The sequence below is a fragment of the Schistocerca serialis genome, chromosome 9 (genome assembly GCF_023864345.2).
Source record: "Schistocerca serialis cubense isolate TAMUIC-IGC-003099 chromosome 9, iqSchSeri2.2, whole genome shotgun sequence".
NCBI classification, from domain to species: domain Eukaryota; kingdom Metazoa; phylum Arthropoda; class Insecta; order Orthoptera; family Acrididae; genus Schistocerca; species Schistocerca serialis.
The window spans coordinates 319,914,912-320,053,267 of NC_064646.1; the positions used below are offsets into that span (position 1 = coordinate 319,914,912).

Here is a 138,356-nt window from a genome sequence, read left to right on the forward strand (position 1 = left end):
AGGGAGCGAAAGGCTATTTACAATTTGTACAGAAAACAGATGGCAGTTATGAGTCGAGGGGCATGAAAGGGAAGCAGTGGTTGGGAAGGGAGTGAGACAGGGTTGTAGCCTCTCACCGATGTTATTCAATCTGTATATTGAGCAAGCAATAAAGGAAACAAAAGAAAAATTCGGAGTAGGAATTAAAATCCATGGAGAAGAAATAAAAACTTTGAGGTTCGCTGATGACATTGTAATTCTGTCAGAGACAGCAAAGGACCTGCAAGAGCAGCTAAACGGAATGGACAGTGTCTTGAAAGGAGGATATAAGATGAACATCAACAACAGCAAAACGAGGATAATGGAATGTAGTCGAATTAAGTCGGGTGATGCTGAGGGAATTAGATTAGGAAATGATACACTTAAGGTAGTAAAGGAGTTTTGCTATTTGGGGAGCAAAATAACTGATGATGGTCAAAGTAGAGAGGATATAAAATGTAGACTGGCAATGGCAAGGAAAGCATTTCTGAAGAAGAGAAATTTGTTAACAGCGAATATAGATTTAAGTGTCAGGAAGTCGTTTCTGAAAGTATTTGTATGGAGTGTAGCCATGTATGGAAGTGAAACATGGATGATAAATAGTTTGGACAGGAAGAAAATAGAAGCTTTCGAAATGTGGTGCTACAGAAGAATGCTGAAGATTAGATGGGTAGATCACATAACTAATGAGGAGGTATTGAATAGAATTGGGGAGAAGAGGAGTTTGTGGCACAACTTGACTAGAAGAACGGATTGGTTGGTACGACATGTTCTGAAGCATCAAGAGATCACCAATTTAGCATTGGAGGGCAGTGTGGGGGGTAAAAATTGTAGAGGGAGACCAAGAGATGAATACACTAAGCAGATTCAGAAGGATGTAGGTTGCAGTAGGTACTGGGAGATGATGAAGCATGCACAGGATAGAGTAGCATGGAGAGCTGCATCAAACCAGTCTCAGGACTGAAGACCACAACAACAACAACAACAACAACAACAACACTAAAAGTGCAATCTCTAAGTATGAATTATTTCAAGATTTTTTCAGTCTGCTCTTTGCTTTTCTACTAGAAATTTTATTTACTTTGGAATGGTTCTTTGGTGTGTGTGTGTGTGTGTGTGTGTGTGTGTGTATTCTGATTACTATGAGAATTAAATAATCATTATAGTGTTTTTATGGCATTTAGTGATATGCTTTCAGACACATGATTAATTATAGTGTGATGACTGGGATTATGTGGGTATTCTTCTGAACTAACTTTGAGTGAAGTTTAACATAGCCTGAATAACTAGTTTCAGTGGTTTACAATGAAACATTTTGAATTTTCTGCAATAATTGTGTTACAAAGACTGAGTATTATTTTTTGAACAAATTTTAAAAAATCATCAATTTTTTAACTTTCTAGTTGAACTCTTAATACTCACTGATAAATGGGAGGGGGGGGGAGGTGCTCTCCCTCAGTAAGCAAAACTTGCTCTCACAATCACGGAATAAAACCACCACCTTGAGCAGTATTATCCATAAAAAGCACATTTGGCTTTGAACTCTGGTCTGTTTCTGACAGTTTTTATCAGCCAGACTGTTGACTACTCACTTACTAATCTCTGCATTAAAAATTTGAGTCAAATTGCCCAGCATAGCTTATTGATTGGTTCATACAACTCTATCAGAAAGAATCTTTCACATTTTGAAACTTCCTGGCAGATTAAAACTGTGTACCAGATAATGACTCGGACCAAGAGCCTTACCTTTTGCAAGCAATGCTCTTATCTACTGAGATATTTAGAGCATTGGTTACAGAAGGCATTGTTCCAGGTTCAAGTCTCATCTGGTGCACAATTTTAAACTGTCTGGAACTATACACTCACATCACCTTGTCGCATGTGCCCTGGCTTGTCACAACTGAATGGAAGAAGGAAAAAATAAAATCTTTGTAGAATTATGGATAAGTTATTAAACATAATGGAAAATCTTTCTTATGATTATCTTTGCCTTGTCTGTATAATCTACAATGTAACATGAATCATATTCACAAATTTCTCATCAGTGTTAATTGGTGCTTATGTTAAACATAGCTCCTCACTGCAAGTTCAAATATTGGCTGTGAAACTATCAAAAGAAAAACTGACAATTATTTACATAAGATATATTGTTTTATTTTTCACAGAAAATATATTTCTTTTAGCAATTTGTTAACACATGGTTAAGGACAAAGAGGAGGAAGTGAATGCTCAAACTCCAATTTTTAAAGAAATACTGAAGTTACTGAAACTGAGTAACTAGAACATGCAGAAATAAAAGCTATTGTCACCTTACTGTAGATTAGGGATGCACTTATTGTAAATGGGACATGGAAAAACGATTTTACTAACCTGTAGAGAATGACCTCAGGGAAGACAAAAGACTGTTCCTTGTTTGAAATCATCAGTTTTTTATTTATTTATTTATTTATTTTTTTTTTTTTTTTTGCTGTATCAGTTGATTACAACTAGAATATCGGGATAAAGGGAAAATTTTCATGACATTCAGTGGGTAAATGCATGTCTATTGACACAGATGTAGAACATAGACATCCATACACATCACTCATATTTAATATGATTACCAGGAGAGTGGAAAAAACCACTCCAAATGGAAAGTGTTTTAAAATACAGATAAGAAAAACTTTTACTTATCAGAAGGTTGTTTTGTTTATCTTTACAGCTCCCGCCCTCTGGTAAATAGAAATTTTCTTCCCCTATTTAAGTACAGTACGCAATGTTTTTCGGCCAGTCACCAATACAATGAATGTATGTGTAGCTTCATGAACAAGCATTTCCTCCTCACTGCAAATTCTTAATTTTTTCCCCCTCAAGTCCAAACAAACCACACTCATTTCAGAACAGGAGTTAATAGTATGTTACCAGTGTGACAACAAATTTTCTGTATACCTTAAAGCACATTCATAGTACACGAGTGTTCTGACTTGGCATCTTAATCAATTTCCAAAAAATGAACAGTTATGGGGGGAAAGCTATGTAGTCAGGTTTGCTTCATTACAATTTAATTATATTTGCTGTAACTTGCTGTGAGTTTCTCCTTATTCCTGGTGTAAGCATTCACTTCCTCCAGCAACCAATCTAGGTCACAAATAGATCGAAATCACAGACAAAAATCCGGCAAATAGCAATATCATGGAACATAAAAATTTAACATTTTTATGCATATTTATACTTTTTACAGTATGGCATTTTTATTTACAGCTCAGCTTGAAAAATTAGACTCTAAACGAGCCTGAGCATGAGCATTTGCACACTCTGTGACCAATTTATGCAGTTCACGGGCACTATAACCAAGTAATTTCTTCAGGTCACATACAAACTTGTACACAAAACGTTTCCCATGCACCTGAAAGAATAAAAAGAAATATACAACTTAGTTATGAGTAGTACTGCTTTGTGTGTCTCAAATACCAACCTCTAAATGTCAACCAGCTTCCTTCAAAATACTAACATAACATATTTATATAAATAAAGCATATGCTAATGTGACATATTACTTGTTTTCTAATTGAAGAGTACTATTGTAGCAGCAAATGCGTCATCTTTAGAGGGCAGGTTGAGAGAATGAATAGCCCATTTTCCATGAACACAGAATGTTCACTATCTCCCCTAACCACTACCCCTCAACAAAAAAGTCAGAATGCATGATTCTGTAATAGAATTGTTGCAGTATTTCAAACTAATTGGCCATAATGAAAAATTAATTTATTACACTGAAGCATAAATTTACATTCCTGAATTGAGCAATGTGTCCCATGGACATTTTCACCACTTGCGTAATATCCATTTCTCTCTGTGCCCACATCTGCGTAACATATGATTACCAGAGTTCTCCTAGCAAAACACTGCAGCCAGGCACCTAGCACGAGTTTTGGTGTTCTTGTAAAGATAAGTCATTTCAAATTATAAAAACATTTAGTTGAGTACTGATTATGTGGTAAATAGGTGTATTAGTGTGCTTTCTTAGCTTACCATTAAAGGTTTCATTTTTCTTTACGTAGTATAGCAGAAAACGCAAAAAGATCGTACAGTCGGCTTACAGTTGTATTTTCTGTTTACGTTTTGCTTCAGCAAATCTATAGAATTTCGTTTAATTGTTCTTTGCTCTCTCCAGCAATTTAACTGTAGCATACCTCTTCATTATTTAACTTACATTTCTGGAAAGTAGCGTAAAGTTTAAGTTGTTGTTTCATAAACTTTGCACTGTTGTTTTAGTTTACATACAATTCCGTATAGGCCAAATTTGTGGAATCATATTTTCGTGTTTATCTGTAATTTAACTGACTTATTCTTAATAAACTATTATGTTTATCATGTGTGAAAAGTGCTTGACTTGCCTTAGAACTGTTAGGTCGGGGCTTTGGTGTGACAGGTGCTGTAATTTTTTCCAAGTGGGTGCCTGTAGTGGCGTGGGAATAGGGGAAGTAAATGAGACTCATCAGTGGTTTTGTAGGATATGTAGTAGAGATAGGAAGATACCAGAACAGGAGGGGAAAATTGCTGTCCTTCAGGCTGGGGAGATCTTGACAGGTTAAGGAGAGAGAAGGGTAAAGAGAGGTGGGAAGTGGCAACAGGCAACAGGAGGAACAGGCCTAGAACTTTGTCTGACAGCTTCATAGTGAACGTAGAAAATAGATTTGTCTTGTTGCTTCAGTTAGAAACTAATGAGCCTCAAGCAACTGCAGGTGTAGACTGGGCGCAACAAACTTTCAGCAGCAAATTGAAAAGTAAGAATGAAGGGAAAAAAGTAAACAGAAAGAAAGTGTTGTTGTTAGGTAGTTTCCACGGAAGAGGTGTTGGCCAACTTTTGCAGGGTGAACTAGGATAAGAATAACAGGTCACCAATTTTTTTAAACCTAGTGCTGGTCTGGAGCAGGTGACAGAGGATTTAGGATCACTTTGCAAAGATTTCACTAAGGAAGACACCGTGGTTGTAGTGGGTGGGCCAGTTAAGAAGGGAGATAAAGAAACAGCATCAAATTTCTGTCCAATTTCACTTTTGCCAGCATTCTCAAAAATTTTAGAAAATGTAATGTACAATCGGCTTTATAACCATCTTACCACAAATAACATACCATCAAAGGTGCAGTTCGGATTTCTAAAGCGTTCTGATATTGAGAAGGCTATCTACATTTACAGTGAAAATGTACTTAATTCATTAGACAAAAAATTGCAGGCAACTCATATATCTGGTGATCTGTCAAAGGCATTTGAGTGTGTAAATCACAATATCCTTTTAAGTAAATTAGAATATTGTAGTGTAACAGCAAATGCTACAAAATGGTTCAAATCTTACATCTCTGGCAGGAAACAAAGGGTGTTATCAGGAAAGAGACATGTATTACACTATCAGGCATCATCCAACTGGGAACTAATTACATGTGGGGTCCCACAAGATTCCATTTTAGGGCCCTCACTTTTACTTGTGTATATCAATGACCTTTCATCAGTAACATTACCAGATGCCAAGTTCGTTTTGTTTGCCGATGATACAAACATTGCAATAAATAGCAAATCAAGTACAGTCTTAGAAAGATCGGCTAATAAAATATTTGTGGACATTAAACACTGGTTCCTAACCAATTCTTTTTGAAAAAACACACTACATGCAGTTCATGACTTGTAAGGGGTGTCGCACAAGTACATGCCTAACATACGATGACAAGCAGATAGAAGAAGTGGACAGTGTTAAGTTCTTGGGATTACAGCTTGATAATAAATTCAACTGGGAGGAGCACACCACAGAACTGCTGAAGCGTCTTAACAAATCTATTTGCAATGTGAGTGTCAGCCATAGGGGATATAAAAATGAAAAAGCTGGCATACTGTGCTTACTTTCATTCCATAATGTCATGTGGGATTGTTTTTTGGGGTAATTCATCAAGCCAAGCTAAAGTTTTCCAGGAACAAAAATGTGCAATAAGAGTTATATGTGATGTGAACTCAAGAACATCCTGCAGAAGCCTGTTTAGTGAACTAAGGATACTAACTACTGCTTCCCAATACATTTATTCCTTGATGAAAGTTGTCATTAAAAATATATCACTTTTTCAAACCAACAGCTCAATCATGGAATCTATACTAGAAATAAGAATAATCTTCACAGGGATTTAAAGTGACTTACTCTTATACAAAAAGGTGTGCATTATTCAGGAACACACATTTTCAATTACTTGTCAGCAGCCATAAAAAGCTTAACAACCAACGAAATTCAGTTTAAGAGAAGCCTAAAAGATTTATTGGGGGCCAACCCCTTCTACTCCATTGATGAATTTCTCAGTAGAACTAACTGATTTGTGTGGGTGGTCCATTGATAGTGACCGGGCCAAATATCACACGAAATAAGCATCAAACGAAAAAACTACAAAGAACAAAACTCGTCTAGCTTAAAGGGGGAAACCAGATGGCGCTATGGTTGGCCCACTAGATAGCGCTGCCATAGATCAAATAGATATCAACTGTGTTTTTTTAAATAGGAACCCCCATTTTTTATTACATATTCGTGTAGTATGTAAAGAGATATGAATGTTTTAGTTGGACCACTTTTTTCGCTTTGTGATTGATGGCGCTGTAATAGACACAAATGTGTAAGTACATGGTATCACGTAACATTCCGCCAGTGCGGACGGTATTTGCTTCGTGATACATTACCTGTGTTAAAATGGACCATTTACCAATTGTGGAAAAGGTTGATGTCGTATTGATGTATGGCTATTGTGATCAAAATGCACAACAGGCATGTGCTATGTATGCTGCTCGGTATCCAGGACGAAATTATCCAGTGTCCGGACCGTTCACCAGATAGTTAAGTTATTTAAGGAAACAGGAAGTGTTCAGCCGCATGCGAAATGTCAACCATGACCTGCAACAAATGATGATGCCGAAGTAGGTGTTTTGGCTGCTGTCGCAGCTAATCCGCACATCAGTAGCGGACAAATTGCGCGAGAATCAGGAATCTCAAACATGTCGGTGTTGAGAATGCTACATCAACATTGATTGCACCCGCACCATATTTCTATGCTTGGCGACAACTTTGAACGTTGTGTACAGTTCTGCCACTGGGCATAAGAGAAATTACTGGACGATGACAGATTTTTTGCATGCATTCTATTTAGCGACGAAGCATCATTCATCAACAGCAGTAACATACACCGGCATAATATGCACTATTGGGTAACAGAAAATCCGCGATGGCTGCAACAAGTGGAACATCAGCGACCTTGGCGGGTTAATGTATGGTGCAGCATTATGAGAGGAAGGGTAATTGGCCCCGATTTTATCGATGGCAATCTAAATGGTGCAATGTATGCCGATTTCCTACGTAATGTCCAACCGATGTTACTACAAGAAGTTTCACTGCATGACAGAATGGTGGTGTACTTCCCACATGATGGGAGTCCGGCACATAGCTCGTGTGCGGTTGAAGCGGTATTGAATAGCATATTTCATGACAGGTGGATTGTCGTCAAAGCACCATACCATGACTGAGCGGGGTGGCGCAGTGGTTAGACACTGGACTCGTATTCGGGAGGACGACGGTTCAATCCCGCGTCCGGCCATCCTGATTTAGGTTTTCCGTGATTTCCCTAAATCACTCCAGGCAAATGCCGGGATGGTTCCTTTGAAAGGGCATGGCCGACTTCCTTCCCAATCCTTCCCTAATCTGATGAGACCGATGACCACACTGTCTGGTCTCCTTCCCCAAACCAACCAACCAACCAACCAGCACCATACCATGGCCTGCACGTTCTCCGGATCTGACATCCCCGGATTTCTTTCTGTGGGGAAAGTTGAAGGATATTTGCTACCGCGATCCACCGACAACGCCTGACAACATGCATCAGCGCATTGTCAATGCAGGTGCGAACAATACAGAAGTCTAACTACTCGCTGCTGAGAGGAATGTCGTTACACATATTGCCAAATGCATTGAGGCTGACGGACATCATTTTGAGCATTTATTGCATTAATGTGGTAGTTACAGGTAATCATGCTGTAACAGCATGCATTCTCAGAAATGATAAGTTCACGAAGGTACATATATCACATTGGAACAACTGAAATAAAATGTTCAAATGTACCTGCGTTCTATATTTTAATTTAAAAAAAACTACCTGTTACTAACTGTACGTCTAAAATTGTGAGCCATATGTTTGTGACTATTACAGCCCCATCTATGACAAAGCGAAAAAAGTGGTCCAACTAAAACATTCATATTTCTTTATGTACTACAGGAATATGTAATAAAAAATTGGGGTTTCTATTTAAAAAAACACAGTTGATATCTGTTTGACCTATGGCAGCGCCATCTAGCGGGCCAACCATAGCACCATCTGGTTTCCCTCTTCAAGCTAGGCAAGTTTCATTTTTTGTAGTAAAAAACAAAGATGCTGTGACTTACGAAACGAGAAAGCGCTGGTACATAGACACAATAAAAAACACACACACACACACATACACACACACACACACACACACACACACACACACACACACACACACACACACAAATTTCAAGTTTTCACAACCCATGGTTGCTTCATCAGGAAAGAGGGAAGGTGAGGGAAAGACGAAAGGATGTGGGATTTGAGGGAGAGGATAAGGAGTCATTCCAATCCCGGGAGCAGAAAGACTTACCTTAGGGGGAAAAAGGGACAGGTATACACTCGCGCACACACACACATATCCATCCACACATATACAGACACAGGCAGACACATGTAAAGGCAAAGAGTTTGGGCAGAGGTATCAGTCGAGGCGGAAGTACAGAGGCAAAGATGTTGTTGAGTGACAAGTGACGTACGAGGGGCGGCAACTTGAAATTAGCGGAGGTTGAGGCCTGGTGGGTAACGGGAAGAGAGGATATATTCAAGGCCATCCTACCTAAAACCTCTTTCCTCATTACTTTGGCCAGCTTCATCCTAACTCACAACTTCTTCACTTTTGAGGGCCAGACATACCAACAATTAAAGGGAACAGCCATGGGTACCAGGTTGGCCCCCTCGTACACTGTCCTATTTATGGGTTGCTTAGAGGAAGCCTTCTTCGTCACCCAGGCCTCCCAACCCAAAGTTTGGTACAGATTTATTGACGACATCTTCATGATCTGGACTCACAGTGAAGAAGAACTCCAGAATTTCCTTTGGTTCCATCAGATTCACCTGGTCCTACTCCAAATCCCATGCCACTTTCCTCGACATTGACCTCCATCTGTCCAATGGCCAGCTTCACACATCCATCCACATCAAACCCACCAACAAGCAACAGTACCTCCACTATGACAGCTGCCACCCATTCCATATCAAATGGTCCCTTCCCTACAGCTTAGGTCTTTGTGGCAAACGAATCTGCTCCAGTCCTGAATCCCTGAACCATTACACCAACAACCTGAAAACAGCTTTCGCATCCTGCAACTACCCTCCCGACCTGGTACAGAAGCAAATAACCAGAGCCACTACCTCATCCCCTCAAACCCCGAACCTCCCACTGAAGAACCCCAAAAGTGCCCCACTTGTGACAGGATACTTTCCGGGACTGGATCAGACTCTGAATGTGGCTCTCCAGCAAGGATACGACTTCCTCAAATCCTGCCCTGAAATGAGATCCATCCTTCATGAAATCCTCCCCACTCCACCAAGAGTGTCTTTCCGCCGTCCACCTAACGTTCCTAGCTTCTTGGTTCATCCCTATGAAATCCCCAAACCATCTTCCCTACCCTCTGTCTCCTACCCTTGTAACTGCCCCGGTGTAAAACCTGTCCCATGCACCCTTCCACCACCACCACCAACTCCAGTCCTGTAACCCGGAAGGTGTACACGATCAAAGGCAGAGCCACGTGTGAAAGCACCCACGTGATTTACCAACTGACCTGCCTCCACTGTGAAGCCTTCTATGTGGGAATGACCAGCGACAAACTGTCCATTCGCATGAACGGACACAGGCAGACAGTGTTTGTTGGTAATGAGGATCACCCTGTGGCTAAACATGCCTTGGTGCACGGCCAGCACATCTTGGCACAGTGTTACGCCGTCCGGGTTATCTGGACACTTCCCATTGACACCAACATATCAGAACTCCGGAGATGGGAACTTGCCCTTCAATATATCCTCTCTTCCTGTTACCCACCAGGCCTCAACCTCCGCTAATTTCAAGTTGCCGCCCCTCGTACATCACTTGTCACTCAACAACATCTTTGCCTCTGTACTTCCGCCTCGACTGACATCTCTGCCCAAACTCTTTGCCTTTACAATGTCTGCCTGTGTCTGTATATGTGCGGATGGATGGATGTGTGTGTGTGTGTGTGTGTGTGTGTGTGTGTGTGTGTGTGTGTGTGTGTGTGTGTGTGTGTGTGTACCTGTCCCTTTTTCCCCCTAAGGTAAGTCTTTCCGCTCCTGGGATTGGAATGACTCCTTACCCTATCCCTTAAAACCCACATCCTTTCATCTTTCCCTCTCCTTCCCTCTTTCCTGATGAAGCAACCGTGGGTTGCAAAAGCTTGAAATTTCTGTGTGTGTTTGTGTGTTTTTATTGTGTCTATCTACCAGCGCTTTCTCGTTTGGTAAGTCACAGCATCTTTGTTTTTTAATATATTTTTCCCATGTGGAATGTTTCTTTCTTATAAGTAGTTCTATTATATGTTTATTACTTTACAAATAAAACACATTTTTTTTTAAATTCAGGGCATTAATGTGATCTTAGTAAATGATTGTTTGTAAAATAATTCTGTCATACAGTGTTCATTTAAAAAAAAGATGATCATTCCACTTGGGACCTGTTTTCTGACATGTTTTACATCCTGCAGGACCTCCTGACTACGGATCAATTGGAATGAAAGTAAATCAAATCTAATCTAACACAATTACATTGTTGTCTTCACCCATCCATGTTTGGTCACAGTTGGGGCATCATTCCATTAAATGGTGGTGAAATGCAACACTTGGAACATATTCTTCTTCTTAGAATAAAAGATTCAAATTGTTATGCTGTAACTGACCATAATATTTTTGCCACTCCTACTTAACTGTCGCTGAAAAACCACTTGCCAAATTTCAGCTGGCAAAAACTCGAAAAATTACCTAAATAAAATCATGAAAAGATGTTTTTCCTGGTTTGACACTTGAAACTCTTTGATGGCACCAGCTGTAGTTCACTGAGTGTAGCGAGCATAACTGGGAAAGTGAGAACATCTGATTATCAGCGCAGTTCTCACTTTAGGGCTTTCACAAAAAATGAATACTATCCTTCATTTTGAACACTTTTCCTTTCAACTTCTGAGAAATGTTGGAAACATATCAACCATAGTTCAAGGTTAAAAAAATGTTATGTTCAAACTATCCGTATAAGTGATGCGAGACTCTGTGAGTGTGTTTTGAAACAGACATCAACCAAAGTCATCTACAGAAAATGTATGAAAATTGAGTGATGTGAAAAATGGTGGGTCAACTTTTGAGTGAACATTTAAATAGTGCAATCACATGGCTAGTAACAACAGGGACACTCAGTACTGAAGACAGCTAACCCACCAACAATAAAATAAATGAAAGATAATTACACTTGTGGAGAACCTATGGTGCATAATGCTACATTTAATTATGCACTATCAATGAAAGAACTGTTGGAAATTAAAATTATCATGTAAGATGAAGGAAAACAGGGGTGTATCTATTGAATGACAGTCGTATGAAACACTTCAATGTCAGTAATGTCCAAAGGATTTTTTTTGTCTATTCTGTATGTGATTGTTCAGGTGGAAAAATGGAGTTGCAAAAATCTGTAACAATCAATAGGAAATAATGATGACATTAAACATGTCTTTTTGAATTTTCTCTGAAGCCTGCACTGGTTTTAATTAACAATAAATTTACAAGCTAATCAAAAGTTAAATTTTAAAAATAGAAACAGACAATAAAATGGACACTTTAATTAATTGAGGAAAAATGTGCATCCATACACAACACAATGTGATCAGCCTAACTTGCTCATTGTTAGTGTTATTAAATGTTTATCTCCACAAATGGAATGAAAACTTTGGATTTGTGTGTGAAATCAGGTGGTAAACTCATCAAAGTCTGGGAAAGAAAAATATTACATTTTTCATTCTGTGGGAAAAAATTCCTTCATATGGATTCCTGACCAGGTATTAAAAATTGTAAATCATTATCAACAATGGAAGTTCCTGCATGGAGTAAGGGCCATTACAACAGCACATGTGATGACGCTGATGTCAACACCTCCCATTACGTGGCATCTCAGTAGCTCCATTGAATGCAGTTGCCTGTGCAGCAGCCTCAAACTCTCGCCAGAAAAGGGGCCCCTTATACACACATTGGATTGCAGTGTTGTGCAATCACTTCTGTCATCACTAAAGAATTGCCTTTGCTGGCCAGTAAAACTAGGGCTGGCGAACCTCCCTCTTGCAAACTTCTGTGATGTCATAGTCACATGACTTTAACTCTGTGTTGCGCGTGTGCAACCGAGCTGTGCAGATATACTGAGGTTGTTCAAGGTAGCACTGTGACTGTACCAGGGCAGCCCACGGAGCTACAACACCAAGAAGAACCACATCTCAATTTCTGGCAAGATCAATGTGTGTATTTTTTCACTTGAAACTAATCGTTATTAAAAATGATAATAAACTGTTACATCTCCAATTAATCCAAATTCTTCTGTAGTACCAGGACCCTTAATCCAACAAGAAACACACTCAGCTGCACCACAGAGATGTGATTGTATACACCACCTTTCACAAGTCAGGGTTCGCTAATAAGGACTTTGGGGAGTCTTCATATAAGAGTGATGCTGAATTGGTGCTCTTTTCTTGTAATAGGAGGAGAGTGTTTCTTGCTGGATGAAGGGATAAAGCACTACAGAAGAATTTAGATTAATTGGAGACATAACATTATATTATCAATATTAATAAAGATTAGTTTTAAAGAAAACCACACACACACACACACACACACACACACACACACACACACACACACACACACACACACATACATTGATCTTGGCAACAGAAGAGAAGTGATTCTTCTTGGTGCCATAGCTCTCTGGGCTGCCCTGGGACAGTCATAGTGTGACCTTGAACAGTCTCAGTAGCCCTGCACAGCTTAACTGCACATGCACCACACAGAGCTTACATGTGCACGAGAGAGGTTCACAGGCCTCTCCCACGAGAAATTCCTCAAATCGCCAGTTAATTTGAACTTCTGAATCGTGTTCTTCAATCAAGTTGTGGAGAGAGGACCTCTCCATATTCCTTTAACACAATGATACTCATGAAGAGCAGCAACACTATTGCTATTGTTTTGATAAAACAGGTTTATGAATAAAGCACCTTGTCCATGCCCATGTGGACTGTGACTGTAATACACACTGATGTTTGCGTTTCAACCTTATGTCACTGTACCACTACCAGTGCCTAACAAGTCATAACACTAACATTACAAAAAACACAAATAATCCTGCAGTGCAGTCTGAGCATCATTTCTATTAAGTTAGATATCCACATGGTAAACAGTTTTCTGGCTAGAATGGCTCAAGTACTAAAAGCTTAATTATAACCACCGTGTATAACAACAATGAAAGTTCTTGGATAGAATAATCGTTAATAATCAGTTGCATTTCAAACGTACATTGACAAAGTAGTACAGATACTGGTACAATGACTGTATTTCTGCTGAGAATTATTCTAATAGTTAATCAAGTTTACAGAACATTAACAGAGATTATTATTAAGGACACGTTACCATACCTTCCGGCCAGGTAACATCCTTTTTAGTATTCCACTCACTGATACGCTACTAGATTTCTCCTCCCCCCTTTTTTCCAAAAACTATAAGTGTATGTGACGCTGCTCATAATACAGCAATATTAGGCTGAATTAAATCAGGCAATGCTGAAGGGATTAGATTAGGAAATGAGAAACTGAATGTAGTAGATACGTTTTGCTACATAGATAGCAAAATAACTGACGATGACAGAAGTAGAGAGGATATAAAATTCAAACTGACAATAGAACAAAAAGCATTTTGAAAAAGAGGAATTTGATTTCGTTGAATATGTACAAATTTAAATGTTATGCCCCGGGACATCTGGGGAATTTAGGAAAAATGGCAGAATTTTTTCATCTGGGAAAAGCACAGAATTTTTTTAGAATTTCAGGAACTTTTCATTGTTTTAGAAACTAAACTAGTAAGAACTGATACTCCAACAAATAATTTTACTTTAGCCCACTACTATAGAATAATACTGCAGCAATAAAACATAAACAAGAGAATAACACCAAAACAAAAGTTTAGTTGCATAGAAAATGTGCCATTCACAACAATCAAACACAGTACATACAGAAGTGTCTGCCAACAGTAAGATGTGTCACAGGATTTAGGATGAAGACTCTACAATACTTCATAACAAGAAAACTGTTTTTCATGAGTATGGCATCACAACTATTTACATTTATAACAGGTTACAGGAAAATATTGCAAATGTTAGTTTGAGAAGTGTTAGTTTCAAAGAAAATTTCTTTTTATGCAAAATTAATTTATGTTACACATGAAAATGCGTGACAAATTTCTTAAATCACAGAGTGTTTGACTCTCATTCAAAACTTAACACTTTAAGGATCAGCCATTTGAAAAATATTCACATGCAAAAGACCAGCCATTTAAGGCATCATTTAAAATTAACTAGCATATCTGTGTTTGATACATGTGGTAACAGATGCTAAAAAAAGTCAAGCTTCAAGGTTATTTTTTTCATATTTATTTGAGTTCTTTCATAAATTTCAAGTTACACAATAACAATGGCAAAAAGTATAATTATCATTAAAGAAAGTGTGAGATGAGTTCTTGAGCAATTTCACAAGTAATTGGCTTTTCTATGGAAAAGTTGAAGTGTTCTGGCTGACTACATCCGTGTCCTATGCTATGAATATCTGCTGTCATTGGCTGGTAAGATCATGTGACGTGAACTATGACTGACTAACAAATGTGCACTACAATCCTGACTTCAGTGCTTCAGAAGTTACTGTGCTGTATATGATGGAATTCATACTTATGCCTGTGTACTATGAAACTACGCAGTGTACATGTTGCCATGCAGCAAAGATCTTTCCAAAATACCTTATTTTTTGCTGGATTTCATTTTCTAAAGTTGTGGGACTTTCCAGACTCATGTACAAAACCTTTACAATTCAAATGATTGAAGTTTTACAGATTCGACAGAAAATATATTGTCACTTAACACAGAAAATTGTAGTTTTGCCTGGGGTATAGTGTATTTTCACCATAAAAAGTGTATTTTTGCCAGAGAAGAAAACATATTTTTAACTGGGAAAAATCTGGAATTTTTTTTTTTTTTTTCTTGTTCGCATATACACACTGCATAAGAAGTCTATCTATAAGCACTTGTCTGGATTGTAGACTTACAAGATAAACAGCTTAGACAAGGAGAGAATGAAAGCATTTGATTGTTGTGCTACGGAAGAATATTGAAGATTAGATGAGTAGATCAGATAATGAATACAGGAACACTGAATCTGATTGAGGAAAGAAGAAATTTGAGACAACTTGGCTGAAAGAAGATATTGATTTTTAAGACACATTTTGCAGCATCAAGTAACTATCAATTTGGCAATAGAGGGTGAGAGGGGGAGGGGGGCGGGGGGGGAGAGCAGCTGTAGAGGAAGACCAAAGAACACACAGAGTTCATTACTAAATTTGGTCCAATTATGCATGAAAACTGCGAAGATTGTCTGCGATTCATAGGGCTGTCAAATACAGTTTCCTAAGTGAAACATTTATCAAGAACAAAAATAAGTTTGAGGCACTGCATCAGTATTCTCTAGCAAGGCAAAAGTTTCAAAGAAAAAATTGTCACCAATTTTTTGGGAATCTTGTTTTATTTGTGTATACTTGTAATGTCCTCACAACAAATACCCTCTACCACGCACCAATTAATCATTTTCAATCAAACCATCCACATTCATTCACTTTGCAAAAGTTATCTGATCTGATTTTCTCGTAATATATGCGGCGACAACTCGCCGACACCAAAGTATTTTCTAGTGCGTTTATTCTTTGAAATAACAGAGATGCATGTATGCATTCTCCATGGTTGTTAGAGTGGTAACTAGGACAGCTTCTGGAGTATCTGTTGAGGGATTAACGTGTTTCTGAGAGACACATATTCTGCTTTTCTTCTCGCTAAAGCGAGCCAATTAACATTTGTGCCGTTGGCGGTCTGTTTTGAAGAGAAAGAGATTGTAAAAGGAAAATAATTAAGGCGTGGAATCACCGGAGATCTGGACATGTAATGGAGATGGATTTAACCCTTTTAGTGCCAAATACGATCTAATCGTGATCCAGATTTTCGGCGAAAAATGCCAGTAACGATCTGATCGTGATGCCTTTCTCATTCATTTTTTCCGCGCTTGAAGGCAAAGTTGTTAGTATTTCCTAGCTAAGACGCAGGAGGAAGGTCGAAGGCACAGCATATCGATCTTCTTTTCGATTGTCAGTGCGATATTTCGAGTAAAATAAACTTCTCTGGTGGTGTTTTTTTACCGAATATTTCGCGGCAGCATGGCGTCGCCAAGTAAGAAGTTGCGGTTCGATACAAGTGATTTAGACAATAATATGATAAGTAGTGGAAGTGAAGATGAATTTGCAGGATTTGCAGAAAGTGAATCGGATTATGAGATGTCAGGTGGAGAAGAGGACTCGTTGTTTTCTTCAAGTGACGATTGTGCGTCAGCAAATGACGACGACGACGGCGACCAAACACAACTAAATTGCAGTGCAAATACTTTTGTTGAAGTAATGGATGAGGCATCAGATAATCCACCTCCTCCAAGCTTTGTGTATGCAGACGTACCAGGCCCTAAACATATACCAGCAAACGCCACACCAATTGATTTTTTCAATTTGTTCTTCTCACTGCAGCTTTTTACGATTATGGTGACAAAGACTAACAGATACGCTCGCCAGGTGATTCAGTCAACGCATTTATCGCCAAATTCGAGAATCAAACAGTGGCAACCAACAACTGTAGCAGAAATGAGGGCTTTTATAGCAGTAATTTTGAATATGGGACTGATAAAAAAACCGACGATTTTTAGTTATTGGTCAACTGATGCAAACCTGTTGACACCGTGGTTTTCACAAATGTTTTCACGTAACAGGTTTCAGTTGTTGCTGCGGTTTTTCCATTTTGTAGACAACTCGAAACTTCACCCTCCTGGTCACCCATTATATGATCCAACAGCCAAGTTTCAAGTGTTGGTGGATATTGCCAACAATGCTTTCCGTCGCTACTACACTCCACACCAGCAACTGAGTGTCGATGAAAGTCTTGTTGGGACAAAGGCGCACTCACAGCTAATCCAGTACCTTCCCAATAAACATCATCACAGATGGGGAGTCAAATTTTGGATGCTGTGTGATTCAGTCGTAAATTACTGCCTAGGGTTTTATGCATACCGTGGTGCAAAAAGTGATGATGACAAAAACGAAATAAAAGAGAATGGCCTGGGATATGTAGTCGTCATGAAACTACTAGCTCTTGGGAGCTACATGCAAAAAGGTTACCATGTGTTTTGCGATAACTTTTTTACATCTATTCCTCTGGCAGAAAAGCTGTATTCAGTTGGCACTTATCTAACGGGAACAATTAGAAGAAACAGAAATTTCCTGCCACGTGGTCTTCTGTCGAATTATGCTGTAGGCCAGCTAAAGTTTTTCAAGAAATCTTTTATACTTCTCTGTGGCTTCAGACAGAAGAAATCACAGAGAAATCCAGTCCTCCTTGTGAGTACATCATCCTCTGCTACATCAGAAAAGACAATTCGCAATAGACAGTCGGTCAAGAAACCAGATGTTATTTTTGAATATAATAAGTATATGGGTGGTATTGACTCATCTGATATGATGGCATACTGCTATTTAGATGAGAGAAGGACTGTCAGGATGTGGAAGAAGGTAGTGTTCAGCATAATTGCCAGGATGTTGCTGAATGCATATGTTTTGTATAAGGAAAGCCTAAACCCCAGCGACAAACCACTGACACGGCTGAAGTTTAACAGCATAGTCATTTGCAAACTTTCTCAACAGTGGTTTCAGGCAAGGATTGCAACCACAAGTGCAATAGATATAAATGTACCTGCTCCAACAGTATATGGTGTAGAGACTCTTCCAGGGAGAAAGGAACGCTACTGTAGTGTTTGTTCTTCGAAGGATAAGAAGCGGCGTTCACGAACAGTGTGTGTTTGTTGCAAGAAAGGACTGCATCCTTCATGTGTTGGTCAGCATGTGTGCAAGTAGTTGTCATAACTGCAACCTCACATTTGTCAGTGATTTATGACTGAAGAACTGAGAACATGTTCAGAGCAAAACAATTTTTTTTGTAATGTTATGTTCTTTTTGATTTTTTCCTTAGTGAAATAAAAAAAATTTTGTATTCCTTTATGGTGTTTTTGTTAAGGAAACTACAGAGATTCTATATATACCTGAAATTTTTGAGTATATCATCATTTGATGGGTCTCAGAGTAAACTGAAATCAAAGTTTTAATTTTTTTCGATAAACCCCATCATGAAAATATTTTTTTCTCTGAAGATATGTTCTTTGACAATGGGTATTGCACATATTACAGTAGCCAGCAGCATTCCCTAAAAATTAAAAAAAAAAATTACATTCCTTTATGCATTAGTTTCGATTTTATTGCAAGTATGGCAAAGGTCTGCATTTTACTGTAAAATCGCATGGCACTTTTAACATGATCGTTTGAGAAAATGTCTGGCACTAAAAGGGTTAATACGCGATTTCCTCCATAAATAAGGTTTGTGACTTTTTTGTTCTGGAATGAATGAACGAATGAGGTTTTTTCTGAATCATTTGTTGACCACGTTGGCCCTGTAATTAGTGGGGAAGTTTCAGCTGTGTCGAAGAGAACCTGCAATCACTGAGTCTGCGTTAAATCGTCCAAAAAGGCTTCGTACACATCTGGAATTCGCAATCTTTCGTAAAAGGAACAAATTGTCCAAACAATTGATTCTCTCGACTGATTGCAGTGTTTAAGAGTAATAATAAATGTCAACATCTCTTACAGCAAGCCAGCTACTGATTCCCAAGACGAAGGACTCCACCAAAGATTCTATTTGGCTGATTCTTTTTATCACGTAATGAAATCTTATATTAAAAACTATACATAGATAAAGGAGAGAAAGAGAAAGAGCGAATGAAAATAGAGATAATACTAATAATCCTCCATTAGTCTAATTTTTCACCTGTCTTATCACGGATCAGCCAAGAACTGGGAGGGCCTTACTTTACTTTATAGACTTATGTGTGAAGGTGAAGGGATCAACAGATACAACAGATACACGTCTATACAGACAAGACATTACACAGAGATAGCAGCTAGCTGCATTGATCATCTATTCTTAGATTAAAGAGACGGCAACTTATTATCCGAACATTTAAAATGTTAAAATGGCGACCATGACAGGACACGTTTTTGGACATTGCTAAAATAATTTTCTTCTCTGTTTCATGTCAACTACGACGAGCTAACCTAACTGACGCTTGGAAAAGAGACGAAAGACTCACAGGTGATATAATTGGATCCACAAATAAAGCCGAAAGACAGCACGCTGGGTGCAGAGAAAAGGCCAGATCTATATTTTTATTATTAAAGCTTGCTAGTACAGTTGAAGTATACGCTTTTCTGTTTAGTGTTATTTAATATTTGAATACTGATAATTTGTGTTCATGTTAGATATAGGAAGTGTTTTGATTGATCTGTCCCAGTTGCATTTATCTGTATATGTACATTAGGAAATTAGACACAGAAGTACTCTTGTGTGAAGGGAGTTACATATAGTGACAGTAAAACATTTATATGGTTTTAACTAGGGCAATATTTAGGATGAGTCAAGTAGAGCAAAGCAGCACGCACCTGCCTTCAACTGTTAGCACTGATAATAATGAATCAGTAAGAAGTGTTGTAGGACCGATGGCTACAGATAGCACAACAGAACGCCCTGTAGACACGGCTGCGGGTGTAACAGCAAGTATGCAGCAAGGATTAGATCCATTGGTAATTATCATGAGACAGATGCAGATGATAATCGAGAGCATGAATACTTTGAAAACCCAACATTAATGTGAAATTTGCCTCAGTTACTGAAGGGCAAAATGATTTGAATACGAAATTAGCCTCAGTTACTGAAGGGCAGGAAAATCTGAAAACCGATATTAAAGCACAATTAGTGACAGTCACTCAAACTCAAGAAGAGATTAAATTAGTCCAGATTGAGATTAAGCAGCAGTTACAAGACAGTTTTTCCAAATTAGAGCAGCGTATAGAGGCAAAGACCAAGGAACTCAAAGATCAGGCTGAAGAGATGGAACGAAAATTAACTGCACAAATAGAATTGGTGAAAGCACAATGTGAGGAATCTACTCAGCGCGTACGTGTCGAAATGAAGGAGTATGTGGCTATTAAGACAGAAAATGTACGGGAACAAGTGGAAATGGTTCCGCAATTAGTACAAAAGCAAGATGCCTTGGCATGTGCAATTGTGCAACTTCCCGAATTGGCACGTACACAGACTAACCTAAAGGAAAGCGTTGAACATCTGTGTGAAAACATTGACCAAAATGTTAAGGCAGCATTCCAGAATTTATCTGGCAAACAGGAAGAGAATTTGTTTGCGAAAGGACTTGAGGAGGTGCGACAGCAGTTTGCTGCTGATTTTGAGCATTGGAAACAAACGATTGAAGAGTCGATGCGCGCTTCACAACAAAGCTCAGAACAAATCAATACAGGGCAGCAGCAGAAGTTGGCAACGACTATAGAGCCAGTTACTGCCCATTCACACACAATACCGACTTGTGCAAGTAATTCAAACATTAAATTGCCACAAGCTGGTTGTTCGCGTGAATTCTTATCTACCGGAGATTACGAAAGCCTTTGGCATGCCGAAGAAAAAATGATAAAGCATTGGCAATTCCAGATTTTTAACCCTGACAAAAGGGGGGTCCATCCAATTGTTTTTATTCGAAGTTTCAGAGGAGTGCCACCCAGAAATTGGTCGGAGTGGCAGAAGATCAGTTTTGTTACAAGATATATACAAGGTTCGGGGGCAATCTGGGCGTCAGACATGACTTCTGTTTGCCCGACATATGACGATTTTGAGAAGGCGTTTTTATCAAAGTTCTGGTCAGACGCGGTACAGGAACGCCTAAGGCAGGAGGTGCTCTACCCAGAGCCTTTCTCCTTTTCAAAAGGAAGCCTTAGAAGGTATTTCGAAAAATATATAAATAAAACGAGATACTGGGACAGACCTATGCCCTTGCCAGACATAATAAACATACTTAAGGCAAGACTACCGACTAGCATCCGGAATCAATTGATTTACGGCAACGACAAAGACTTGGAGTCGTTCCTCACGACGTTAGACCATATAGATATTATCGAAGAGAACAACCAGAAAGCCCGTAATAACAGATTCCAATATAGGGCGATAGAACCTCTGCCAAACAGTAGGCAAGGTGGAAGTATGGGTTATACCAATGGCGATCAATCGACACTTAGAAGGAATGAACAGAGATCGTTAAATAATGGAGGAACCTTTCAAAATCTCAATAGTAATCCCAGCAATGGTCTTGCGAGGGGCTATTCAAGGAACAACAGGAACGGGAAAAGATACAACCCCGTGTGGGGAAACGAAAGAAATTTCAGACCCCAAGCCTGGAATAATAACAATAATAGAAATTGGAATCAACCGGGAGGAATGAATTCAAATAGCCAACATCAGTGGGGACGGACATCTCCGAAGCAACCGGTAATTACCGAAGTGACGGATGATGTCAACCAGCAGACAAATCAAAATCCAACAAACTCGTAAGGACCCACTCGTGCCCCGGAGGAGCGGTCAACAATTGGTTGAGGGGCAACAGGATATGTGTACCCATGCTAACGTATAATGATGGACGATTACTGGCAGATGAACTGACCGAGGACTTAGAACCACAAGATGAGGATAAGGAACAGGTGGCAGTAGCCGAAGTGCAAGTCATTATGGAGACCGTACCTATAGTGGCGGTTTTAGACACAGCTGCAACCACAAATGTTATTTCGGAGGCAGTATTCAACAGGATCAGAAATATATGACGAGTACCAGTCTTTCCAGTTCAAAATTGCAGAACAATAGGTGCCGTTGGGGCTCGATCAGCTAATGTAAAGGTGCAGTCACTACTTGGTGTGGAATTCAGAAAGGTAGCAATATTAAGCACATCCCTTGTTGTGAAAAATTTGGTGGTAGATTGCATTATCGGAGTCAACAGCCTACGTCAATATGGATGCAGAATAGATTTCAAAACAGGAAAAATTTGGTTGAATGTTAATAAACAAGGAATTGAGTTGGAGTTGTTGAAAAAAAGGCCTTACGAGGAAATATAATTGTGGGATCAGTGTGCAAGTAATCAGGACGGCCCAAAATTCTAAACAGCACATAATTAATGAGTTCCACATCAAAGAAGATTTCGGTCAATTAGTGTTTGAAAAGTTAAATGAATACGACTGCATTATCGAAGATCAGAAGAAGCAGCTCAATGACTTATTATTAACGTATGAAAACATTTTTGATGAAAGGCCAGGAGTTATTAAGGGATACATATGCCATCTCTACGTTAAGCCACATGAAACGTATTGTAGAACTTTCTATCCTGTTCCCTGGAGGTTAAAGGCTCAAGTTCAAAAGGAAATAGATCGCATGTTGAAATGGGGTTTGATCTAACCCTCTACAAGCCCATACTGCTCCCCATTGTTAGTCGTGCCAAAAGCAAATGGGACTGTTAGACTGGTACTCGACGCCAGAGAAATAAATAAAATCATAATTCCAGTAAGAACACATCCGGAAAACATAGACGAACTTATACAACGGTTCCAGGATGTCAAATATTTGACGAGCATTGATTTGTGGAGCTCTTATTGGCAAGTCAAGCTGGATGAGTCATCAAGGAAGTATATGGCTTTCATTTATTCCGGAAGAAGCTACCAATTCACTGTAGTTCCTTTCGGACTTAACATTAGCGCTGGAATCTTTATAGCAGCTCTAGATTATGCACTAGGCCCAGAACTCAGAAGCAGTATAACAGTGTTTGTTGACGATTTGCTTATTGCATCAAAAACTTGGGAGGAGCATATTACCTTACTGAACCGAGTGTTGGACGTGTTCAAAACCACGGGAATAACTGCTAACCTACAGAAATCCCATTTTGCAGTAAACAGAATCAAGTTCCTGGGGCATATAATTGGCACAAAGGGAATTTTACCAAGCAAGGAGAAGCTAATTGCAATTAGTAAGTTTCCAACACCCAGGAATAGCAGGCAATTAAAAGGGTTTATGGGCCTTGCCTCATTTTTTAGAAGATTCATAACAAATCAGGCGATGAATGCAGCAGCTCTAAATAGTCGGTTGAAGAAGGATGTGCCCTGGCTCTGGACATTAGAGTGTCAAGAAGCATTCGAAGAGATAAAGAAGCAATTAGTAAATGCACCGCTTTTGTACCATCCAGACATGCAAGAAGAATTTTACTTGTCAACAGATTCTTCGAATGTGGGTATTGGAGTGTGCCTTTTCCAAGTACGCAAGATAAATGGATAACTCACGTTCTGTCCTATAGCGTTTGCTAGTCGTGTTTTGTCCAACTGTGAATGATCTTACACGATGACAGAATTAGAGGCTCTTGCGGTTATCTGGGGATTTAAAAAATTTCATTATTATCTATATGGGTCAAAGACTGTCGTGTATTGCGATCATCAATCATTAACGTTTTTACAAATGTGTAAACTGTTACACACCAGACTGACTAGATGGACTCTCGCTCTGCAACAATACCAATTTAAGATCATGCATGTCTCAGGACAGCAAAACATTATTGCTGACACTCTATCAAGGTCACCACAGGGTTTGACTAAAGAAATTGAAGTAAATAATAACTCAGAATTCCCTGTATTGCTGCTGCAGGAAAATCCATATAAGATGTACTACGTCAATTTGTGTGTGCGTATAGCACAGTTACAGACAAGAGATGCTCAATGGGGAAGTGTCATTCAAAGGTTACAACAGCAACCTTCGGATCAGATGGCAAATTATTACAAGCTGGTAAATGGCGTATTATTTTTCCGCTGTGGAAGGCCAAACAAAGTACGTTGGTGTGTTTGTATACCTGATGCGCAAATAGAGAAACTCGTATGGTTCACCCACTTAACCTGGGGACATTTCGGTGCGGCAAAATGTGCAGACAAGATAAGCGTGTACTGTTATTTTCCCAACATAAAGTGCAGAGTTCATGAGGTCTTGAAGAAATGTATAATCTGTCAAAAAGCAAAGCCAGATTCAAAAGGGAGTAAGCACCCATTATGCTCTATATTAGTCCGAGAACCAAAAGAATTAATTTCATGCGATCTGTGTGGACCGTTACCTACTTCAAGAGGAGGTGTTAGATATGTGTTGGCATTTCTTGATGTGCGTACGAAATGTGTAAAGCTATACCCGATAAAGGCGGCTACAGCCAAAGTAATTGTAATAAGACTGACAAGGGAATATCTTCCGCATGTTGGTATACCTAAGGCGATAATAACAGACAATGCTAAGATATTCACGGGACTCCGATGGAAACAGGCTTTGTCTCAAGTCTGTATGAAGCACATACTAATATCATTTTACCACCCACAAGGCAATTTGGTTGAGAGAATTTTTAGAGAGTTCAATTGCTTTATGAGGACCGATTGCCATAATAAGCAGACTGCATGGGCAAATTATGTGGAAGAATTTGAGCAGATATACAACATGCCCCACTCCTCCACTGGTTATACACCTCATGAATTGATGTTTGAGGCAAAAGAAGAAAACTTCTGGACTGATCATATGCCCAAAACTCAGGAAACTGAGATGCCTTGGGAAGAAAAAATAAGACAAGCCATCATAAATATGACGCAAAAGGCTGATCAGAGAAAACAATAATATGACAAATTAATCAAGAGAGTACAGGCGTACCACGTTGGAGAGAAGGTACTAGTCAAAAGACATACCAAATCATCCTTAATAAAGAAGAGTATAAAGAAATGGGAGTTATTATATACTGACCCATACATCATTCTACAAATTCCGAACCCTGGGACTTATCTGTTAGCATACCCGGGATCTAACAAAATTAAAGGGTTATTTTCCCATAATGACTTGAAAAAATTTAATGAAGATTAGAAGATGGGGATGAATGGTGTTGCAAGTGACAGAGATGAACGCTCGTAAAAACATAACAATAAACTGTGTGTGTTTAGTGTTAGAAAACTTTAAACTGAAATAATTAATCAGTGACACAGATTGTAGAAATAGTGACTAACAATAATTATCGAGTGCTGCAAAGAAGATAGTGGAGATAGGCTTCACCTGTGTTTGGGTAAACATAGAACTTTAGCATTGCTAATGTCATCAAGAAGTATAAAGGATCTGAATGACCTTCAAGAATAAAGAAATATTTCCCGAAAATGATGCTGCATAATCAAAAGAGGTTCCCAGTGAATGTTCATATATAATTTCAAGTGCACGCTTAGATGTGTAAACGTGTGAAGTGAAGTTTTGCGGTTAAGTAGCGAATCATGAGTGACGGTTAATGCCGCAAAGATAATTTCCCGCGCAAAACAATTGACGTTGGCGCGAGAGTTAGAATCGATATAGACGACACAGATATGCTTTGTAAGAGACTCGCATCAAACGCGAGGGGAAACTGATTGATGTTGAACTTCAAAAAAGTGTCATAATTAGAGGTTAAGAGTTCTTGATTTATTGTTGAATGTCAAAAGAAATTAATATTCATAGAATTAGTAGTTATTTAATGGGTCTTGTTCACTTTGGAAGTTTGTTTGAAAATCCATTTCCATATATGTGCATGTATGAATGCCGGATGAATCAGAGTGATTTATGACTGAAGAACTGAGAACATGTTCAGAGCAAAACAATTTTTTTTGTAATGTTATGTTCTTTTTGATTTTTTCCTTAGTGAAATAAAAAAAATTTTGTATTCCTTTATGGTGTTTTTGTTAAGGAAACTACAGAGATTCTATATATACCTGAAATTTTTGAGTATATCATCATTTGATGGGTCTCAGAGTAAACTGAAATCAAAGTTTTAATTTTTTTCGATAAACCCCATCATGAAAATATTTTTTTCTCTGAAGATATGTTCTTTGACAATGGGTATTGCACATATTACAGTAGCCAGCAGCATTCCCTAAAAATTAAAAAAAAAAATTACATTCCTTTATGCATTAGTTTCGATTTTATTGCAAGTATGGCAAAGGTCTGCATTTTACTGTAAAATCGCATGGCACTTTTAACATGATCGTTTGAGAAAATGTCTGGCACTAAAAGGGTTAATACGCGATTTCCTCCATAAATAAGGTTTGTGACTTTTTTGTTCTGGAATGAATGAACGAATGAGGTTTTTTCTGAATCATTTGTTGACCACGTTGGCCCTGTAATTAGTGGGGAAGTTTCAGCTGTGTCGAAGAGAACCTGCAATCACTGAGTCTGCGTTAAATCGTCCAAAAAGGCTTCGTACACATCTGGAATTCGCAATCTTTCGTAAAAGGAACAAATTGTCCAAACAATTGATTCTCTCGACTGATTGCAGTGTTTAAGAGTAATAATAAATGTCAACATCTCTTACAGCAAGCCAGCTACTGATTCCCAAGACGAAGGACTCCACCAAAGATTCTATTTGGCTGATTCTTTTTATCACGTAATGAAATCTTATATTAAAAACTATACATAGATAAAGGAGAGAAAGAGAAAGAGCGAATGAAAATAGAGATAATACTAATAATCCTCCATTAGTCTAATTTTTCACCTGTCTTATCACGGATCAGCCAAGAACTGGGAGGGCCTTACTTTACTTTATAGACTTATGTGTGAAGGTGAAGGGATCAACAGATACAACAGATACACGTCTATACAGACAAGACATTACACAGAGATAGCAGCTAGCTGCATTGATCATCTATTCTTAGATTAAAGAGACGGCAACTTATTATCCGAACATTTAAAATGTTAAAATGGCGACCATGACAGGACACGTTTTTGGACATTGCTAAAATAATTTTCTTCTCTGTTTCATGTCAACTACGACGAGCTAACCTAACTGACGCTTGGAAAAGAGACGAAAGACTCACAGGTGATATAATTGGATCCACAAATAAAGCCGAAAGACAGCACGCTGGGTGCAGAGAAAAGGCCAGATCTATATTTTTATTATTAAAGCTTGCTAGTACAGTTGAAGTATACGCTTTTCTGTTTAGTGTTATTTAATATTTGAATACTGATAATTTGTGTTCATGTTAGATATAGGAAGTGTTTTGATTGATCTGTCCCAGTTGCATTTATCTGTATATGTACATTAGGAAATTAGACACAGAAGTACTCTTGTGTGAAGGGAGTTACATATAGTGACAGTAAAACATTTATATGGTTTTAACTAGGGCAATATTTAGGATGAGTCAAGTAGAGCAAAGCAGCACGCACCTGCCTTCAACTGTTAGCACTGATAATAATGAATCAGTAAGAAGTGTTGTAGGACCGATGGCTACAGATAGCACAACAGAACGCCCTGTAGACACGGCTGCGGGTGTAACAGCAAGTATGCAGCAAGGATTAGATCCATTGGTAATTATCATGAGACAGATGCAGATGATAATCGAGAGCATGAATACTTTGAAAACCCAACATTAATGTGAAATTTGCCTCAGTTACTGAAGGGCAAAATGATTTGAATACGAAATTAGCCTCAGTTACTGAAGGGCAGGAAAATCTGAAAACCGATATTAAAGCACAATTAGTGACAGTCACTCAAACTCAAGAAGAGATTAAATTAGTCCAGATTGAGATTAAGCAGCAGTTACAAGACAGTTTTTCCAAATTAGAGCAGCGTATAGAGGCAAAGACCAAGGAACTCAAAGATCAGGCTGAAGAGATGGAACGAAAATTAACTGCACAAATAGAATTGGTGAAAGCACAATGTGAGGAATCTACTCAGCGCGTACGTGTCGAAATGAAGGAGTATGTGGCTATTAAGACAGAAAATGTACGGGAACAAGTGGAAATGGTTCCGCAATTAGTACAAAAGCAAGATGCCTTGGCATGTGCAATTGTGCAACTTCCCGAATTGGCACGTACACAGACTAACCTAAAGGAAAGCGTTGAACATCTGTGTGAAAACATTGACCAAAATGTTAAGGCAGCATTCCAGAATTTATCTGGCAAACAGGAAGAGAATTTGTTTGCGAAAGGACTTGAGGAGGTGCGACAGCAGTTTGCTGCTGATTTTGAGCATTGGAAACAAACGATTGAAGAGTCGATGCGCGCTTCACAACAAAGCTCAGAACAAATCAATACAGGGCAGCAGCAGAAGTTGGCAACGACTATAGAGCCAGTTACTGCCCATTCACACACAATACCGACTTGTGCAAGTAATTCAAACATTAAATTGCCACAAGCTGGTTGTTCGCGTGAATTCTTATCTACCGGAGATTACGAAAGCCTTTGGCATGCCGAAGAAAAAATGATAAAGCATTGGCAATTCCAGATTTTTAACCCTGACAAAAGGGGGGTCCATCCAATTGTTTTTATTCGAAGTTTCAGAGGAGTGCCACCCAGAAATTGGTCGGAGTGGCAGAAGATCAGTTTTGTTACAAGATATATACAAGGTTCGGGGGCAATCTGGGCGTCAGACATGACTTCTGTTTGCCCGACATATGACGATTTTGAGAAGGCGTTTTTATCAAAGTTCTGGTCAGACGCGGTACAGGAACGCCTAAGGCAGGAGGTGCTCTACCCAGAGCCTTTCTCCTTTTCAAAAGGAAGCCTTAGAAGGTATTTCGAAAAATATATAAATAAAACGAGATACTGGGACAGACCTATGCCCTTGCCAGACATAATAAACATACTTAAGGCAAGACTACCGACTAGCATCCGGAATCAATTGATTTACGGCAACGACAAAGACTTGGAGTCGTTCCTCACGACGTTAGACCATATAGATATTATCGAAGAGAACAACCAGAAAGCCCGTAATAACAGATTCCAATATAGGGCGATAGAACCTCTGCCAAACAGTAGGCAAGGTGGAAGTATGGGTTATACCAATGGCGATCAATCGACACTTAGAAGGAATGAACAGAGATCGTTAAATAATGGAGGAACCTTTCAAAATCTCAATAGTAATCCCAGCAATGGTCTTGCGAGGGGCTATTCAAGGAACAACAGGAACGGGAAAAGATACAACCCCGTGTGGGGAAACGAAAGAAATTTCAGACCCCAAGCCTGGAATAATAACAATAATAGAAATTGGAATCAACCGGGAGGAATGAATTCAAATAGCCAACATCAGTGGGGACGGACATCTCCGAAGCAACCGGTAATTACCGAAGTGACGGATGATGTCAACCAGCAGACAAATCAAAATCCAACAAACTCGTAAGGACCCACTCGTGCCCCGGAGGAGCGGTCAACAATTGGTTGAGGGGCAACAGGATATGTGTACCCATGCTAACGTATAATGATGGACGATTACTGGCAGATGAACTGACCGAGGACTTAGAACCACAAGATGAGGATAAGGAACAGGTGGCAGTAGCCGAAGTGCAAGTCATTATGGAGACCGTACCTATAGTGGCGGTTTTAGACACAGCTGCAACCACAAATGTTATTTCGGAGGCAGTATTCAACAGGATCAGAAATATATGACGAGTACCAGTCTTTCCAGTTCAAAATTGCAGAACAATAGGTGCCGTTGGGGCTCGATCAGCTAATGTAAAGGTGCAGTCACTACTTGGTGTGGAATTCAGAAAGGTAGCAATATTAAGCACATCCCTTGTTGTGAAAAATTTGGTGGTAGATTGCATTATCGGAGTCAACAGCCTACGTCAATATGGATGCAGAATAGATTTCAAAACAGGAAAAATTTGGTTGAATGTTAATAAACAAGGAATTGAGTTGGAGTTGTTGAAAAAAAGGCCTTACGAGGAAATATAATTGTGGGATCAGTGTGCAAGTAATCAGGACGGCCCAAAATTCTAAACAGCACATAATTAATGAGTTCCACATCAAAGAAGATTTCGGTCAATTAGTGTTTGAAAAGTTAAATGAATACGACTGCATTATCGAAGATCAGAAGAAGCAGCTCAATGACTTATTATTAACGTATGAAAACATTTTTGATGAAAGGCCAGGAGTTATTAAGGGATACATATGCCATCTCTACGTTAAGCCACATGAAACGTATTGTAGAACTTTCTATCCTGTTCCCTGGAGGTTAAAGGCTCAAGTTCAAAAGGAAATAGATCGCATGTTGAAATGGGGTTTGATCTAACCCTCTACAAGCCCATACTGCTCCCCATTGTTAGTCGTGCCAAAAGCAAATGGGACTGTTAGACTGGTACTCGACGCCAGAGAAATAAATAAAATCATAATTCCAGTAAGAACACATCCGGAAAACATAGACGAACTTATACAACGGTTCCAGGATGTCAAATATTTGACGAGCATTGATTTGTGGAGCTCTTATTGGCAAGTCAAGCTGGATGAGTCATCAAGGAAGTATATGGCTTTCATTTATTCCGGAAGAAGCTACCAATTCACTGTAGTTCCTTTCGGACTTAACATTAGCGCTGGAATCTTTATAGCAGCTCTAGATTATGCACTAGGCCCAGAACTCAGAAGCAGTATAACAGTGTTTGTTGACGATTTGCTTATTGCATCAAAAACTTGGGAGGAGCATATTACCTTACTGAACCGAGTGTTGGACGTGTTCAAAACCACGGGAATAACTGCTAACCTACAGAAATCCCATTTTGCAGTAAACAGAATCAAGTTCCTGGGGCATATAATTGGCACAAAGGGAATTTTACCAAGCAAGGAGAAGCTAATTGCAATTAGTAAGTTTCCAACACCCAGGAATAGCAGGCAATTAAAAGGGTTTATGGGCCTTGCCTCATTTTTTAGAAGATTCATAACAAATCAGGCGATGAATGCAGCAGCTCTAAATAGTCGGTTGAAGAAGGATGTGCCCTGGCTCTGGACATTAGAGTGTCAAGAAGCATTCGAAGAGATAAAGAAGCAATTAGTAAATGCACCGCTTTTGTACCATCCAGACATGCAAGAAGAATTTTACTTGTCAACAGATTCTTCGAATGTGGGTATTGGAGTGTGCCTTTTCCAAGTACGCAAGATAAATGGATAACTCACGTTCTGTCCTATAGCGTTTGCTAGTCGTGTTTTGTCCAACTGTGAATGATCTTACACGATGACAGAATTAGAGGCTCTTGCGGTTATCTGGGGATTTAAAAAATTTCATTATTATCTATATGGGTCAAAGACTGTCGTGTATTGCGATCATCAATCATTAACGTTTTTACAAATGTGTAAACTGTTACACACCAGACTGACTAGATGGACTCTCGCTCTGCAACAATACCAATTTAAGATCATGCATGTCTCAGGACAGCAAAACATTATTGCTGACACTCTATCAAGGTCACCACAGGGTTTGACTAAAGAAATTGAAGTAAATAATAACTCAGAATTCCCTGTATTGCTGCTGCAGGAAAATCCATATAAGATGTACTACGTCAATTTGTGTGTGCGTATAGCACAGTTACAGACAAGAGATGCTCAATGGGGAAGTGTCATTCAAAGGTTACAACAGCAACCTTCGGATCAGATGGCAAATTATTACAAGCTGGTAAATGGCGTATTATTTTTCCGCTGTGGAAGGCCAAACAAAGTACGTTGGTGTGTTTGTATACCTGATGCGCAAATAGAGAAACTCGTATGGTTCACCCACTTAACCTGGGGACATTTCGGTGCGGCAAAATGTGCAGACAAGATAAGCGTGTACTGTTATTTTCCCAACATAAAGTGCAGAGTTCATGAGGTCTTGAAGAAATGTATAATCTGTCAAAAAGCAAAGCCAGATTCAAAAGGGAGTAAGCACCCATTATGCTCTATATTAGTCCGAGAACCAAAAGAATTAATTTCATGCGATCTGTGTGGACCGTTACCTACTTCAAGAGGAGGTGTTAGATATGTGTTGGCATTTCTTGATGTGCGTACGAAATGTGTAAAGCTATACCCGATAAAGGCGGCTACAGCCAAAGTAATTGTAATAAGACTGACAAGGGAATATCTTCCGCATGTTGGTATACCTAAGGCGATAATAACAGACAATGCTAAGATATTCACGGGACTCCGATGGAAACAGGCTTTGTCTCAAGTCTGTATGAAGCACATACTAATATCATTTTACCACCCACAAGGCAATTTGGTTGAGAGAATTTTTAGAGAGTTCAATTGCTTTATGAGGACCGATTGCCATAATAAGCAGACTGCATGGGCAAATTATGTGGAAGAATTTGAGCAGATATACAACATGCCCCACTCCTCCACTGGTTATACACCTCATGAATTGATGTTTGAGGCAAAAGAAGAAAACTTCTGGACTGATCATATGCCCAAAACTCAGGAAACTGAGATGCCTTGGGAAGAAAAAATAAGACAAGCCATCATAAATATGACGCAAAAGGCTGATCAGAGAAAACAATAATATGACAAATTAATCAAGAGAGTACAGGCGTACCACGTTGGAGAGAAGGTACTAGTCAAAAGACATACCAAATCATCCTTAATAAAGAAGAGTATAAAGAAATGGGAGTTATTATATACTGACCCATACATCATTCTACAAATTCCGAACCCTGGGACTTATCTGTTAGCATACCCGGGATCTAACAAAATTAAAGGGTTATTTTCCCATAATGACTTGAAAAAATTTAATGAAGATTAGAAGATGGGGATGAATGGTGTTGCAAGTGACAGAGATGAACGCTCGTAAAAACATAACAATAAACTGTGTGTGTTTAGTGTTAGAAAACTTTAAACTGAAATAATTAATCAGTGACACAGATTGTAGAAATAGTGACTAACAATAATTATCGAGTGCTGCAAAGAAGATAGTGGAGATAGGCTTCACCTGTGTTTGGGTAAACATAGAACTTTAGCATTGCTAATGTCATCAAGAAGTATAAAGGATCTGAATGACCTTCAAGAATAAAGAAATATTTCCCGAAAATGATGCTGCATAATCAAAAGAGGTTCCCAGTGAATGTTCATATATAATTTCAAGTGCACGCTTAGATGTGTAAACGTGTGAAGTGAAGTTTTGCGGTTAAGTAGCGAATCATGAGTGACGGTTAATGCCGCAAAGATAATTTCCCGCGCAAAACAATTGACGTTGGCGCGAGAGTTAGAATCGATATAGACGACACAGATATGCTTTGTAAGAGACTCGCATCAAACGCGAGGGGAAACTGATTGATGTTGAACTTCAAAAAAGTGTCATAATTAGAGGTTAAGAGTTCTTGATTTATTGTTGAATGTCAAAAGAAATTAATATTCATAGAATTAGTAGTTATTTAATGGGTCTTGTTCACTTTGGAAGTTTGTTTGAAAATCCATTTCCATATATGTGCATGTATGAATGCCGGATGAATCAGAGAATAAATGAAAGAAGTGAATCCACATTCCTCACTACTAATAACTTTTACATTACAGCACTCAAGCGGAGAAATATATGTATTTAGGATAAAATTTTTATGAGTATAGATAAATGATATGACTTTTCAAGGAAATGATGGATTATGTCTTTGTATAAAATGAACCACACTTTCCATTATTCGATGATTTGAATCCAAAATCTACTGCAAGTTGCATGAATCCTTTAAATTACGAAGAATAAATCACTGACAGAAAATGTGTCAGAATTTTTGGACTTACAAGCACAAGTGGTGATGCGAAATCAAAAAGAAAATTCAAACTAGAGTAAATATTATGATGTTTTCGGCAACAGCATTAGTCAATGGATAAATGGAAATCTTAAGTCAATGGCTAAATTCCTTGCAGTACATCGTAAGAAAAAGGATGCATGAAGCCACAGGGATTTTGTTTTCAAAAAGGAGAATCTTGGACGGTGCAACCTAACTAGTTCTTTTACAGGAAGAGTTTCCTTTTCAGTCATTGCTAATTCTTTTGGAATGAATGTTGCATGTAAAATCTGGTATCCCTGTCCCTTCTACTCTTCCCATTGTGGGCCGCGTAGAAGACCGACTACAAATGTGGACGTCGGGGACATGCAAGATCCGGGGGAGTTCCAGCACCGCAAGATATTGTCCTGAGAACAAGATTGTAAAAAAACTCGAGTAATTGATTGTAAAAATTTTTTAGCAAGAGGCACAAATCACTCTTCTCCAAATCGTTATATAAATCTATCCCTATCTTTCCTTTAGAGATCAATTTCAAATTTTTTTTTTTTTTTTTCTTCTGTAGGCTTTCCTATCTTCTATGTACCGTAGGCTGGGGGTCTAGGCTTAAGAGGTTTTCCAAGGTTTTCCTGCTTAAGAAAGTCCCCGAATGGGTAGACCCTGATAATAGTTTCATGAAAGATCATCTTCCTTGGTTGTGCACAGCAGACATAACACCTTGATGCACGTAAAAGCAATACAGTCGCGGTACCTGTCTCCTCATTTCTTCTGTTTTCAATGTTTCATTTCTTCGTCTGTCTTAAACATAATTTTTTTTTTTTTTTTTTTTCAGTCGGAGGACTGACATTCATCACTTCCGGGTTACCCACACTAATAGATAGCTCGCGAAGTGTGTTCGGTAAATCAAAATTAGGCTCACAAACTTCGCTCGCTGCGAGGGGCATTGTAATGTCACCACAGCAAATACCCTCTACCATGCACCAATTAATCATTTTCAATCAAACCATCCACATTCATTCACTTTGCAAAAGTTATCTGATCTGATTTTCTCGTAATATATGCGGCGACAGCTCACCGATGCCAAAGAATTTCTAGTGCGTTTATTCTTTGAAATAACAGAGATGCATATATGCATTCTCCATGGTTGTTAGAGAGGTAACTAGGACAGCTTCTGGAGTATCTGTTGAGGGATTAACGTGTTTCTGAGACACACATATTCTGCTTTTCTTCTCGCTAAAGCGAGCCAATTAACATTTGTACGTTTGGCGGTCTGTTTTGAAGAGAAAGAGATTGTAAAAGGAAAATAATTAAGGCATGGAATCACCGGAGATCTGGACATGTAATGGAGATGGATTTAATACGCGATTTCCTCCATAAATAAGGTTTGTGACTTTTTTGTTCTGGAGTGAATGAACGAATGAGGTTTTTTCTGAATCATTTGTTGATCACGTTGGCCCTGTAATTAGTGGGGAAGTTTCAGCTGTGTCGAAGAGAGCCAGCAATCACTGAGTCTGCGTTAAATCATCCAAAAAGGCTTCGTACACATCTGGAATTCGCAATCTTTCGTAAAAGGAACAAATTGTCCAAACAATTGATTCTCCCGACTGATTGCAGTGTTTAAGAGTAATAATAAATGTCAACATCTCTTACAGCAAGCCAGCCGCTGATTCCCAAGACGAAGGACTCCACCAAAGATTCTATTTGGCTGATTCTTTTTATCACGTAATGAAATCTTATATTAAAAACTATACATAGATAAAGGAGAGAAATGCCCATGCCCCGACAAATGATAAAAATAATGAAAAAGAACACAGAGAAGAGGTAGAAAAATTTTGGGAGCTCTTAGATCAAACGACGAATAACATTAATAAAAATCACATCAAAATTTTAATTGGAGACTTCAATGCCCAGTTAGGAAGGGAAAAGAGATATAGAGACATAATCGGGAAATTGCCAGCACAAAGAAGAACAAACAAAAATGGCATAAGACTAGTGGAATTTTGCAGAAACCATGACATGATCTCAAAGTCGACGTATTTTAAGAGAAGACCAAGTAAACTAAAAACTTGGAAACATCCAGACTGGAAAAAAGGAGAATGGCAACTGGACCATGTCTGCATGGATAAGAATTACCACAAGGAAATTTACAATGTGAAAGTACTGAGAGGGACAGATACCGGATCAGATCATTACATGATAAAAATTAAAATTAAATTAACCCCATTAGCAAAGAAAAAATCCCACCAGAAGAAGAAGAGAACCTATGACCCTCATAAACTGATACAAAATGAGGATTATGAAGCACAAACCAGGGATATAAAAATAACAGATGATCTGGAAGAAATAATTCCCAAATTGAAACAAATAGCTGAACAAGTTGCCCCTATAAATCCAAGGAAAAAACCCCAGTGGTGGAACGATGAATGTGGTGAAGCACTGTTGGATCAACACCAAGTTAAGGCATCAAAATGAAAAAACAGAAAAATCATATTTGGAACTCACAAAACAAAGGAAGACAACACAAAAAATAATAAGGAGAGTTAAACGTCAGTACCAAAAAGATATACTTCTAATGATAGAAACAAATAGTGAAAAAACAAACTCAAGAGACTATTACAAAATATTTGGCAGACAATTACAAAGATATGATCCTCCAACATTAATGTTAAAAGATAAAGATAATAACCTAGCCCATAGCAATAGTAAAAATACAGAAATTCTAGCAGAAACATTTAACAAGTTACTAAATTGTGAAGATCCCCCAGAACTTCTTCAGATAAACACAGAAACCCCAATTAAAACACCAGCAGAAAATATAAATCCACCTACAATTAATGAGGTCTACAGAGCTAGTGGAGAAGATCAAACGTTTGCTGAACTTTGGAAATATGCAGCAGAACCAGTAAAGATAGCATTACACCAATGCATAGTAAAAATCTAGAATGAAGAGAAATTACCAGAAAATTGGACTACTGCTATAATACATCCATTACATAAGAAAGGAGAAAAATCAAATCCAGACAACTATAGAGGAATTTCCCTTTTGGACTGCACGTATAAGATCATGTCAAGAATACTATACAACCGCTGTAAAGATCAATTAGAACTGGAACTGGGAGAATATGAAGGAGGATTTAGATCCTGGAGAAGCTGCCCAGAACAGATAATCACCTTGAAGTTAGTTATGGATGTCTACAAAAGAAGGCAAAAACAACTAGTCATAACCTTTGTAGATTTCAAAAAGGCGTATGATTGCATCCATAGATCTTCAATGATGAAAATATTAAGGAATTTTGGACTTCATCCTAAATTAATAAAAATGATACAGTTAACCTTAACAAACACCAAATCCAAAGTAAAATTTAGAGAAGAAATATCGGAACCATTTACGATTAAAACAGGGTTGAGACAGGGAGATTTTTTATCACCATTGCTATTCAATTGTGCTCTTGAATATGTAATGAGAGAATGGTACAAGGAAAATCCTATGAATATTAAAATTGGAACAAAGAAAGATAAAATAAACCTAAATTGCTTGGGATTTGCTGATGACCTAGCATTACTAGCTAATAATATTCAGGAAGCCACGAAACAAATAACAAGCTTACAAAATATAGCACAAAAATTAGGACTCCAGATATCATTTGACAAGACTGAAATAATGGTAACGGATCCACTTGTAATAGATCACATCACAGTGAACAATAGGGAAATTAAAATAGTGAAACAATTTAAATACCTGGGTGAAATTATAACACATAAATTGGACGAGAAACCTGCATGGCGAGCAAGAACTAATAAAATGATAAAATCTCAAAAACTAACATGGTCTACGTACAATAAAAAATGTCTATTAATTAAAACAAAATTAAAACATTACAAGACGGTGGTTCAACCAGAGGTTACATACGGAAGTGAAACTCTTTTTAAAGTCACCCAGAAAAACAGAATTGACAAAATTTTAAAAGTAGAGAGAAGAATTGCTAGAACATGCATAAATAAGAAATATCAAAAAGCTGGGCAATGGCGGATAGTTCCAAATGAAGTGGTATACAGAGAACTGGAGCCCATCACTGATACTATACGAAAGAAAAGGATCTCTTTTTGTGGTCACATTCTGAGGACACCAGAAACCAGATTATCAAGGAAAATTATTGAGAAACTCTGGAATTTGATACAACAAGGAGGATGGCTTAAGGAAATAAGAGAGGATATGGAAGAACTGGAAATAACTCTGATTTGCAGAACAAAACGCCAAATTTAAAGAAGTTGAGGGACACAGAAATAAGATTTAAACCAAAAATTGACAAACGACATACAATGAAAAGGGTATTTACAGATAAGGAACGACAAAAAGCATCGGAACGAATGAAGAGATACTGGGCCACTCGGAAGGGGAAAATACCAAAGAAGAGGACCAGAAATGATTGACTGAAGTGGTCCAATGAGGCCGTAAAAGCAGAAGAAGAAGAAAAAGGAGAGAAAGAGCGAATGAAAATAGAGATAATACTAATAATCCTCCATTAGTCTAATTTTTCACCTGTCTTATCACGGATCAGCCAAGAACTGGGAGGGCCTTACTTTACTTTATAGACTTATGTGTGAAGATGAAGGGATCTTAAAGACAACAGATACACGTCTATACAGACAAGACATTACACAGAGATAGCAGCTAGCTGCATTGATGATCTATTCTTAGATTAAAGAGACAGCAACTTATTATCCAAACATTTAAAATGTTAAATACTTCTAAACAATTTGGAAAACACTTAATGAATAAAATATAAATCGTATCCTCTGCAAATGTTTAGTTACTTTCAATGAGTAATTCAGCACTCACTGTGCAAACCAGCAGAAGCCGTGACAAGTGAGTACTACAATGCCTCTTGTGAGATTTTAGGACTGCACGCTAAGCAATTTTAAGAGAAGAGGCCAGGCAAAAAATCTCATTTCATAATTTATTGTGAGTAATTTCCAGTTCATCTCAGCAATGTTTTCAGAAATGGTTAACAGTGAAGAAAAAATAACTGAAGTGTGTTTCAACATGAAAAGTTCCCTTGTCAGTTGTTCTACGAGGAGTATGTCACTGTGATACCTTCATGAAGACCATAAACAATAACCCATACCAAAGTCTCCCAGTGCTATAATAAAAGTGTGCTACAGAGAGCATTAGTATAATCCAAACTACTCACTTTGGCAATCATATCACCATCATAATAATAACGGAGGGCACGAGAAAGTTTCTCGTAGTTCATTGTTGGCTTGTTCTTTCGCTCTCCCCACAGCTGGGCAACCATTTCTGGATTAGTAAGTTTAAATTCACCCTCTGTCCCTTCCCACTGAATCACTTCAACATGCTCCTTGTCAGTCAGAAGTTCCAGAAGGAATTGCCAGAGTTGTATCTGGCCATTATTGCCTACAAAAATATCAAACAACATTTTCAGGAATGCAAACACTTGTTACATTATGCTTAATTGCCAATGAGATTAAAAATACAATAAAATTTTCAGGCAACATATAACCCATTTTCGTAAATTATCTTGAAACTTGTGAGGAAATTGATGGAAACCTACCTGTACGATTCCCACATCCTATGAGTGTTCCACTGGCTTCAACAACACTAAGCGGGAGACCGACAACACGTGGCAATTTTCCAAGTCTCTGCTGAATGCGAGTTGGTCTGCCTCGGGCAATAACTGGAGGTGGTGTGACAGAGGGCGATGAGGGATCTGACTGAGATTTCTGCATGACCACTGGGGAAAAACAAAATGTTTCTAGGCATTAACAACACATATTTATACTAAATTCCAATGCAACACTTCTCAAGGCTTTAATAACACAACAAAAATTTCTAGAATTCAGTCACCAACATCTTTCTTTTGCATTCGCCAACATCTTTCTTTTGCAATCGCTAAAAATTTGCATTTGCAGGACAGAATAACCTTTATAGTTTTCTATGTGGGTCAGGCTTCTCTTGAGACTAAAGGGGATAACAAAGCAGTCACTAACTGTGCCATCCCAGTCACTGCAAGAAGTACGATAGACTGGAACACTAGACTGTGTTTGAAATGTTTAATTCAGGAGTTTGCCCAAAACAGTTTCATTTCGAGTGGTAAGATAGGTGACTTACAACTAGCATAAATCAGTAAGTAATAGCTGGCCAGTTATTTTGTATTTATCTAAGCTAATTCATTGTGGATGTTCTGTTTGAAGCTCTTCCTGAGAACAAGCATGGCAGTGATCAGAGAGCGGGATTTCAAGTTCAGCCAAAGTGAAGTCATCATCAAAACACACATGTCTGGACACTGCCTGGTCTGAGGATATGAAGTGGAATACCATTATATACAGGAAGCAATAACATTGTAATCCAAAATTCAACCTATCTAATTCACATGAGACATAACACTTTCACTGAATATATCATACAGAATTAATCAAATGCACTGAAACGAAAAGATATCAGTGTAAACTGTTCAGATATCTTTAACCTAAATGTAATGAATATGTAGCAACTCAAAACAAGATTCCTTGCTTATCTATGATGAGCAGTTGCCTGAACTTTTAGGCTATATGAGCACATCTTCATGCCTGATTGAAACTTTCATACTCACTGATGTTCCCTCCTATTATTGCCAAACACCTAATTCATTTCATATTAATACCTTGCAGCAGATTCTGTTTCATGACTGCTGCTATTCCCACTTACGCCATGAGAGAACCTCTGCCAGTAGCTTTCAGAAATCACAGATGGAAGCATCAGTGGCAATGAAAGTTTGAGTCAGTCCTAGAGCCATGTTCAGACAGCCATGTTTGTTTTTACAGCTTGTAAACAGTGAAACAGTGACAGTTTAATATACAGTGTTTGCCAGTGATGAAGATGAGGAAAAAATATAAGAGAAACACAATGTAAAAATATATATACGTATATCTAAAAACAAAGATGATGTGACTTACCAAACGAAAGCGCTGGCAGGTCGATAGACACACAAACATACACACAAAATTCTAGCTTTCGCAACCAACGGTTGCCTCGTCAGGAAAGAGGGAAGGAGAGGGAAAGATGAAAGGATTTGGGTTTTAAGGGAGAAGGTAAGGAGTCATTCCAATCCCGGGAGCGGAAAGACTTACCTTAGGGGGAAAAAAGGACGGGTATACACTCGCGCACACACACACACACACACACACACACACACACACACACACACACACACACACATATCCATCCACACATATACAGACACAAGCAGACATATACAGAGGCAAAGAGTTTGGGCAGAGATGTCAGTCGAGGCGAAAGTACAGAGGCAAAGATGTTGTTGAATGACAGGTGAGGTATGAGTGGCGGCAACTTGAAATTAGCGGAGATTGAGGCCTGGTGGATAACGGGAAGAGAGGATATATTGAAGAGCAAGTTCCCATCTCCGGAGTTCGGATAGGTTGGTGTTGGTGGGAAGTATCCAGATAACCCGGACGGTGTAACACTGTGCCAAGATGTGCTGGCCGTGCACCAAGGCATGTTTAGCCACAGGGTGATCCTCATTACCAACAAACACTGTCTGCCTGTGTCCATTCATGCGAATGGACAGTTTGTTGCTGGTCATTCCCACATAGAATGCGTCACAGTGTAGGCAGGTCAGTTGGTAGATCATGTGGGTGCTTTCACACGTTGGCTCTGCCTTTGATCGTGTACACCTTCCGGCTTACAGGACTGGAGTAGGTGGTGGTGGGAGGGTGCATGGGACAGGTTTTACACCGGGGGCGGTTACAAGGGTAGGAGCCAGAGGGTAGGGAAGGTGGTTTGGGGATTTCATAGGGATGAACTAAGAGGTTACGAAGGTTAGGTGGACGGCGGAAAGACACTCTTGGTGGAGTGGGGAGGATTTCATGAAGGATGGATCTCATTTCAGGGCAGGATTTGAGGAAGTCGTATCCCTGCTGGAGAGCCACATTCAGAGTCTGATCCAGTCCCGGAAAGTATCCTGTCACAAGCGTGGCACTTTTGTGGTTCTTCTGTGGGAGGTTCTGGGTTTGAGAGGATGAGGAAGTGGCTCTGGTTATTTGCTTCTGTACCAGGTCGGGAGGGTAGTTGCGGGATGCGAAAGCTGTCGTCAGGTTGTTGGTGTAATGGTTCAGGGATTCCGGACTGGAGCAGATTCGTTTGCCACGAAGACCTAGGCTGTAGGGAAGGGACCGTTTGATGTGGAATGGGTGGCAGCTGTCATAATGGAGGTACTGTTGCTTGTTGGTGGGTTTGATGTGGATGGATGTGTGAAGCTGGCCATTGGACAGGTGGAGGTCAACATCAAGGAAAGTGGCATGGGATTTGGAGTAGGACCAGGTGAATCTGATGGAACCAAAGGAGTTGAGGTTGGAGAGGAAATTCTGGAGTTGTTCTTCACTGTGAGTCCAGATCATGAAGAGATCATCAATAAATCTGTACCAAACTTTGGGTTGGCAGGCCTGGGTAACCAAGAAGGCTTCCTCTAAGCGACCCATGAATAGGTTGGCGTACAAAGGGGTCATCCTGGTACCCATGGCTGTTCCCTTTAATTGTTGGTATGTTTGGTCTTCAAAATTGAAGAAGTTGTGGGTCAGGATGAAGCTGGCTAAGGTAATGAGGAAAGAGGTTTTAGGTTGGGTGGCAGGTGATCGGCATGAAAGGAAGTGCTCCATCGCAGCGAGGCCCTGGACGTGCGGGATATTTGTGTATAAGGAAGTGGCATCAATGGTTACAAGGATGGTTTCCGGGGGTAACGGATTGGGTAAGGATTCCAGGCGTTCGAGAAAGTGGTTGGTGTCTCACCTTCAGCCCCACTCCCAGATTCAACCAAACAGCCCTCGTCAAAGATTTACTGTCCTACACTCGTACTCTCTGCTGGAAGTATCACTTTGCGACGAAGAAAAATGATCCTAATCCTACCCCTAATGATCCAACTCCCCAAGACACTATCCAAATTGAACCCTGCCTGGAACAGTTCCGTCCTCCGTCACAGCAGAACCCACCTCCTCTTCCTCAAAATCACCCTCTCCAAACCTTCTAGGAATTTCTGACTTCCAGCCTTGCCTTTCAATCCTTCTTAAAAAATGCCTACGTAGATCAACACCTTCAACCCATTACATGCAGTCTCCCATCCTTCATTATACAGGGTGTCCCAGGAAGAATGGTCACTATTCAGGGATATGACAGGCACAATCATCTGACGCAAGAAACTTCATATGAACATATGCCACAGTCCACATGTTTCTCAGGATAGAACACACTTTCTACATTATTCAACACATTTTCAGGTTTACACAGTGTGATGATACAGGGCTTTTTACTGTATCAGTTATAATAGCAATGACATGTGGTAAGTATCCATCCGCGTTTGTTAATTTTAAGTATTATATAACAGAGAAAATGTTTATGCGTATTATTTTAATTTTTGGAAACCTACAGATGTGTGCATTTGTTTGTTTCTTATGTTTTCTGAGGGGTACTGCTGCTAGGCAGCATCCAAAGGGATCTTCAAGGCTTGCACAAAATAGTGACGTCACCACATGTAGCCTTCACAGAGCCTGAAGAAGATGCTGGAAGCTTCCCTTAGATGCTATGGCATATGTTACTCAGAAAAGAAGATAAAAGTGTTTCTGGAATTCATTATTTTAGAAAATGCAGAATCCAATTTATGTGCACTGATAAGTGTTTGAAGATCTGGGTAAGAATGATCTTTTTTTCTTAATGGAAATTTAAATTCTATTACACTGTCATGGGAAAGTGGTGTAGAATCTCTTGACTCCGTGAAATCATGAAAATTTGTAATACACTGTCAAATCTTGAATATTTTCAAAGCTTAAGGACCTGATAGACATTATCAATGAAAAGTAATCAGTTTTATTATTCAGGAAGTAACTAAAGTGATCATAAATTGCATGAATAATCATTTGCTAGGCTTGAGAGTTTTTCAATAAGGCAGCCAGACATAGCTGCACTTGCTGGTCTTGGTGTTAACAGTAATCCTTGGTTAGCACAGTAAACAAAATGCACTGATAGAGAGAATCTTTGATTGAGCTCACATAATTACATTTGCAAGATAATATCTGAAGCACGAATACCATTCATTGCACACAATTCAACTGCTAGATCGGAATGAACCTGTCTAAATAATAATATTACTAAACTTCAGCTATATGTGAGTTGTTAGGTGCGATCTCTGGAAAGAAGGCAGTGGAATTTAAAATTGCAAATGGGCTACGTAAGATACGGTCAACCAGAATATCCCATTAAGCCACTGATCCTTAATATCCCTATAAAAAGACTGCAAAGTGGACCACACTGACATATCTCAGTGGTGTCTCATTTGACAGGACATCAATAATATCTCAATATGTACATCAGTTAGTTAACATTATAATATGTATTTTACAATACACCAACTGAAAAATATTAACATATTCACCTCTAAGCATTATCATACACATCACATTACATCTGTTGTACAGTTCAAACAAATGTTTGAATATCCCACCATCAACCTCAATGCATTTGTGCACCCTTAAGAAACATTTTTATGTTGCTTGTCCGAATGTCCACGCACGTTCACCTAATGAGGGCAGCAGAGCTGATGATGAGATCAAGCAGGTCATCTCACATATTTACCTTTCGTTTGAACACCTCAGACTTCATCCAACACCATAAACAAAAATGTAATGGTGTAAGGTCTGGCAATCATGGTGGCCAGTTAAAATTAATGTAAGTTGTGAACTCTTCTAGCTGTGACATACACCACTGTGCAGTGTCACCCATCAAATGGTTTATCACAAATCATATCTTATTAAAATCTGATTAAGAATCGGGTAAGATGTTCTTAAATGGCTTTAGAAATAAATCTGGGTGAAAACTTGGGAAATTTCTGATTTAATCATTTGCTCAGTGTTGTGGTAAAGTCATCACAGTTACTAGTTACTATCCATTCTTTAATAACAACAGGTCTTCTACCTCTTTTCTTCATTCTTTCTTCGTCTCCTCTAAGCTCAAAGTGTTATTTGATATCATTGCATTTGTGTCTGCACTAAACTATTGTCTGCACTAAACTATTGCTGCTGTGACCTGTTGGTGTTCCTGATAATACACATGTAGTTGCAGTACATGCAGATTTGTTGTCTACAAACTCTGTAGTTTTAGTACTCCTTTACAACTTATGTCCTTACTTAATTCAAGTTTTTGTAATCTACGTTCCAATTTGTTAATTATTACTGACAAAACATCAATATTTTGTTAATATAAGTATGTGACACTGTTTTAGTACACATCAGTTTTTTTCTAACATCTCAATTCTTTGCACTAATTTGTCATCTTGTGCCTTAATAACATGTACTCATTAAGTATCATCTTATTTGGTTTCCATTACCTCTAACTGCCTATCTATTTCAGAAACACGATTGAAGCCCATATGCAGTCTTGTTTCCAATGTATTTAATTTACTGTTCTGTGAGGTAGCAAATTCATTAACCTGTGTTTTTAAATTTGTATGTCTGGTGTCAATTTGCAGCAATCTGTTTTCACCTTGGGTGACATTGTCATCTATATGCATAACTATTTTATTTAAGTGAGCCAATTGTTGGAAAACTGTCTGCATTAACTCTTGCATGGTTATGCTGTGGTCTGTGTATGCCATCATATTACCCCAAACTAAAGAAAATTTATAACCATATACAGCAATAGCACAGCTGTAGTGAACTATTTCCAACATAAGTTGTCATAATAGAGGAATGGGTGTATTTGTATTTGCTGTCATGAATTAGTTGTAACATACTGTATGTAACAGCACTTGTCATAACAATGGAACATATTAATGTCACAGAGACCTAATTGTGTTGTTGTTGTGGTCTTCAGTCCTGAGACTGGTTTGATGCAGCTCTCCAGGCTACTCTGTCCTGTGCAAGCTTCTTCATCTCCCAGTACCTACTGCAACCTACATCCTTCTGAATCTGCTTGGTGTAGTCATTTCTTGGTCTCCCTCTACAATTTTTACCCTCCACACCGCCCTCCAATACTAAATTGGTGATCCCTTGATGCCTCAAAACCTAATTGTAAACAACTATATTCACAGAAGTTGTCATAACAGAATACTTCAGTTTAATCTTTGTATTCATGGGGTCACAACATTGCACTTTGAAAAGAAGAAAAAATATCTGAACCTACTGAGTTACGGCATTTTGTCCATGGACAGCTGCAAAGCTGCTTGCCATTTGGCATCATCTGCTACTCTCAGTACTGTGTGCTGCTTGGCAGGTGTTTGTTGGACTACAGCCTCATGGACAGTTGCCAACCTTCTATGCTCTGAATGACATATAGCGCCATTCGTGATGGGTACTTTGGTTGTCTGTATGTCAGTAGATATAGATGAAATTCCTGATTGTCGCTGGATATCTCAGGGGAAATTGTCAATATAACCATTCATTACTCATAGTAGTTCAAATTCCGTCTTCACTTTTAATAAATGAACCCTGGTTGTATGGCGTATTCTTGTAATTCCTCAGCTTAAAAGCATATATTATTCAAATTTATTGTATTTTTGTTTTTGTGTCTTTAGCTATACTACTGCTTCTTGATGTTTCAGTGTCAATCAATCATTTCTCTTGGACACTGAATAGTAATGTCTGTACTGCCAAAAACTTCCTTGTTGACACTGAATCTAGTTATTTAGTTTTCAGATGGAGGTAGCATTATTGCTTAATCGTGTTCCAGTTCATCTCACACAAGGGTCACCATATGTGAGGGTTCAGTTAACTTACAAATTTCCTCATCTTTGATCTTCAGGACTGAGAAGTCTGCCAATACTCAGCTCATTGATATTTCTTCTTATGTCTGTAGAAGAACTCTGCTTCCACCAAAACCAGAACTCATTGACTCTGATTTCTAGGAAGTCTTTTATTGTACCTTCGATTACACGCACACGCACACGCGCACACGCGCGCACGCACGCGCGCACACACACACACACACACACACACAGAGAGAGAGAGAGAGAGAGAGGTGACGAAGCAAGCTGGATCTTTTTACTTCCCCTCCTGTTTGGCCATCTGCCTCCTCAATACATTTATTTTTTATTTTTTAACTAATTACCATTAACATACATGAGTATAATCTGCATTTTCATAAGAGAGACAGGTTTCGCCCTTAGTCTTAAAGAATATACCACCAGATCTAATTTTGTGCTTAGTTTTATGTATGTAATTGATTTTCTAATTTATTTCAACTAGTCCTAGTTAATATCTTTTGTTAAAGGGTGAAATTGGTAATTGTTTCTTACTTAAATTCTATTGTTGACTTATAAACAAATATAAATTCTGTACTAATTGTAAACATTTGGAAGACAAAACACTGGCATTCTTAAAGTATTTATTTGACTCTACTTGAAAACAAGTTAGCAAAGCCAACCCTTAATTAAATCCACAGTAATTGCTAGTTTTGTCAAAAGTATTGTCTAAGTAACTATATCTGTTAAGTCCATCATTTAAACAAATAATTTGGCTTAACCCTCGTAGTAGAAAAAAACTGTTAAAAAGACGGAATTTTTCTATATATTCAGTTAACTGAATGAAGAATGTTTACAGTTGTAATTTCTGTAACATCAAACAATGTATAGTTTCAGTGCCCATTATTGTGATGATATATAAAGGCCCGATTTTTGGTTCCAAGATGGCCAGTCCACAGCAGAGTTTCGGACGAGAAACCTGTATTGGTTAGAACAACAATGCATCAACTTAACTGCAAAAGAGGTGTAACACAAATAGGCCGTGTATTGAAACAATGACGGTGTCTGTTCAATATGTAGCGTATTATTCTGCAAGAACTGTGTTGTTAGGTTTTTACTGCTCATAGATGTTCAACGGTAAACTATTGTAGCAGTATGCTGACGTATGTCTGCAAACTGTTAATGAGGCTTATCAAAATTTGCCAATAGTTAACTGGCCATATTACCTGTGTAATATTGGGGGGTTGTGACCAGTGAAAGTAAAGAACTATCAAATATCAAATGCAACTGTTGGCTACATCATTTAAAAAAGTCAGTGTTGAACTTCCGCCCCCCACCCCCCATTTTTCAGCCAGTATTACAATGCAGTACCTCGACACCGAGGACCATCAACGAAGAAATAAAGCAAGCGAACGTCTCTCTCTCTCTCTCTCTCTCTCTCTCTCTCTCTCTCTCTCACACACACACACACACACACACACACACACACACACACACACACACACACAGAGAGAGAGAGAGAGAGAGAGAGAGAGAGAGAGAGAGAGAGAACAATTTCAATGTTCTTGTGTTGGCACGGAGCTCGCTCATGCAGAATACCCCAGACAAAAATAATAAAACACAAGAAACAAGAGTTGTTCTCTAATAGATCCTCTTACTGAATAATTAAACCCTCAATCAATGAAATGATTTACTTTGGCTACACTACCAACATTTCTGTGCAAACAACACATACAAGTCATAATGCACTATGAATCAACATACAGAAAAAAATTCTATGCAACTATTTCAATCATCAGAATGTTGTACCATGTTTATATTCCCACATTTGTTACCTGCACAATTAACCATTACTGTGAATGAGAGAAATACGAGAGCCACTTACCAACCATTTTTGTCTTTCGCAGAAGCTCAAGATGGGTCCAAAATATACCTCCTGGGTCGGAGGGCACTTTACGGTGGAACTCAGTGGGTGTGAGGGCCAGGAGCTGCTTTCCTGTAATGGCCCAGTCCATAAGCCGCAGGCCTGCCAGGTTGAATGTACGCACTGCCCACGTAAGCCAGTGCCGCACATGTGTCACTGACCATTCTGCTGGATCTGAGAGAGACATTCTACTTATTGTCCAGGAAAGAATTTCACTTACATACATAATAAACAGGAAAAAAGTTATTTTGTCAGTAGGAAATTTAAGCTGTTTGTGTAATTTTGAATGGCCTAAATTGTATGGAGTTGCTTTCTTTTGATTACTCTCTTGAGAAACCAATAAGTACCAGGCAATTTTTGAAGCAGAGGAAGATGATATTCCACATGTCTGCATAACTAAAATAAATTACCACTACCATTTTCATCAACACAAACATCAGCTGCAGAAGGCCTAGCAAAGAGGCAACATGAATTATCATGTTTCAGCATATAATGACTTACACTTGGATACTGTTTTGTATGTCAGGCTTCCTTCTCATACAATGTTTCTACTTTACTTTTGTCTTCATTTATATCGTCTCCTTCCACCTTCTTCAGTAATTGTTACGCCAAAGATAAAACACAGTACTTATTTTCAATCATCTCACAGCAGCAAAAATAACATGTGTACAAATAAGTCAGCATAGGACTGAACAACATAAGTTGCACAATAGAGGAAATGTCACTGAAACCGAAGGGATACCCATTAGGTCCTAACAACAGTTTATCGTAGATTACTGGAACAACAGAGCATGCCACAAGGCAGGAAAAAGGCACAGTTTGATCTAGTCTTTAAGATACTGAATACCTATCTCAGTAAGTTAAATTTCTTGTAGGATTACAGAATTTATTTTGTTTTCATGTGTGACGACTTTCTTGGAGACAGAACAGATGCATAGAAATTAACATGGATTCCAAAAGCAACTGTTATTGAAAATCAGCTTACACTGTGCATTCAAGAGCTCTAAATGGCTGTAGACATCAGCACCTGTATCAATGCAGTGTTACTTGTCTCCGAGAAATCCAGCAATATAATTCTGCACCATTGCATACTACACAAAATATTTGTTTACAGAATACCACAACAAGTGTGCAATTAAACTGAGAATTTCCAAACACATGGAACTCACTGTGTCATTTCTAATGAGGAGATATCACAAGAAGCAAAAGTATTGTACCACAAGGATATTATTGTGTACCACAATGGAATCTACGGAGACTTACAAATGATCAGCACTTGGTAATGACTAACAGCCGAGTTTCAACATAAATATAATGTAATGCAAATAAGATGAAATAAGAAGCTGTGAGGTTTGGCGATGACTTTGTGATCTGTCAGAGTCACCAAAGGACTAGGAATAGCACATGAACGGAATAGACAGCATCTTGAAAGGAGGATATAAGATAAATATCAACAAAAGTAAAACAAGGATAATGGAATCAGATGATGCTGAGAGAATTGGATTAGGGAATGACATGCTTAAAATAATCGGCAAGTTTTGTTATTTGTGCAGCAAAATAAGGGATGATGGCTGAAGCAGAGTTGACATAAAATGTAGACTGGCAATGGCAACAAAGTATTTCTACAGAAGAGAAATTTGTTAACATGAATATAGATTTAAGTGTTAGGATGTCTTTTCTGGGGATGTTTGTATGGAGTGTAGCCATGTATGGATGTGAAACATGGGCAATAAACCACTTAGACACGGAGAGGCTAGAAGCTTCTGAAATTTGGTGCTACAGAAGAATGCTGAAGACTGGATGGGTAGATCGGATAACTAATGAGGAGGTACTAAATAGAACTGGAGACAAAATAAATTTGTGCCACTATTTGACTAAAAGAAGGGATTGGTTGATAAGACAGATTCTGAGACATCAACAGATCACCAATTTGATTCAGAAGGATGTAAATTGCGAAGTTATTCAGAGATCAAGAGCCCTGCACAGGATAGGACAGAATGGTGAGCTGCATCAAAGCAGTTTTTGGACTGAAGACCATAACAAACGCAGAAAAAAAAAAAAACTGATATTATCTGATTATATTATCAGTTACCTGTGACTGAAGTCAGTCACAAACACAAGCATTATAGGAGTATCTGTCTTGAGTCATCTAAGATGGAAGTAAAAGTAGAGTTGTCATCAATCGCACAGTTGGTGTAACCACCACAGTGCTTTACAAAACACATTTCTGATTAAACTATTTAGCGTCAGCCAGTTCATCGACCTGGCAGCGTGGTGTTTTTGGCTTGTACAAAAGTTCCATTAACTCCGCCTTACACAAGTTATTTTCATATTTATCCAACGGAACATTTTTTTGTACCCAGAGCAAATTATTCGCTTTCCTCCATGCAGTGTTGACGTTTTATCCATCACGTCGGAGTGGTATGGTGCATTCTCCATCATTATGTCGAATTCAGAGGAATATTATGCAGAACAACATTATCCTCACAACCGGTGAATTTGATTTTGGACGACCACTTTTACTGTGAATCTCATGTTCAAACGTGCTGCACTGTTTTTATTAGTGTGACGGCAACAAAAAACACTATCTCAATACGTGATTACTGCAGAACACTTCAGCACCAGAAAATATCACTGTACAACGAGAGCTAATAAACAGGGGCGAATCTAATATGCAGCACGACATGGTAGTATTTATCCATGGCGTGGCAACAGGGGCACTTTACCAACCGAACTGCTGGTGGCATGGTAGGGAAAGCTGGCTCGCCATTGGTGTTACCTGGGCAACAGCATCATGTGCCCTTCGCTGAGCCAAATGTCAAAAGTCGCAACTAATTTTAAACGCACTATAACAATGACTAGGTTGGTGGCACAGAGGAAGGTACTGATATCAATGCAGTTCATTCAACTTCTACTGATACAGTTAATTCTATCAGTCAACATGCCAAGAGACATTTAGAGTTAATAATTAATAGAAGTGCTGTAAACTCCTTTCCCTTGGGAAAGGATTATGAAACCTGCAAAGTGCAACACATATGTTTCCAACAGAAAAGTCTTGTTTATCAGATGAACCACATACTACATATCTAGAAATCAACACTGAATTACATTATATGTTGTGTTACACAAAGCCATTTGAAAAAAAGAAGCTCTCTCTCTTTTGAACTTACCTGTGGGTATTTTCAGTTTTTCTTGTTCCCGTTTATAGTTGCTATCAACTACCCATCGAATAACGTTTTGAGGTTTCTGCTGTTGCAGTTCTTCTTCCTCTTCATCTTCCTCTGCTTTAAGTAAAATTAAAATTTATGTTAATATGCTATTCAGCTATGTTTAAATCTTATACACTAAATAACACCTTCTAATGCTTGCTTAGTCTTGAATTGCATGTGCACATTTTTCAGGAATCTTTGTTATCAAGACAAAAAAGCTCTAACACAATCTATTCTCTTAAATTGAAGTAGCAGTTGTTCATCTTAAGGCTGCACAACAATATGGTTACTGGTACCCACACACTAATTATTTGGAAAGATTGAAAATAAATTACATACAAATGAAACTTATGAAAATACAATGGAAAAAATAAAATAGAAAAAATTAAAGCATTAACTGTATGATCTGGTTTTTATAATTATCTAGAGGGACATCTCTGAAAGGAAGAGTGGAAAGATAGTGAAGCACAGCTGCTGTTTCCACGTTGAGTATTATCATTCGGTATAGATGGCAAGTCTCCACTTAAATGATACACTGCCTCTTTAATTATCAAATCGGGTCATTCTTCCCACATATGTCACACTGATGTTCCCATGACATCAACGAGGGCCGTTCAGAAAGTAACCTCCGGTTGATTTAAAAAAATACACCAAGTTAAATAAAAATATTTTAATATATACATCTTACAACTACATCTTTGCACTATTTTTCTACATAGTCTCCATAGCGATTGAGGCACTTATCGTATCTCTTCACAAGCTTTGAAATTCCTTCTGCATAAAAATCACCCGCTTGTGCCTGGAGCCAGCCTGTGACCGCATCTTTGAGCTCTTCGTCGTCATCAAACCGCTGTGACCCGAGCCATTTCTTCAAATGCATGAAGAGGTGATAATCACTTGGCGCCAGGTCTGGGCTGTAAGGTGGATGGTTGATAACGATCCACTTGAAGGACTCAAGAAGGGCCGTTGTTCTGCGAGCAGAGTGAGGACGGGCGTTATCGTGCAAAAAAACGATACCGGAAGTCAGCATACCACGGCGTTTGTTCTGTATAGCCCGTCGTAACTTTTTTATTGTTTCACAGTACATGTCTTGATTAATGGTCGTACCATGTTCCATGAATTCAACCAACAACACCCCTTTGGCATCCCAAAACACCGTTGCCATCAGTTTTCTGGCAGAAAAATCTTGCGAGGCTTTTCTTGGTTTGGTTCTTGGTTTGGTAGGCGAATTTGAATGCGCCCACATCTTTGATTGTTCTTTTGTCTCAGGGTTCACGTACTTAATCCAGGTTTCGTCACCGGTCACGATTCTGTTTAACAATGGTTCTCCTTCGTCCTCACAACGTGACAGAAAGTCTAATGCAGAGGCCATTCTTTGAGTTTTGTGGTGGTCGGTAAGAATTTTGGGCACCCATCGTGCACAGAACTTACGGTAACCCAATCTTGCTGTCACTATCTCGTACAAGAGAGTCTTAGAAATCTGTGGAAAACCAGTAGACAACTCCGACATTGAGAAACGTCGATTTTCACGAACTTTTGCATCAACTGTCTGAACGAGTTCGTCAGTCACCAATGATGGTCTACCACTCCTCTCTTCATCATGAACGTTTTCTCGTCCGCTTTTAAATAAACGTACCCATTCACAGACAACTCCTTCACTCGTAACTCTTGGTCCGTACACGGCACAAAGCTCACGATGAATAGCTGCTGCAGAATATCCTTTGGCTGTAAAAAACCTTATGACAGCACGCACTTCACATTTGGCGGGGTTTTCTATTGCAGCACACATTTCAAACTGCCACAAAAACTAAACTAGTGCAGGTACGACGTTCACTCGACCACGGCTTGATGCCGACTGACCTGTTGAGTGCGTGAACGCACAGATGGCGTCGCTACTCCCCCCACAACCCGCACTGTGACCAATCGGAGGTTACTTTCTGAACCGCCCTCGTATCATGTAAATGGCACGGCACACTACTGGATGCAGCTATATCACGGACAAGTAGTGTGTTTTAGTGACTGCAGCTTGTTATTTCTAACTTCCAACAACTTATCCTGTCACTGAAACACAATCCAAATCACTTTGTATCATTATTATTAATAAAGTCTGATCAGTATACTCTGCTGCTATGCACAGGTTCGATTGCGTAGCAACACAGAGCTACAGTCAAGTGGCGTGGCTCATGCTATGGCCCTGTGGTGTGTGGTTCAAATCACTCGCCTGTGCTGTACTCGTTTATTCTGATATATGAGGCAAACACATTAAACATACTCAATACAAATAACAATGATTCTCACATGGACAATGACAATTATGAGAGACAATGATTGACACACGGACAATGGCGATTTACACACATTCAATGTTGATTATGATTCTTCTTACCAGTGTTGAAGCTATCTGGATAGCTCCGAGGCAGTCTCCGTGTGAGGCACCAAGAAGATCATCTCAGTTAATTATTGATTTGGGTGCAGCATACTTGTATTTTGCCTCATATGTTTACTAATTGTTTTGTTACCTTTGGTTATTGTCAGGGAAGTATTTTACAGAAGGTACCATGATGTTGGGGTACAGCTGAAAGTGTTTCTTCCTGACTATCGTGAGGTATATTTCTGCTTCTTTGACTGGATTCACAGTTTTAATGAAAGAGACATTATTTGTTCATAAAACATTTAATGCGTCTGACTTGGCTAAAAAGGACTTAGGGTCAATCATATTATACTAGTGATGTGCCACTGACCTTGTCTACAAGCAACAGGAGACAATTTGGTCCAGCAGAAGGTATTTTTATTTTTGAAAGGTCATAATATAACAGAGGAGTTTGGATTAATACTGCCAGATAATGTTATGCTTACACCAACAAAGCAAAAACGTATTAAAGATCACTCACGAATTTCGTCACCCAGCTCGATATCCTCAGCTGGTTTCAGCACATCAACAATGTTTATTTTCCTAATGTCTCCATCAATTTTTATTTGCACATTAATTTGGACTAGTCCTTCACCCTGAACACATTGATCAACCAAGTTCTTGTGACTCTCAAGCTGCAAAAAACAAATATTTATATTACTCTTACAATAATGATATCTTAAAATTACATTTCCTATGATGAAGTAATAAACTTCACTTACAAATAATATTAAATAAATTATTAATTACGTAACTAACTTCTTTACAAGGATTCCTCCAGCCTTCTGTGAGTCCTCTCTCTGAGCCTTTGCTTTCAATGATAGAACCTCTTAATCCATAAAAATATAATTTACTGCCACAATTTTGCACAGCTGGCAGCAACAGAATAATTTCTGCTCTTACTTTGATTGACTTAGTATCACATAAAGACCTCCTGAACAGCAGTCATATCAGAACAGACCAATGACATAGCACACAATCAATTTATATGGTTTCTTTTATGCTCAATATTTCTCTTCACCTGGTGCTATGGGCAATGATTTCAGTTATCACAGCTTTGGTCCAGCAGACTGTGGAGGTTATAAACACTTGCTTCATAAAATGGAACAGATCAGTTCAGCCATGCACTGTCTCTAGCGGTAATGTTCAGTTCTGGGCTTTGCCTTGCAAATGCATATTTTATTTCTATCAAAGTCAGAAATTTTCTGAGTGAGAATCACTCTCTCTCTGTTTAATGGTTTGGATAACTTTAATCTCTTTAGAGATATTATTAAATTGAGTTTGGCACCATAACTTGATACTGAGGAGTTCACTACAGGAAACAATAGAAAATTGCTATGTAATTGGGGTGCCTAGGAGTAACTAATAGCATTTTACAATGACATGCTGGGAAGAGCTGTCAACTTGAACAATTGTAAACTTTTATTTCCCTTGTGCGACACCCCAAGGACCACTATACTTTGCCAAGCATTGTGTGACGATGCAATCAAAAAGGGTAATGGTAAATGATTGTGATTATTGATGAAAAGAAGAAAAAAATATTTCAATGTAGAAACACATGATAAAAGCGAAGCATAATTCTCACCACATCCAAATGAGTAAAGTGAATTTTCTCTATCATTTCATAATGCTGATGCTATTTTTAACTCATTTAGCAGCAGTAATGAATATCCTGTGAAACACTGAAACTTGGAATTCAAGAATCTGAATGAGTTGAAACCAATTAAAAATGCCTGTTTTCGGGAGAAGAAAATTGCTTGAAGAAGTGGCTAAGCTTTTTATCCAGAGGGAAAAGTGTGGCTGCACTGAAAAAAGTTTTGTAAGAAGAATTTGAATCCACAAACTGCTCTCTCTATGAAAGAAAAAATTATAAGTCTCTTCGAGAACATTTTTTCCTAATTAAAGATTGCCAGCCATACTGACACTGACAACAGTTCTCTATTCCTGTATGTGGTAGATATAGAAGACGATTCAGACAAAACACGTCTACTTTATTAAGGGGGAAAAATGAAAGTGTGGAAGGAAAAATAACAGAAATAGCAATTTCCAATAACAAAGATACTAAAGATTCAATCAACACAGACACCAGAAGTGCAGCTTAGGAGCCAAAACAAAGTGTTTCAGTACTGGTGCCAGCATCCACAGGCGACGTGACTGCAGCCAGAAGAAGAAACGAAAAGAGATGCTTCACTGCAATGAGTTTACCTACAAATGACATAAAATCATGAAATGAGTTTGCAATCATTGTCAATAGTCATATAATTGTCCATGCTGATCACAATGAAGATGGACAGTTATAATGAAAAGTGCCAATGTGTTTGGCCACATCGCACCTGGATGCAAAAAAGGAAAAGAAGGAAAAACAAAAGGACAGTGAATGTAAACAATGACATGAAGAGCATTAATAACTGCAAATGTAAAAATGATTAAGAAACCATTAACAGTTGCACATTTAAAGTGTCTGAACATGTAACCAAGAGGTGAAGGCACTGATTAACTTTGGAAGTCAATATAGCTCGACAAAATGTTAATGAGACAATGGAATTTGTAAATAAAAATAAGAAAAATGTTGTTACTAGCAAGAAACAAATTAAAAACCTCACCAACATAAGACTTACATGCTATGCATTCAACTACAAGGAAGTATTTCAATATGATAAATATTTTCCTTTAATTAACAGTGCTTGGAAATCATTGACTATTCAAAAAGTTCCTTTGAGAATTATGTCATACTGGTCTAGGAAATTCATGCACGAGCACTGACAGTCATATTCTATAAGTATGAGGAAAATCAAAGAGAGCCACTTTGTAAAATTACCTCTCGTGAGTCCAATGACTGTTACCATAGCTTAATGTGGGATTCGGATGGGCAGATTTAAAGGTTTTCCTGCCAATGGAACAGGTGACAAGACAAGAGAAGCCAAATAATGCACAGTAATTTTTGTTTGTTCATGAAGTAGACGCGAGTTAAGAATGAGAAACACCAAATAAAAAATAAATTTAATCTGAGTTGAAAATAAATTGCAAAAGCAAAAATTCACTAAATGCAAAATTACAATACCGTTTGGGCATCTTGCAGCCAGAAGCTATATTCTGTGAGTGAAGTATTTAGCCTTTGTTCCAGTAGGGAACGAAGCTTGGACAAGGGTTCCCGTATATCCATATGTTGCACGAGGATGTCATCATCATCTCTGCAGTCAGAAAACAACCAATTAGGAGAATTACAAAATACCTGAATCTAAATGCACACTAAAATTAAGAAAGTGAGCTTTATGAATACAGTGCACATGGCTGAAAATTAAATATGTTAGTTGCCATGTCACTTAGTAGTGTGATTGGGACTGAAAACAGTTATTTAAAAGACTGAAGACTTTTTTTTTTACAATTTCTAGAAACATATACAATAATAACACAATTATTATAATATTATAGTTGTAGTAGAATTATTATGGGGAATTTGAATTGTTTCATTATAAATATTTCTTACACTGGATAGGCCTACACCCAAACTAGATAAGCACTCTGCTTTATCTTGTTGATAAAATCCCATCAAATCCAAAGTTTTGGGTAAAGGTTATACAGAAGAAGAGGCATCAGATAACTCTACAGTCACGAGTAATAACAATGTAACTGCGTAACCGAGTCATTTTGAGCTACAAGAATTATAAGAACAAAATTTATGGATGTAATAAAAACATAACATACCAGTTCTGTAACTATAATAGCACTGCAAATTGCTACTATTAAGTCATCATCTTTGAAATACCAATGCTTTCTTATGCAACTGCTTTCTGATTTACTGCTCTTCTAAGTTACATTGCTTGCTGCCGCAGTGTTACTTTTTCAGAATGATTATGTAGAAATCTACAACAAATTCTAAAGTTTATTATACACACTCTTTCTGGTGTATTACTTGTAGATTTATTCTAAAGAAAAAAAAATTTCTGCTGTTCCCAACCGTTTATTTTCTTGACTTGCTTCTACCTCGTTTTGGGTATTTATCAAAACTTCCATCCATTCTGTGTCCAACTATTTAACTTTGTGTAGTATCATTTTTCATCTTGGATGACTTCCAGCTTGCAGTAGCCTGTTTTTCTTGGTGATGCTCTGCATTTTGAATGAATAAAGAATGTGCTTTAGCTAGGGTGAATTTCTGTCCCAGCATGCTACATAATTACACCATAGACCTGCTGGCATGTGAAACTTGATTCCTCTTTCATATCCTCGGAGACTCTTTGTTTACAGAGAAAACCCCATTCTACATTGATACTACTATGAGGAAAACAAAAATCAATTCCTTCTTCCAAATGAACTGACCATTTTTTTTTCTGAGGAAGCTGTAAGTTCACAATGGATCTATTATTTTTGGGCTTGTTAAAAGTGCATGGAACTCATGCTTTAAGGTATCAGTTCTACAGAAACCTAATACTGATTCATTTCAGCATGTATGGAACATGTATCTAAACATATTCAAGTTATGTAATGAACAATTCTAATAAGATTGGGCTCAAGACTTGCTGTAACTTTTATGAACAGACAGGTCTACAAATATCCGAAGAATCTTTTGGAGATGAATTTTTGAAGGAATGCGTGACACTCTTCCTATAACTGATGTACTGATACTGTCTTAATGTTGACCATAATTTACTAGTTATAAACTGCAGATTAAAATTGAAGTAGCAAAATTAAAGAGACAGGACCACTATAAATTGAAAGAACCAACAATTGGTGAGAGGAGTTGATGAGAGTTTCAAAGGCAGCTTCAGGCAATGATTGACTGAAGCAGAGAACAGGTATGTTAAAGACAAATGGGTAGGTTCAAAAGATGAAATAGTGAAGGCAGCAAAGGATCAAATAGAAAAAAATACTAGGCCAAGTAGATAACACCCATGATATTCAAGTCAATTGACAAAGGGGAAAAATATAAAAATGCAGCAAATAAAGAAGCCAAAAGGGAGTACAAACAATTAAAAAATTAGAGTGATGAGCAATGCAAAATGACACAACAGGAATAACTAGAAAAGGAAAGCAAAGCTGTAAATCATGTATTACTATGAGAAAGATAGGGATAATGCCTATACCAACATTAAAGAAACCTTTGGAGGAAAGAGGAACAGCTGCAGAAAAGTCAAGAGCTCTCATGGCAAAAAAAGTATTACGCAAACGAGGAGAGTCTGAAAAACAGAAGGAATACATAGAAAGGCTACAAAAAGTAAACTAATTTGAAGTAGAACACACCCTCAGAAAAATTAAGATGTATGGCAGAACATTATATGAAAGAACTATTTTATCAGGAATGCAAGATATATGAGAAAAGCAAAATACCCTCAGACTGCAAAAAGAATTCAATAGATATAATTATAAGAAGACAAGTCCGCATATTACATGGCTGTAAAATAATGACAACAATTATTTACAGAAGAATGGTAAGACTGGTAAAAGCTGACTTCCATGAAAATCAGTCTGGATTCTAGAGAAATGTAGGAATGCGTGAGGCACAAAGTGACTAAAAGAAGTTATGCAGAGAGAAAGAGGTGTGTATAGGATAGACTAGCATATGGAGCGGCACCAAACAGTCTTCAAACTGAAGAACACAATAAATTTTTTTAACCATCTTGAGTTGTTTACAAGTATCAAACCCAAAATAAACAAATACTGCTGGGAGCAAATTACTTTGTTAATGGGACACATTCTGACACCTCAGGGAGTCATGAGTTTGGTAACACAGAGTGAAGTACAAAGTCGGGCGGGAGGGGGTGGCAAAGATATTAAAAGACAGACTGAAGAAAGGTGAACCTAAGTTTATGGCATTTGTAGATTTACAGGATTTTGACAATGCTGACTGTAAAACACATGTTGAAACTCTGGAGGTTACAGGGATAAAACATATGGAGAGAAAGATTGACCACAACTTGTACAAAACCAGACTGCAGTTATAAGCATCAAAGAATATGAAACCGAAGTAATAGTTGAGAAGAGAGTGACACAGATTGTAGAATATACATTTTCGTATTAGGAAATCAAAAAGTATTTGTCTGGAGTGTAGGCTTGCACAGAAGTAAAATGTGAATGATAAAAAGTTTAGATGAGACGAGAATAGAATATTTTGAAATGTGGTGCTACTGAAGAATGCCAAGGATTACGCGAGCAAATTGACAACCAATGAAGATGGACTGCAACGCATTGGGGAGAAACAAAATTTATGGTACAAACTGACTAAAATAAGGGCTAGTTGATAGGACACATCCTGGGGGATCAAGCATCATCAATTTTGTAAGGGAGGGAACTGTGGGGGGTAAAAATTGTAGAGGGAGACCAAGGCTCAACTACAGTAACCAAGTTCAAATGGATGCATATTACAGCAGTTATGTAGAGATAAAGAGGCTTGCACAGGCTGGACTAGCACACGGAGCTGCATAAAACCATTTTTATTTTTGGACTGAAGAACTCAATAACATTTTTAGCCATCTTGAGTTCCTTACAAGTATCAAACACCAAATAAACAATTTTTGCGGCGAGTAAACTAATGTGGTTTTGAACATCTTCAAGTGTTACCATGCAGCAATGGTCCACATATTGTTGGCATAGTACATACCACACTGGATGGAGATCCTACAAGGATGAACTTCAAAACATTGTGCAGCCACTGTTTTTTGATACCTCAAAATAATTCTTTTATGTGTAGCAAGATTAAATGTTTGAAGAAATATAATTTTTGGATTTTAATCAGTTGTGTTGAGGAATGTATTATGTTATTGATCGAGTGATTAGTAGTATTATCATCAAGATATGAAATTTCTAAAAAAGAATAATGGTATTTGTGATTTTACATCACAATAACACAAAACATTCAAATTTAGTGTTATGTGACTTAGCTCTCTTTTTAAAGCAGTTACTAACCCTGCACTCAAAAATAGAAGAAGAAATGTTTTATTTTCTTCATGAATTCAATGACTTCCTTGAGGTGTAGAGTTATTGTAATAATCTTTGCTCTACCGTTGAAGTCTGCCACCACCAGATAAAATAAAAATAAGATGAAGAATATCTGAGTCTGCATTTATAATATGAAGTATGAGAAAGTATACCACTGAGTAGCAGTGTCCTTCAATACACCACTGAGATAGTCTAAGTCACAACTTATGACATCAGGAGAATCAAATTTAAGTGTGTGTGTGTGTGTGTGTGTGTGTGTGTGTGTGAGAGAGAGAGAGAGATCACAGAATCTTAAAACATTCATTTCAATGATTTCATTGTCACTTAAAACACAGGATAGAGGATATATCTGCCACCAAATCTGCTGCAGCCCTATGGTCTGAAAATAAAACACAGTCTAGTAAAATGTGGCACACTGTTATCTGTATGCCACAAGCACCACACATTGGAGGATCCTATTGCCAGAGCAAGAACCCATGTGCTAGAATACTGAGGCTGAGCTTCACTACACACAGCTTATTATCAGTCAATTCCAGCCACTCTTCTTCTCATCGACACATGATCCTGTACCTCAACAGCAAGGAGATAGCATGCAGGTGGATGGCACACTAAACTAACCTAGGATCAAGACATGCCTTCTTGGCTGCTACATCCTCTCTTTCGTTCCTCGCAATACCCATGTGCCCTAGCGCCCAGCACAGAAAGACACCTCCTTCCCCAGCCATTGTTGCCAATGGTGGGCATCCTGGATATTTTGAACAACTTTATCAGCTGGATGCAGGCGTTGCAGAGACTTATGGGCACTCAGGCAATCAGAATTGATGACAATTTAGCAGAAATGGTATATCTCATCTGCTCCAGTGTCCTCGAGGTAGTGGATATTTTGCATCAAAAACAGTGAACTCTGGAGGCAACCGAATCTTTAGGACACAATCCGGTAAATCAACAGAGCAACCAACAGAGTACCCCTGTTTAGACCTGTCTGTGAAGACAGCTACATAGTTGTGTGCTGTTGAAAAATATTCCATTAAAAACAAAAGCAGGAGCGCACTCTGTCCTGCAATGCACTACATCTAAAATTATTCTAAGCCTCTGCAGTAACCAGGGTGGCAGTCGGTTAAAATTGTGGAAGTGATCCCGTACACGGCCCACACCAAGGGACTCGAGCACACATTCCACATGGATCCAAAATCGCTTCATTGACAACCAAATTTGAAACTTTCAAGAAAGCTGAATTCAAACTGGGACCACCCATAAATATCTTCTCACACTTTAGACCAGATGTTACACTGTTAAAACAATTAAAGTGATAAAATGCTCACAAATTCAGAAACGAGAAGCTTAATAAAACGTGCTCACCGGTACAAATTCACTCATTTCTACATCCACATCTGTACTCCACTAATCACCTTATAGTGTGTGGCACAGGGTACTTTGTGTACCACTACCAGTTCCCCCTTCCTTGTTCCAGTCACAAATGGTTTGCAGGAGAAATATTGTTGATAAGCCTGATATCTAATTTTATATTCATGGAAGCAATACATTGGTTGATTCTTCTAGCAATTTATGTTTACAGAATTCTAGCAGTAAACTATACTGTGATGTAGGAAACCTCTCTTGCACATTTGCCACTGAAAGCATTTCTATGACGCTTTCCATCTTTTGGTAATTACTTTATTTACAGGATTACCAATCTCATAGCGAAATGAGTTCTTTAGCTCTTCTGGAACATGTTAAAAACAACGCAATGCAATTCCACACAAAATCATGAATTTGAGTTTGTCCCTTTTATATTTAATATCATTGACAATACTACTAATCTGAGAACATTCTTACAAAAACTTGCACAACTTTTCTTTTAGCACACAGTTGCATGTGTCATAAGAGTTTTCGTACGTGATAAAATTTCAGTATTGGTACCACTATCAGTGAAACCTCTCTCTCAAAGACTTTCAGTTGGTGCTTGACATGTTTGATAGTGAGTCTGTGTCACTAATTAACAAAAAGTCAGCAGAACTGTTCTTGCTATTGGGACAGTGAGCGAGTTTCTTTCATCATATGGCACTGTTATATGCTTGTGGTCAGTCAGTGTGAAAATGTGAAATTATCTGTATTTAAATGTATCCAAAATAGATAAATTGCTAGAACACTCACATTATGAGTCCAAAAATGGAAAGGAATTTATAAATTCACAACCAGGTTACAAGGTATAAAACAGATTATCATGTTGCTAAAAGTTAATGTTAACAGCAAAAAGCTCTGATGTCAAAGGAGCTATTTTTCGTAAGTTGCTATCAAATGATCTTAAGATGTTGAATGGAGACATTTTCAAAAGGAAAGTAAGTAGTATTTTATCCTGCAATGCCTGTATAACTTGGACCTAACCAGAATCCAAGTGACAATCCTATTCTAGCACTAAATGTGGTTCTAAACGCATATAAAAACCATTATCGTAAGTTGGATGCAATTCCCCATCCGGTTTAAATTTTGGAAACTGTTTAGGGAAATCCAGTCCGTTTCCTAATTAGAGTTCCTTTAACAAATCTCCCAAAATACTAGTATTACCAGCAGACTGCCCTTTGCAAAGTTCTGTTTTAGTGCCTTTCTGATTCATCCCATAGCTTCTGAAACTCCTTTGATTTTCTATAGTGCTCCTTACAGAATGAAGTATAGTATTAACATCATCAACCCTTTCTTGTACTTTCTTTTTCACTAATTCTTGTAACCACTCCTCTGATCTAGTCAATACATTCAATGTACTTTATACTCCATTAGACTCATTACTATGCGCTAATGCCTCTATTTGTTCTTTCGCATCTAAGATTTTCTCATTGACTCTTGCAAATTCATGTTTAGCAAAATCTTTTATTTGTCTCGTTTCGTTGGTTACACCTTTAAACTGCTGCTGAACTTCATTCCCAGCTAGGTCACATTCTTTAATTATCCCAGATTGTAACTCCTTGGGTAGAGATGATACAGCTCTTTGTAAACATTTCCCTTGAAATTGAATTTCAATGCCATTAGACAAATCTTCCTCTTGGGTTTTAATGCTATTACATACATCTTCCCCTTTTAAAACAATTAGATAACGCTGTCTTTAATACTAGGTATCTGTCAGCTCTTCTTTGGTGGCTTTAATACTGCTAGATAACTTATCTAATTTTTTTAAATGTTTCTAGTAAACAGGCTTCCATACTGTGTGTAGTTACTGGTAATCAGTACTGGCAACAACACACACACACACACACACACACACACACACACACACACAATACCACTTAAATAACGCCAATGCATTTTGACAGCACTACACAGAACTAGTGGACTCTGTCCAAACAAACAATGAATAAAGAAAACCCAGTTGAGTGTGAATTTTCTTCCAAACCACAAAAATAACTAAGAAGAATTCCATGTTGAAGTCCTGTTTTAACTCTTTGTACAATACCTCATTACTTCTATTCACAATAACTTTCCAAAATCAAGGAACCTCAAAGGGAGCTCATCTAAAAATTGTAGCAGGAAACATGAAATGTTGTGCAGCAGGAGCCAGAATCCAGGACATTACAATGCCGTAGTAGGTCCACAGACAGAAAAATTAATTGCTTTTATGCATGCATGCAAATACGTGTGGCTAGTAAAAGAAGACAAAATATTAAGGGAAGACCAAACTAAACATATAACACTAGGACAAACATGGGTTAATAACACAGTATCTATATAAACTCCACGAGCAAAGTGGCGAAACAATTAGAAATAAGAACCCATATATTGTAGGACTAACCGGCAATAAAGGAAAATCAATAAAAGAAGAAATGAGAACACCCTCAATGAGAACACCTTCAACGGTAGTGTCAAATATAAATTTAAAAATGTTATTGGATACTGATTGGCTATTACCGTACAAAGTGGCATCGAGTTCTAACACTACCGAAATGTACTGGATGAGTGGAGGTTCTACCTACATAGCTGTTCTACTTACATGGAACGAATTTGTTGTGCCAGTGGTAAATGGCCTTCCTTGCTGGTGGCTTCTTACCGTACTTGGTTCTAAACATCCGTTGAACAGCTGTAGCAAACTAGTTTTTGTCAAATTCCAACACACAGAAAACTCACTCCACACATGAACTTGCTATGTTTGCGACTAGTGCTGAGTATCAGCAAATTACCAAACTACGCTGTGGTGGTACGCATGAAAACGAAACTTTCAGGCTTTCCCTTCAACATGACATATGTATGATATCTATACAATGTTTGGTTCTTGTACAGTAAATAATTGAAAGTGTTCCCCAACTTTGTGCACACCCTGTGTATTTATTACATGCTGACAGCATTTTTTTAAAAATAAAATGAAGTGTATTCACCACAGTTACAAATCTTAAGGTCTATGACCAGAGGGAAGAGGAAGGAAAAGTAAACCATTCTCTAAGTGTAGTATGACGTGCTAACATATAAGCAAAAAAACAGTCATTTGGTGAGTCAATTGTTTTGTTGCCGTAGCGATAAAATAATGCTAAGACTATAGTTGCCCTTAGTGAAAGCGCACCCATGAATGATGGAATAGTCACCTATTTTAAAATGCAAATAGTGCGAATATGTGAGTCTTTAACCAAGAAAGGGAAGCTGAGGAATCACATTTATGGTGGTTGTACATAGGCATTATGGGAATGCTTAATGAGGAGAAGACACATCATATAAATTTATTCTCTAAGGTTTTTCTGAACATGGTACATTACATATTGCAGATGGTTAATCCATAGGGACTAGAGATTAAACACAGCAATTACTTCATATTCGTAGAGTCCTTAATGGATTGAAGGAGATCAATATCTATGATTTAGGAAGATACAAAATATAAAACATGAACACAACAGCATTTGGCTTGGAAGCATTCAAGATCAGTATAATAACTATTAATCCGAAGCTAGAAAAGTAATGAGTCAACTGTAGAGACAGAATAGAAATGAAAGGGCTTAGAGATTTATTGCACTGTACTGTGAGAAGGAGACAACAGGTATGTTAGTGGGATGGTTATAAGTTTATAAAAACACAAAAGGAAGTATAGAGCTTGGAAATGTCAGTTTATCGGCTCTAGAGTAGTTAAAACTCCAAGGAGAAATTTCTTCAAGTAAATGCATATGGGAAAGGGTAAGATAATTCCATTATTATTGGCAATGTAGGAAAAAACAGACTGCTATTTACCGTAAAGAAGACACATCAAGTTGCAGACAGGCACAACTGAAAGATACTCTCATACAGCTTTCAGCCAAAAACTTCATTACTAAAAGAGGCGCGCGTGCGCGCGCCACACACACACACACACACACACACACACACACACACACACACACACACGCAAGCAAACAAGCAAGCAAGCATACCACATGCACACACGACCACCAACTCCACCGTCTCAGTTCGGAATGCAATATCACGTGAGATGCAAGCAGCAATCCAGAGGAGACAGGGAAGAGGAAATAATAGTAGTGTTTAGGTGGGGTTGTGCAGGGATTAGACTGCCAACAGGCGCACTATCAGGAAGTAGTGGGGCAGGGAGGTGGAGAGGGGGGGGGGAGGAGTAGAAAAGGAGATGAGTGGGGAAAGATGGGTGGATGTGTTGGCAGAGAGCTGCAAATAAAAAAGGTGGGAGATCAGAATGAGGAGGGCATGATGGGACAAATGGGGTGAAAACTGTTGGGTGGGTGGTGTAGGGACAGTGTGTTACCAGTGGCTGAGGTCGGGGTAATTATGGGAGCAGAGAATGTGTGGTAAGCATAACTCCCATCTGTTCAGAAAAGCTGTTGGTGGAAGGAATGATCCAGATGGCTCGGGTAATGAAGCAGCCATTGAAATGAAGTGTGTTGTGTTCAGTTGCATGTTGTGTCACAAGGTGGTCTACTTTGCTCTTGGCCACATTCTGGCAGTGGCCGTTCATCTTAGTGGACAGCTGGTTGGTAGTCATACATATATAAAAAGCTGTGCAGTAATTGCAGCAGAGCTAGTAAATGACTTTGCTGCTTTCACAGGTAGCCTGGCCCCTGATGGGGTAGGATAAATCTCTGACAAGACTGGAATAGGAAGCGCTGGGTGGATGGATTGGGCAAGTTTTGCGCCTTGGTCTTCCACAGAGGCAAAAGATTGGGGCTGGGTGTGGCATAGGGATGGACTAGGATGTTGTGGATGTTGGGTAGCTGACAGAACACCATTTTAGGAGGTGGGAAGTACCTTGGGTACAATGTTCCTCATTTCAGGGCATGATGATAGGTAATCAAAGCCCGAGCAAAGGATGTGGTTCAGCTGTTCCGATTCAGGGTGATACTGGGTGATGGAGGGGACACTCCTTTGCAGCTGGTTATTGAGGATGATGGAAGGATTGGAAGTGTGAGGGGAAATAGCACGGGAGATCTGTTTGTAGAGGAGGTCTGGGGGATAGTGCCTGTCTGTGAAGGCCTCAGTGAGGCCCTCAGCATACTGGGCAAGGAAGTTTTTGTCACTGCTGATATGCTGTCCCCGGGTGGTCAGGCTATGTGGGAGGGATTTTTTGGTTTCAAAGGGATGGTTTCTGGAATGCATCGTACCTCATACAGCTGATGTGTTGGAGAGGAAAAGGTTGGTGAAACCATAAAACGTTGGCCTACACCTTGTTTAGGTGAACCAATGGAAGGGATGACCTAAACTGCTTTAGGAGAGTAGGATTCGAAGAAGGACACTAGCATCATAAGGATGATAGGTAACTGAGAATTATCTTCCCACAGAGGAAGGTATAAGCAGTTCTTACAGAGATAAGAAACTGTAATGTAATGGTAGTTCTCATTTGCAATTAATTCTCCACATTGGCAGAGTATAAAGAGACTTACCTGGATAGTGCTGATTTATGACAGAGGCATTTCCATGTATGCTTGACATAACTGATACCTGTGATTTGCAGTTAGCAATAACAGGTTATCGTTACTTGCACCATGTAGCCCTTGAGTTGACAGACCCAAGTATTTGTAAAAGGAATATAAGTAACCTATGTGTGGGTGTTTAGTAAACCTACAAAACATAACTATGGTTATAGCATTTAGAAAAAAAAAGAGACTACACATACATGGTAACTATTAAGTAGAAAAGTAAAATGGACTTGTTAACTGCTCTTCAAATCTCTGTCAAGGGTATCACAACAATAGTAAAGTAACCTATAGCTTGATAAAAGAGGAAACTATACTCATAACTGTTTAAGAATAGAACAAATATAAAGTAAGCTAAGTGGAGGCTCTTCACAGATTTCGCAGTAACATTACACATTAAGTATTGTATAAAATAAAACAAAGTCAAGAAAATGAGAGTTTAAAAGTAACATAGACTATCTATAAAAGATATCAATCTAATTAAACATATATAGAACAGGAACAAAATAATAAAAGATACAAATTGTTAAAAGAATTATGCCTTTTTTTAAAAAAAAGAGTAGTGGGTGTGCATTACAGCATATCCAAGCTAAAGGAAGTCTGTATCTTCATGAGAAAATGAAGAATTCACAGATTTAATTGAAAGGAAGTGTTTGTGAGATGCATCGTAAAACACATTAAAATAATTTTAAAAAATACTTTTAGAGAAGGCATCTAGACATAAAAAGTGGCGAAAGAATGTTCTAATATAGTTAATAATCAGGAGATCCATGCTCTTGTATAAGTTTGTGGACACAAATGAAAGTTATATGTATGACATAAGAGAGAATTACATGGTGTTATGTTAATTTTTATTTAATGAATTGCAAGTGGTTTTACTAAGTTAAGCAGGAAACCTTTTGCAACACCTTGTATCTCAGTGGAGGGATATGTGACATGTCAATTTTGATAAAAGGATATATCACATCTCCTGAACCTTCATAACGATGAAAGATGCTCATGAAATCTGAAGAAAGGTTATTTTGTCAGTAGTTAAGTTTTGAACATCACACTGAGAGAGGAATGGTTTGCAATATGCGCAGGTTTGATGAAAGATGTGGGCACATCACATTTACACAGCAGGACAGCAAGTTAGTGTCCCCACTTGCTGTGGGACCACTTGTTTCTTCATGCCCAGGCTTTGAGGTGTTTTGCAGCAACAGAGAAAAGGGTTATCATGACAATGGCGTAAATAATGTGACAAGCAAAAATCTAATAAATAGTCAGTTGATTCTTGTCTGAATTAAGATGATATAAGGATCTGTCTGTCATAGTAACGTATTTTGAAGACTGAACATTATTGAGAATGGAAGTAATGACTTATTGCATTAAGAAGAGTTAATACAGGAGTTCAACATGGAATTCTTCCACGTTATTTCAGTAGTTCAGAAGAAAATCCACACTCACTCTTAGCACCCAATCAATGCAAGGGGAGAAAATAGGTGATGGCAAAACATTTTATTATTATACATTACCATCGACCTAAGAGGGTGACGGGTTATAGTTTCCACAAATCACACTTGCTTGACAACATTTCACTTCAATGTATACTGTTTATATTGCCAGTGCAATGTGCTCTCTATTTTGTCAAGTGAGTGCTTAATCAATAATAAGGAATAGTTTATGTGAAAATATACTATAAGAATGGTAACTAAAACAATAAGGCTAAACAGAAAGAGTTATGCCGCAGCTGGGGGTGATGTGATATACAGGGTGATTACAAAAGAGTTCATCATGTTTTGATGTCTTATAGCTTCAAATATATATTGCTCACCCATGTGCACTAATAACCAATCAAAAGAGCATACTTTAAAGTTTTGTTTATGTCATTGCAGGTTTCATTTTGACTCATCAACAGGCAGGGTGATGATAGTTTGCAAAATGGTGACTAATCAATAGAAAGCATTTTGTGTGTTGCAGTATTAGAAGACAGAATCCATCACTACCGTCCACAATGCACTGCAAAGACAGTACAACATACAGCCACTAACCCATCAAAGCATTCTGTGATGGTATCGACAGTTCAAGTACATAGGCTGCCTCTGTGAAGGAAAAAGCTTTGAGCGACCAACTGTCGCTGATGATACAGTGGGGAGCATTCGAGATGTGTTTTTTATAGTTCAAAGAAATCCACAAGTTGTGTAAGTCACGAACTGGGCATTCCTCAGCCAACTGTGTGGAAGATTCTGTGGACGCGATTACATCAGAAATTGTATCCCATACAGCTGTTGTAACATTTGTAGCCGAACTGCCGCACCATCAGACACAAATTTTGTGAATGTTTCCAAAAGCAATGGAAGATGACAAATTTATGACCGACTCGTGTTCAGTGATGAGGCGACATTGCACCTAAACGGTGAACTGGGTTGGTCGATGTGCTCAGGATGATTTGGCACACTTCAGGTGGCCCCAAAGATCTCCCGTTGGTGATTTTTGTCTTTGGGGATACACAAAAGACAATGTGTACATACCATTTTTTCTAACAACATTGGCTGAACTCCATCACAGTGTTTGCATATGGGGCACAGAAAATCCCAGTGTTACAGTGCAAACCAAAAGAGTCTCCAAAGGTCAATGTCTTCTGTGCTGTGTCACATAGAAATGTTTATGGGTCCCACTTTTTTCCTGGGAAACTGTGACAGGTATGATGTATGTAAAAATGTTACAGGACTGGTTGTTACCAAGACTAGTAGCCGATAACCCACACTTCATATTCCAACAATATGGAGTTCCACCTCATTGGTGTAGAGGAATGCATCGCCACCTGAACAAAGGAACATCAAACATATGGGTTGCACAATGTGCTCAGGGTGATTTGGTACTCTTGATATGGCCACCAAGATCTCCTTGTGACGGATTTTTTACGTGCGTGTGTGCAATGCACCAATTGCAACGGATTTTTTACGTGCGTGCATGCGATGCACCAATTGCGACGGATTATATGTTGCTGCTGCAATGCATTTCTTTTATAATTTTTTGTCCACCTACCTCTTTACGTGCAAAGATCTACCGCTGTAAACTCCTGACTGCAGCTACTCACGAGATCACAGAAAAGCAGTGTTGAGGAAACTGTAACCTCATAGCTACACGCCAGAGGCCGCTGTAAGTAAAATTTGCTGAAAATTGTCTATGTACTTCAAAGAAATGATTTGGAAAGGGGATGTCACTCGTACTTTAAATATGAAGTTCAAATTTAAACCTTCAATAGATCTTTATTGCCGTTAAGCAAGATCATCAGCCCACATTTACGAAAATTACTAAAGTTTCTGCTCACAGTTATCACCATACCTAAAACAGCCAGAACTTTTACCTTCCCAAATTCCGAACCAATTACTTGACCACAGTCAATGATCAGCCAATTACTTCTGCACACGATATTCAGTGGTTGTCTTTAGTAAAAGTTTATGCTCACCATAAAATACTCAGTAAGAATATACTCAGTACCGCCACGCTATATAATTCAAAGTTCACTCGCGATTTTCGTCAGAACGAATTATCACAACACTCTATAGTTTGCATAAACAGTTTCTGGTCACTACCAGATACCATTAACACTGGACCATAACGCGGAAGTCATCCCAAGACTTCATCTTACACATAATGCGAAAAGTCACATCCAGCTTAACCGCCTCCAATCAAAGCTAGCTCGCGACTCCCCCTTCTCACTCTCCCACACTCAAAACTATATCTCCTCATTAGGCGGCCAACCGTCTCGCTTCCCATTGGCTGTCAGCACTTACGACCAATGAGAACTCACTTCTAAGGCGCGGCTCGAGCCAAAATCTAGCAAGCACCAACCACTTCTCTATGCTCATTGACGTCATCAAATTAAGTAACACAAAACTCTCTAATTAAATAAACAAAACAAAAGGAACTATAAGCTCTACTCTATATCTGGAAATTTATTATGTAGTCACGAATGTTTTGGCTGTCTTATACATAAGCATACATACTTGGACATCCAACATTCACTAGTAGGGGAACCACTAGTGGATTCGTTCCCACGTTACAGAGTTGGAACACTTGCCAATTCCTGCAGAGAATTACATGAACAATTTTTAATAATGCTGAATGTCCCGCATACTCTCATGCACACAGTCTCATTCACACACACCCTAACACACAATACACATATTTACTTAGAATTCTTGAAATTATTATTACAGAAAAGTCACAGAGGTTTTCTGAAACTAAAAACTTTCCAAATTTATATATGAACACTGAAAGTATTATCAGATCATCGTACATAGTCACTGAAGGTGAACTATTACATCACTGTATTTATTTAAATTCTTGACTGTTGGAAAAATTAAGTAGTTGTTGTTGTTGTTGTTGTTGTTGTTTTTTACTAACTTCCAAAATACAACTATTTTTGATCTCAGACTTTGACATATTGTTTGTTTTAACAACAGAAGGATGTACATCAAATATAACGTTCCTCCGGTTATTCCTTTATTAGCTATTAATATTTTTAGTTTCGTATAATGTAAGTGGCCTGCCAGCGCTACTCCACTGCTTTCACACGCGCAGCTGCAACAGATGGTCGTGACGTCAGTCTACAGGACACAACTCGTCCGTTACTGACCGTATAATACTCTACCGGCTTACATTGCAGCCCACATACATTCTGAAGTAAAGCTTTTAATAGACAAATGGGCGATCGCGCACTAGTTGCGACGCCACATCCTGTTCGTGATTTTTTTCTTTGGGCATATGCGAAAAACAATGTGTACATACCATCTTTTCCAACAACACTGGCTGAACTCCAGAATCATATCACTGATGCACTGGCGAACACTGACAGGGACATGCTCAAACATGTATGGGCTGAGCTTAACTACTGCATAGATTTGTGTTGTATAACACAAGGAGAGCACATAGAACATTTGTAATGATGTGTAAGAAACTTGAAAATGTGCTTTTTCATACAAGTTATCAATCACTATTTTTATGTAATACTTTGTGAAATACATTCATCCGATAAATCATTTGTACACCCTAAGAGACACAAAAAACTGTGCACTATGCTGGAATTACCTGAATGGGACAGAAATCAGTAGATATGGTGTACATGCACAGACCAACAATGGATTACAATTTCAAAAAATTTTGATTATTTATTAAGAGAAAGAGCTTCACTAATTGAGCAAGTCAATAACATGTTGGTCAACCTCTGGTCCTTATTCTGCTTGGCATTGATTGATGGAGTTGTTGGACGTCCTCTTGTGGGATATCATACCAAATTCTGTCCAACTGACATGTTAGATCACTAAAATCCTGATCTGGTTGGAGGGCCCTGGCCATTGTCCTCCAAATGTTCTCAGTTAGGAAGAGATTTGGTGACATTGCTGGTCAAGGTAAGATTGGCAGGCACAAAGACAGCAAGGTTACTGGCTCTCTCCCCAATTGAGAATGTTTGGAGCGTTATGCGCAGGGCCCTCCAACAACCTCACGTTTTTCAGAACCTAATGAGTCAATTGGACATAATTTGGTGCAATATCCCTCAGCTCTGTCAATCAATGCCAAGCCGAATAACGGCTTGCATAAGGCCTAGAGGTGGACCAACGCATTATTGACTTGGTCAATCTGTGAAGTTCTTTTTCTTGAATAAATCATCCTATTTTTCTGAAACTGTAATCATTTGTTTGTCTGCACATGCACATCACATCATATCTACCGATTTCCGTCTCACTCAGATAATTCCTACATGGTACATCTTTTTTTTTGTCTTAAGAGTATATTACATAGATTACCTAAACAAAACAATCAGTATCTGTCAGCTGTTGTATACTGTCACAATGGCTCTCCCTTCCAGAAATGAGAGTTAATGAAATATTTAAAACATTGTAACACAACCAACAATCTTGATAAACATTCTTAAAAGCAGTATGATTTTGTATTGAAATTAGTAAAATAAATAAGTAAAAACAACAAACAGAGAGAATAATTCAATAATAAGCAAAAATACATGTATGTTTAAATCTGTCCATATTCACAAAGAAATTAATTTAAAAAAACCACCTTTGCTTTTGTGTGAAGGAGGATCACATTTGTGTATCAAATTTTGACACAGCCTTTGAATTTGAAATCAACCATTCAAAACCTAATCTGACAGCCAAGGAACCAATGGACAATAACAGAGAATCACAAGACCACGACTGGGAAACAAATATAACGAAAACTCAATGCACTGCTTACATTTTCCTTTATGCATGATTCCACAAGCAATTCTTTCCCTCAACAGATATTCACAGAGTGATTTGTTAAAAATGATTTTACATTCTACACCAATCAATCAACAGACATGTCTGCACAGCTATCCATAATCTCCTGAGATTTTAGTAGCTTTTCTTCATAAAAAATCAATTTCCCAGAGAATTCCAGGTCAATTGTCACTTAGTATATGCAGCATTAACAACAAAATTTTGGCACAAAAGATTCCTACCACAGAAATGGCATTATGATTGTTTTTCACTTCTAGATGTAACACATCCTATAGAGTCACAAACAGAATCCAGATTCAGCCTGTAATAATGGTACTCTGCCCTCTATAATGTAAAAAATTGGGTAGCTGAGTCAGGTATGCGAAAATAAGCATATGGCAAATATTCTACATTTTGAAGAACACATAAACGGAGAGGGTGCTCCATATCACCCACTCAACTCTAATAGTTGTCTATCAGTCAACAGAAAGAGGAAGGATGATGATGGGTGGGTGTCATGATCCACTAGCATCTCCCCTAAAGGGACAAACTATTTTACAAGACTGTTCTCACATAAGATACTTGCACAGAATGCTCAATTTACAACACTGACCAAGAGTGGCTGTAATTTCACAGTTGTGTTCCGAGTATTTTTTTACATAATAATGTTTTCCCAATATTTCCTTATAGGTATTTGTCACTCTTCAGAAACAAAAAACAGTGGAAAATGGGGTCATCCCAATGGGCACAGAAGCAGATATTTCAGTTCAACATGTTGTGCCACAATTCTTGGCACTTCTCATAGTGTAATTTTTATTTAATAATTAAGCAGCAATAATATAACAATAGCACATCACTTTGGATACGAAAACCACCATGTGAGTGATGATAAAATACAATTATTCATTAAAAAAAAAAAAAGGACCTCTTTTTTCAAAAGATAAACCACACATTTTAATAATAAAACTAGAGTAATTTAAGTACAAAATGTTTCCTGATTCAACAAATCTTCTCCTATTTGTCTATAATTTCAAATTTGAAAAATACTGACTACGGAGAAGAATATTCAAGAGCTTTTTATGTAATAAATATATTAACTGTTTTACAAAATTATGAGACAGAATGGCTGGTCAGTACACGCCTTTGTGAGGTAAAATTTTTAGTATTACCAACTGGCATATGTAAAAGACAAGAAACTATCCTAGCTTTTTGAACTATTAAAGCCTTTCTCCAGGAAGAAAGAGAGAAATGTTGGAGGAGGTTAAAATGGAAGGGCAAGTCTGTCAGACTCCATGGCTCGAGACTTCCCTACTACTAATCTGTAGTGGCATCAGTGACACAGGTCTCTATTACTGGTGTCAACCAAGCAGTTGTCGCAAAACCCTCAATAGACAGTTGGAAGCATATCTGACAAGATGTCAGCAAGGAATTGGGTGGAAACAAAATTAAATTTCATATCAAACTGTACTGTGGCAGGCAGCTGAACAGTTAAAAAAATGCAAACAGTAAAAATCACAACAATAAGTAACATTACTTGCCACAGATACTTCCAGCACCTGTTACCACAGCAGGTAACATCCAACGAGTGATACGGTGGTTTACTGTGATGGGAAATGTTTTTGAAGTGTGTAGTTACACTTTAGCACCGCAAATCATGAGGGGTGCTCTAAACTTGACAAATGCAAGATAAAAATGCACGTCTTTCCTGATCAGCCACATGCACAAAAGTTCAGGCAATGGGAACCATGGTATTACAAAGATCTTAATTAACAGATGTGAGCCAGTAAACATGGAGTCACTGGTCGACATAACAATGGTACCAAGAACATTAACAAATGATAAACAATGGAAAATCCAAAATGGAATGTAACAATATTATGAAAAGGAAACTTGATACTCACCATACAGCGAGATCTATAATAGCATTTCTGCTATATGGCAAGTAGCAACTTTCCTTTTCGTAATATTGCTAACACATGTTAAGTCATATTTTTTCATGTTCAATTACATGCTCTAGAACTGTAATCTGCAGCATTTCTTAACAAAGAAACAACTCTAGGATTTTTTATGAAGAACAGCAAGAAAAATCTGCTACAGAAAAACTACATTCAGATAAACGGGAATATTATCAGGAGGAATTTGAACAGCAGTGTTCTATCATCCAATATTAAAGTCATGTGATTTATGATCATCAACAAGAAAACAGCAACTAACGAAAAATTATACAACATTCACATCGGAACTACTTTCATATGTGAAACATTTGGTCTTGTTGATACATTAACTCACAAGTTCATCTGTGGTATCCCATCTGAGATCTGGTCTTATATCAGAAAGAAACTGGCAATCACAGATGTACAAACCCAACCTACACTGACAGAACGGAAATAACGAGGCCACAAAATCTGTGATAACCTACAAGCCAAAAAGAATGTAACAACTTGGATGACTGGACACACAGCTACTTACATAATTCACAATCAATCAGCTGTTTCAACTATTGTTGCAAAAATGGTTCAAATGGCTCTGAGCGCTATGGGACTTAACTTCTGAGGTCATCAGTCCCCTAGAACTTAGAACTACTTAAATCTAACTAACCTAAGGACATCACACACATCCATGCCTGATGCAGAATTCGAACCTACGACCGTAGCGGTCGCGCGGTTCCAGACTGTAGCGCCGAGAACCGATCGGGTACCCCGGCCGGCACTATTGTTGCACATACATGCATTTGAACATTAAACAATCAGATTCTATAAGTACTACGTGCAATTATTTGGCTACTGGCTAAACACCATAATCACAACACTATAAGTAAGAACAAGAGAATGAAGAAAAAGAAGGAAGGGAAAAGGAAAAGGAGGAGGAGGAGGAGGAGGAGGAGGAGGAGGAGGGAGGGGGGGGGGGGGGGGGGGGGAGAGGAGGAAGAAAAGGAGGTTGCAACAATGCCTAGTTAAGAATGAAGTGTTACAAAGTGTCAAGATTTTGTTCACATGGCGGAATAAACCCTAGATACATCACAAGGCAAAATTTGTATTATACTTCTCAAAGGTAATTTTTAGTTATCATATGTAAATTTTGTTTAAAAAATAATTATAGGAGGGTCACCCTCCACCTTGACCCCCTTTCGACACAAGAGATAGGTACAATCACTCATAACAAGTTATAGAGACTCTATTTGGCTATCTAAATACTTTCACGTCGCAAGATGATAATGTGTATTGCAATTGTCACATAATCGGCGCAGAAGTAAGTAGTTTCCAGTTTAAACCTCACCGCCTACACAAAACCATTTAATTTTGTTCAATCATTTTTTGTCTCTTTATACTTTATTTAGTCTATGACATCCTAATAAACAGTAATTACTAAGAGATTCACCAAACTAATGTAACAATGCAGAGAGCATTAAACGCTTTTACTTTCTTAACATTTTTGTTTGCAACTATAACACTTGAAATAAATTGTATCCTGAAAGTACCAATATGAACAATGAAAACAGAAGCTACTTATTAAATAGAAGAGGTGCTGAGCACACAGACACACAAACACATAGAAAGGCTTGTAACTTTTGTGTCAGGAGGCAACAGCGGCTGTGTGTGTGTGTGTGTGTGTGTGTGTGTGTGTGTGTGTGTGTGTGAGTGTGTGTGTGTTTCTTTAATCACAGTTAAAAAAAACACATCTATACATGCTTTAATCAAATTTACACTAGTGAAACTGAAACTCACATATCAATCTGCCCTTCAGAGATTCCGACTTCAGGAACAATCTCTTCTTGTTCTAGAACTACTTCTTCCTCCACTCCAACTAATTCCTCAGCTGCAGTTTCTGAAACAAAGGACTGTGTAACACTGGAAAACATTGTCAAACTGTGTGTAATATTACTCAATTACTACATTTCTCCAAATCTTAATGTGGCTTATTATTTGCATTTCTGCAGAAGGAGAAATTTTTTAACATTACACTCATTCTGTCATCTGGTTTAGTGGGGTTGGCTTGTTTGGGGAAGGAGACCAGACAGTGAGGTCATCAGATTAGCAAAGGACGAGAAAGGAAGTCGGCCGTGCCCTCTCAAAGGAACCATCCCAGCATTTGCCTGAAGTGATTTAGGGAAATCACAGAAAACCTAAATCAGGATGGCCGGGCACGGGATTGAACCGTCGGCCTCCCGAATGCGAGTCAAGTGTGCTAGCCACTGCGCCACCTCGCTTGGTCTGGTTTAGTGCTTGGAAGTGTTAAATATTTGCAACTACCCATTATGAACATGCTTTCCTCAGGCAATGAAAGACTACATCAGTGCATTTCATTACACATTTTAATTATGTGCATCACAGGGAAACTAAAACATGATCACTTTACATTCTGGCGACCAAGCTCGAGTATAACCAGGGCCCTAACACACATTTTCTCAATGCATGAGCTACCTATCACTTGAAAATTGAACTCTCTTCATATGAGAACAACGTACGGACGTTTCTATACCTGCCCCTTGACAGGTGCTTCTGCCTTCTGCTGTCAATTTCTAGAATTACTTTCAGATAAACAACAATGAACATAAGAGCTGTTGACCCAACCGATTGACACAGTGTATATTCCCGTTGTCAGGAGTTTCGTACGTATACTTCTTAGACTTTGCAGTATGCTGTAATTCTGCTACAAGCATGTAACGTTTGATGAGTAAGAAATTTTGAAAACTCAATGATCCTGGATTGGCATGAGTGTCTCTGGTAAGCTGCAGCCAGCTACCGTTTTTTGTCACTAATATTGTTGCTACAAATACTACTGCTGTGATTACAATTTGGTTCTGTTTTATTTGCCGTCTTCTTCTCTCTCTGTCTCTCTCTCTTTTATTCCCATATGAACCTCATTATGAAGCAGCATCACAGCAGATTTTCAAGATTTGTTTGAAGAATACGAGATAATTCAATGGCAAAACAAGCAGGAAAGAAACACAATGATACTACTCCAAAAGCAACATACCTCTCTGCATGCCGGAATACTTCAGACTTTTTCATACAAAAGGTAATTAAGGGTGAAACTCATCTCGTACCTCTTTTTTGGCAAGGCTAATTATACTTATTGCCATCATTATTGTAAAATCTGTAATATACCAAAGAACTAAAACAGATATGAAAAATAACCCTTGAAAGGTTGGTCATTTTTTGTGTGTGTGTATTGCATTTTTTAGATGTATAAAACACAAAAGTGCCAATAATATTTTAAGTGAAGGCATAAATGGCTGATATTTTTTTTTTTTTTTTTTTTTTAGTCTTGAAATTATAAATTATATATTAATGTTGATGAATAAATATATGACAAAAAAGTATGACTGTTATTGCTGTGTCCACCGGCAGATGCAGTACACACAGAATGCGACACAGCAAGGCCAGTCACCAGAATGGCACCACAGTTATGATCTAGTGCCTCAAACTGTGCACATAACAAAATACGTTATGCTTATGCCATATATCACTCACTGCTAAGCATCTGCTATAGTTGTGGTCTGAAGGAATAGAGAACATTCAAAACATGGGACTTTATCCTGCTGCTGCCTAACGTCAAGCAAACAGTTTGTAAATGAACATTTATCTGCTATCTGTGGATTTCAGCAGACATACAGCTTTACTCTTGTATCACTGTCTCCAGTCTTAAAGTGCCACAGTATCCACCTAGTGCTGCACTGTGCGTGTATATAAGCAGACAGTGCCAGGACTTATCTATTGTCGCAGTCAGCAGAACCATATGGTGCATACTTCTAGTTTCGTCATCATTCACTCGAACCAGAAACCAGACCAGCGTTCAAATTCACATCTGTGGTAGAACTGTTTAAGAAACCTGCCGCGTTTCATCATCATATAAAAAGTTAATATTTTAATAAATTATTGTTAAGTGCATCTTAATCAATGTTGCCTTAAATTTCTGTGCATACCTAGTTTGCCCCATGATGAGGTTAATTAGTTACTGCATCCTTAGCAAGCCACCTAACATACGGCAACTACTTTCTGTGGTAAGGGGTCGTCTTCCAGCCATCATTTTAAGTCAGACACCAAGCTTATTTGGCAAACTTAACATTTGTGATAATATAAATTTTTTGCCATAAGGAGACTACAGTATTAGGTTGTTTAAAGAAATGAAAACTGCATTTAAAGTTGATAAGTACAGGTCAGTGCACAAAGGGCTTGATTTTTATGACCAAGGTCACCATTTAAGAGAACTCACTACAATATTATTGCGATACCAGATGTCGGCTTTTTCCCGTAACGTAATGACGAAGTAGTGTGTGAGATCAGACATGAAGGGTCGACCGAAGCGTCCGATCCCACCCGTCGGCTTTGACCCGTGACGTAAGGCTGTTGTGGTGTGTGACGTCACGACGGCGCGGAATTTAGTTTGTGAGAGTGGCGTGTTTGTAGGTGTCATTTTGATGCAATCAGTGGTGCTCTCTGGTGGTGTGTTAGGTGATGTTTTTGGTTTAGTTTGCGAGTGTGGTGTCGTGTGTGAATTTTGGTAAATTGCTTTTTTTATGTCTTTGGTAGGTACGGATATGACTGACAGCGTCAACAGTTTTCGGTTGTCGACTATGATGGGGGACAGTGCGTTGTCTCTAATAAAATTTCTTCAACTATTCGGATTTTTGGATGAAGTCGTGAAGTGTTCAGTATGATGTGAAGAAATGAGGCTTACTTAAAGTTCCGGAGTCTCGGACCAGGGACGGTTGTATGTGGAGATGCCGTAAGGATAACAGGTCAAAGGAAGCGTTCAGTCCCAATGTGCGGCTGTGAATGTTGGTATTGGTATCGGGAGATGTTTTTGAGCTATATAGGTCAAGGGAAGTGTTAGGTCCTAATTTATGGGATCAGGAGCTGCTGTTGAGCTATATAGGTCACGGAAAGTGTCCGATTCCAGATGATATTGTGTTTAGTGGTATCTGGGGAGTTTTGTGATGTCGGTTTTTTTCGTCGTCTTGCATCGTTTTGTATGGGGGTGGGTGTCTAAATTTGTTTATATTTAGTTTGTCCCCACCCAAAAAAAAACCCTATTTCCTGCGCTTGTCCTGTTAGTGTCATTAGGCTTATTGTGGTCGGCTTCCCCCCCCCCCCCCCCCCCGCCCCGATGTATTTTCATCTTCATAATGTGTATGTAACGACTTTATATGCGCCATATTGGAATCGTGGTTTATGGTCATTTCTGCCATATCTGTGACGTCATGGGTCATAGCAGACGGGCAGGATCGGACGCTTCCGTATTTCTGACATGATCTAATAGTAAGGGAGCAGAACATCAACAATACTTCTTTTACATCAGTATTAGTTTTGGGAATGTAATTCCTGGGGACAGGAATTAGCATAGTGAAAGTTCTAGGCTAGGTTGAAAGGTAACTGTTTGGTTGTGAGTTGGAGAAACCAACAAATGTAAATGGGAAAACTCGGATGTGGTGACAGTAGTGTAATCTGCAGTCTATATTCAGTTGACAAATGACAGCCTGGCTGTGACTCTGAAACATGGCGTCCAACATTTCGAATGTCAGATAACAGTGTGTAGCCTTAGTTAATTTTGAAAAATGAATGAATACTGTTGTGCTACCATTTTACATTATGAAACAAATACTTTGCAAGAATTTATAAACAAAACAACATTGTGGAGAAACCACATGGGATAGCGCTATTGTTAACAGACTGGCTTTGTACTCATGAGAATCTAATCCTCATCTGCTCATCATTACTTAGGTTGCTCTGTGGTTCACTCCAGGCAAATACCTGGGATAGTTCCTACAACAAGACAACAGCCCATCTGTCCCATCCTTGTCAGAACTAGACTTGTAAGTATGCATATATCAATTATGTTTCTTGTTCTAAATCTGTAATATCATGACATGCCCCTCATTCTTCTAAAAGTGATCCTCAGAGCAATAAAACTATATAACTATCACTACAACATAGTCTCCAGAGAATCTGCTTCCATACATGCTATCTCAATAAACATTCATCTAAGAATGTCGCTGCAAAAAACTAAGATCTCGTGTGTGTTATATAGATTCCATATGGTATAGTATAAGCTGAATATGTTTTCAATTTCAGTCAGCAATGTTACTGATCAAAGTGTGTGTGTACTGGAAGAGCATTTATCAAAGAAAAAACAAGTCTGTGGCTGAAAACTTACAGAAAAGTTCCAATACCATAAGTCAAATAAATAGATTTAGAACTTTCAGCTTATGATAAGACACATTCTGTGAATGAGTGAAGGTGTGTAGGAGAAACGGCCATTAACACTATTCAAGTTCTGTGAAGAACTTCGATGGACTATGTGCCTAATGAGTTCAAAATCTTCAGGTCAGGTAAGATACCGAAATTGGATGTTGGCTTTGACCTGCAACAACAATCTGAGCCATGAAATGTCATACAAACACAAAAAAAGATAATACAGAACACTGATAACATCAAGTTTACTTCTCTATTAGTTTGGGGAACATAGGTTGTAATGGAGACACTGATCTGTATCAAAGCCTACGGTCTAGGTTAGAATGGTAGGTGACAGTTTGGTTGAGAGTTGGCAAAGACACCAAATGTTAATCTGAAATGTTACTTGTAACATGCCGATCTGGGATAAAGAGGAATATTCGATACTAGTCACTGGCCTTGACAAGTAACATAGCAAACATGTGACAAACATTGTCAACAACATGGCAACTGTAACATGTTACCAATAGAGATTTTTTTCAAACAGATCATTGAGTTAACACAGACAGGTTTTTTCCTTTGCTTTGGCATTTCTTAGTTCACCAACACACAACTAAACTGTCACCTTTCAACCTAACCTAGACTTTGGGCAAAACTACAGATCAGTATGTTACCATAACCAAGCGTCTTGCTTTCATATTTATTTACTATGCCAACTAACAACAAAATTGTGAAAATATGAACTAAAAAGTGACGTCACAGCAACCATTAAAATTATGTCACTGGTCAAGGTCAGTGGCTAGTGTAGATTATATCTCTTGATCTCTGATCTGGAGTGTAGTCTTAGATCTATACAAGGTAGGCAGGTGACAATTCGTTAGTGAGTTTATGTAGTTAATGAATGTAATATAATGAGAATAACCACAATTCTTTATATGGTGTGTGAATGTGCGTGTAATTTACTCAAATTGGATTTCAACAAGTCATTTATATCCAACTTTGGATAACATCATGGGTAGTGTGTATAGGTTGTACCAGTAAGTTCGATATTCCTAAATTCTCAATTCTTCTCTCTTGGATAAGTCTGAATCTGTGAATAGTAATCATAAATTCTCTTAGGCCTTCAACCTAACAAAAGTTAATATTCTTACCAATGACGCCGTTTCTCATTAATTCTTATTCCATCAAAAGAATTTAGTTAACAGAGTGAAGCCTATTATGATACATATCTTCAATAAAAGGATAGCAAAAGAGGCACAGAGAAAGTGGGGAAGATGTTACTCAAAAACTATTACACGATAAATATATTACAGGATTAAGTCTTACCTGTACAAACATCAGGTAGTTCCGCAACCAAACACTCCATTGGTTCATTATCTTCATAATTTGAGGATTCTCCCTCTTCCTGTTCCAACTTGATACGTTTGCACAGCATGTGTGTTACCTGTGGCTCACAGTTTTCTTGCAACCTAATCATTAACAAATAATATCACTTCACAGAAATTACAGTAATGATCATTGTTTAATAAACTAACACGGGGCCTTGAGGTCTAAGTTTTATGATGTAAGCCATGCCGCAGATTAGGCACTACTACTGAAAAACACGTTAAATTATGTCAATATACAATCATGCTACAATAAAAAAATATATATACATAAACTTCATAGACTAACATTCCATTCAGGACATGCAACGTTCAGTTCTTACCGCTTCCTGTTTTGTGAATCAAATGAATATGTGTTCGTAGAAGCTTTATTCAATTTTAGAATGTACACAGCTTGATCTTGCTCTTGCATCTTTCTTAATTAAAGGTAACTAAACTCAAAAAGTATCTGAAAGCGTGAATTAACTATATACAGTCACAGTCCGTCAAGTGAGATCTATATACAGTATCGATATCATACAAAAACGAAAATACTATAAGTAAAATTCTAGGGTAAGTACAGCTAAGCACGGAAATCGGATTTCAACTAGGAGTCATAAGTTTTCTTTTTAATTTACACTTACATTGACAAGTCGTCGCTTTCCTATTGAAGTAACACACAACTATAAACACAACAAACACACACCACGAAAGTGAAACAAAATACTAACAAACTCCAGGAGCAGCAACATTACCACGGCAGAGGATGGCTATGGCATGATTAAGCACTACCAATCGTCACATAGTGTAGAGAGAGTATACAATCTTCGGAAATACAAACAACTATCATCCAATTAAATATTGACGGAGTGGGAATTATGATCCACAACTGAATATAAACTGTATAAATATTATATGCTTTATTACTCGGATTTTTTTTAAATTCTTTATTCAACAAATAATATTGACACATGATAACCCACCACCTTACATATTAGTGGATCTTAGTTATCTACAAAACAATTGTTTTCTTAGCAGCATTTGTCACTATATTCCAGATTTCCTACTTACTACAGTATATGAGGATTTAAGTTACGCTATGGGCAAATGTTATTGTCTACTGAAATGCTATTCTTCCTATCCTAGCAAACTAACTCCTGCAGCATTACAAGCGTGCCAGTAGATCTATAAACCAACTACTTTTTGGCCATGCCCACCGAGCTAATCACAGTAGACGTGCCCCTGGCACTGGGCAGGCCTTAACTGGAAGTCGCTGCAGGTACTATTAGTGACTGTTCAAAAAACTACATTTTACATAAAGCTACCTAACTGCTATTAGTCACCATTATTGTGATATGAGTCACGTCCAGGTTTGTTTCGCACGTGGTGGAGTCCGACCGTCACGGCGATCGGCCAATCCACGCCCTGGCGGAATGGGATAGATTTTTTTTTTCATTTATTGAATTTCAATTCCCCCCCGAAGGGGGGCGGGCTGGCAGCAGCTTAGTATGCCGCTCTTCAGCCGACAGATTGTGTGACAAAGATCAAGAGAACAAATAATAAAAAAACAGGCGATAAAATCGGATACTTAGAGAGTAACAAGGCGAAAAGAAATCGTGGAACTTAAAACAACAACACAGGGATGATGACGCTAATAAAAATACATACGAAGCAGACAGGGAAAACAATAGACAATTAAAAAAAAAACACGGCGACAGTCTGGATTCTGTTCGCAAGGGACATAAAATTCACACCTAGCGACAGCATGGTTTCTGTTCGCAACACGAGAAAGACAAACAACACTGAATAGTCACTGGAACACTGCACTAAAAAGTTGGCAAATGTGACACCACAGTCGAGAGCAGGTGGGGGGAAACTGGACAGAAGATGGGAAAACAAAAAAGGGGGGAAAGGAGAGTAAAAGCGAAGGGGGGAGCCGGGAAAGGAGCTGAAGGAGGATGAGGACCCATAAGAGGGGTGGGGGGCAGACGCGACAGGGAGTGGGGTAGGCAGAGGAGGGGAATACAAAAGGACTGGGGGGGATGGGATAGATGCGAGGAACGTCATTTTATATTCTACGAGTCACTGATTCTCCCTACGATATTCTTGCAAGACTTTTGCTAGTACTCCTCTGGCGAGACTGTCAATGATTTTGAATGTGGATGGATTTCTGATTAGGTGATAGCATAGACTTACTAAATAAAAACGGTGATATGTGTGTCTATTTAGTAATTGACGTCTTAATTCAGTGGCTATGTCATCGAAAAGAGGACACTCGTAGACCATGTGGTCCAGAGTGCTTATTTTAGCACCACAGTCACACGAAGGGGTAGCCCTGTTCCCGAACCGGCAAAGATATGCCAGGTACGGTCCATGCCCCATAAGGAAGTGCAGCAATCCTTTACTTGGTTTGAAGTGTGTAAGTTTGAGCTGTTCCTTGATATTAGGCAGCAACTGGTAAGTTCTTCTTCCCCTCTTTTCTTCATCCCAAAGTTCTTGCCACAATTTTTCACCCCTCCTTCTGATTGCAAATTTATCCCCTATCCGCACCCCTAGAATATGTTCAGTCTTTTCAATTTCTGCTCCTTTGACCCAATACCAAGCTGCCTGTTCCCTGATGTTTGTGTCAAGGGGACACAGCCCCATGAGAATCAGTAGTGCCCCTCAAGGAAATGTTCGGTAAGCTCCAATCGAACACAGAAGCATGTTGTGTTGCACCCTCCTCATGACCATGACAAGCACAACCCTCGTGAGCCTGTGTGCCCGGACTCCAGACCTGTAACCCACAATGGAGGTGAGACTGGTGTTATGATATAATTTTCGCAGTTCTGGGAATAGGTGGAATCTCCTGTTCCCAATCATAATGAGGATATTCAGTGTTTCTAGAGACGTTTGGGTCACTGCTTCAATGTGTTGGGCGAAGCTCCATCTTTCGGCTATAATGACACCCAAGTATCGTGCCTTGTGACGTCGAATAACTGGTGAGCCCCTGATCTGCACCATTGGATTTCTGGCCAATTGGCACTTTAATAATAATAATGTTGATTTGTTGGGCGCTATTTTCATTTTTGTTGTTTGGCGCCATTGTGTCAGTATGGTTATTGCCTTTTCAATCTTAGGTTCTAGATCTTCGCAGCTACAGCTGCCCAACAGTAGGAGGAGATCGTGTGCATAGGCTATCGCATCTCGCATATATGCACTGCTCTCCAGGCTGTCCAGGAGAGGCTCCATATTTATGTCCCAAAAGAGCAGCCCCAGGACCGAGCCCTGTGGACACTCCTTCATAATCTAAGGGGATGATAGCCAGACCTCCCTTTCCATACAATAGCTCCTGAGACAGCCATATAGCGGCCATGGACACTCTTTCTCCTGCAAACAGGAGAAGAGTGAAGGCCACCACAGGCTGTCAAAAGCGCCACTGATGTCAACCATGATGCCAACTACGTACTTGTGTAGGGACGACCCACAGACCTTGGCTATCAGGGCAATTGTGTCGGACACAGATCTCCCCAGCTGAAAGCTGAATTGCCTGTCGCTCACCCCACACAACACTCGGTGTGCTGTCAGTCTGTCAGGTAGCAACTGCTCTAGCAACTTGCCCAGCAGGTCCAACAGACAGACTGGTCTGTAGGACTTTACTTCTTTTGGGTCTTTGTCTTGGCCTTTCTTGATGATCACTATATTGGCCTGTTTCCAGATGGAGGGAAACATCCTGAGGCGCAATGCCTCATTGTATAATCTTGTCAGAGGTGTTATCAGTTGAGGAGCGAGGTATTGCACTACTTCCGCTACAATTCCGTTTGGTCCTGGGGCCTAGCTTTCTCTTTAATGATTTTATATGTGCCGCCACCTCTTCCTTGGAGAATGGACACAACACAGTGCTGTTCACATATTCTCCCTGAAATGCCTGCCTAATTAGGAGTTGTTCTTCTGTACCTTCTTCTTTATCGTTAGGGAGATTATTCAGAATTTCGGAGAACGAGACAGAGTACATACCTCACATGAGAATTTTCTCTTTCTCGTTTGCATCAGTTGTGGCGGTTGTATTTACTTAAAGTGTGAGAACTTTTGGTGCTTGAAAGACAACGGGAGGTATACTGTAGGAAGGTACACAGCTTCAACAGTGAAAATAATATTTGGCTGGCGAATCAGCTACTGAGAATCATGAAAGAAATGGGGGGCGCCTTTTCAAACCAATCGAAAATTAAAACAATTTTGCGCTATATAGCAGACCCAGTTTTCCGACTAGTATAGAAGTAGACATAGGTATACACCAGATAACTGTGTCACTGACATTTTCGTGAATTCTACATGTTTCCTGGAAACATAAGGCGAATTCGGAACAGCGACAGTGAAGTGACAATCGAGATATGTTTCCATGTATGGGGGCTCGACCGCCCGTGCATACCAATGGTGAAACTCTCTGTACATCGAGATGAATATATTTAACTGGAAGAGCTTTCCTAGTATCAGTGCAGGCGACATGTGATTTGGTGCTTGTTCTGTGGTGAACACGCGGTACTCTATAACATACCAAAAAGGTCATCTACAGGAGTCGTTACTCCTGATACGCGTATAGGTCCCGAAATTATCGTTTAAGGATACTTTGAGGGTGTTAAAGACTTCAAGAACGAAGAAGAAACGAAAACTGGTGTGGATTCATGCAAATATAAGGTTAGTGCGCGAAACAGTAAGCTTTTAAGAATCTTTTAAGTGTAACACTAAGAGCTAGCTTGAAATTATTTAAAAGTTCGGATTTTGTTGTTTAACAATTACGAGATATTCCTCAATTTCAGAATAAAGCATTGAGAAAAAGGCCATAGTTTCAATTTACAAACAACTTAGCAAAGCGAGACAGTACAACTACACCAGGCCACTGATTCTCTAAAGAAAGAAACGCGTAAATACTATGCACTGCGGAGGTGGCAGAGGCTACGACTACAAGTGGAACATAAGTTCAAAGTTGGATGTAGTAAAAATATATGGTTTGATAAACTGTCAACAGACGGACACCACGATCGCTGTGATTCGGGTGCAGTATTAGGGCCAACAGAAGAATGGGGTACAGTACGTCGTCTTTGACCAATGATATCATAGTTAACTCGTAGATACTGTCTTTATTTTCGAGCCATAGATAATAAATCGGTTATCTTGTGCGGCGAGGCGGCGTCATTGTAAAATGAAATAAATGAATGTGTTTTTAAAAGACAGTGCTATGATATTTATACCTATTTTCATCCTTAATGAGTTTGAGAATTGTTTCATTTTGGACAATTTTTCTTTTTGATTTTCGTTTGTAGATATAGATTTATCTATTCCTATGAATATGAAAGACATGAAGCAGGCTTTGGGCGTAGATATTCAACCATTCGCTTTTTGCAATTATGTGGTCTTCTTCATGATTATGTTCGACGCCATGAGTGCGGCGAACATACGCGCCTGATGCGTGTGTCAGCGCCTCGTACTCGTGATTTATTCATATGGAGGTGTACCACAGATCAAGTATGGCGTTCAATTTGATGAAGAACATGGTTTGAGAAATCGAAGCTAGAGACATAATGAAAATTGTATACCGTTGGTTTGAGGTATATTGCGTGGTTATGTATACACGGATGTCGTGGGAGTTAGCATATCGTTCTAGGCTGGTGTTCTTTTTGTAGTGAAGTCTGAGGAGAAGATATAAGGTACAGGGGGCCCTTGGGGGAGTGGAGTCATTGTAGAAATTGATGAGACTCCTTTCGGCAAAACCAAGTATAAAAGGGGGCAACCTGCGGCGCGATTAAGGGGTGGAGGGAGGGGGCTGTAATTTCATGCTCACAGTGTGATGTAGTTTTTAAAGAGGTTCCCAATCGAACGAAGAAAGTGTTGGTAATATTGAGGATCATATGCCTGAGGGTTCTGTAGTTATTTCAGATGGGTTTTCTTTGTATAAGGATTTGGGGAATAGGGTTTCCAGCATCCTGTCGTGGATCATAGGATGGATTTGGGGAGTAGGGGTTTCCAGCATCCTGCCGTGGATCATAATATTGAATTCACAATTTCAGTTACTGGGGCTAGTACCAATAGTCTAGGGGGCTATTGGTTAGCCATAAAATCTGTTGTAGGGACGGGGAAATGACACATTTAGACATTACAGAACTATTTAGATGAATGTTCTTAGAGGTGCACATTACCCAAAACATATAGCCTGTTTAAATGTTTCCTTAAGCGTGCTGGGCAAATGTATCTTCCAAAATTTATCGTATTTAATGTTTGGATTGGGAGATAGTATGCAAAAAACCAGCAGAGTCCTCTAACTGGGGAGGTATCAAGAATGGCGTCCCACAGGGTTCAGTCTTGGGTCCCTTATTGTTCTTATATATTAACAACTTGCCACTTTATATACATGTAGATGCAAAGGTAGTCTTTTTGTTGATGATACAAGTATAGTAATCACATCCGACATGCAAGAATCAGCTGAGGAAATTGCAAATAATGTCTTTCAGAAAATTATTAAGTGGTTCTCTGCAAATGGGCTCTCACTAAATTTTCAGAAAACACAGTTCATAAAATTATGTACATTAAATGGCATAAAACCATTGATAAATACAGACTAGAACGGAAGTCTGTTTTAAGGCAGAATACTCAAAATTTCTGAGTGTGTGCATAGCTGAGAAATTGAACTGGAAAAAACACACCAATCATCTGCTGAAACGATTAGGTTCAGCTACTTATGCTATTAGGGTTATTGCAAATTTTCATGATAAACATATCGGTAAATCAGCCTACTACACCTCATTCACTGCTTTCATATGGCATCATATTTTAGGGCAATTCGTCATTATGAGAGAAAGTATTCGTTGCAGAAAAGTGTGTAATCAGAATAATAGCTGGAGCCCACCCAAGACGACCTTGCAGATATTTAGTTAAGGAACTTGGGGTATTCACAGCACCTTCACAATACATACAATCACTTACGAAATTTGTCATTAATAACACATCCCAATTCAAAAATAGCAGTGAAGTGCATAGCTACAGCACTAGAAGGAAGGATGATATTCACTATTCTGGTTTAAATCTCACTTTGGCACAGGAAGGGTTGAATTATGTGCCATAAAAATCTTTGGTCGTTTGCCAAATAGTATTAAAAGTCTGACAGATAGTCAACCAACATTTAAAACCAAATTAAAAGAATTTATGAATGACATCTCCTTCTACTCAATAGATGAATTCTTAGATATAGTAGTAACTGTAAAAAAAAATAATTATATTGTGCAAATAAAACTTATGTTCAAGTGACACATTACACATCAATACGAAATCTCGTATTCATGATCTATGGAACAAGGATGTATGTATGGGGGAGGGGGTAAATGATGATTATGAAAAAGAGTGGGTTTGGCCAGGATCGTTAAGATACTGATTTGGAGTTTTTGGTGTTGGCACATCATTCTTCATTTGCTTATGTTAGTATTTTTATGGTTATCTTTATTTTTATTTTAGTTCATTTTGTTGGTATAAACTTCTGGGTTTATATGTTTGTGGTTTTTTTTTTTTTTTTGGGGTTGGGTTTTTCATGTATTTGTGTATGGGGATGCGATTTTTATTGACAACTCTCAAGGCCAGCTTTGGTTGTTCTGGTTTGTGTATGATAAGTTTAGAGTCTTATTTTTATAGTATATTGAATATGTCTAACACCCAGAAGAGGGAGGAAGAACTGTGTTTATTTATTTATGCTTCGGTTCTGTGACATCTTGTACCAATGTAAATTAGTAGAAAATATGGAGGAGATGAAAATTACATATATATGATAACACTAAGACTTCTCAACAAGTGATTGCTGTAGCCAAGTTAGACTATAAATACAAAGGACTGTGTCAACGCAATATGCATGTAATTAATTAATAGAGTTCATCATGCATATGATTGCTATAATATGCTAAGTAATTTTGCATTATAAAATTCCACTACATTCATGGAACTCATTTACAGAGTACAAACAGTGGTCCATCAGAAATTTCAGCTGTTTTATTTTTTTAAATATCAACCTGATGATTTTAGAAAGTTGATTACATAATTGCATTCAACTGTGAAGGACACTGTACTGATAAGACTGGTATGTTATGCCATAAAAGATATGCATGTTATAGCAGTTTCCTATTCTACGATTGTATTCTGAGCTGTTTTGGTGATATGCAGGTTCCCAGATGTTCTATTACAAAGAGTATTGTATAGACTCCATAAAGGACCCATTAACAGAGATAATTAATGAATCTTTCGAATCTGGATACTTTCCAGAGTACCTATCCTTAAAAACGGAGATGTGGAAAATGTAGAGAACTACAGGCCGATTTCTATACTGTTCATCATTTCGAAAATAATAGAAATACTAGTCAGAAAGAGACTGCTAAATTACCTGAATAAATATAACCTTCTTTCCAATGACAAATTTGGTTTTAGGCCCGATAGCACAGTTCACTAAAGTAATTTTAGAAGCACTGGACAAAGGTGAAAATGTAAGTGGTATCATTTTAGACTTGTCAAAGGCCTTTGATACAATTTTACTTCATAAATTAGGGCAAATAAGAATAAGAGGTGTGACAATAAAGTGGTTCAAATCATACTTGGAAAACAGAGTTCAATGAGTTGAGATATCACGAGTTTCAAACAATTCCCTTGTAAAACACCTGTCTGACCCAGAACATGTGAATATAGGTGTCCCACAGGGAAGAATGATCAATACTGCAGCTGAACCAACAACAACACCAGGAGCTGAAGAGCCATCAATAACTACAACAAAAGCGAATATGCAGTCAGGGTCATCAAGGAAAACATCAGAAACAGTTTTAGAAAAGAAGAAGGTATCCACAGTCAGCACCAAGTCACCACCAACATCCTATGCAAATATCTCGTCAAGTGCCACAAATCAGTCAGCCCACGACATCCAAGTGGAAACAGCAAAAAATGTGCAGCCACACTCCAAATCAGTACCACTGGAAACTGTGACAAGATTTTCAACATGAAAACGCAGACCTCCAGCCTACAGCCAGGATTTTCTATGGGCAAGAACACCAGTAGCTCCCTGGTAGCAGCAAACCAAAGGAAAACAGATGCAGAGCAAAATCTTCATGAACCAAAACTACAAGAAAACCTGGTGAGTGGTGTCAAAAATCATTCCATTGGAAAACAGTTCCTATTATCCTTTAAAATATTACACCATAATGTGCAGTCAGTGTTTAATAAGTTACTAGAAATAGATCTCTTCCAAAAAACAAAGTCACACTTAGATGTTCTCTGTATTACTGAACACTGGTTAACAGAAGACAAAATTTAAAAAAAACGCCCGTTGGCGAATTTACTCTACCTGGTTATTCTTGTCGGAACAAAAGTAAGGGAGGTGGTACAGCAATCTATGTCAAAAAAATTTAAGATACAAAAGACTCACAAAGTACAATAATATGCAAATAGAAACAGACTTTGAATTCTCCTTAATTATCTTAACAGACTATAACCTATTGATACTGAATGTATATATGGCCCCTGATCGGAACATCCAAACCTTCAAACACTCCCTCGAAGCACTACTCACAAAAATTCACTCACTAAACAAAAATCTATTAATAAGTGGAGATTTTAATATTTACTTCCTCACACATGGAAAAAACAAAGATGAATTGTTGAATATTACAAATTCATTCAACCTATCCCCAACTGTAAAAACACCAACCAGGATCACAAAACTTTCAAAAACAGCTCTAGATCAGATTTTCATAAATGCAGACAAACTATACCACTCAATCGAAGTCATCAGCACAGGTTACAGTGACCATGAAGCCCAAATACTAACGGCGAATTTAAATTACATAGGACAATATCCCACAATAACTAAAATGCAGCCGGCCGAAGTGGCCGTGCGGTTAAAGGCGCTGCAGTCTGGAACCGCAAGACCGCTACGGTCGCAGGTTCGAATCCTGCCTCGTGCATGGATGTTTGTGATGTCCTTAGGTTAGTTAGGTTTAACTAGTTCTAAGTTCTAGGGGACTAATGACCTCAGCAGTTGAGTTCCATAGTGCTCAGAGCCAACTAAAATGCAAAGGCAATTTAATGATGATAATATAAGGCTTTTTAACTATCTGTTAAGGGCTGAAAACTGGGCAGAGGTCTATAAAGAAAATGATGTAAACTACATATTTAATCCCTTCCATGAAACATTTTTCCACCATTTCAATACTGCATTTCCACTGAAATCCAGGAAAATCGGAAACAAACACACAAACTCATGGGTAACAAAAGGGATAAGGATTTCCAGTCAAAAAAAGCGTGACTTAAAAAATCAGATGAAACACCATGAAGTTGATGATCAGTTTAGGTCATATTGTAAGACCTATTTTGCAATCTACAGAAAAGTAATCCAAAAAGCAAAAAAACTATACAATAATAAATTTATAAAGGAATCTAACAATAAAATGAAAGGCTTGTGGACAGCTGTAAAAAATAAAACAAACAGTAAGCAGCATGTTATAAACAAAACATTAAAACTAAACCTAAATGATGAAGTCACATCAGATCCCCAAAAAATAGTAAATGCTTTTAATGACTATTTTAGCAAAATAGCAGAAAACCTGATAAAGAACAACTGCAACATAATAAATGCATCCTTTACAAATGGAATTTTCCCTGACCTACAAAAGTCTTCTAAAATTACCCCACTTCACAAAAAGGGCCCTAAAAATGATGTCGCCAATTACAGGCCCATAGCACAACTCAGCACATTCTCAAAAATATTTGAAAAATTATTTTACACCAGATTGGAAGACTTTACTAATAAACTATCCTTATTAACAAAACACCAGCATGGTTTTAGAAAGCAAAAGACAACTACCATAGCTATTTATGAGTATCTCAACAAAACCTTAAAAGCACTGGATAATAAGGAAATCACTACTGGTATCTTTTTAGATTTATCCAAAGCCTTTGATGTAATTGACCATACCATACCCCTTAAGAAGTTAGCAAATAAAGGTATAAGAGGAATTGCAAACAAATGGTTAGAATCTTACCTGCAAACAGATTTCAAAAAGTTGAAATTAATTTTGAAAAAAAGAATACAACCACCCATTAATCTACTGTCCACTCCTCTGACACAATGCCTATTAGATATGGTGTGCCACAAGGCTCAATCCTGGGGACTCTGTCAAGTTTCTTGGCATATGGCTTGAAGAAAATCTTAAGTGGGAGACTCACACAAATTATATCTCAAAAAAGCTATCAACTGTGTGTTACATTTTAAGGATACTCAAAAAATTAGTCACAAAATCTGGTCTCATACATGTATATTATGCTTACTTCCATTCTACATTACAGTATGGAATCATATTTTGGGGCAACTCACCTGGAGATAGATATATTTTCAAAATGCAAAAAAAGGCAATACGCATAATATGTAACCTAAGACATAATGAATCATGCAGACAACATTTCAAAACAAATGGCATTATGACACTGCCCTCTGCTTACATTTATAATATTGTCTCATTTGTCAAGTCATACCTGTTAAAAAATGACTGCACACCAAAATTCAATGGAGATATTCATAACTATGCAACAAGGCAGCAATCTGACCTACATATGATTCAGTCCAGAACTACCTGCTACCAAAAAAGTGTTTTAAATGTTGGGATACAAATATATAATAATTTAACAAATGAAATCAAAGCAACAAAGAACCCAAGAGCCTTCATACATAAGTTAAAAAAATATCTCTTGGACCATTGCTTTTATGCAGTTGATCATTTTTTGAAGGGGTTAAAATTGTAAACAATTTTATAATAAATGTTCAATTACATCTGAAAATTATATAGTGTGCATGTCTATGAAATACACTGGACTACTTTACTATTACATTTGTATTGGCTGTTTGTATTTTACCATACATCATTTGTATTTACTGTTTTGTTAGAGATAGCTAACTTCCTCATTACAAAATAATGTAAAATCAATTTATTAAAAATTACTTGCAAATATGTTCTCCTGACCTGTCCCAATATCGTATGTACAACCTTAGAATTCTATGATTTGCATTAACTGTTTTCTTTAACATAGATAATTTCCTTGCTACAAAATAATGTAAAAATCAATTTGTAAAAATTACTTGTAAATAGCTCTCTTGACCTGTCCAATATCATATGTACAGCTGTACAATACTATGATTGCCTGTATCAATAAAAATACAAATACAAATACAAGTGTATTAGGCCCAATATTGTTTCTTATATACATTAACGACTTCCCGCAAAATATCAGACATGGAGAAAAAAATACTTTTTTCTGATGATGGCAACACAGTAATAACAGGTGAAAATCCAACACAACTGTCAGAAAGAGCAAACGAGACTCTCAATGATGTCCACAACTGGTCCTTAAAAAATAAAGTAACCCTATATGTAAAGAAAACTAACTATATTAACTTCCAATTGAACAAAAAACACAATGCCACTAGAATAAAAGTTAATAATAATGAATTAGAATGTGTAACAAGTACTAAATTCTTAGGGCTGAATGTAGACAGCCAACTGAAATGGACAAACCATGTCAACATTTTAGCAAAGAAATTATCCACAGCATGCTATGCTCTTAGAATCCTTGCACTGGTATGCAATAATACCTGTCTTAAAATAAAATATTACGGATATCTACACTCAGTCCTCAGCTATGGAATCATGTTTTGGGGAACAAGTGCCAGTAACATACAAACTTTGTTCAAAGTACATAAAAGAGCCATAAGGATAATAACAAACAGCAACAACAGGGTCCACTGTCTAGAATTATTTAGAAAGATAGGCATTCTAACTGTTTCTTGTGAGTATATCTTTCAGAACATAATGTTCATTAAGAAAAATCTCAACATGTATAACACAAACAGCCTAATACATGACCATGAAACAATATCTTGTCACCACATCCATCTAGGTAGAAGCAACAAGGCAAAGATGCAAAAAATATATTTTATAATGGGATAAAACTGTATAACAAATTATCACAGGAAATTAAAGAAATAAATGAACCCCTCACTTTCAGACAAAAGTTTAAAACCTTCGTAGTATGTAAAAGTTGTTGTACTGCAAAAGAATATTGAACATAGATGTAGATTATTAGCAACATATGACATTATCACCAAAATATGATGTCATTATAAATGTGTGAATGACTAGTTTTAAAAACTACACAAAATATGAGAAATCTGTTTCATTGTAAATGTAAATGTGTGCTCATGTATTATAAACTGACGACATCCATACAATATATATTGTTCCACGGATGAATAAATAAATATGTATACAGGCATGGAAGGTTCAGTATCTTTAGTGTAGGAAAAAAGGATGACATGAATTGTGTACTTTTATGTTGCATATGGTTGTGATAGCTTATTTTTGGAATTTGAATATGATAGACTACAATGTGCATACCCCCAGAATATTACTACATATATGATTACTGACTGGAAAAGTGTATGACATGGCTGTACTACTGTTTCTCAGTCACAGGTTGTGTTTAGTATCTGTAGCAAATGACAGGTTGACAATAGTTTAGCTGTAACAACTTGAGTATGTATAGATTGCTCTGTAGATATGTGCCTAGTAATGTTATATCAACGAATTTTAAACTTTTGCTATTTATTTTCAATGGGTGGACATTTTGAAGCTTTTGATGGCTGCAGTTTTTTAAATGTTAATTACAGGCCTCCCCTCCCCAAACCAACAATGATGTGCTTGCTGATGATTGATAGTCTTTTCAGTCTAACTATATAATCAAAATGCTGGTGTTATCTGCAAATAGTTTTCTGGGCAATACTGAAGATTGCAGTCCACTTGTCAGCTGCGGCCCATGACACCATCAGGATGGTAGATAGCCCTACTTTGAACTTATACAAGAGGCAATTATGATGTCACTCATTACACACATGAACAGACATAAATAATATTAGAAATACTTAATTCCCAATACATGAAACCAATAGGACAACTTTGGGAATTTGGGGGTTTTGAAAGAGGACATACTAAATCAGTAACAGTCCAAATAATGAAAACATACCAAAACAAATACTAACTCAATAATCACGCAAACAATTCTCAGCAGTCAACAAAAACAAAATACACAAATTATCATCTGAAATTTTACTTTACCTATATAGCTCAAATGAGGTCCTGCAATGCCATAAACCACACATGACTCCGACTCCAAATCAAGCTAATGAAATGTCACTTGACCTACATACCACAAACCCACATACTGAAATTGTCAAATCCGATATCTAACCCTTCACTTGCGGCATGTAGCTAAAGCGAATTCTGCAGTACCACAAAATAAAAACTTGTTCTCATAACTAATACTGAAAACATAACCTCACCAACATTGGTAAACCAATATCTGTGATACCTACAAGTCATAATACAATGCAATTAACAATCACTAATCCAGACCAGAAATTTTCGCCATAAATTTTGATACACAAAAAATACATATAAACACACATACCATACATATTAAAATAAATATAAAATAACTCTATGAAACAAACTTACAAACCAAAATAACTGAAACACAGATTTAGGCTAATCAACCCACCCTCTCCCACTACAAAATTCATAAATGCCAACATTTCTCGAACCCAACTCCACCTCCCTCCCCCCCCCCCCCCCCCCTTTCGAACACAATATCAAATCAAAATTATAACAAACAAAAAGTAACATTTGTACCTTGCTAAATGGTTTAGATGCTGAATGGCTATATATCAGAGGGACATTCATTTAGTTATCTAACCATGTGATATCAAAGTGAATATTTTGTGGTATTATGTAAGTCACTCAATAACTTCGCTGTTCATCTGAGCAAACACTTGAAATTATGCTAGTCTGATCTGTATAATCTACAAAAGTTCCCCTCGAGGAAGGTAGACAAAGTTAGGTGTTAAACCCTCAGCAGAGCCAGAGCAAATTCTATTAAGTCCAGGCCCCCAGGCCTGACCTACATAGTGTCCCACTAGGATGAATGTTCCATGCTGACAAACTGCCAATGATGCCAATGTCTCCATCTTATATACCATGTTGCAGCCATGTCGCTGAAACCACCTATGCGTGGCTGCCCAATCGCAGCAGCTTACTCGAGTTCACGTCTACAATCGGCCCTACTCAGTCAATGTCCTCACTGTCTGTGACATTCCCTTTGGATTCTCAAGCAAAAGCTTCTGCTCATTGGCTCTGAGATCTGCATTGTCCATACATATACAACAATCCTCCAGCCCTAGAATATGCATCTGAGACTTTACTGTTGCTGAAACTGGCATATCATAATCCCATTCTAATTTCAATAAGCAAATAAAAATTGGATGTGTAGAATCACTGTTAACTTTCATGAGAATCATTTGTCCAAAGACAGCAACAGCTGTCAGCAATCTTTCCTTGTGCGTTTGAAACTCGTCTCGTTTTGCTCCATAGGGTATGTGCTGTTTGCTTGGCTGTTGCGGTACAAATTGATTAACTGCGGCAAATCTTTCAGAACCTGAAAGAAAATTTCATTCACATGCCAACAACTGAAAATGACTAAGGTGAAATTGCATGTGCTTTCTCACAGGCACTTCATTTCCTCCATTGTGTGGGGACAATTGATGAGAAGCATATTCTTGCAGTGCCCTGTTGCAAGTGGGTGTTGTTTTTAAAATTGTAGAAGGGCATTTAGCTTTGTGCTGACTGCTGTCATTGACACCTGCTTCAACTTTTTGTAGACATGTATTGGTTGCCAAGAAAGAATTTCAGATGGCGGTTTACTAAAAATCAAATTCATAAGACAGAACTGAACTTGTCACATGCTGAAAGCTTACCTGAAGGGAAAAGGCCTACCATCTGCTTTCATGGCAGGCTACACTTTTCCATTATAGACGAACATTATGAAACCATAGCCAAGAAGGAACGTTGAAGGTCCAAGCAAAGAATTTGTAAGTACTAATTGTCTAGGCTAGAATTGTTAGAAGACAGATTTGATATTATGCCTTCAGTTTCTGTCTCTTCTGAAAATCTATGTTGTTGCAGTCTGAGAAGGCACAAACTGTCACTTTTCAGTTGAGTGTCTCCATAATTTACCACACAAAAATGCTGGAACAAGATACTACACAAGGAAGCTTAGTCATAGGATTTACCAACAGGAGAGATTACCCCCAGACACATGGAGAAAAGATGGCTCTGTGTCAATTTTTATGTTGCCTCATAACATATTGTAGGTCAGAAATCAAACCCACATATACTTAGACATTTATTTACCTGGATTACAGTCGGAAGTACAGCTCTAAACTAAAAACAAAGAAGAAACATCAAACCATTAAGATCACTTACTCCACCACGGAATAAACAATGCACTTCACTGGTTGGTATTTTGTTTCCACAATATTGTGGGAAGCTTCTAAATGAAGCAAACAAGTTTTCAAATCTTTTTTTCAGCCCACAAGGAAGTTTACCACAGCTAAATAACTATGCATGAATGTTACTGTACTGTATAAAATACACAGAAATATAAGCAAGCATAATTGATGGGTATGGGGATATATAATGGTAACTCACATTAGCTATGAATGGAGATATATGGCTGAAAAAGTATTTCACATAGAAGTTATTGAAATTTTATCATCAATGTAAATGGTCTTCACTATTGAAAGAGTGAAGCCCACAAATCAATAGAAAAATTATGAACTTTGAATTAATAATGTGCAATTGATTATATTTTCCCATCATTGGTGAACATATTTTGTGATGTACCATTGGTTTGCTGCAACTAACATAACACTGCTGAAAGTTCTCACATCTCATCTGCAAATGCACCTACATACTCCTCCTCAGTTGTAGACGTCCTCTTAGTTTTTATGACTTTGTAGAATTTGTGATAAATAGGAGGCATTCACTTCAGTGCAGAATTAAGGTATTGATTCTTCTAGGGTCAATTGAAAGAGACTGGTATACTTCAGACTAGTATCTTGTGAGACTGGAGGATAACTGTATTTGTTTAAGTCGATTTTCTGCCAATCTCCTCCGTAAAATGTATTTAATTCTAACAAGATAACTGGCTCATCTGCAGTGAGCATGAGCCGTACAGCATCCTCACAGTAATATATGGTGTCTTTCCTGAGGTATTTTTCTGACCGACCACAGATCTGTCATTGGAGCATACAAAATCTTCTGGAGACATAACATGGACACAAAATGGTCTGTTTTGGCCGCACTTCTTAAAGGTGTTGAGCTAGTCTTTAAGGGTATGTACAAACAGTACGTTAGTAAACTCACTGCTCCCTGACACCGAAGTCTTGATCAATTGGCAACGTTTAACGCCCAGAAAGTGGGAAATGGTGCTCAATGGTGAAAATCTTCCTTTTGCAGTAAGCAGCAGCAGCCAAATATACGCAGTGTTCCAGTTTTTGTTTTCTGAAATTGCAATCAACTTATTCTCTCATATATTGTATCTTCAAAATACTTCAGTAAGCAGCTGCCTGTTTCCTATGAACACTATGATGCTACTCCTTCGTACAACACCGGAACAGAAAATGACCTGCTGACAAGTTACAGAGGTTAATAGTGAAGTTATATGTCCATAATTTCCTCTTATAGAACATAGTCCCTGTAGAGAGTTTAGGAGTGGGCAATACCTGTTGGAGATTGAAAGTCGCAACTCAGCATCTCCTCTATATGGTGAGTGGCAACTTTCCTTCTCATAATATTGTTACATTCCATGTTGTATTTTCCATTGTCTGACTGTTATCACATGGTGTTCTTGAACAAAACAATGCAGCTCTTTTTGTACTTTTATATTATCTTGCCTATATCTAGACTGTTCTGAGATGTAACTGAATTGAATTTAATTTAATTGAATTGGATTTATTTACCTGTAGACAGCTGTTGTGTTGTATAAGGCATCATCATTTGTTACATAATTATACATTTGGTTACACAAATTATACAAAGGGTAGACACATAATTCTACAGATGGTTATACAAATGATTATACAAAAGGTTAACATATATAGATATTACTACATAAATATTGCAAATCCTCTACTCATCCATATTAGTTACACTGGTTACACAGACAAATTTTGTTGTAGTTACAATTTTGTTAGTTCACAATCACATTCGTTTTTTGTTATATAAAAGAGCATCATATTTTTCATTGTATAAAATAGTATCATATTTTTCATTGTATAAAAGAGCATCAAATTTTGTTGTTATGTTTGACTTCACTTGTACTATAAAATGCTTTCTCTTTCAACTACGTCTCTACCACCATTTTAAATTTATTTTCATGCAGCTCCCTTGTGCCATGTGAAATTGTGTTAAAAAATGTTTTGCCAGCACGTGCAAAATTATTTTAGACTTTACTCAAATGTATCCAAGGAATGTCTAATAAGTTCCTGTTTCTGGCTGCATATGAGTGCACATCTGACCTACTTTCATACATGTGGGCATTCTGTTTGGCTTGCATAAGTGCTTTGAGTATGTATGACTGGAAGTATTCTGTGCTCAACAAAGCACGGTCTGCAAGAAGTTAATTTGCTCAAACCACAAATGCATCTAATGGCTTTCTTCTGCCAGAGGAAGACATCTTTTGCTCCAGCAGAGTTTCCCCAAAGAAGTATTCCATAATGCAAATGTGTATGGAAAAAGGCATAGTGGCTCTAAGCACTATGGGACTTAACATCTGAGGTCATCAGTCACCTAGAATTTAGAACTACTTAAACCTAACTAACCTATCACACACATCCATGCCCAAGGCAGGATTCAAACCTGCAACCGTAGTGGTCGTGCGGTTCAAACTGGCTAAAGGCATAGTATGCCATAAGCATGCACTCCTTAGTAACACAATCCTTAAGCTTCTTAAGGAGATATAAAACTCTTGCCAACTTACTGCAGAGCTCTTCTGTTTGGGTATTCCAGCATAATTGAGTATTTCTGTGTAGTTATTTTTCTTAATGTTTTCAAGTCATTTTTTGCAGCTATCTTTTCCATTTAATTTGAATCACATTTTTGGCAAGTATTTGATTTTGGCAGTTTGAATAAAATATCGGCATCAACATAAATACAGCGTTACTTATCAAAATATACAGGTTTTTCTTTGATCTCAGGACAGTGTTCATCTTTACAGTGGTAATAGCAACTTTGTATGGAGTATTCCATTGACTCATACACTTTTTCACCATTATCTTTTCCACTGTACTGACCCAGTGTATTTCACAATAGGATCTGAAATGAGAATGTGCCCTACAGTATTTCACAGTAACATCTTATGCTCTTCCAATAGCAGTTATCATCAGAGGTGAAAATTAGTCTTGTTTCTACATCTTTCTTTTATATAAAAAAGTGGGGTTTAGGGTATAAATTTTAACTTACCATCAACTGTGACTACTTTAACCCAATGTTTTGCAGATATACTTTTAATTGTTTTGATTGAGTCTGCTCTAATAAATTCACAAATACTGTTTCCTAATGAACAGACCTTTACTCAATGTTTACACCACACTCAGGGCTGCTGTTGTGATTTTGGTTACATGATTCTTACCTTTTCAAAATGTGGGCAAATGTATCGGAGTGGGGCTACATTGTCCCAGGAAATTTGTTCTCCAAATAATGACTATTTTAATTGTCTTGGCCTAAAAATACATATGATAAGGAATTATGGTGAGATAGCAACACTTTTGGGCCAGGCGATTTTGATGATGGCGGACAGATGGAGCACCTAAATATTGAAATACAGCAGGAAAGCATACGAAGTCACAATACTTTCAGGTAAACTGAACAAATTCTTATAAATTCAGACAAAGTTTGTTACATATAAGACAGATACGATTCACACAGATTAATTAAAATACTCAAACAAAAGAACAGCAATACTCTGGTCTCTGCATTACAAAAAAGTGTCTAACTCTGGCACTTGAAAATATCCCCTTCTGGCAAGTAGTTTCACTGGAAATATTTTGCTTAGAACATGTAGCCAGGGGTATGTCATTACATCTTCTTTCTGAGGCCACTTTCAGCATCTTTCTTCATTTCTCCATAAGGTCTACTGTAAGGCATTCCACTGGATCCATCGCTACGATTACTCAAGGGTAGTCTTGTTCATTGTATATAACAGATACAAAATGCCTACATTCAGATTCACAGATAGATCCTTATTCTGAAGTAGTCACACAGCTGCAGGCTCTTGCTGCTTACTGAGTTCATCTTCAGAGAACCTCATCTGTCTTTTCCTGGGTCTCCTACTCTTATTTGGAAACAGACCTATCACCTCTTGAAAATGCAGGTGAATCTTTCAATTCTATTGTACATATCCTCTTCCCTGGCAGGACATTTAATTTCCTGTGTCTCCTCTCCACATCTGGCATCTTACTCAGTTCTTCTCTGGATTAGGTGTTATAGGGTATTGCTACAGAATTGTGTCTTTTATTTTGCCTTCTAATAAATTATTTAATAAATAAGTAGCCGGGCAGTTATCATTGAATCACACGATAACACATTTTTTGTCTAAATACCTCTGATGACAAATTTAAGAGCTCTTTGAAAAAGTGGAAGGCAAATTCATCCATTTTACTGAGATGATTTTGCAAAGATTTTGTCTTCTTCAGCGCTAGATATTGTTGAAAGACCATGCTGTTTCACAAATTTCACTTTCAGTTTATTCCTTAAGCTGCTTCTAGGAATCACATAGAGATCTTAAGCAATTCTTTGACATGCCCTAATTTCTCCTAAACACTTTCTGAGATCTTCTTCTGTATAACTGACACAATTTCTCACCCCATTCTTTCTTTTATACACAGAAATCATTTTTACACACACACACACACACACACACACACACACACACACACACACACACACACACACACACACACACACACACGAAACCACGTGCATGCACTATGTGCAGCATTGATGCACAGAATGTCAATAACTTTCTTCTTCTTCTTTTTTTTTTTTTTTTTTTTTTGCCCTTTGGGCCAAAGTAGCCTCATAATGGCCAATGTAGCCTCAGTTGATGGTATTTCATCCTTTGAGGACTTACCTTAAAGATGACAGATCAAGTTGCAGACAGGCACAATTAAGACACTTACATCTAAGCTTTCGGCCACAGCCTTCAGCAGGAAAAGGAAGAGAAACACAGACCATTCATTCACACAAGCAAGCACTTCACACACACACACACACACACACACACACACACACACACACACACACACACACACACACACACACGCACACACACATAACCACCATTGCAACCCGCGTCTGACCTCTTATTTATGGATGTCACCCCATCCTCATTGGTGAAGGATGGTGACCCAGTGGCGTGATTGGCTCCAGGATGTTCTCCCATTTGAATCTTTGTTCCGTGTTTATTCAATGGAACTGTAATGGAAACTGCCGCCAGCTCCTGGAGTAGCAATCCCTTATTTACTTTTATTCGGCAGCTTGTGTCATTCTCCAGGAATCTCATTTTATTGATGGTCACTCACTGACCCTCAGTGGGTTACATGCTTTCTGTCGGAACCAGGTCGACCCTGTGACTGATCCAGTAGTGTTTGCTCATTGGTCCCTACAGAAATTGTTAGTACATGGATCCCCCTTTGTTCCACATTATAAGCCATTACTGTCTGGGTCCATTTGGACTGTGTGGTCACAGTTTGTAATCCTTATCTCCATCCTGACAGGCCATCTACACTCGCTGCCATAACTGCCCTCCTCCGGCAACTCTCCCCTCTCTTCCTCCTCCTTTGAGATTTTAATGCCCATCGCCCTTTGTGGGATAGTGCTTCTTCTACTTTTTCTACCACTGACCTTTTGCACAGATCCCCACCCCTTCTTCCTTCCTTATATGGTCGCCACAAAACGACCTCTGCGATAGTAGTGGCCACTTCCTGTTGATTCTCTCATTCCCTTCCCGCCTCCTGATGGCCAGGTTACCTCACTGGGCTTTCCATCATACTGATTGGCCTCTATACACCTCCCAGGTCATGTTCACACCTACTTTTCAGGTTTTATGATGAAGTCACTCTTGATCTGTCCGATAAGATAATTCACGTGGCCAGCATTGCTGTTCCACACTCGACAGGTCCCAATCACTGCCGGACAGTTCCGCAGTGGTATGAGGCCATTGCAACCACCATCCATCATCGTGCCTTGCAACATCTTAAGGGCACCTGTCCTCCGCCCATCTTGTTACCTTGAAATGTCTTTGCACCGAATCAATGTGATATAAGTCTGGATGGTATGTAAGGAGTCAAAGGGGAACAAATCCTTTTTTACTGTCCATTTCTGAATGATAGTCTGATGTTTTGGTTTTTTGAGTCACATATGAAAAGTGCACCCAGAATGAAACCCATGTCACCTCCTGCGTACACAAACATTAAATGTTGATGATACTCCTTGCACACTGTCACTCTGCCAACATTTATTTGTGCTGTAATATGTGTGAATCTATGTTTCATCTAAGTAAACCCATGGCTCTTTGATTCTGATGCCTTGCTGTTCTGTAAAAATCTAATTATTATGCCTTTCTTGCAAGTATGTCCTTTCATTTGCACATAAAACCTTTATTTTGGTCCCTTTAAAAGTAAATTCCACAGACAGAACAATTTTTCTAAGAGCTTCCTTGCTAGCCGTGAAGTTCAGTTCGGTGTGAGAAAAGCTGTGTGATGCAAGTGCTTGATTTGTGACTGTACTCACTGGTACTTCTGGTGGAAAAAAAATCAGAACACAGATTTTGAGATGTGGTACGAGAGGACTTTATTTTTCACCAATATAAATGTGTTCGCCCTTTTTAAATGCTTGGAAAAGTGTTAAAATAACAAAGAGCACTTGCCCATGAAAGACAAAGGTCCCAAGTTTGTGTCTCGGTCCGGCACACAGTTTTAATCTGCCAGGAAGTTTCAACAGTTAAAGTAGTCTGAATTTCTGAAAATAGCCCCTCTGTAAGGTTACAGTACCCAGACTTTCATTTTACAAATCAAGCCCTCTGCTTCAATTAAATTTCTATTTTGGCTGCAATTGCCATTGTCAAGTTATCTGTAAACAATAAATAGGATTTTAGCATTATTTGCCCTTTTTAGATGATTGGCTGTATGGTGTGTTTATTTTGATACTTATGCCTAGTTATTCCCAACTTACATATCACATCAGTCGGTACTGTCACTTATTAAATGCTTGTTATGATTTTGTGATTTATAGGAAATTTGTGACAGCAAGTTGCACTTTCTTCACGTCAGTGTATGCTATCCAAGGTGTTTTAATTAAAAATTTATGTAGGTAACTAGTTACAGCTGTGAGAGATTTGCAGGTATTTTAGTTTAATTTTATATGTTAATGAATTTCTAACAGCATGTTTAATAGCTGCATCAATGATGCTATATGATTACAAAGTTGCTTTACATAGTTTATGAAGTTAGTTGATAAATCGTGTAGTCTTTGCTGCTTATTTGATCTTTAATATGAAATGTTTTCATTATGTATATGTTTGTTGGTTGATTTTTGGGGGGGGGGGGGGGGGTGGACCAAACAGTGAGGTCATCAGTCTCCTCAGAAGAGGGAAGGATACAGAAGGAAATAGTCTGTGCCCTTTCAAAGGAACCATCATGGCATTTGCCTGAAGTGATTTGGGGAAATCCGGAAAACTTAAATCAGGATAGCTGGAAGCGATTTGGACCATCATCTTCCCGAATGCGACTCCAGTGTGCTGACCATTGCACCATCTCACTCGGTATATATGTTTGTCCGTAATGCTAATTTAATATCTCAATAAAATTTTCTATATAGTTTTTATGTTTAAAATCTGTTTGTTCATTTAGGATGTTCTGTGGTTGCGTAAATGTGTGCTTATGTATTTCCATTTCTTCGAGAACATTCATTGCGATTCACTTTGGTATTATGTACGCGATTTTCACTGTTTCTTCAGGGCCCACAGTGTAATATTTCTTTATATTGTTCATAATACCATAGAAATTGCTGCCTGATAAATATATTTATCCTTATCATCAATGGCATACTTTTTGTGAGCACCTTGCTTCTCCTCCTTTTGCACAGGAACTTGAATTCCATCTCTGCTCGCCTTCATCTTCCTCCTAATTTGCAAACCATCTTGTTGTTCAACTTTAACACTTTCTCTGCACATTCCATCACTTTCTCTGCTGGAGCGATAAACTGCTTTTCTTTCCCATCAGCAACAAATTTAATCGTGTTAAACGCAAGCAGTCTGACCTTCCCGTGATGGCATTTTCTGTGCTCATCTTCCATGCTTGTACTGTGACATAACAATGCATGCTAATCTGAGTCACATGACCAAGTTAGTTCCTGCTACTGCTGCATCACCACTTTGTCTTGCCAGGTAATAAATATGTGCAACATTGAGTACTGTAAAGGTAGGCTTCTAACACAAGTAAATATAAAACATCCAAAATATGTTTAAATACAGCTCAGTTAAAGCAAAATGGTCAGCAAATATCAACGAAATAACTGTTGAAAATATAATGTAATTGGATAGTTAAATATCTACTCACCAAGCAGCAACAGGAGAAAACACATATAAAAGGTATTAAAGTTTGCAAGCTTTCAAAGCCACTGTCTCCTTCCGGCAGAAGGGATGAATGGCAAGGAAGAGGGGTGAAGGATAAGGACTTGTGAGGTTTAGAGAAAGGTGTAGAGTTTGGAAAAGTTGCCGAGAACCCCAGATTGGGGGAGACTTACCAGATGGGATGAGAAGGAAAGACATTGTTGGGGACTGCATTGGATGGTATTTGAAAAGCTAAGAACCCATGGAAGATGGGTATTACCCACAACAGAGATTACTGCTAAAACATCGTGCACGAGTTAATAAGAGCAAAAAGCTGATCAAGGGCATGTTGTAGCACCAGTTCCCACCCGTGGAGTTTTGAGAAACTGGTGTCTGCAGGAAGAATCCAGATGGGTGGGGGGGGGGGGGGGGGCAGTGTGGTGAAACAGGTACCAAAGTCACAACTGTCATGTTTTAGAACATACTCCACAACAAGGATATTGTCTGTTGCCAGTTCTATGCCTATGCCCATTCATCCTAACTGATAACTAACTGATTGGGGAGGGGAGGGGAGGGGAGGGGAGGGGGCAGTGTGGGTTACAGTGCTCCGCTTGTAAGAATACAGCAGGAGTGTGTGCCACTATTACTTCCCCCTCCCTGTTTCTTTGGTGTAAACATAATGGCACTATCACCATAAGGAGATTACCAATACACTGTGACAAGTAATACATAGAAAAAAACTACATTCAAAAGTATCACTGACCAAATTTGCAAAAATTGAACCACAACTAGGGCACTATCATTTGCAAACACAAGGTCCTGTGGTGAACAGATAAATGGACAAAGAGGGCATTGGCACAGGTGTTCCATAGTTTTCTTTTCTCCACATTCGCACTTATTCTTTGATGTGAAACTTGATGGTTAAGGGAGGACTTTGCGCTACCAACACCAGTTCTTAAACAGTTAAGGAACCTCCAAACGTGTCACCTCTCATTGTGGTGAGCTGGAAGATGTTCTCACAGTTCCATCCTATCTTGTATGGATTTCCATCGAAAGAGAGCTGCCTTATCTGGAGGGAATTTCATCAAAGGCTCAACTTTTCAAAGGAAACTTTTATCTTAGTTTTTGTCTAAACTGATGTACTTCATAGCCAAACAATAGATCAGCTTCAACATTCTCAGCCTTCAGTCATTCCTGATTGGTAGCATCTTCAAGATGAATATTTGAAGATGTGATACCAGAAAAACATTAAATCTTTTCAACGGGGATAGGGTTTAGACACCTTGTACTCAGCCTCCGAGCCTCACTCAGTGCAAATCCACAGTTTTGGCACGAGATGATTTATACCAAGTAGAGGAAGCTTACTCTGCTGCAGAATCGTCGTCGGCTGATACTCATATCCGAGTTTTCATTTCTCTCCTGAGATTTCCTTTGTCACGGTTCAGGTGTGGAAGTGTCATTGATGGCTTAGCAATCCCATTGTAGTGTAGAACAGGCGGCCACAGACATTACAGCTGATGGAAGGTGGAGGGCGTGGCTGAGCCTGGAGGAGTTTACATCTCCAGCGTTTGTCATTCTCCATTCTTCGACGTTCCAGCTCAAAGTTTTGAAGAGCATTTGAGGTAACTGAGCGCCAGAAACTTCGATATTCTGCTATTGTGGACCAGTTACTCGGATTGATGTTCAAGTTTTTCAGATTTCTCTTGTACTGATCCTTATAACGTTTGAGAGGGGCACCTCGTGGCCTTTTACCTGTGCTCACTTCGCTGTACCCCATTTGGCGTGGAAGTCTGTCATTTTTCATCCGCTGGACATGTCCAACCCATCTGAGTTGATGCCCAATGATAAGAGCTACCATTCTATACATTTTTGCTTTCTCAAGAACAGCCGTGTTGGAGATGAAGTCATCCCATTTCAGGTTCATGATATATCTTAGCTTCTGTTGGTTGAAGCATTCTAGTTTCTTCATATCACAGCAATATTGCTTCTTAGGTAGAGGAAATGGTCCACTTGTTCCAAGTGTGTATCATAAATGGATATGCTGAAATCAGGAACGTAGGAGACAGGAGTTGGCTGCGCCATTACCTTTGTCTTTGATATATTGATGGAGAGACCAAATCGTTCGTACGCCCTATTGAAGGAATCAACTGACAGCTGCAACTCTGCAGGTGAATGAGCTGGAGAATCATTGTCATCAGCATACTGCAGCTCTGTCACACGAGTGGTACTGGTGAACCTTTTTGAATGGAGTCTGGACTGGTTGAATAATCCTCCATCGAACCTGTACTTTAGTTCTATTCCTGCATTGTTTACGAATGTCTCATAAAGCATGCTGCAGAATGTCACAAGGACAAAAGCAGTGCTTCTAAAAATTGTGTCTTAAGTCCCCAGTTTGTGCCGGTTAACTTTCTCAAGATGTTATTCGGAGTAGTGGTTTTTTATTTAACATTAGAACAGCACCGTGTGAAGGTGAGGGAGTGGTCCAGTGTTATTCATAGGTTCTTTGCTTCACTCTAGTGTTCCAAGAGGATGGCGCTCCAAGACACTTTGAATTTTCTTGAGACCTCCCTGTTCCTGAGATGGAGAGCACAGAATTTTTCATATTCTTTTGTCACACTCTTTCAGAGCACCATCAAGAATGAGTTTTCTCTCTTTAAATGTTCACATTGGCAAGCCAGGGAGGATCATCAGGGTAGATAAAACTTCTTGTGTTGTAAGGAAGTGGCTGGTGATTTGTATAAATATTAAACAGCAATGGAGCCAGCAAGCTTCCTTGAGCCAGATCATTTTTCTGGATACTCTACATTGTTGTCCTTGAAAATCAATACAAAACTTTCAATTCTGCAACAGTATTGATATCAGCCTGATTAGTTTTTGTAGCCTTGATGATAGCAGATACTTTTTGTACATAGTGTGATACTTGGTTAACAGTATTGTATGCAGCATTAAGGTCACTGAAGGTTAAACCTTCAATGAGTTGGTTGAGTTGCATTCTGCAAAATATCTTGTATAACTGACAGGAGAGATACCAGTCTATAGTTATAAGGATACCTGTTGTGTTTTCCCGGCTTTGGAATGGTTGTTAGGTATGCTTTTCACCATAATTTTGGAATGTTGGACATCTGTAAGCAGCTATTAAATAGTTGCCAGCCATTCCTTAGTGACCATACCAAAGTTCTTTAGTTATTATGCTCTAATATCATCCAAATTTCTGCTTTCTCTGATATACGCTGGTTTATTAGAATTTTCCAGTTCACTGATACTAAAATCTTGCATATGTTCTGTTTCTTCATTCCTTTATGGAGACAGCCTTCATGTAGGTAGCTTAGGTTTATATTTGTGTTTCGTTTCACCATTCATCAGAATCTGGTGGGCAATCTGATTAGCTGTTACATTTGAGTGAGTGTCAGTTATATTTGATCTTTGTTCAGCTGATTATACAATTCTCCCATTAGTTTTCCCAGCTTTCTGTTTATGAAGAGGTTGTCTGAGTAGTTAAGGTGCGTGCTACTTGTGACGATTTCTTCACCCATTGGGTTCTGTTTGAACCTTAATATTCTAGATGTGAAATTACTCATGGTTTCAGATCTTCATTGTAAATGATGTGATGTCAACAAGAAATAGATTTACAAGAACTCTTCTTAATAGTATTCATGAACTAATCATATTCTTCAAGAACTGGCTTGATGCTCTGTATACCTTGCCAACCTTGAGGAGAAGCTCTCAGTAACCACATCACAAATATGGAGGGGGCTCTACCCAGTAAAATTTTATAAATTAGAGGCCTGATATAGGCCTTTAAACACTGTATTTCAGAACTAAAAACAGTTGTAAATGAAGAAAAATCATGTTGAGTGGAAAAGCCGAAAAATTAGTTTGGTAAGCACCATAGATGCTTTAGAAACATTTCTGTAAATTTCAAATACTCCAAAATCAATATACATACATCTCATAAATAATTAATGAAAACATGGAAACAAAATCCACTTACATTGTTAAATGAGAGGCCTATCTTCAGCATTTTGTACAAAAATATTCCTAGCCCTTCCTCATTCAGTGCCTGCTCTTCTTTTTGGACCTACCTATACTTATACAATACAGAATCTGGTGATTGAATATCATTTTCTCTTCAGTAAAAATCTTTTTCCACTCTTTGCACTCCAAATCTGATCCTTTGTGACATTACTTTGGTAGCATGCTCTTCCTGATGACAAATGGTTCATTCTATTGATCATCAAAGCACTCAACATTGCTGTAACCACACTAGATCGATATTCACTTTTGTTTTTTCTAACAATAATAAAAATTTTCTCGCTGCCAGCATTACTGTGAGGAACAAGCAGAATAAATTTGCTTAGTGAAAGATACTTTTAAATGCCTGATGCATTACATATAGCATATAAATTGCACCAAGCAATATTGTTGCGGCTCAAACATGGGTACTCGATGCGACGTGGGTACACGATTTGTAACAGGGATTTAGAGGGTTGACTGTTGTGAGAGGGAGACCTGATATGGCTAAGATGTTAAAAATCCCTGGTGTGAAGGTAAAGCCCTGGGAGATGGCTCAAAATTAAACTTGTTAGAAGTGTTTAACTTCTTTTAAGTTTGTTTTGGAAATGTTACAATCTCAAGCTAATTGTTCTAGTTGATGTGTCCATGAAATGGCCAAGTCTTAATACACAAACGGTGACTATCACCATTCTGTCTGCTCTAAGGGAACCTGCCAGTAACAATATCCATATGACAAACACACAGAGTCCCATGGCTAGCAATCTAAGATCCTGTCAGATTCTTCCTGTAGCAACCACTGACTAACTCTTCGCACTGCCTTGCTGCCACTTCACACTAAAACAGCTAACCTGCCTTCAACGTCTCTGTCCAACTCTGCTCGGATCATCCAGTACTTGAGTTTTGTTTGGCTTTCCCTTTTGACCTGCCAGCATTGCCATGATGTAATACTGAAGGGCTCTTGCCACCTTGTTGGCCTCTGTTATGCACTGTTCTTCAGAGGATGGGTGGAATGGTGGAGATGCCTCTCTTAATAAGGGTGTACACTTGTCCTAGGCCCTTCATTGGCTTCTCATGAAACAGTAATGTCCCCATCGAAGGCCTTCTCTCTTTCTGCCTCTCACCCCACTCTTCTCTGTCTAACCAGAAATGCTGACACCTATATTATTACATGTGCTGAAAGTGCTTGACTTAATGCCTATCAATAGGCCACTAACTTTATCATGCAAACCTACCTATCAGCTTGGCACCTGGCTGGTCAGCTCACTGCCCTGTGGCTTCACTTGCCACACCCTAAGATTTGACTTCATTCTCAGTGTATTAATTCTAACATGAAACTTGGCTTTTTCCTGCTGACACAACACGTAACTAATGAGGAGGTATTGAATAGGATTGGGGAGAAGAGAAGTTTGTGGCACAACTTGACTAGAAGAAGGGATCGGTTGGTAGGACATGTTTTGAGGCATCAAGGGATCACAAATTTAGCATTGGAGGGCAGCATGGAGGGTAAAAATCGTAGAGGGAGACCAAGAGATCAATACACTAAGCAGATTCAGATGGATGTAGGTTGCAGTAAGTACTGGGAGATGATGAAGCTTGCACAGGATAGAGTAGCATGGAGAGCTGCATCAAACCAGTCTCAGGACTGAAGACCACAACAACAACAACAACAACACTTCTTCCACCAAGTAAATTGGTATTACTCTAGCTTAGCATCAACATTTGACATTTTACTCATGAGTGAAACTGTTTAATTAGAGTTTGTGTGGTTCTTTGCATAAAATAATCTTTTTATAGATATTGAACATGTTTTATACATTCACATTTTTTCTTTTATAGATATGTACATTTTTGTCATAAAATTTTTTCTGGAAGGAAAGACAGATTATACTGCTGCACTATACAGCTTATCTTAGCATCTATTTCTAAGTAATTCTGAGGCATCCTGATCTTTTGTGCTTCTCTCAGAAATTACTGTCTCTTCAGTATCCTGAAGGGATCTTCTAGATATAGAGGCTTCTGGATATTGGCTTACAATAGTAGTTCTTACATTTTACCCAAACAAGAGCTGCCATCACAGTACTTCTACATACTTCTAAAACACACAACTGCAAAATTTACATTGCCTACATGTTAATATATCAATCAATGTTATGGTCATGTACGTAGTAATGGAATAATGCGTTAGAATATGGAATGTTATAAGTCTGATCTTAAACTATAAATATTTCTCTTTTCATCATCTACTATGCAGCAGCCAAATTCTAAACTTATTTGTGGTGTCACATCTTTGTCCCTGGTATTACTGAGAGTCACTCTGTCTGTACACACTTGTTCCATAGTCTTTACATTTATTATAGAAATTTATTTTACCAGCATCTTTAATTGTTAAGTTTTTAGGTGTTTCCTTCCCATATAAAACAGCTAAACCTTTTTCTCTTTGGGATTACATATAACTACTCACCACTGTTTAGATTCATCCAAATGCTTTGATTCAATGTGATAGTTCTTTTTACGTAATCTTCTGGAATTTCTCTTACCAGTAATAATGGGTTTTGCTTCATATTCCTCCTCAGTTTGCTGAAATACTGCTAATCGTTGCAATATATGCTTGCTGAAGTCACATATGAAGTTAATCATCTAAATTCCATGCCCATTTCTTTAACATGTTTTCATGAAATGCTTGTCCTTCCAACCTTGACTTAAGAACCTCTCATTCAATTCCAGTGTGTAGACAGTTTGGTTTACTCCTGACAGTGTGGCCCTCACCACTGCCGCATGTTTCTTAGTTAACCTCAGTAACCCTTCTGAATTTCTTTCCATTTTATCTACGTGCTCTGTGTAATATATCTTCCTCTAATGTGCCAAAATTTATTTCACTCAATTATCCTACAAACCTGAAGACCCCTCACCTTTGGGTCTTGTGCTTTGTCAGCTGCTGTACAAGTTATTCAGGACCTGTAATTTTTTCTGTGTGGTATGTTACTTGGTGGCCTAACAGACAACACTCTATTATCCCTACATTTTGTTTATCCAGTGTGCGTCTACATCACTGCACCACTGCCATGCCATATCCTTCTGCTTTTGGAAACCGCTATGTTATGGCATTCACATTTACGTAAGTAACAATTCTCCATATAGTACTGTAAATTTCTACTTGCTCTATATTGTCACAATACAATCATGAAGACAGGGAACTTTGTAACTTCAAAATTATTCTGTGAATATGCTGTAGCTGAATGTGTGTATTTTGCTACCATCAGATGAGCTGGAATATTCTCTATTTGAGCGTCATGCTTGAACTTTAAAAGAACTGTTTCAACCAATTGTCATGTACTTTTGTTTCTTTTAAATTGTAATTAATACATTATGTTTTTCAACTTTTAATACTTTAGGTGGACTTCTCCACTGTGAATCTAACTTTCTAGATCTGCCATACTGACCTGTCATAAAGCAACACATTATTATCTACTCTAGACCCTTTTGGATTGTGTTTCTTAATGTATTGTTTCTTACTGTTTTTCTTATTTTTTTCTGGTAACTCTCTCACTAATCTATGTGCTTCCTGCCTTTAATATGCTCATGTTGTAGTTGTGGTCTTCAGTCCAGAGATAGGTTTGATGCAGTTCTCCAAACTTGTTAGAAGTGTTTAACTTTTTTAAAGTTTATTTCTGCAATGTTACAATCTCCAGCTAACTGTCCTACTTGATGTGTCCATGAAATGGCCAAGTCTTAATACACAAACAGTGACTATCCTGTTCAAGCTTCATCATCTCTGAGTCCTACTGCAACCTACATCCTTCTGAATCTATTTATTTTTATTATATTTAAAAACAAAGATGATGTGACTTACCATACGAAAGTGCTGGCAGGTCGATAGACACACAGACAGACACATACATACACACAAAATTCAAGCTTTCGCAACAAACTGTTGCCTCATCAAGAAAGAGGTAAGGAGAGGGAAAGACGAAAGGAAGTGGGTTTTAAGGGAGAGGGTAAGGAGTCATTCCAATCCCGGGAGCGGAAAGACTTACCTTAGGGGGAAAAAAGGACGGGTATACACTCGCACACACACATACATATCCATCCATCTTGTTCCGTAGATCCAGTTAGTGAGTCAATCACAAGGATATGGAAAGTGTCAAATTGTACAGGTTTCAATTTAAACTTACAATAAATACAACAACAATTCAATGCCAAATTGTACATAGTTTAAGTAAGACATACTATAAATACAGTAACAGATACATTGTCAGCTAGATAATATAACAACCACTTAACAGAAAAAGGAGTTTCAAATAAAGGTTAAAGATAAGAGCACAAAGTTAAAGCAGATATTAGGCCTACAAGAGTAAATACAGGTACAGCCAATTTGTTGTTACAAAAAGTGTGCTAATGCTCAAATGCACAATAAAATCAATTGAACTACTACTAGACACAATAAGTTTAGTGATGGTATACATTTTCTTTCAGATAATCATCCACAGTATAAAAAGATTTCTCTGTCAGGTAATCTTTGAGAACTTGTTTAAATTTTGGCAGTTATGTATGAAAACATTTGATATGTAGTGGTAGAGCATTGAACAGCTCAATGCTGGAGTAGTAAACTCCTTTTTGTACCAGAGTGAGACGTTTCATTTTGAAATGTAGATTGTTTTTGTTTCTGGTGTTATAGCCATGGAATTTACTGTTGTCTTGGTAGATAGAATAATTTTTGCACACAAAGGTCAGCAAGGAAAAAATATACTGTGAGGCAGTTGTTAGGATACCTATCTCCCGAAACAAGTGCCTGCAAAAGTGTCTTTGATGGCCCCCACACATTATTCTGATTGCTTTTTTTTGGATGGTGAAAACTTTTTTTGCAAGTGGTTGGTTCCCCCAAAATATGATAGCATATGACATCAATGAGAGGAAGTAGCCAAAGTACGCAACCTTAATGGTGTCAACTTCAGCCACTGAAGAAATTACCCGTAATGCAAATGTTGCCGAGCTAAGTTTTTTACATAGATGAAGAATGTGAACTGACCAATTACATTTACTGTCCATGTAAGCACCCAGGAATTTTGTATCTTCAAATTTCTGTATTGGTTGATCTCTACATTTTATGTTAATTTCATCGAGATTGCTTTGTGATGTATGGAACCTCATATAACGAGTTTTATCTGCATTGAGTGAGAGACCATTTGAGGAGAACCAATTTAAGATGTCATTAAAAACAGTATTTGTAGTTCGTTCAAGATCATGATCAATCAAATTGTCAATTACAATTGTGGTATCATCAGCAAACAGGGTAAATTTGCTGTTTGTCTCAGAACAAAGAGGAAGATCATTAATAAAGACGAGGAAAAACAGTGTGCCCAAAACGGAGCCTTAAGGCACACAACACATTATCGTGCCCTATTCAGATGAGGCAGGTTCTCCAGAAGAGCCATTTAGCATTACAGTCTGCTTCCGATCCTGTAGATATGATTGTAGCCACAAGCCAACAGGACCACCTAAACCATAGTATTCTGCCTTTTTCAAAAGAATTTGGTGGTTTACACAGTCAAAGGCTTTCGTAAGATCACAAAAAATACCCACTGGAGACTTTTTTTTTGTTAATGGCTTCCAAAACTTGGTTGCTGAAAGAGAATATTGCCTGTTCAGTACAAAGACCGGCACGAAAACCAACTGATTTTTGCTTAAGACGCTGTGGAAGTTGAGATGGTCTACAATCCTCTTGTGCATGAGTTTTTCTAGAATTTTCAAAAAGGTAGTTAATAGGGATATTGGGCGATAGTTTGTAGCAATGCTTTTATCACCTTTTTTAAAGAGAGGAATCACTACAGCCAACTTTAGTCTGTCAGGGACAATCCCTTCTTGTAGGGATGTATTGTATATGTTGCATAAGACGGGACTAACAAATTTATAACAGTGTTTCAGTATTTTACTAGAAATATTGTCCACACCAGCAGAATTTTTATTTTTTAATGATTTAATTACTCTTATGACTTCGCTTACAGTAACTGGAGGTAAAGATAACTGTGGGATCTGTTGCTAATAGCTTTCTGTAGGAGGGACAATGATTCTTCCATAGAACCATTACAGCCTGTCTTCTCTGCTGCTCTCAAAAAATGGTTATTAAATATTTCTGCAACCAACTCAGGTTTCTTTATGATACTGTCCCCTGTTTTAATCTCTACCTGAGACATGTTCCCTGTTGTCCTGCCAGTTTCCCTCATTACATTCCATATAGTTCTAATTTTATTTTCTGAGTTTTCAATTTCTGATTTTATGCACATACTTTTAGATTTATTTATAATCTTCTTGAGAATGCTACAGTAAAGTTTGTAGTGTTGGCGTTTCTTTGGATAATTACAAGTCCTGAGAGAACTGTATAACATCCTCTTTGTTCTACAAGATGTTATTATCCCTGCAGTGATCCAAGACTTCTTGGCATTGCCTATATGACTATTTCTAACTACTTTCTTGGGAAAGATGGACTCAAATACAGACATGAATTCATTTAAAAATGAATCGTACTTTTTGTTTACATCTGTTTCCCTATAAACTGGGCTCCAATCTATCTCTTTTAGGCTGTCGTTGAATTTTTTAAGGCCCTGTTCATTTATTATCCTAAAATATTTCCAAGAATTCTCGGAACTGTTGCACACACTGATGTAATTGAGCCTAAGCAATTGACCACCACGATCAGAAAGGCCAAGGATTGGATGTACAGTGATCTCATTGCATTTAGACTTATCTATAAATACACTCCTGGAAATTGAAATAAGAACACCGTGAATTCATTGTCCCAGGAAGGGGAAACTTTATTGACACATTCCTGGGGTCAGATACATCACATGATCACACTGACAGAACCACAGGCACATAGACACAGGCAACAGAGCATGCACAATGTCGGCACTAGTACAGTGTATATCCACCTTTCGCAGCAATGCAGGCTGCTATTCTCCCATGGAGACGATCGTAGAGATGCTGGATGTAGTCCTGTGGAACGGCTTGCCATGCCATTTCCACCTGGCGCCTCAGTTGGACCAGCGTTCGTGCTGGACGTGCAGACCGCGTGAGACTACGCTTCATCCAGTCCCAAACATGCTCAATGGGGGACAGATCCGGAGATCTTGCTGGCCAGGGTAGTTGACTTACACCTTCTAGAGCACGTTGGGTGGCACGGGATACATGCAGACGTGCATTGTCCTGTTGGAACAGCAAGTTCCCTTGCCGGTCTAGGAATGGTAGAACGATGGGTTCGATGACGGTTTGGATGTACCGTGCACTATTCAGTGTCCCCTCGACGATCACCAGTGGTGTACGGCCAGTGTAGGAGATCGCTCCTCACACCATGATGCCGGGTGTTGGCCCTGTGTGCCTCGGTCGTATGCAGTCCTGATTGTGGCGCTCACCTGCACGGCGCCAAACACGCATACGACCATCATTGGCACCAAGGCAGAAGCGACTCTCATCGCTGAAGACGACACGTCTCCATTCGTCCCTCCATTCACGCCTGTCGCGACACCACTGGAGGCGGGCTGCACGATGTTGGGGCGTGAGCGGAAGACGGCCTAACGGTGTGCGGGACCGTAGCCCAGCTTCATGGAGACGGTTGCGAATGGTCCTCGCCGATACCCCAGGAGCAAGTGTCCCTAATTTGCTGGGAAGTGGCGGTGAGGTCCCCTACGGCACTGCGTAGGATCCTACGGTCTTGGCGTGCATCCGTGCGTCGCTGCGGTCCGGTCCCAGGTCGACGGGCACGTGCACCTTCCGCCGACCACTGGCGACAACATCGATGTACTGTGGAGACCTCACGCCCCACGTGTTGAGCAATTCGGCGGTACGTCCACCCAGCCTCCCGCATGCCCACTATATGCCCTCGCTCAAAGTCCGTCAACTGCACATACGGTTCACGTCCACGCTGTCGCGGCATGCTACCAGTGTTAAAGACTGCGATGGAGCTCCATATGCCACGGCAAACTGGCTGACACTGACGGCGGCGGTGCACAAATGCTGCGCAGCTAGCGCCATTCGACGGCCAACACCGCGGTTCCTGGTGTGTCCGCTGTGCCGTGCGTGTGATCATTGCTTGTACAGCCCTCTCGCAGTGTCCGGAGCAAGTATGGTGGGTCTGACACACCGGTGTCAATGTGTTCTTTTTTCCATTTCCAGGAGTGTATATTATCTATCAGACTTTTACTGTTAACAGTAACCCTAGGTGGGAAATCTACTATTGCCATCAGATTATAAGACTCCATTAAATGTACTAAATCAGCTTTACTATTGCTCTCATTTAGGAAATCAACAGTAAAGTCAACAGTAATTATCAAGTTCTTGGACTTTGAGTACAGTATGGATCAGTGTATTCATCTCTTGATCTCCCTCTATGATTTTTATCCTCCACGCTGCCCTCCAATACTAAACTGGTGATCCTTGATGCATAAGTAGATGTCCTACCAACCAATCCCTTCTTCTAGTCAAGTTTTGCCACAAATTCCCCTTCTCCCCAATTCTATTCAGTGCTTCCTCATTAGTTACATGATTGACCCATCTAATCTTCAACATTCTTCTGTAGCACCACATTTTGAAAGCTTCTATTATCTTCTTATCTAAACTATTTATATTGTCCATGTTTCACTTCCATACATGGCTACACTCCACACAAATATTTTCAGAAATGACTTCTGGACACTTAAATCTATACTCAGCGTTAACAAATTTCTCCTCTTCAGAAATGCTTTCCTTGCCATTACCAGTTTACATTTTATAGTGTCTCTACTTCGACCATTATCAGTTATTTTGCTCCCCACATAGCAGAAGTCATCTACTACTTTGAGTGTGTTGTTTGCTACTCTAATTTCCTCAGAATCACCTGATGTAATGCTACAACATTCCATTATCCTCATTTTGTTTTTGTTGATGTTTATCTTATATCCTCCCTGTCTCTGACAGAATTACAATGTCATCGGCAAACCTCAAAGTTTTTATTTATTCTCCATGGATTTTAATCCCTACTCCAAATTTTTGTTTTGTTTCCTTTACTGCTCACTCAATATACAGATTGAATAACATTGGGGATAGGCTACAACCCTGTCTCACTCTGATCCCAACCACTACTTCCCTTTCATGCCCCTCTACTCTTATAACTGCCATCTGGTTTCTGTACAAATTGTAAATAGCCTTCCACTACCTGTATTTGACCCCTATCACCTTCAGAATTTGAAAGAGAATATTCCACTCTACATTGTCAACAGTTTTCTATAAGTCTACAAATTGTAGAGAAGTAGGTTTGCCTTTCCTTAACCTATCTTCTAAGATAAGTCGTGGGGTCAGTATTGCCTTGCGTGTTCCAACATTTCTACAGATCCAAACTGATCTTCCCCGTGGTCGACTTCTACCAGTTTTTCCATTCGTCTCTACAGAATTTGTGTTAGTATTTCGCAGCCGTGATTTATTGAACTGATAGTTAGGTAATTTTCACACCTGTCAACAGCTCATTTCTTTAGGATTGGAATTATTATATTCTTCTTGAATCCTGAGGGTATTTCGCCTATCTGATACATCTTGCTCACCAGAGGGTAGACTTTTGCCAGGGTTGGCTCTCCCAAAGCTATCAATAATTATAATGGAAGGTTGTCTACTCCCGGGGCCTTGTTTCGACTTAGATCTTTTGGTGCTCTGTCAAATTCACTCCCATTTCATCTTCATCTATGTTCTCTTTCATTTCCATAATATTGCTCACAAGTACATCGCCCTTGTGTAGGTACTCTATATACTCCTTACACCTTTATGCTTTCCCTTCTTTGCTTAAAGCTGGTTTTGCATCTGAGCTCTTGGTATTCACACAGGTAGTTCTCTTTTCTCCAAAGGCCTCTTTAACCTTCCTGTAGGCAGTATCTATCTTATCCCTAGTGATATATGCCTCTACATCCTTACATCTATACACTAGCCATCCCTGCTTAGCCATTTTGCACTTCCTGTCGATCTCATTTTTGAGCTATTTCTATTCCTTTGCACCTGCTTCATTTACTGCATTTTTATATTTTCTCCTTTCATCAATTAAATTTAACATATTTTCTGTTACCCAAAGATTCAATTAGCCATCATCTTTCTACCTACTTGATACTCTGCTGCCTTCACTATTTCATCTTTCAAAGCTACCCATACTACTTCTTCTACTGTACTTCTTTCCCCCTTTCTTGTCAATCGTTCCCTAATGCTCTCTCTGAAACTCTCTACAATCTCTGGTTTTTCAGTTCATCCAGATCCCAAATCTCTGGCTATCATTACATAATCTATCTGAAATCTTCCAGTGTCTCCAGGGTTCTGCCACATATACAACCTTCTTTCATGATTCTTAAACCAAGTGTTAGCTATGATTAAGTTATGCTCTATGCAAAATTCTACCAGGCGGCTTCCTCTTTCATTCCTTACCCCCATTCTATATTCACCTACTACTTTTCCTTCTCTTCCTTTTCCTACTACTGAATTCCAGTTCCCTGTGACTACTTAATTTTCGCCTCCCTTCACTATCTGAATAGTGTATTTTATTTCATCACACATTTCTTCAATCTCTTCACCATCTGCGCAGCTAACTGGCATATAAACTTGTACTACTGTGGTAGGCGCGGGCTTCGTGTCAATCTTGGCTACAATAAGGTTTTCATATACTGTTTGTAGTAGCTTACCCACGCACCTATTTTTTATTTATTCATTATTAAACCTATTCCTGTATTACCCCTATTTGATTTTATACTTATAACCCTGTATTCACCTGACCCAAGGTTTTGTACCTCCTGCCACCAAACTTCACTAATTTCCAATGTATCTAACTTTAATCTATCCATTTCCCTTTTTAAATTTTCTAGCCTACCTGCCCAATTAACAGATCTGACATTCCATGCTCCGATCCGTAGAATGACAGATTTGTTTCTCCTGATAATGACATCCTCTTGAGCAGTCCCCGCCTGGAGATCCGAATGGGGGACTATTTTACCTCTGGAATATTTTACCCAAGAGGCCGCCATCAGCATTTAACCATATAGTAAAGCTACATGCCCTCGGGAAAAATTATGGCTGTAGTTCCCCCTTCCTTCACAGTACCAGCACATAAAGCCATTTTGGTCAATGTTACAAGGTTAGATCAGTCAATCATCCAGACCTTTGCCCCTGCAACTACTGAAAAGGCTTCTGTCCCTCTTCAGGAACCACACATTTGTCTGGCCTCTCAACAGATACTCCTCCATTGTGGTTGCACCTACAGTACGGCTATTTGTATTGCTGAGGCATGCAAGCCTCCACACCAATGACAAGGCCCATGGTTCATGGGGGAATCTGTTCATATACAATTAATAATTGTAACTTTCCTGAGTTGACTCTTATTGCAGTATTTCTAGTATATTCGCTTTTCTCCCTTCAGGAGTTCGATGGTGTGTACCCTGCACTGCTGTGTGGTGTTTAAACATAAAAATTGCATAGTGAAATCCTCTTGTTTCAAGAACTTTGATCCTTCATTACAAAATGAGTTAGATATTCGACAAGTGTACAATCCCAGATTCTTGGTGTTGAGATGTAGTCTGTATATGCTTAATTCTTAACAATTTACACACTTTTCTGAAAATTTCACCCAGGAAATTTGACCCTTAAGTCTGTTAAAATAACTGACTGTATGTTATACATTAATATTATATGTTCGACAAACACATCAGTTACTGTTTTGTGTCTTGTTGTTCTGCAGGCACTACTAAAGTAAATTTACTCAAGTCATCCTGAAATAGTACCATATAGCTCTCACCTGTACTGGATTTGTTTAAAATACTGACGATGTCCATTGAACACTGTCTCAGTTGTGTCAGTAATTCCTAAAGGCATTCAAGTTTTCGCTTGTGGGTACTTATTCTTTTGAAAGCATGAACACTTCCTTATATAGTCCTCAATGTCAAGTTTCATTCTGTGCCACTGCTTGTATGACTTAATTCTCTTGAAAGTCCTTTACATTCCTTGATGTCCTCACAGTGGATTATTGTACTCCCAATGTATTCTCCTTCTCTTGGGGACCAATTTCCTCTTCACTATCTGTTTCCCTATCTTTTTATTCCTAGGTTAGCTGCACTTGTTCCACACTCACAGGATTATTTCTCCCACCTGCTTTTGCTTAAGAGCTCTTATCTGTCTCTTATGTTAGTATCTTTGCAAGCTACCTGTTTCTTGTCTTTTTGTTCCTGTTCTCTGGGCCTTATTCTGCTCAGAGCATCTGCATTACTGTTTAACCTTCCTGATTTGTCGATTTTCTCGTAGTCACTCTCTTCAAATTTCAGAAGTCTCAATCTCAGATCCTTTACACCTAACGTCCATGTTAACAGCTTGTGACTTGTTACCACAATGAACCTTCATACATATACTTATGGTTGGAACTGCTTCAGTGCATAAAGTACAGCCAAGAAGTCTGTTGCCACTATGGATGGCTTCTCAAAGTCTGGATGCTGAGGTAATGGTGTATTATCCAATTTCTCCTTCAATTTCTCAAAAGTATTCTTTTTTGTCTTTCACCTCATTCATATTCCACTTCTTTCTTTAACAATTCATGAAGTAGTTTCGCAATTTTGCTTAAGTTTGCAATACACTGCCGGAAGTGCCCAATTAAACATAGAAACCCTTTCAGTTTGTTTGTTTGTTATTCTTGGCTGAGGGAAGATCTTTACCTTCTCCACCTTTGCCATGTCCAGTAAGATTCCTTTGCCCACAATACAACGGCCAAAGCAGCTCACTTCTTTCCTTAGGAACTAACACCTTTCTGGTTGCAGCTTTAATTTATGCTCTCACAACCTATCAAAAATTTCATTGAGCTTCTTACTGTGCTCTTGCAGGTTTCTTCCTTTGCACACTATAGACTCTAGATAAACAAAATACTTTATCCCTTGCAGACCCGCCAAAATTGCTTTAATCAGTGGCTGAAAACATCCTGGGTCTCCTTTCAGCACCGCTGGTATTCTCTTACACTTGTAATGCTGATAATTTGAACTGAATGCAGTTTTTTCTCTATCCTCTTCGTCCATCAATACTTGATGATATCCTCCCGCAACGTTAAGCATCGAGAAATACTTTGCCTGCCATAGTTGGTAAAAGATATTTGACAGCGGAAATGCATTGCCTACAGCAATACGATTTAATTGTCTGTAGTCCACTATGACTCTCCACCTCTGTTTGCCACTGGAATCCATCTTTCTCATACCCAAGAATAATGCTGCACTCCAGGCGCTCATGCTTTCAATGATATCATCATCTTTAAGCATTTTCTCAATCTGTCCCTTTGAAACTTATTTCTGTGCTTCTGGAATCCAGTACAATCTGGAATTCACTACCTTTCCTACATGTTCTGGTGCTATCAGTATTTGCTGCTTTACTGTGGATGTATATAATAATTTGTCACGTGATATACGGAATACTGTATGTCTCTATACTCCATGCAAACCTCCACTAATGCACTCTTCCCTTCTGCATTTAAGTAATCAACTCTCACTTGTTTCCATAAAACTTCCTATCTTATTTATGGCTTCATTGCTGCCTTCTAATTTGTGTACTTTCACTATTCGCTCTAAGTCTTCCATAACTAACCTGACATTCTTCAACCGTACTTTGCCCTCTGATCAATTCATTGCACTTATTATGAACTCTCATTGATGATTCTGTCATGTACACCCCACGTACAATCTGCTGTTTCGGAACAACATCTTCCTTTCACTGCCTTGTGGTACTTTACCACCCACTCTTCTCTTGGTCCAATTTCCCTGTCAGATTCATACTCCACTTCAAAATCATAACACTTTGGTTGCTCCTCTGTGGTTATGTGTATGTCTTGCCCTTGTGTTGTTAGCACTTTTTCTGGATACTCTAACTAAACCTTTTGTATGGAATGTCTAACACTGACCATACACATGAAACTTGTGACCGACTTTTCTGGCACCTTCCACAGTCAGGTGTATTTCCACTGCATCCATTGTACTTACCATTTCACTGGTGACACCTTTCAGCCGAAACCTTTCTGCTTCATTTATTCTAATAGTACAATTAGCAGGAATACTCATTTTCTTTAACAGACACAACTGTGCTGCTGTGCCTATCAATACCTTCAAGTTTTCTTAATTCTATGCAGTATAACACCAACACACCATTTCTGTTATACTAATATCCTAACTATGAGGTATTTAACATGACAATACCTGACTGTGCAGTTTTCTCACCCCATAGTCTCCGTTGAACTTTCACAGTTTTACTTGTCATTGGCACTCTGCACTTTCTTTGTGTGTGGCACAGATCTTCATGACAGTCCTTTGCATAGTATCCTCTTTACCTGAATTTAAAACAAGTCACATTTTTCATTTTTGTACATCATACACCATTTACCTGGCAAATTACGCTCATGGCATCTCCATTTTAATAACCTGTCAACCTCCCTACAGTTCCCTTTAATGAACTTCATTGATCTTTCTCTGCACTGGTGTGACCCTGCTTGCCACATCTGTAACAGAGATTTGTAATTTTGCCATCATAACGCGCACCCATCATTCTGCTTTGTTTCTACAATTACTTGCTGTGTGTCCTCTCAACTCACACGCGAAACACTTTAATGTTTGAAACTTCCTGGCAGATTAAAACTGCGTGCTGGAGCAAGACTCGAACTCAGGACCTTGGTAAAGCACTTGCCCACAAAAGGCAAAGGTCCCGAGTTCGAGTCTCAGTCCGGCACACAGTTTTAATCTGCCAGGAAGTTTCATATCAGCACATACTCCGCTGTAGAGTGAAAATCTCATTCTGGACTTTAAATGTTTATTTTCTCTGGGTTCCATTCACAGTATTTCTTCCATGATTAAATTTTTTTCTAGGTATCAATCCTTACTCTCTCCTTGATAATGCACTTCCTTCCTGTAATCCTAAATTGACTCCTGTAGCTAAACGAATTTTGTGTCCTCGGCTTCTCACTATTGTCTGAATCCTATCGTTGCTTAGTCCTGGCATAAAACATGCTATTCCCAAAGAGTCTACAGTTCTATAATACCCCTCTGGTTCTCTCAACTTGTAACCCTGTTCACAGCTTCCCAAAAATCTCTCTGCAATGCACCTATTTTACTCAACCGCAACAAAATGGATTGCCCTTGGCCTCGTCGTGCCCGAAATATTTTACTAGCATAATAATCTGTCACCTTTTTGCTCACTTAGTTCTCTTGAAGAACCTTCTCTAGTTCTTCCCATGTAAGCATTATCTCGCATACTTGCAACCTGGCTCTCACTTCAGCAGTTATTTTAGCTTTAATAAACTTCAGTAAAATTTCATGTTCTTGAGGCTTCACTAAATCACATATGGCATCTATATTCTCTATAAAGCCCCTAAGATCTTGCTTGTTGCCATGAAACGGCTTAGAAACTATACACAACGCTTCTTTAATCGTAAGTCTGGCAGTGTTGTTGGATGAAGATGTTTCACTACCTGAAGCATTTTACCAAATAACAATTTAAACATACAATTAGTTACTATAAGGTTTTATACATACTGCTTTCTTGTGGTGCATAGTGACAAGACAAGTTGTGCTGGTTGTGTCACTTGGTGCAAGAGCTGCCTGTGTGCCTGCAATCTGTCAGTGCTATCTGCAAGATAACTACATTTTTCTGCAACGTGTCACAATCGCTGTAGCAGTTCTACTGACTTTCCTTCTGTGAATCCTAACTCCCTAATGACTAAATGCCTTTCTGAACCCCACATCTGACACCAAATTTATGTTGAATCCCAAACATGGGTATTGTGACACAGTTCATAAAAGGGATTTAGCTGTAGACCATTGAGAGGGAGACCTAATCTGACTAAGATGTTAAAAATCCCTTGTATGAAGGTAAAGGATTGAGATGTGGCTTGAAATTATACCTGTTAGAAGTATTTAACAACTTCTAAGTTTATTTCTGAAGTATTACAATCTTAGGCTAACTGCCCAGGCTGAGGTTTACCCACAAAGTGGCTAAGTCTTAATACAGAAACAGTGACTATCGCCATTCCATATGCTCTAAGTTAACTTGTCAGTAACAACAGCCACACAATAAACACAAAGAGTCCCCTGTTTAGCAACCTAAGGTCCTGTATGATCCTGTGGCTACAGTCCTGCTGCAACCCTCTGAGTCACTCTTCCCACTGCCAGCCTGCAGCTTCACACTAAGACGGCTAATCTGCCTGTAACTTTTTCTACTGGTGACTGCCTAACTTCTCTGTCCTTCTCTGCTCTGATTATCCTGCTGAGCATCCTATGCCCAAGTTTCTTTACCTTTTCTGTTTGGCCCCACCAGTGCTTGCCATGAGGTCTCTTGCCACTTTATTGGCTCTGTTTATGCATTATTCCTCAGTAGTTCTTCAGAGGCTGGGTGGAGGTGCCCTTTTAATATGGGCAAATATTGCACCTTAAGTCCTTCATTGGCTTCCCATGATGTAACATTGTGCCCACGAAGAACCCTCTGTCTTTCTCCCTCTTGCCTCACACTTCTCTGTCTAACCAGAAATGCTGTCTTCACTATTATTCTATCATTGTGTGTGCTGAGTGCACTTGACCCAATGTCTATCAACGATACACAGTCCAGTAATGTCGTGGACCACTGTGTGCTTACAACTTTATTGTGCATCTGGTCAGTGGATTCTCTCATTGTGCCCAAAGACTTGGACTTTATACTATGGACACAACAGTATCAGGTATCTCTTCTTCTACTGTTCAAAAGTCATCAGACTGGTATCTTGAAAACTCCAATTCTGACTGACAGCCATGGAACTATCTTGACAGCCGCAATTCAGCTGTTACACCGCGTGACACTGTATATACACACACTATGTTAACACTTCACTTCTCTGCACTAGCGCATAACAGATGCCATGTCAGCTCCCTCAGTGGGAGTGGAATGTTGGTATTGAGGAATCGGAATCAGTCAGGGAAAGAGATGAGGTGTCCAGAGTGGGTCGTCTGCATCGGTGGATGTTCTGCAGGCATCTGCAGTTGTGGTGGTGCTAGCAGCAGGGCATATTGTTCAAGCAGGTTCCGATGTATCCATTGGGTAACAGATGGCATTGCCTCTTCAAACATGTATGTAGGCTTTACTCTGTTCAGAGAAATGGTTGCTGGCTTCCTGTTTACCAGTATGTCCATCGTCTCTGTACTTTTCCTTAACATGCAATACAGGCCAGTGTATGGAGGTTCTAAAGATGGTTTTACACCATTGGTGTGGAGCATGACATGTGAGCAGTGATCCAGGCCCTGATGGAGTAACAAAGTGGTGCGCCATGACATGAAGCCTTTGGAGGATGGATCTATGTGCTAGTGGGTTCTGCAGGCAGTGTAAGAAATTTGGCTGGTTGATGAATTTGCCGGGCGGTTGCAATGTGTCTCCGCAGAACAACTCAATAGCCAAAGAATCTGTGTTGGATTTATAAGTTGTTCGTAGACCAAGTAGAGCCACAGGAAGAGCTGATGTCCATGCATTTTTAAGGCACATGAGTGCTGCTTTCAAGGAACAATGCCAGCATTCAACCATGCTGTTGCTAATGGGATGGTAACTGGTGGTCTTGTGGTGGACGTACCCGCAAACATGGCAAGCTGTGCGAACAGGTCTGACTCGAAACTGGTGTACACAGTTGGTAGTGATATGCTCCAGGCACCCAAACATCACTAACCACGCTGACACAAAGGTAGAGACTAACGTTTATGTGGTAATATTATTAATTGGCACCACATCTGGCCATTGGTAAAACAGTTCATCATTGTGAAAAGGTTTTGATAGAGGAACAATTCCACAACATTCATATGCACATGGGCAAAACATGTACATGGGCAAAACATGTACATGCCCCAATCGGCAACTTTCCAGATGCAGCTACGTGGTGAGACACTTTACACCTTGGCACTGCAAACGTCCTTGTCCATTCTCGACAGTCCTTTTCCATGTCCGGTCACACAAAACATTGGGAGCCAAGTTGAAAAGTGGGATGTACTCCTGGATGGCGCAAGTTATGGATGTTGTCGAAAGCCTGTCTTCTGAGCAGTGGAGGAAGGAACAGGCAAGGTCATCTGTGAGAGATACAGTTGAGCTCCTGGAATGTAGATGAGCAGTAGTTGTAAAGCCAACACCTGATCATCATGACTTTTTGCAGTTCCTCATCTTTTTGCTGTGCTTGGACCAGTCCAAAAAAGTCAATAGTACTCTGCAATCTCCCCCCATCTTTCAAGTTTTAGCTATTGTCCACAATTTTCTGGAGATTTGAGAAGAGTAATATTACAATAAATGCTTTAGTTTAGTTATCTTTTCTTGTAGAGTTGGCTCCAGTTATTGTTGTCTAGGGGTCTGATTATTCTTGAAGCTGCAATTCTCAAATTTTAGGTCCTCATGGCTGAATTGATCTAAATAATTATGAAGATTGTCATTGCAAAAGTTTTGCTTTTACATTAATTTATTTTGTCACATTTTAGTATATCACACAGTCTTTTGAATTTCCACATTAGCAAAGCTGAAATTACATTGTTCACCCAAAATACAAAAATTACATCCGACCACATCAGAGGCAAGCTTACTAACTCTGTGGTAATAACAATATTCAAAATGAGTATACAATTTTTCTTGACAAATGACTTTTTATTAGTTTCAGTTATTACTTCATAAATAAATCCAGAAATAAACATAATAACCAGTACTAGTTTGCATAATTAATAGAAGAAATATTAAGTGTGCCAAATAATTCATGATTTCAAATGTTTCTAAAAAAATAATTTTAACTGTACATTCAGAACTGATATTTATCAATTATAACATCCAAAATAATAATTCCTGTTCATAAATTTTAGCTTGAAATATAACATATTGTATGAAATTTTTCAGAAAAACAGCTGAGACAATACTGGCTTGTCCAAAATTCGAAAAATATAATGGCATCAACTACTACTGTTGAGGAGAAGTAATGCTAAAGGAGGCTGTCCCTTTACAACTCGTCACGCAGTTGACGCGTGGAAGACAGGCAGCACAATGTTATAAATTCTCGAACTTCGCTTGATGTCAGTAGTGAACTGGGTTATGAACTCTAAATGGTAGGATTGGCAAAGATAGCAATCGGTACTATACTATTTCAATACAAAAGTCAATGATTTATGGTCTGACTATAGTAAACCCACACACTTTGACTTGATGGCAGAACTATTTCACTACCTCATATACTGCCAGCAGCTCACGATCATAGGTGCTCCACTTCCACTCAGATGGTGACAGTTTCCATGAAAGGTATGCCAATGGTTGCCACGAACTGTCTGACCATTGCTGTAGCGCAATGCTGACAGCCATTTGGCTTGCATCCATCTCCAATGCAAGAGATGCATGGAGCTCAGGATAAGCTAGAAGCACTGCATCAGCCATGCTCTGTTTCACAGCTTCAAATGTTGAACACACAGCTTCAGTCCACTTCACTGATGAGATGCCTTCCACCTTAGGAACTATGCACTGCACTAAATGTCTGCTGTAATTCTGCTGTGTGAGGCAGCTGTCGATGAGAAAACTTTAGCAACCAAGGAATCACTGCAATTCTCTGATAGTGGTTGGCCAAGGTAACTGCAAAATTGTGTTAACCTTCTCTGTCTGCCCACAGCAGAGATTCTATGACCCAAGAAGGTCACTTCAGACTGTCCAAAAACACACTTGGTGTTGTTCAACACAACTCCATAATACTCCAAATGCTTGAGGAGGAGGAGACTAGTGTTTAACGTCCCGTCGACAACGAGGTCATTAGAGACGGAGCGCAAGCTCGGGTGAGGGAAGGATGGGGAAGGAAATCGGCCGTGCCCTTTAAAAGGAACCATCCCGGCATTTGCCTGAAGCGATTTAGGGAAATCACGGAAAACCTAAATTAGGATGGCCGGAGACGGGATTGAACCGTCGTCCTCCCGAATGCGAGTCCAGTGTGCTAACCACTGCGCCACCTCGCTCGGTCCCAAATGCTTGAACACCTCTTGCAGACATTGGTGTTGTTCCTCAGTCTCCAAGAATACAAGCATGTCATCCAGTTACCAAAATGGAATTGGAGGCCTTATACAAAAGAGTCAGTGAATCTTTGCCACATGTGTGCTGCGTTTCATAATCCGAAAGTCATATACCTACTCTCAAACAGCATGAACAGGTTATAATTGCAGTCTTTGGAATGACCTCTTTAGCCACACGTATCTCAATATAGGATTTAGCATAGTCAAAGATACTGAATATCGCCAAACCATAGTCGTAGTCTCTTAGTGATGGGGTCAATCCATACGAAGTGGTCCAAGAAAAAAATAATTGGTTGATTGACCACCTCAGAAAAATTTATATTTGGTGGGTGAATTCCCCAATGTTTAGTAGTCAAATGTTTTTAAAAAATTTATTGTTTATTATTTTGAAATGGTGGCTGTATTTATTCCAGGCCGTATGCATTTTTTCATATTTGCAAGTATCTACTTGTTTTGCAATTATTCATTAGTGGATTGTCCTAAGTCTTTCAGATAAAATGCATTTAGTTCAACACACTCTGGGCTACAAATTAACATCATTATCACTTAGCTGAATGTATTCTTTAATATATTTTTAATAGTTCAAAGTTATCAGCTAAAAATTAAAAAAAAAACCTCAATTTTTGAACAGTAGTTTTCCAAAGAAAGATTAATTTCTCAGCTTTAATATTTTTTCTGCTATTACACTGTATAGTATAGTTATTTTTTGTAGAGCATCAGTGGTGATACAGCTTAAACTTAAAAATATACATTATTTTAAAAAATGGATTTTTTTTTTTAATTTTTCCATTTTGTGACCTGCAATATCTTTGTTGGAGGACCAGATAAAAATTGGAAAATTTCACAGTTAATAGATCTTTATGATATCAAACTTCAGTATAAATTTCAACTTTGAAATTCAATTGGAAGTTATGGAAAAAATTTACAACAGGAGTCAAAAAATACGTTTTTTAACATCTGCGATATCTAGCCTTATGGAATAAAATATATCAGTTACAGTATATAATTTAAATCATATCTATGATTACTTACTTTTTGATTGAAAATAAGCCTACTAATTACATTATATTGTTCTCTTGTTATTTGTTTTTAGTACATCGCTCATTGAACATTTGAGAAATTTGTTCACTCAGTTTGGGTGTTAGATTAGAAGTTAACCCAGTCACAGTTATAAGTTCCATGGGAGACAGCTTCCTTAGCACATTTTTAAGTGGCATCCAAACTTGATCCTTCTCAATTTTTTTTAAAAGATGTCCTTGGTCCTGGAGGGTGGTAAAATACAACATGTAAATCTTGGTTTTGACAGTCAATATTATCAACTTTGCCAATCCATCACTGTTCATCGTAAACACAAGCCACTATGTCTTTATTTTGAAGAACCAGTTGTACAAGTTTTCCACACTGTTGAAGTTCACTATCGGGTGAAGTTGATGTGATCTTACACTTCAGTAAGTGGTGTGGATGGGGTACAGAACAATGAAAAAATTGAGTGCCTTTAATATTCTGACAAGTGTTGTACCTTTCCTTCAAGACACTGCCATAGACTTCTTGTATTTCCTCACATTGAACAGAAACATAGGTAATTTCTTTGATGCGTTTTTTTACAGAATTCAAATATTTCTTGAGGTGTTATCGGTCCACTGCAGAGTTGATTTTGTGACAGCTCGCTTTGTTGTACCCCCGACACAATCACAAGCATTCTCCCCATGGCATGAAGCGAAAAAGTGCCATTCTACATCAAACCCAAAATAATCTTTATGAAAGGAAATGTTAATAACTTTTTTTGTTTTTATATTGACTTGCTGCCACATCTGAAAAGTAAATCAGTTTTTTATGGAAGGGTGATGCTATTTAATGTAGTTTGTTAATTTTAGTTGAAAAATGTGCACTGCTGTAGTGTTGTGTTCAAGGTAGTCACTTATGACACAAAAGCTGTGGTTCATTAGTTTATCTTCATCTTTATAATAGAATACAAATTGATGAACTGTGGCCTGTTTGTTTACCCAGTGGTGCCCTTGTACTTCATCTTTAACAACAAGGGAATAATTTTCTGAAAAGTCAGCAAGAACTAAGCATTCATCAGCTGCCAAGGTTTGCTTTTTGTCTTTTGAAACTTTACTTTGAGCTTTTGCAATAAAATGATACATTTTCAGATTTTCAAGGTTAGCCACCAACACTCCAAAAAATTCTTCTCGTGATTTTTGACTGTCAACATTTCAGTTCTGTCTTGTGTCACCCACAGTTTGTATTTTATATTGTCAGGCATCAAATCATCATCTTCGGATTCTGCAAACATGCCAAGTAAGGCTTGTTTGCCTGGACAGTCTTCACATTTTCCCTTGCTCATACAACTGTAACTGTCAATATTGCATATCATAACTTCCAAACGGTCTTTATAGTCAACTCTTAAGATTGGCCCCACCTATCACCAACTTTACGTTCTGATGATGCAAACACAAACATTATGGGTACCAGATGCCCCTGCAACAATACACCATCTTTAGTCTCAACTCGCAAAACTTTGATCTTCCAATTTTAATGTCAGAATTTTCTTTTTTAAATTCAATGAATAGTTCATTTAAATTACACAATATTAACCTTTTTTGTCTTTGAATCTTAGAACCATTTTCTTTCACAGCAACACAGTCTTTTTTTGCCAGACATCAAATGGCTGTTATTGTCATTGTCATAATACTTAATAACTTTATTGATTGTGTTTCTATCTAGGAAATTAGATCACTTTTCTTTTGTAATGCTGGTAAAATTCCCTGTTCTTTTACTAATTGCCTTCATGACCTTCACATGGAACTTCGTGATAGTACCTTTGTCTACACTGATGGCTCTCTAACTGACCATGGGGTCGGGTGTGCCTTCATCACTGGCACCCGTGTCTTTTGATATTGGCTTCTGGCACACTCATCAGTATTTACAGCCAAGCTCTTCACCTTGTATCATGCCATGGAGTACATCTGGCGACACAGCCTTTCCAATTGTGTCCTCTGCTCAGACTCACTCAGTGCCCTCCTAAGTCTATGTGCGCTGTACACTGCTCATCCCTTAGTGCAGCAGGTCCAGGAAAACTGTCACTTGCTCACACTTCGTGAAGCCAGTGTCATGTTTCTCTGGGTTCCTGGTCATGTCGATTGCCAGGAAACGAGGCTGCTGATGCAGCTGCCAAGGCTGCAGTCCTCGTACCTTAGCTCATGAGTACCATTATTCCCTCCGAAGATCTCTATGTTGCTGTCTGTTGGAGGTGGTGTCCCTTTGGCATCGCCAATTGTCCTCCCTTCACGGGAAAAAGCTTCAGCTCATTAAGCCTCTTCCAGCACCTTGGACAACCTCCTCTCGACTCAGCTGCATATTGGGCACTGCCTTTTTAGCCATCGTCATTTGCTAAGTGGTGCTAGTGCACCACTTTGTACACATTGCACCCAAATTTTAACTGTCTGCCACTTCCTGCTGGAATGCCTTTTTTTTTTTTAACAATTTACATTTCAGCTTGGGTTTGCCACCGCTTTAGTGAATGATGCGTGAGCTGTCAACTGTGTTTTACTTTTTATCCACCGAAGCAATATAGCGAAGGCCATTTAATTTTTAGTTTTGGACCTCCATTTCTGCATGGTATTTTTAGCCCTTTTTCCACATGCCTGTTTTTAGCTGTCTCCTATTCTGTCCATTGGGTCTGACATATAGTTGTTTAACTCCTCTCTGTGTTCGTGTTCTATAGTTTTGACTTGGGCGCGTATGACCCCCAGTTGTTTTTTGCGTCCTAAAGCAAATCAAACCAAACCAAAACAGTGGCAAGCAGATCACTAGTCTTGATATGGCACGTTCTTCAGACATCTGATTTCAATGGGGAAAACAGCTATAGTTCAGTTCCTCCAGCTCAGGAATCACGTTAGGGTCCCCACTGGTCAGGATTCATGTAACTCAAACTGACTGATTTAATAATACTGATTAATCCAATGCCAAAGGATTACCGAACCAGGAAACTCTTTATTCAATGAGAACAGGAGGTTAACTGAATTGTACCCAGAGCGACAGTACACAACATAAAAAAACATGCAACACAAAATCACAGGAATAAAAATCATACATGGAAAAGGCACAAGCACACACAAAAACATAAAAAGCTGTATTTGCATTATCACCTGCATATCAAATGCAATTTTTTCAAAGAATTCCTTTTTGTTATTCAAGAGATTAAATATCCCTTCATCAGTATTTAAATCTGGTTCCAGCAAGGATAGTACTGTGAAGCACATCTTTTCCTGTTTTAAGTAAGTAACGACAACTGGATAGATTTTAACATATTTAATATCTGTGCTATCATTGGATGCAAGGGAAAAGGGGTTTACTTTTAAATATTCTGCTACTTCGTTCTGCATTCCAGATGACAAAGAATGTATAACTACAATTGTTTTAGTTCTACCGCAATTGTCTTTTCTAGCAATCTGAGAATCAGGAAACTTTTTTTTGAACAACTGAAAAGTACGATCCGCAGAAGAAACTGGCACGCCATATTCAACAATAAATGAACTAAAAAGCATTTTAGCATTAGTGACAGTCTTCAGCAGGTTTTATTGCAAATGATGACAATGTGTTGGAAAACTTAAAACTTGTTAAATCTACATATACTTTAGACAAAACATGACATGGCAATCATCATGACCAGAATGCTTTACAGAAATTTCTCATGATAACACTGTATAAAACACACAGTCCGATTTACTGGATTTTACCAAACCCAGTCATTCTATACTATACTTTTCTTAAATTATGTCCAGTTCTACTCCCCCCTCCCCTTCCCCACACTGCCATCTACTGTATTAACATTGCGTGTTTTCAAAACATTATTATTTGAATTTGCTGCAGTACTTAGGCCTACTCTTACACTACTTTTTTATTGTGATCATATTTCACTTTTATTTTTTCTTTGTAATTAAGGTGATAAATCAACAACAATTGAGTACAATTCATGGTAGATGGCAGTTCTGTTAAAATGTCCACCGTAGCAGAAAGTTTTGGCCAGCCCACTATCTTGAAGTTATATTTGTGGTGAAGGGATGCATACTGTGACTGAATAGCACAGCAAAGTTGCCACAAGATTGATGTATTTTGAGAATCAGGACAGGGATGCATACTGTCTTAGTGCATCACTGTTACTGATGAAAATCAAATTTCTCCACCAACAGCACCTGTTAAAAGGAGGAGAATAAGAGATACCTCACTAACATCTGCCCATTGTTGTTGTAATTTATCACTGTGAATGAGTTCATTTCCAACTCGCTAATGCAACAATTAATCTCCTACCACCAAATTCCTAAGTTGAATGAGAAATCAGAAATTGTGTTGCCTATAAACTGATGTAACTGTGGTGTTGAAAAACCCAACTGTTATTATTTCTTTATCATTTTCTTGTGTATCAACAAAAAAATTGACAATATAATATAATTGGATACATAAAAAAATATCTACTCACCAAATGGCAGCGCACGCGCGTGCGCGCGCACACACGCACACACACACACACACACACACACACACACACACACACACACACACACACACAAAGAAGATTATACTTATGCAAGCTATCAAAGCTAGTGGCTCCTCCTCCTGCCAGAAAGGTTGAACGATAGAGTAGATTTTTTTATTCTGTCCAATTTCATTTTCTTCTGTAAAAGCCATTTACAAAGTAGGATATCAGGCTTTGTGAATGACACTTCCATGTTTGCTGTGTGGTATTTCAGCTACTAGTTTTATAAGAGACACACTGTGTTTCAGTAACTTTTGATCTTTTAGGAACAGTAAAAAACATACTGGAGAAATGTAAAGCATTCTGTATAATCCCTGTAAAAATGTTAGTTCTAAATGTGGAATGGATTTATATGTAAATTATCAATACAAAAACTAGATGTGCAAATTTA

General features: G+C 38.5%; 1 protein-coding gene across 6 annotated transcripts; it reads right to left on the reverse strand.

Annotated features, from left to right (window-relative positions):
* Nucleotides 1-2,444: 2,444 nt before the first annotated feature.
* LOC126418744 (DNA-binding protein Ets97D-like) lies at nucleotides 2,445-84,591 on the reverse strand. Of its 6 annotated transcripts, none has more exons than XM_050085667.1 (11): nucleotides 84,466-84,542; nucleotides 84,166-84,290; nucleotides 83,784-83,926; nucleotides 78,009-78,099; nucleotides 57,283-57,412; nucleotides 54,703-54,856; nucleotides 51,773-51,886; nucleotides 48,564-48,776; nucleotides 39,512-39,691; nucleotides 39,131-39,354; nucleotides 2,445-3,403 (listed from the first exon to the last, which is right to left on the reverse strand). In XM_050085667.1, exons 2-11 carry the CDS (start codon nucleotides 84,252-84,254, stop codon nucleotides 3,260-3,262), a joined length of 1,482 nt encoding a protein of 493 aa, XP_049941624.1. In that variant the 5' UTR covers nucleotides 84,255-84,290; nucleotides 84,466-84,542; the 3' UTR covers nucleotides 2,445-3,259. The 6 variants fall into 6 exon arrangements, with proteins under 6 accessions (XP_049941624.1, XP_049941623.1, XP_049941621.1 ...); XM_050085666.1 differs by having other exon boundaries at nucleotides 51,773-51,883; nucleotides 78,009-78,108; XM_050085664.1 differs by having other exon boundaries at nucleotides 78,009-78,108.
* Between the last annotated feature and the right edge of the window lie 53,765 nt (nucleotides 84,592-138,356).

Excerpts from the sequence above, each read along its gene's own strand:
- LOC126418744 (XM_050085664.1), bottom strand. The coding sequence starts at position 84,254 with ATGCAAGAGCAAGATCAAGCTGTGTACATTCTAAAATTGAATAAAGCT. Across the intron at positions 48,777-51,772 it reads AAAACTGAAAATACCCACAG|ATCCAGCAGAATGGTCAGTG; the intron begins GTAAGTTCAAAA and ends TGTCTCTCTCAG. Across the intron at positions 39,355-39,511 it reads AGGATGTGGGAATCGTACAG|GCAATAATGGCCAGATACAA; the intron begins GTAGGTTTCCAT and ends ATATTTTTGTAG.